Genomic DNA, 139,763 nt, shown 5'->3' with positions numbered 1-139,763 from the left:
CGACTAGTTTTTATTAGTTATTTTCTCCTATGGCATATTACTGGGCAGTGCAGCCGAAAAGAATCATTAAGCGAATAAAATAAACATCTTGACTGTTGCATGTTACTATTTTGAATCAAAAATATTAGAAATTTGAATAAACAAACCAAATTTTCTCCTAACTTAGGTATGTGTTAAAATTGATGACTGACTGTGTGACCGGAAAGAATGAGAAACAAACACACTAACGCTTGCATTATTAATTATTTTGAGTTCTGGTTGAATGTTTATCATTCGGACAATTACATCATCTAACAAATTAATTTCAACATGTTGTTGGAAAATCAGGATATCAGAAATTCGTGAGTAGTAAGAAAATTTGCTTGTGTAAAAAGATAGATATACTTTATTATAATATGATGTTGAATATGAGGTACACCATAACCATCCTAAATGGTTATGGTGTACCAACATCATTATTATTATCCGCATTTTTTGGAGGTACCCATGTCGTATCGTCCCGGAAACACCGCACAAGGAAGCTCATTCCACAGATTTGTAGTACGTGGACTAAAGTTCCTTGAAAACCGCACTGTGGAGGAACGGCACACATCCAGATGGTGGGGATGATATATTAAATTGTGCTATGTCGTGCGAAGGTGGAATTTGACGGCAGGAATCAGGTTAAACAGCTCATCAGAACACTTTCGGTGATAAATGCGATAGAAGACACACGTCTCTACGCAACGCCAAGTCAAAGAGCACTGGGTGGGTGCTAGACAATTCGCGCAGCTCTGCGTTTAACTAGCATCTGATTAAAACAACTTTACAAATAGGTTTGTCAGCAAGAACTTCAAAGATTATCCAGATTTCATGCTCAAGGGTCTTCAGGCCGAGAACTTAGATAAGCTAGAGACTATTGTTACGTGGTCAGTGCACTCAATGCAGAGCAAGCCTTATAAAGTTACTAAAGCTGTAAAGAAACTGTTACTTTGCGGGTAATTTAATTAAGTTTGGTACAGTTACAATGTGTTAAATCTAGAATCATGGACGTCCAGATATCCCCTATATGCACGCACACTAATACAAAGTGTCACACAAATCGCGAGTGTTATGCGTTGCTTGGCTCGCACACTAAAGAATTAAAGCTGGTATGTTTAAATCGGTTGTCTAACAGCATGAGACTCTATCTAGATGTATAATATATCTAAGTGTTAAATGTGTTTTTCTTCGGCACCGTTACACCCAAAAGCTGATAATGTGCTGCTCATTGTTGTTAGCTACTTGAGGCACACTAAAAGATTTACACTTCTAATCGGAACTATTTGAATTTCGAATGTTATACTTTTTGAAACGTTGCAACCTTCTTAGTAATAAAAAAACAATTGGCGGAAAATCATTGGTCACTTGTTTTTTATCATACATCAAAGTTTTACGTAAGCAACGAAATTGGAATTAAGTTGAAAAGATTTCAGAGCGATGATTTTTTTGATTGATTTTAAAATTTCTCTCTCTACACAAGACTGTGCCGCTCGTCTTCAAAATGCTTTTGGGAGAGAAGCACCTTGCTTGAGCACTATGAGGCGATGGTGAATTCGTGTTTCTTCACATGACGAATTTCGTGAAGGGCGGCCTTCAACTAGCGTCAACGAAAATAATGTGGCTACTATTAAGCGACTAATTAAAGAAAACCCGCGGATTACCTATATACCTATAATTCGAAGAATTGAAAGTTAGGAAACTTTGATGTCGTTGGATCCGTCATGAACTGACAGCGGAGCAGAAGCGGGCTCACATGGAATGTTGCTCACAGATGCTAATGAAGTACGACCACGGACATTCTAATGCTGTTTATGACATCGTCACAGGAGACGAAACGTGGATAGGGCAAGAAGACAACAAGTGGAAGGCAGAATAGGAAAAAGACAGCAAACTTGTGAATGGGTGTTTGAAAATGAGAACAGGCCAGCAAAAGTGAGGCAGGCGAGAAACGTTGGTAAAAAAATGATCGCATTTTTTTCTCAGCTACAGGTCCCAACTGCACAATTCCACTTGAAGATCAAAACAGTGGTAATTCCGAGTGGTATTCTACCATTTGTTTACCTAGGGTGTAAAAAAAAATTCACGACCACAAATCCGCGTTCTACTACATCGTGACAACGCTTCTTCACACACGGCCAATAAAACTAAGTCATATTTAGCTTCCGAAAAAGTACAACTCGTCACCCATCCTGCACATAGCCCCGACCTAGTACCATGTGATTTCTATCCCAAGATCAAAGGTTTGATGAGAGGCTTCACTTTTACCAATTCTGAAGAGGCAGAGATAGCATTCAATCAGCACGAAGAAAGCATGCCTTCAAATCTGTGGTCCTCCTATTTAAAAAATGGTTCGATCGCATGAAAAAATATTTAAAATTTAATGGAGAGTGTTTTGAAATGCTATAAACATAATATTTTGGTTATAACATGTTGGTTTTTTAAGTTACGCAAAACTTTTGGTGCCACCTACGTATTAGACGTACATGGGTGGATTTCCTTCCCTCAACATGTGCAAAGGGAAAGATTGTTGGCCCTTGCGTCAACTTATGAATGGGTGCTGCTTGTATATCATTAGTTAAGTTTATAAATCATTGTATTTGCTGGATGCAATTAGATACTAATTATGACGTAGTAATCACGAAGCATCCATACACAAACAATTCAAGCTCTAAAGGTTGATGCATGCAATGTGTTTTGAAATTATATTTACATTTATACATTTTGTTCGTTATTTCTTTTTATGATAATCATGTTTTAAACGCTTCTAACTTTGAACACGATTCATATATTGTACGTAGCATCTTATAAACTAATTTCTTTGGTTATTACAACTATTGTAAAATACTCTATTGATTGAAAAGTAGTAAGAAGTAAAAAGTAGAAATATTTAAAGTGACGATTCAAAAGTGCATAGTTTAAGCCGAATTGAATAAAGTTTATTTGACTTTGATTTAGATTTCTTCTTTAAAAATTATGATCCTTTTCAAAATAAACTTGTAAATAATGGATCTTCTATCGATTCGAGCGGAGTGGAATCTTCGGACTTTGCTCAAAAACATTCGTCAAAATAATGACAATGTTACAAGCACATACAAGAGAAACAGGTAAAAGAGATCTCTTTAAAGTTCTGTTCAGCGGTTACAAGCGTTTTTGATTAAAGTAATCTTAAATAGGACGTGGTATAATATGACGTATCACACCACGGAACAGGAAAACCTAGTGGAAGTGGCATGTGGGCGGTACCCTGTCGCCAATATTGTGTACAAATGTACCTACTCGAGGCTCAAGTGAGAACAGTCGTTTGATGTCAAGTGAAGCATAATAATTATCTTTTAAAAAATACAAATATGCCTTATTGGGCCATTGACTGTAGAAATCATAGTCGCAATAAAACACATAACATAACCCCACATAACCGGTCAGGTCGCCCTATGATTTCTATTGATCTTTGTGATACCGTGTGTGAGACCAACTTTGATTAATTGTCAATGTGTGCGTTAGTTATTTATTCAAAATAATAGAGAGCTAATTCCAAGCGTGGCTGACTGTTTACGACTTGTCAATCATAATCGGTAACAATGGCAATATATTCGCTTGTCTTTTCTAGCTTGCTGTTTCTCCATTAGAAATATTCTTCTCCGTAGCACGCTTTATCTATAGGCTAGTATATTGTAAGTCTTTTATAGAAAGCACATCCATGTCTCAACAACAAACTTAATACATTGTTGAACTTATGTACCAACGTGAGAATTAAGAAGTTATTAAAGTAATTTAAGCCTTAGATTCATCGTTTATTGTTCGCAGCGTTAAAACTTTTACAAAGTTGAACGTAGGAAACACGTTAAAGTTTTAAGTGCTTGAAAAATTGCAAGTATTCTCTGAAATGTAACTTGGTATTTTAAGTTAGGTTTTAAAGATCGCCTGTAAGCAAGCTTTGTTAAAGCTTACAACTGACGGTCAAAATGAATTTGGAGAATTTAGATTCAAGCGCATTTTATTTCCTTTTAACTACTTAGTTGGTTAAAACCTTCTTTAAATATTTAGTTGGTTAAAGCCTTCTCTTACTTATTTCTCATGCATAATAGGTAATTTTTATGTTTAATGAATATTTAAAAATGGTACGGCCAGCTTGGTGTGGTCCAAGCTTAATTGAATAGTTTTTTTCTAATATTTAAATTAGGTATGCCTGTAAGTAGGTAGGCTTCCTTGGTAGTTGATTGAGTTTCTTACACAGTTGAAAGAAAAAAAATTATCTCCCTTTTTTGTTCAATGTTCCTTAAAATCCTTGTACAAAATTGCTCAGTGATTTCTGTATACTTGGTTTATTAGCGAATTAACATGTTTTATTTGGCTGCCATCTGATGGTTGTATTTAAAATCACTATAATAACATGTGCACACGTCACACTTTATTTGACACAAGAGCATCAATCAGGTTTGTACGAAAACTCATAGATGGCTCTGTTTCGAAAATTTAAGCAAAATTAATAATTATAATAAAGCCTTATTTAAAAAAAATTATCCTAAAAAAATGTAGATTTGAAAATTATTAGTTTGGTTGTTAGTATAACTTGATTAATCTAGGTTTTAAGTACGTAGGCTTCCTTGATAGGATTGAGTTTCTTATACCGTATTTTACGGAACAGTTGAAAAAAAAAATTATTGTACTGTTTTGTTCAATGTTCTTTTAAATCCTAGTACAAAATTGATCAGTGATATCTATATAATTGGTTAATTTAATGGCGAATTATCATGTTTTATTTAGCTGCCATCTAACGGTTATATTTATAATCACACAATGACATGTGCACTACACGTCAAACTTTATTTGATACATGAGCATGAATCAGGTTTGTATAAATACTCATAGATGGCTCTGTTTCGAAAATTTAATCAAAATTAATTACAAACAATAAAAATGTTGAGGTGTACTTCTAATTCTTCTACCTGAAAAATTATTAAAGTCAGGCATACAGCTGAGCAGATATAGTTCTCGTTTATCAATTCAAAAAATATTATTATTGCTACTTACCGTAAGATGTCACTCATGGACACAATTCTTCACGTCGACCCATGACAGACTAGCGCTGTATTATGGTGCGCCTTCCAAAATCGAAGGGAACATAGGCCTGTAATATGCAATCTGTAGGTCATATTTTGACAACGTGTACTACCCGCTGGTGAGCGAGCTTCTGAGGGCGCAGGTCTGACGCTGGCCATACGGCAGTATTATCCTTATCTCTAGTCTGGTGCACACCAGGTATAACCTTTAGCAGCGTGCAGCACAAAACGGCCTGAACTTATTTATTTATTCAGATAATTACTCTATTTATACAATTATTACATAAAACAATTACACATAAAATTGAGTAATAAAAGTCCACTATAATATGAAAATGAAATATATAAAGTAGTCATATTTTACAAATTAAAATTCAAATAATATGTTTATTCAAAATAGGATTCAAAATCACTTATCGAACGTTAAAAACTACCACAGTTTATGTTTGTTCCTCGTGTTAATAATATGGATGTCACAGTTTCTAGAAAATTCCTCAATGTGCTTATGAACATACAGAACATTATCAAAAATGTATTAAGAAGCACCAGTCAAAATGTTTATTTCTATAAATTTTTCTCTTAATGATTCTTTAGGACCTAGGTTATAAATCGCGCGTATAGCCCTCTTCTGCAGCACTAAGACGGTATAATATACCATCGGACAGAATACTATGAAAATAACTAAAGTATAAATATAAAGTCGCGCCGTATCTATGTCAGTTAACCTTCTAATTTTCTTAACCGCATATGCTGCAGAACTAAGCCTATTCGCCAATCCTTCAATATGGGGGGCCCATTGCCATTTGGAATCAAGATGAATGCCAATAAATACAGCAGATTCCACTGGTTTTACCACCTCTCCGTTTAATAAAATATTCGCATCTACATTTTTGACATTTGGCGCGGTAAATTTAATATATTTGGTTTTATGACTATTTAACAATAAGTTACTGACGCTAAACCAGTACACTATGTCAGACAGAGCATTGTTTAGTTCGTCATATAAAACTTGGCTTCATTTTTTCTTTCTACACGGTTATGTAGATCATTTATATAAATTAGGAAGAGGAAGGGTCCAAGAATAGACCCTTGTGGTACCCCCATACAGAAAAGAGTTCCAGGAGATCTCCGGCCATTCACATCGACCCTCTGAATCCTATAATTTAAATATGAGATCAGAAGATCGAGCGCAGATCCTCTTATACCATAGTGACATAGCTTCCTGACCAGCGTTGAATGTTGAAAATAGGGATATAATATATAAATAAGGATACTAATACCTTATAATTTTAAAAAGAGTTATATTTCAAGAAGTTAATTTTAATAAAATATACTGTTATTGCGAAAAAATTCAAATCGGCAGTGTTGTCATTGTAACAGCTAAGTACTGTTTTAAGAGGAATTACTGTCGTGAATTCACTTTATACTGTGTCAAAGAGTATTAGTGCAAGTAACTGCGTGGACAGTTCGATTCCTTGGCCTTACGTATAGATGTCGCTTTACTTTCGCATATACAGTAAGTTTTTTAAAGTGGAAATCCGCCAACCCACCAAAACCATTCCACAAATTAATTTCCAGTTTTATATTAAACCTCAATAGTGGATGGGGTGTTAAAGGAAGCTGAAATGCAGTTTCCCTTGCATAATATAAGTAAGAAGCTGTCGGTCAAATATAACACACTTAAAAAGGAGACAGAACTCGAATAACCAGTGATATTCAGCTGCCAATAGTTAGAATTATTATGGAAAAGAGACAATAATAATAACCTTTGAGAGAGCTTAGATATATGACAACCATCCCTCGGATATAAGAAATGCCAAAACATGGACTTATTTTGAGGCGAGTCTTCAAAGGCATATGTACCTACTCAATAACATATTATGTGGGTTCTTTTATCTATTTGCTTAACATTGTATTGCATTTTATATCTATCTAATAAAATCATTGTTTGTAAGTTATTTAATCGTCACAATTTTAATTACTCATGTTAATGACAATAGGTCTTATTGATTAGATACCTATAAAGTGTATATAAACCTAAAAAACTTGATGTCCTATACTATATATCCTATACTATAGGTACTATCGATATACTAACACATCTTCTGTCCAACTGCTTAAAAGAACAGAACAGGCGCGTGTTGTCTAAACTAATAAGAATGTTAATTCAGTTTAATCCAGAGTTCACCGAAATCCCATAACGAAACAAATAATTTTAATCGCAAATGAAAACTCCCGCTAGGACTCCTTCGCTCTTGCTGACCCGATATGCGGGAGAAAAGAAGAGAAATATTATTTTCACAGGTGAAGAAATTTTCACAATCAAAGATTATTCTACGCGTAATATGACAAAGTGTACTCTGATAGCTCCAAAGAAGCTTCAAAAGTGTTCGAAAAAGTCACGGGGTTATGGTTTGGTGGGGTTGTCTTACCAAGGAGTCACGAACCTTCATTTTTGTGAAAAAAAAGAGTGAAGTTTTCAGCCCAAGTGTATGCCTTAGATCGTGGTAAGAAACCTCTTAGCAATACTTAAAAATTTACCTTGGACTTTCCAGCAAGATTATGATGCATCAAATGATAAGAACTACCCATGCTTGGCTGCTAGTCAACAGACTTTATATAAATTGAAGAACCAAACCCCTTGGACTACAAATTATGGCCAATGTTAGAACACGTGACCTGCTCTAAACAAAATATATGTATATATTTATCCATGGAAATAAGCCAATGGTAGCAATTTCGAATAGATTTTTTTATTTATTACTGACAATTCAATAATTACATATAAGAGTTTTATTTACGGCCGTTCCCAATATTCAGTCTATGTCTTACTTGAGATAATAATCGTAACTATCGTTGACTTTTCTGTCCCAATAAACTTATCGACGGTAACTCACCTTATCCGTACACGCTGTCTGTCAGTGGGACGACGTATAGCTTAGCAGGGTTAGAAATTTGTATGGAAATTGCAATTCTTGCGTCCCAATATAAGGCGATAAGAATGACTTATCGGGTATATTGGGACAGCTTCAGATTATTATATATATAGAAGAGGGCTATTCGCGCGATTTATAACCTAGGTCCTAAAGAATCATTAAGAGAACAATTTAAAGAAATAAACATTTTGACTGTTGCTTCTCAATACATTTTTGATAATGTTCTGTATATTCATAAGCACTTTGAGGAATTTTCTAGAAACTGTGTCATTCATAATGTTAACACGAGGAACAAACATAAACTTGTTATGCCTACTACTCGGTTGGGTCGAGTTAGTGAGTCTTTTGTTGGGCGATGTACATGCTTCTACAATATGATCCCAGAAAATGTACAAAACAAATGTGTTACGAAATTTAAAAGAATTGTTAAAAAACGTTTGTGTGGAAAAGGTTACTATAGCATAAACGATTATCTTAATGACAACATGGACTGGGAATAAAGCGAACACCCTCAGGCTCTTTAATTATTAATATTTATTGTACGATATCACATTGTAATCCATATTTTTATATTAAAAAAAAAGCCCGCTGAGTTTCTTGCGCCCATTTGTCTCAGGTCTGAGGCAGTCTCTTTTGAATAGGTGGTAGGTTTAGACGTTCAATAAGAGATTTTTAAACCTATTTTGAATGAAAATATTTGAATTTGAATTGACAGCTAATTACTGACAGTAGAAGGTAGGAATTTATCTGTATCTGTAGATAGTATATTGGAAGTAGCCGTTAGACTACAATACATAATAAAAAATAAATGCATCATTACTTGTAATATAAGTTATGGGTTAACTAGGTATATGCATGAAACCAAAAATAAAAGAAGCAAGGTATAATACCCATATAATATCTTTCAAAACATATGTTTCCCACTGTCTTTCGCTACAAGAAAATAGCACGGTATATAGGTAGGTGTATAGAAATAGGAATATTTTTTTTGTAGATACATTCAATCTGTAAATTCAATATGGAAAACTGTAGATAGATTCAAACCAAGATCACAACCAATATGTTAATTCTTTGACTTATTTTATTTGTCTGTTACTGGCGATATGCGCAAATGCAACTGCCTTGTTATTAACAAATTGATATATATTTTTTTGGCAAAATTTTGGTAAATCGGTTAACCGATCGACTGTTTTTTTTTGTATGGAATAGGAGGACAAACGAGCGGGTCATCTGGTGTTAAGTGATCACCGCCGCCCACAATCTCTTGCAACACCAAAAGAATCACAGGAGCGTTGCCGGCCTTTACGCGCTTTTTTTAAAGGTATCCATGTCGTATCGTCCGGGAAACACCGCACAAGAATCTCATTCCACAGCTTTGTGGTACGTGGAAGAAAGCTCCTTGAAAACCGCACTGTGGAGAACTGCCGCACATCCCGATTATGGAGATAGTATCCTAACTTGTGGCGAATTGCGCGAAGGTGATATTCGGCAGCAGGAATCAGGTTAAACAGCAATTCGGACCACTCCCCTTGATAAAGACACAGAATGAAGCGACATCTCTACGCAACGCCAAGTGATCCAGCCGTTCACAGAGCACTGAGTCCCTGACAATTCGAGCTGCTCTACGTTGCACGCGGTCAAATGGATCGAGCTGATACTGGGGTGCGCTAGACCAGAGATGACAGCAATACTCCATGTGTGGCCGGACCTGCACTTTGTAGAGCGCTAGAATGTGGGCCGGCTTGAAGTATTGCCGTGCTCTATTAATGACGCCCAGCTTCTTCGAAGCTAATTTAGCTTTGCCCTCCAGATGGCCACGGAATTGGCAATCGCTCGAGAATTCGAGACCCAGTATTCCGATACTAGGCGAGGCTTTAGGGGAAGTGTTGTCTAAGAGCACTGATATGGCAAATGGTTTTTTTTTTGTGGTAAACGCGCAAACTTGAGTCTTCTGGGAGTTAAAATGGACAAGGTTAAAATCCCCATTTCGCGACCTTCTCAAGAGAGGACTCGATAGAAGACACAAGGTTCTCCTGGCACTGGTCAACGATTTCCCGAGAGAGACCTGCATGGCCCGTGTATACGGCATCACCAGTGCTATCGTCTGCATAGCAAGGTATTTTGGAGGTGTCCAACATATCATTGATATGCAGAAGAAACAGCGTGGGAGATAGCACACAGCCTTGGGGCAATCCAGCAATCACGGGCTTCGGGTTCGAGCAATAACCGTCGACAACGACCTGTATGCTGCACCCAGTAAGGTATCTGGAGGTCCACTTCCATAAGCTCTCGAGAAGCCCAAACGATGGAAATTTTGAGAGGAGTGCCTTGTACCATACACGATCAAAGGCCTTCGCTATATCCAGGCTAACTGCCAGGCCTTCCCCCTTACTTTCAATAGCCGCCACCCATCTATGTGTTAGGTATACCAGAAGATCACCTGCCGACCGACCATGGCGAAAGCCGTACTGTCGATCGTTGATCAACTGGTGACACTCTAGGTATACCAAGAGCTGGTGGCTAATAGTTATGCTCACCATGGTTTTGAAGAGCAGGGAGGTAATAGCAATAGGCCTATAGTTTGTCGGATCCAAACTGTCTCCTTTTTTTGGATCGGATGGACAAGGGCTGACTTCCATCAGTCAGGGACTACGCCTTTGGAATAAGAGTGCCGGAATAAACGCGTTAGGACTGGCGTCAACTCAGGGGCACACGTTCTGAACACGATTGGAGAAATGCCATCCGGCCTGCCATTCTGCCACCGATCGGTACTACAGAGCTTGGTATAAAAATATCCATGCCCTGCAGTATCACATCGGCTACTGCAACGGTGCAGGCACTAGGATCATCCGATCTACTTCACGCCGGTATTCTGTGCGAGTGTGGTAATAACCCGGACGAGTCTGGCCCGATTTTGCTGACGTCATAAGACGGCAGCGTCACTCTCCCACATTTAAAAAGCCCGTAGTCGCCTCTTACGACACCCTTGGGCCTGGGACTCCAATATTCTTTTTACACCCCGGGGAAGCACAGGGCAAATTCAAATTAAATTGATCAAAGCCTTAAACTAATGGAGTACTATTACTGTTACTAAAATGTAACTTATTCAATATACATTTTTAATTATAAACAACCAGAAATTATAACCTCAAAACTTAGAAACTAGATAGACTATGACAGCTATGAAAGTGTCGAAAAAAATTGAGTATAGAGTTTACTTCTATTTTGAGCAATGCACCCACACTAACAAGTGTCATACAAATCTCGAGTGTTAAACGTAGTTGTCACGCACACTGAAGTATTAAACGTGGCCTATTTTTAAACGGTTTTCAAACACCAAGATATTCGTTAAACAGCCATTTTTAATAACCTATCTATCCTTAGTTTAACTTAGTAGAGGTAGACAAATCTATCCTTTTACGCTTACTTACAATTCATAACCTATCGACAGATAGCATTAGACTATTACTAATAATTTATTTATTTATTTATTTATTCATTTATTCATGTATAGGAAACAAACAGTATTATGATACTTAAATATTAAGAAATCTTAAAACTTACACTTTCACCAGTGAAGTTTCCAACAATTAATAAATAATATAACTATATTGGACATACTATGGATAGATAAGATTTTTTCATTAAACGGTGATAGCAATATATCCGTAACTTGAGATACGTTATTGAAAACGGCTGCTAGACCTATAAATTATTTACGCTTCGAAACATTGACGTAGGTAACGTGAACGACTACAATCTTAAACCATTGTTGAACCAGGGATCGCAAAGGCTTCACTTAAGACCATAGATAGATTGTTCTGTTTAACGCTAAAACATGTTTTTCAACCAGACCATGGCTTAATTAGTTTAGACCTGGTTTTGAATTAAGTCCGTGTTTTTTAATATGATAGAAGGAGTATAATAATTTCTGTTACTAAAATGTTACATTTTAACGTACGTTATGTTCATTTATAGCTATTAGTGTTAAGGTATTTCTTAACTATAAATCCTATAGTAATTGCATATTGAATACAATTAAAATACAATATCTTCTACAAATTGGCGAGTCCAATATTTTGCTTTATTTGAATGAATGTTCTCGTCGTCCACCATAACGACACGACGCACCGCCCCCTGGCGACGACCAATGCGCGTGCGCATAATATAATGACATGCAAAATTACCCCTCCGAGCGTACAATTTTACCTTGCACTAAGTTATATCTGTTGAACTTATGTACAGAACAAGTTGAAATAATTTATTTACGAATATAATTAATCATTTATTTTCGACAAAAACGATTGGATATATAAATTTATTGTAACTACAAATAATTTATTTTGGTTTTTGCAATAAAGAAAAACTGTCCCAAAAAATATTATATCTTTATCTCATTTCAGCTGATGGTAATTGATACGTCCTGCACATAACAATGCAGTGTCGCTCAGGATTCTTGAGAAACCCAAAAATTCTGAGCGGCACTACAATTGCGCTCGTCACCTTTGGAAATAAGATTTAGTCACATTTATCCAGTAATTTCACTAGCTTCGACGCCCTTCCAATCGAAACACAATAATGCTTACACATTACTGCTAATTTTTATGTATTAGGTCGTTAGTATGTGTGGTTCATCTTTTAAATTAATTTTACCCTTAACCAATTGTGTTGAAATACATGCAGGTTTGTTTCATCGTTATATTTTTACATTAGACGTCATTCCAATTCCAACATGGTGGGCTATTACTATTTATGCAACGCTCTTATATAAGTATCAAATGATAGGATTAATTGCTAAGATAAATAAACCCAACGTAATGAAATTCATTTAAAACAAGTCACCAGAATACTTAAATGCCAAAACAGATATTATTAAATTCATAAGCTCTTTAAAAAAGCTGCTATTGAAAAAGTTACCAAGTTACCAAAGTTGCCTTATGTGATAGTTAAGTACTTTCATGATTTACTTACAAAGTCCCACGTAACACAATTTGTCAATAAAATAATATATAAATAACTAATTAATAAGTAGATATTATTTTAATTAGGTGTTTTTATTCTAGCTAATCCTTAATCCCGAATCAATTACCCAGTCAAAACACAATATGTATTATTGACTACCTACCTAGAGTTATAACATATTTTAATTAAAAAATCAATCACAAATTTATACGTTACTCAAACTACTACGAGTTCGATCCTAGCCCGCTTCGTACCAATGTATTTTCGGTTACGCATTCATAAGAATGTTTATTGGATGATATATACCAAAATTCGGCAACGTTTTATTGATCACATACCATCAGATGATCCGACCCATGAGTAGTCCTCCTCTTCCATAAATATAATAATCAAACAAAACAATAATCGGTGACGCGAACCCGTAAGTTTTTTCCCCTACCAAAAAGTGCCCAACGCGGCTAAAGAAGTCTTCCCTTCAAAAATAAATGTTTATTTTTGTAATGAAACAATAAGAAAGTTTCCTCGATCCCTAATCGCAACGCCACCAATCGGCCCTAAATATCAATACCATTCAAGAACCTCCTCAAAAATACTCACAAAACTGCATTAAAATGGTAAAGAATTAAATTAGAATAAGAAGATAAATAAAGATGATCACGGAATACAACGATGTCAAGTCGTAGCAATAACTAGCCCAGCATCAATACGCTATGATCAGGTACCCTGGCCAGAAGCCAACGGTAAATTACCTGGTAATTTAGTCCACAAATGACATCAATCTCGCATCGGGAAAGAATGTCATTTCGTAAATTGTAGCGACTCATTACAAGCTGTGTAATTGGTTGGATCACGCAGGGGATGGAATGTCGGTAAGTTTAAACCAATAATTACGTACAATTTATTCAAATAAGTTGTACATTATTTTATATTCCATTTCGTTTACGGGTTGCTATGTATTTCCTCAGTTGTTGAAACGTTGAAAGTGTTGCAAAAATGTAAATAACTCATTTTTATACTGCGATTTGGAAGGTTGAGCAAAAATAATCAATTTTGTAGCAAAAGTGAAACCATAACTTTTGTCACAACTAAAATAAATAATATGATTCTAGATTAAAGATTACATCTATAGTACTAGAAAAATCCCCGACGATAGGCAAAAGTCAACATTCATAACCCTACCTAAAAAGAAGAATGCAAGAAAATACCAGGAGTACCGTACTATAAGTCTCATGAGCCATATGCGAAAAACTTTTTTTAAGATTATCTGATAATATTTGTTCTTGTTATTCTGTGGTAATCATTCAAATAATATATTAAGAACAAAATAATTCAAAATACATATTCCTAAATATGGGTACAACAACGGCGGCGTGTTTATTTATATATTTCTGCCGTGAAGCAGTTATGTGTAAGCATTATTGTGTTTCGGTCAAAAGAGCGCCGTAACTAGTGAAATTAGTGGGCCAATGAGACTTAACATCTTATGACTCAAGCTGACGAGCGCAATTTTTGTGCTCCTCAGAATTATTGGGTTTTTCTAGAATCCTGTGCGGCGCTGCATTGTAATAGGCAGGGCGTATCAATTACCATCTACTGAACGTCCTGCTCGTCTCATCCGTTACTGTCATAAAAAAAACAAAGGCTGACCTGAGTCGAAAAAGTTTTTGTCCCAGTTGTTAAAAAATAGTTTAGCGCCATCTTTTTCGCCTCAGAGATGGCACTCATAGATGTATAGCTTTTGGAAAAATTTACTAATAGTATCCTCTTCATTCTTAGTAGGTTTTTTTTTTGGTTGCAATTTGCCGATTATTATCCTTTAATAAATAGATTATTTAAAACTTAGCTATTTTGAAGGTAAAGTTGAGTTACTTTATGTAAACAAGCCAAAATTTAAGTATTGTGTTTAACTAAGAGAATGAAATAAGAAAGTATTGAATTTTAATAATCTCATCGACGCTTAGTACATTTCGAATCCAATACAAAATAAAACTTTTCTAAGAAGTGCCAACACACTTATGCTTTATGAACGTTGATAAATAGAACATTCTGGAATTCTCACACAAGCCATAGCACAAAGACTTTCATTAGACCATTTGAAATTTTGTTTTGATCCCAACCAAAAAATCTAACAGGTGGTAGATAACAAAACCAGTCAGGTTCGACCAAGGTTCTAAGAAAATGAAGATTTAATTTATGTCGAAACTGACACAAAACAAACTATTAGTTGGTCGGTACGTGACCTTTGTACTTTCACTAGATGATGCGCCATATCAGACAGCTTGACGCCTTTGATTGAAAGTGAAGCTGTTCTTAGAAACATTGCGTATTATCAGAGCTTTTTACGGTCAATTATCCTGCGCTATTAAGTACATAATACTAGGCCTATAAAATCTATCATGTTCATAGACCGTACAGCATAATATATCGTTTTTTATTCCGTTACAGTGCTATTGTGGCGGTTACTTTAACTTTCATTTAATTAAACTTTATTGATAAACCAGGACGCTTTGTTACTTAAGGCTTCAATTGTATTTTGTTTATATTTAGTATCAATTGATTGGTGGACATATTTTATGATTTTTTCCGAGATTGCAATGAAACAAGTTTGCGCGTTTTACCACAAAAAAAACATTTGTCGTATCACCCCTCTTTGACAACAATTCCTTAAAGCCTTGGCCAGTATGGGAGTAATGGGTCGCAGTAATCTCGAGAGATTGCGAATTCCGTGGTCATCTCGAAGACAAATACAAGCTGTACAAGTTGGGCGTCATAAATAGAGCATAGCAATACTTCAAGCCAACCCACACTCTAGCGCTCTACGCGTCTGGCGTACTCCACTATCAACCATTTGATCGCGCTCAACACAGAGCTGCTCATATTTTTGGGCATACAATGCTCTGTGAACGGCTAGATTACTTACATTTATCACGGATAGTGTTTGAAAGCTCCACAAATTACGATATTATCCCCACCATTTAAATGTGTGGCGTTCTCCCACAGTACGGTTTCCAAGGAACTTTCTTCCACCTAAAACAAAATTGTGGAATATTCTTTCTTAAGCGGAGTTTCCAGGACGATACGATATGATATTTTTCTTATTAAATAGTCACAATTACAATATAGTGCTAAACAAAATAATTAATAAATGAAAATGAGAAACTTGGACTAGTGTTAGTTCCACCGTAATGCCGCAGTTACGAAATACAATTAGTGACATAAGTTTGCTTGTGTCAATGTTTCTCTTACTTTTTTTGTGGCCGTTGTCTTTCATTTTCATCATATTACTTCATCGAAGAGTGATGCATTACAAATGATCGATTGATAAAAAGGGGTGTTCACCTACCATCGAGAGAACTCAATTGCTGATTGATATAAAATAATGTATTCATTCATTTTAATTACTATTCATTTAACTACTATTTAAAAGGATTAAAATACGTGTAATTGTAACAATTTTGTGTATAAGTTTCATTTTATTATCATTTAAGTTAACTTGACGTTTCGAGACCATCATCTATTGTTTACTACGATGGTTTTTGGAAAATCTTACTGACTGTGTCAGAATCATTTTATGTTAACAGCAAAGGCAATAATTGGCGCTAAAATTCAAAATAACGACTATGACAAATACTATCTTGACTCATTTCAACTGCAGTCCCCTTGAAAACATGATCTGGAAAGATCTTGAAACGTCGGGTAAGCTAAAATAATAATAAAAATGAAACTTACGAAACATCTAAAGTAAGAACTATTACATTTACACGCGTTGTAATCCTATAAAAAGTGTTTTATCTAAATATGTAACACTCGCGTTAATCAAACAAAATATTACTAATTATATGTTCTTAAGCAAGCTATGCGACAATGCTGAGATCATATTCATATATTATAAACTATTTAGTATTTACTCCATCAATAATTTGCAGATGTTAGACTGAGATATGTATTCCAACAAACATATAATTTGTTTAGTTTAAAACAATACATTTCCCAACACGCGATTGAACTGGTCAGAGCTGGGTCACGGTATTTAGGTCATGTTGTATTTGACTATTTATTTATCTAACTATTTAATTGGAAATTCTGTCTGATGTTTGATTTCTAGCCCCAAACATTCAAGGCAGCTCATATGGATAACACATAATTATGTCGACGTGAATGATTTTAGTTGTGTATTGAGATGATGTTAATTGTGAATTATTCTACTCGGTGGTTTAATATAATTAAATACATCGAAAACCATAACATAGAAACAGACTTCTGTAACTATAACATTATATTTTGATTCGTGACACAACAGTATTATTAATAGGTACCTAAAATGTCCAGTTCAATAAATTATAATTACTGATACGGTTTGTTAAGGTATATTCACACAATCACACCTCTGTGCATGCGTGCATTTGAACGATTTGAAATCTCGTAGGCCAAGTCATTGTGCCATTTCTTATTAAAATCCTTCACTGTATCATAGAACACTGCATCTTGCCTATGGATTGTTACCAAAGTAAGTTACGGATGTATTATGTGAAACTTTTGAACACATTAATGCTAGCACCAAGCATAAGAAACCTTTTTTTTTTAATGCTGTACATAATGACCCCTCTACGTTACAATCGAGATTGTTTCATTTCATTGTTTTCAGTATTTATATTAATAAAATATAATATTATTTTGTACAAAGAAAATTAGGAGGTTCCTTTACACATGATGCCGGCTAGATTATGGGTACGACAAGAGCGCCTATTTCCGCCGTGAAGCAGTAATGTGTAAGTATTGTTGTGTTTCGATCAGAAGGGCGCCGGCCGTAGCTAGTGTAATTACTGGGGCTCGTCTCCCGTTCTAGGGCTTTCTTCTTTCACTAGGGCTTTCTCTAGCTTCTGGGGCTTTTTAACATCTCAAGGAGACAAGCGCAATTTTAGTGCCGCTCAGAGTGGCACTGCATTGTAATGGGCAGGGCATATCAATTACCCATAAGCTGAACGTCCTGCTTGTCTCGTCTCTTATTCACATAAAAAAAAGCTTGGACAGCCTATAAGCTACAGCTGAATACTGGAACTAGATTATGATTATTTTATAGTAATAACAATAACAGTACAATGTTGTATATTTTATTAATAAGAGAATTACTTGCACCATTTCTTTCTGAAGCGGTGGTGTTTGAATTGACATCAAAAAGAACTGAATCATTTTTTATGCCTTTTAGCTTGCAAAGATCGTACGTGTGAATGGTCTCTTACAATGTATCAATTGAGCCAGGCCATTTTAAATTCCTTCTTAAACAAAAGCGTCGCCAGTTATTACTTCGCACAGGACTGTAAATTAAGTAAACATACAGCAATCTATATGAATATTGTGTATTTTAACTGTTGTACTATTCCAACCTTGCACGTAACCTTGTAAGGTATCTGCTTTATCTTTACAGCCGATAACGCGATCAGTATTCATTGATACTTTTGATATTTAATTCGTTGCAGTGATAACAAGTGGTGTGAACATAAAATACATTATTAAATATATTATTCATATTCATATATATTTATATATACACTATGAATATTTGACATAAATGCTAAATGTATAATTGTTTCAGTTTCAAAGTACTCACTTAAGTTAGATTAATCTTGTTTTCTGTAGACATGTTGTAATACATTGGTAGACTGATAAACATTGTATCAATTAAAACAACAGTGTTATAAAAGATGATTTAGCAGTTGGAACTCATAGTTGATGCTGTGGTTATTGTATACCCAAAAAAATAAAATTAATAAATAATAAAATAAATCAACTTGATAAGCTTTAATAAATGAAATAGTTAATATATGCGTTTTTGAGTAAATTATTAAATAATTCTTCCTTTTTTTTTAAATAATATTTTTTACTATATTAATAACGACATATAATTATAAGGTAAAGATCCAGAAAGAAAGATTTAAAAATTATTAGTTGTTGATTTTACAGGAGAAATAGCCTCCCACTGGTATGAGTCTACCATTACTTGTATTATACAAGTAATAGTAGACTCATACCAGTGGGAGGCTCCTTTGCACAGGATGCCGGCTAGATTATGGGTACCACAACAGCGCCTATTTCTGCCGTGAAGCAGTAATGTGTAAGCATTACTGTGTTTCGGTCTGAAGGGCGCCGTAGCTAGTGAAATTACTGGGCAAATGAGACTCTACATCTTGTCTCAGGGTGACGAAGGGCAGTTGTAGTGCCGCTCAGAATTTTTGGGGGTTTCAAGAATCCTGAGCGGCACTGCATTGTAATGGGCAGGGTGTATTTGCGGCAATTAACATCAGCTGAACGTCCTGCTCGTGTTGTCCCTTATTTACATTAAAAAAAACTCATATATAGAAACACCAATCGCTATGGATATATATATTTTTTTAATAAATGAAGGAAGCAAGAAACCAGGCTGATTCACCAAAATAAATGCTGGCCCTTGGAAACGGTAGGCGTGACTTATAAATAAATAATGTGAATCAAAGTAACTAGATTCAATTTTAGAAATAACTCAGACACAAATTCAAACACGCGCCTCTTAATTATTATGAATTATATACAGCCAATTATTGGCACTGGTTCAAATAGAGTGAACGCATGATTTTAAGACTTTGTTTTAGATTTACATTCTTTTATTTAAATTCAAAAACAGTAAGTATTTTTACTAAATTTAATTAATGTTATATGAGCGAGATTCAATGATTAAGTTTATTAGATATAGCATCAGATTATGCAAATAAACTTATGATTACTATTTTTTGATATTTGTCCTATTTCGTCGTGTACAATTTCAATTATTGAATTGATGTTGGCAATTTATCTTGTACATCATTATTTTTACGCATTATTATGGCAACAAAAAAGGCTTACATGGAATCTTAGAGTTCCTATTATATTGCAAAATAATAATGTTGTTATGATCTGTCCACTAATAAAAATTATGAGATGAGCGATATTATATTTTGTTGTAATTATGCTAATTGCTAAGTTTTCATTCATGTAATGATGCAAACGCGTATAGGCAACATTGGATGTTGCCAACTTCACTGTCGTTGAAATTAACTGATAACAGTCAAATGTGTATATTTTTCACTGTTGACGTTTCCGCTAGTCCACAAATACTGTAAATAAACATTATATACATCGAAAATTGCAATTTACTGTTTGTAATATTGTGCAATTGTTTTATTTGTAATCTATATATATAAAAATGAATTGCTGTTCGTTAGTCTCGCTAAAACTCGAGAACGGCTGGACCGATTTGACTAATTTAGGTCTTGAATTATTTGTGGAAGTTCAGAGAAGGGTTAAAAGGTAAATTAATAGAAAATGCTGCTAAATTAAATAAAAACAACAAATTTGTATTTCCTTCGATGTGTCCATACATAAATTCTATGAGAGAATTTATTGACGCACGGTTTGACAGCTCTGCTGTGAAACAATTTCATTACGACAGCAGGGTGCATATTTTACGAAGTAATTTTTGATGTTATGATATTATTGACAAATTCATATAATAACATTATTTTATTTATTATACACAGAACAACGTCTGTCGGGTCAGCTAGTATATAATAAATATAATGGATACGTTATAATTACATTACCCAATTAATATTGTAGTGAATGTTACGTCTGTCAATTGTCAGGCTCAGAATGGTTAGATATGACAGTGACAAATGACATACACATTCACGCCATATTTAAATCATTGCAAATGTTGCCTTGATTTATTTTTATATATAAAAACATGTTGTTTACAAAAACGTGTATTTTAGTGGAATTTTAGGTTATTTATATGCTATTCCATGCTGATCTTCTTAGTACCCGACGTACAAGGTCGTGGCCCAGGGTCAGTGTTCTGGAACAACTAAAAGCTTTGTCCGAATTTCCTTAATATGCATTTTAGTATTAGTTATCATGACAAGTGGTCGCCCTATTATTCAGTTCAATTCATTAAATACGTAAGATGCAACATTATAGACGCTTTTCATCAAATATTTTTAAGGTAAAATATATTTTAGATAATTTACTGGTACTTAACATCTCAGATAAGTATCATTAAATAAACTAAATATTATGAAAATATTTTTTGTAAAGCATCACGCCATAATCAACTAATCAGGCCTCAATGCTCAGTGCTTGCTTCTGTGCTCAGGGAGATTTAATGGGATTTTTTTTAAATACATATAGTTCAAAGGATTTTTCTTTCTGTCTGACCATTTTCAATATTTTTTTATTTACTTTTGTATACATCTTTTTCTTATACCATAAGATTTCGATACACTGAAGTGTATTAACAGTAATTTATTTAGAAATAATTGATTACCTTTACGTACTTTTAAACTTTTTACTTTATTGTGATGGCATACTTTTCAATCAGAGTTTCCACATTTAGGTTCACAAGCTTACAATGTATGAAATTCTGAAATCTAAATGTTAATTTAAAATAAAAGATCTTGGAAAATAATAAATACTCAAGTATCAAATTTAGCCGAGTCGCAGTACACCATGTATTAGCGCACCAGTGGCTAGCACCTATGGTTTACTACGAACAATATCGGAAGACGAAAATAAATCGACTGCCTGAATAAACAGCACAGTTTGAGCGCTAACCGGTAGAAAGTATCCACATTTCGATATTACGCAATCTGTACAAACAATTCTTCATATAAAAACCGGTTTCGGAGGCTTAATTTCGCGGTTATTGTGTTTATAATAGACGCGAGTGTGAAATTATACCGACGCGCGTGTTTAGTGTATATGCGATAACGACCGGCATATGACGTTTGCTAAGTGTTTGTGAATTTGACTTTTCTGTGAATGACAAACTGATAGTGTTGCTAGTGATAAAAAAGAAGCCTTAAAGGTACACCAATGAGTTTCTATATTTTGTGTACACTATATTTTAATAACATAGCATAATAAGATTTCCGAGTCACAATTCGTGATCAATAGTTAAATACTGATAAATTTACATAAATAAACACGGCTTTTATTAAGTTAATTAATCTTCATTATTATTCGTTTAAAATAAGTGAACAAATGAGTGTATTAAAGTACTTTTTGTAAGTATAGGACCGGTTTCGATCGATTGTTCTCTAATACTTGCTCCAACTAGTGGTCTTCTAATTTGGTTACTCGAGGCCAAGGCCGCAACAAGATGTTCAATTGTGTGTATGCAATATTGTTGCTTATTTTCTAACCAATAAGGGTCAAGGGGCAAGACTTAGACTCAGTTTAAGATATGTCCGTTTATAGAGCGGTTACTAAAAGCTGTGGGACGCGCGTACTTTTCCCGCTTTGGAAAAATACTATTAATATGCCGATGTCAATTATTATGTAATTTTATAAATGAATTCCGGTCTAAAATTTTCCATCGTTCATAATACGTTTTGCCTTCAAGTTTGCACTTACACCCAAATACTAACTGTCTGTTCATGGCTAATGATAAAAAAGATTGTCTATAACTGGCCTGTATCAAAACTGGTATTAGGCCATTAAAAGATAATTTTTCGGAAGTTAAGATTTAATAAAAAGAAGTACTTAGATTAATATTTACAGCATTTTCACTATCGAGAATAGGGATGAATAAAAAAACCTAGCTTTAAATTGAATAACAGGCTCTCAATCACAGGATCATCAAGAGAACTAGGTTCTTCATTGATCACCAGTAAAGTAGAAAAATAAGTACTTCATAATATTATTATTATTAAATAGGGGCAAGAACTCTGACGTTTTAAAATTGTTATTTAATAACCTCATTGTGATATTTGGGGTTCTCTAGCCAAGGGTAACCACGACAAATCCTATTAGATATTATTATTCTGCTGCCTTTTAAAAACTAAGATAACGTATGCCAAAATAGCCTCCAAGCGAATTATTAAAAATATGTTTTTCTTTAACGCTGAAATGGAACCGATCTGGTTTTTAAAAAGAGTGTTAAGATTAATGTTAAATTCACTTTTTTATCTGCTTATAACTACAATACCAAATAGGAATCAGACAATAACCTCGATATTCGTTCTAACACAATCAGTTACGGTATCTAATGATAACAGTATCTATACGTTGAAGTGTTCCCAGAATCTTATAAGTCGATGAGATTTTATAGTTTGAGACAGGAGAGAGATAATAAAGGAAGAGGTTTTGTAAGTACAATATCCATATTTATACCAAAATTGGGAGATTTCGTCTACTACGGAGTCGCTAGGACAACGTTCGTTTTGACGTATCCTCTATAGATCTTGGAATGCGAATGCTATAAATCTCCAGTTGTGGCTCCATCTACTTGACATTTGATAGCCTGATCAAGCACAATAATAGCATATTAGGAGACTTAAATGCATGTCAAAACAAAAAAAATCTTTATTTTAAGGGACGTCCCGAAAATTTTGTACATTTATAAATTATGGTACCTATCTGTTAATTAAACATACAAGTATACAATCCCACGTGTCCTCCAGTGAGGTAGGCAGCATACCTTCACTTGTCACAAAAGAGTGGCCGTTGAGTTTCTTGTATGTTCTTTTCGCTTGCTCAACTTTTTCCGAACATTTGGTAAATTTTGTAATTCAAAAGATATATTTATAGTGACTATTCAAAAGCGTTTAGTTCAAGCCTGATTGAATAAAGTTTATTGACTTAGACTTTGAAACTCTTTATCTGGCACAATTTAATACTTCACTGACTTAATTATGGAATTGACATACAGGTCGATATTATCCAACCTTTCCTTATACTTTTGCACAGTCAATCTATCAATCCTATGGTTATACCAAGAAAGTCAAACATGTTTTATCAATAACTGTCTCTACATCTTCTTTTACTGCACATTGTTATCCTTGGTAAGTTCTCTTATAACAGTTCTTACACGTCATACTAAAATAGTATAGCACCAGTAATGGACCTGTACCTCCCTAGTATTTCGAAAGAAATGCAGAACATGAAAATAACTGTTAAAATTCCTTACTGTTAAATGAATGAGCACTCAATTTATCGATTTATTTTATTACGGCTCGGATTAAGTAAAACTGGTTCAGCATAAAAATATAAAGCCTTCATTACAACTTTGTCAACAACATAATCAACCACAGCAGTTATTGAAAGTTGTCGCTATTTTGAATTGACAGAATTATTTTCGAATAAAATAACATTGGCTATAAAATCCTTATTATTGGCTATTTGGTCGATGATTTTATATGGCAATTAAACTGTGCGCGCTACTTCGTCAGTGTTGAATTAAGTCTTTCTCGGCATATTAATGAGATTAAAGCCAATATGTGTTTGTTTGTCGACTATTATAACAATTTAGGCCTTTGCTTTCGTGTTTGTTAATTTGACACGTTTCAGATTGGATACGATAATGACTTACTTGTATGAAACCATAACTAACACTAATAATACATATCTGTATGTCAAAATAGAAGTCTAATTTCCAATTCAAATTCAAAAATTTTTATTCAAAATAGGATGTGACATCAATTTTTGGAAGTCAAAAACTACCACCCATTCCAAAATGAATGCCTCAGACCTGAGAAGAATGCGCGCAACAAACTCAACGGGCTTTTTTTTTCATCGAATAAATATGTTTACAAAGTAATATTGTACAATTAAGCTTATTATTTAATAGCCTGAGGGCAGTCACTCCATTCCCAATCTGTGGTATCATTAAGAAAGTCATTTATGTTATAGTAACCTTTACCACACAAACGTTTTTTAACGATTCTTTTGAATAACGTTATACTTTTGTTTTGAACATTTTCTGGGATCTTGTTGTAAAAGCATATACATCGCCCCACAAAAGACTTACTAACTCGACTAAGCCGAGTAGTAGGCATCATAAGTTTATGTCTGTTCCTGGTGTTAACATTATAGTAATGACAGTTTCTGGCAAATTCACTTATGTGCCTATGAACATACATTACATTATCAAGAATATATTGAGAAGCAACAGTCAAGATGTTAATTTCTTTGAATCTTGCTCTCAATGATTCTCTAGGACCTAGGTTATAAATAGCGCCAATAGCCCTCTTCTGCAGCACAAATATTGTATTAATATCGGCAGCGTTGCCCCATAGCAATATACCATAGGACATAATACTATGGAAATAACTAAAGTATACTAGTCGCGCCGTATCTATGTCAGTTAATTGTCTAATCTTTTTAACCGCGTATGCTGCAGAACTAAGTCTGTTCGCCAATCCTTCAATATGGGGGCCCCATTGTAATTTGGAATCTAGAGTTATGCCAAGAAATATAGCAGATTCCACTGCTTATATCACTTCTCCGTTTAACAAAACATTTTCATTTACATTTTTGACATTCGGTACGGTAAATTTAATGTATTTAGTTTTCTTGCTATTTAACAATAGGTTATTAGCGCTAAACCAGTACACGATGTCAGATAAAATATCGTTCACTTCGTCATACATAGCTTGGTTTCTTTTCACTTTGAAAATCAGTGAAGTGTCGTCCGCAAACAATATTACCTTATGTTTTTTCTCTATAAGATTAGGAAGATCATTTATATAGATAAGGAAGAGGAACGGTCCAAGAATAGACCCTTGTGGTACCCCCATACTTAGAAGAGTCCCAGGAGATCTCTTGCCATTCACGTCGACCCTCTGAATTCTATTGTTTAGATATGAAGTCCGAAGATCGAGCGCAGTTCCTTTTATGCCATAGTGGTATAGCTTCCTGACCAGCGTTGAATGTTGAACACAATCAAAAGCCTTACATAAATCACAGAAGATGCCAAGTGCATTCTGCGATTCCTCCCAGGCATCAAAAATATTCTTGATTAGCTCAACACCTGCATCCGTTGTTGAACGTCCCCTAGTAAAGCCAAATTGTTTCAAATGAAGTAACTTATGAGAGTTAAAGTAAGTAAGCATTTGGCTTCAAATTATTTTTTCAAAAATTTTACTAAGAGTCGGCAAAACCGACACAGGATGATAGTTATTCGGGTTAGAAGAGCAACCCGACTTAAATATTGGTGTAATTTTACTATGTTTCAGAAGGTCAGGAAACACGCCACGATTAATACAATTATTAAAGACTTGCAAGATATGGTGCTATGACATCAATTATTGAACCTATTATTTTAACAGAAATGCCCCATATATCAGCAGTTTATTTCATGTCGAGAGACTTAAAAGTTTTAATTATTTCTCCAGGGCTAAGAAAACTAAAATTGAAAGTTTGTTGGCATACTTTAACATTTTCCAGAAGAAGTGACTCAGTAACACTGGTGGAGGAGACAAGAGTGCTTGTGATAGAAACTGGAATGTCAGAAAAAAATTTCTCAAAAGCAGAAGCAACTTCCTGCTGAGATTGAATTATAGTATTGTTTATTGATAAATTGTATTCAATATTGCGGTCTTTCACTCTTTCAGATTCCCAGTTAATCACATTCCAAGTCATCTTTATTTTATTCGGTGCATTTTTAATTATCTGTCTGATATGCACAGACTTTGCAATAGAACAAACACTTTTAAATAATTTAGAGTATTTTTTAACATACTCGAGAAAAGATGCATCATGATTATATAATGATCTCTCACTATATAGTTCATATAGCCTTTGTCTGCTCCTATGAATGCCAGCTGTTGCCACCATCATTAAATGACAAGAGACCACCTGATTTGACTGTCTTTGAAGTAAATATAGAAATAAACTCTGTTTTAATTATTTTAAATAGCATATCATACATTTCATTACAATTTATATTATATTTCAATAAATCCAAATTTGAGAGTTTAACTGACACATTACCTCTATATTTCTCCATTCGCCTATTATTCACAGGAACAAACGTAAACTTTTTAATTTTAGTACATTTATTGACCTCAATATTAAAAGAGGCTAACTGGCCAAAGTGGTCTGAACTCAATTTGTTTATTATTGCCTGAGAAATGGGTTTATAATTTGAGAATATGTTATCAATACACCTTTTGGAGGTGCCGGTTAGTGGGCTCTAAGAAAAAATTGGTTAAATCATATGATTTGAACAAAGATCTGAATCTAATACTAGTGGTGGATTTTTCTAATAAATTAATATTTAAATCACCACATATCATGATATACTTCTTCGACTTACATAATTTTAGTAAAACCTCCTCCAATACACTTTCAAATAATTCATATACTGCATCTGGGGGTCTGTATATATTGACAACAATGGCGTGATCAAGCTCTGCACAGGCTATTTCAATGGTACGTTCAACAGAGAGGCCTACAATATCTTCACGTTCTTTGAATTTAAATAATTTACTTACAAGTATAAGAGAACCGCCACGTGTAGCCTTTTCTCTGCAAAACGCACTTGCCACCTGATGACCACTGAAGTTAAAGATGAGCTCATATTTTCTGAGCCAGTGCTCTGTTAAACATAAAATATGTATATTTTTATGATCCATAAATAACTCCAGTTCAAGCTCTGTACCAAATTGCATGTTTTGGTGCATCAGGTTTGCAATTTTACAATTATTACTTATTCTAGTACATGTTAAATTACTTGTTTTACACTGCTAGAGGAATCCCCTATTGTCTTATTGTTTAATTTTTTGGAAAATATTCCAAATCTTTACTTAAATTAGTACATTGCTCAAAAGAAGCAGTGGTTATTAAATTAATACTCTGCTCAATAAAAGCAGTGGTTATTAAATTATTACTCCGCTCAATAGAAGCGGAGTCCAAAAAGTTATCACACTGCTCAATAGAAGCAGTGCTTATCAACTTACAACTAACCTGCTCAAAAGAAGCAGGAGACGCGATTGCCAAATAGTTGGCTGTGTTATAAAATAAATAATATGATAGCGATAATTGCTATCTGTCTTTTATAATAATTAGATAGGTGTAACCTATCAGATGTCAATATATTACATTTTTTATAATTAATTATATTATTTATGTCTATTATCTGTATTTTACTAGATAATTTATTATCATTGTATGTCAAATAATTAGAATGAGACAGTAGGGTTAGCATATTGTTCAAATTATATCTAATTTTGTTTTCCTGCGGCAAATCAGGCATGTATGAAAATGTGAATAATATAAGATTTTCTATTTTTAAGGTATTTAAGTCACTGTACAGTTTTTGTAATATTTTTTTATTTAATTTCTTCTTCTCCCAATCATTACAATAACAGAAGTATTAGAGCAGTGAGTGTCACTAATGATTCGTTTAATAATTTGATAATAGGTTGCCCCTGGCATGCAAATATTTGTTACTGACTGCCCGTTACTTATTTTATGAAAAATCAACCCCATATTTCTTGTGTGTGTCCAAAGAAGTTATTTGCGTAGTGTATGTGAGTACAAAATACAACTCACACACAAATCTCCACGTGTAATTGACACTATCTACGACAACCTTTGAAAATCTCTGTTCCTTTTGATTTAAAATATAATGCCCTTATATAGCTTTGGGTACTCTAAGCTGTGCTGAAAATATACTCGCTTTATACACAAGAAGCTATGAACTATTTTTCGACAAGACTACATTAAAAATTAAAAAATATTTATATTTTAAGAAATAATATAAGGGCAGTAAATTCATAAAATCCAGTTTTTAAACAAACGATATGAGATCAAAGTGAAATGAAACATGTTTTTTTGATAAAATTCATACTTAAAGGTTATGTAATTTCTTGATACAGATAAAAAATGACAGATATAATGATATTAGTCTCATAATGATGCAAACAATTATTGACAATATCATAGCAATCCTAAATAAAGGAATCAAAATCACTTGTTCTTACATAATGTAATTTTCTAATGTTCCAAGATGTTGGAATTTATTTCTTATGATTACCAGAGGTAACGCACACAGCTATCTTTTTTCTAACTCAGCCCAAATAGTTCGTTAGTTAGTTTTAGTTTTAAAGCAGAACTACAATATTTAATATTACATCATTTTCACTCACTAGCCAATGACGCGTAAGAATAAGCTAATATTCTGGTTTCTTTTTTTGTGTCCAACTCGACGCTGGATGAGATATACCGCATATTCCGCGTGCTGCTCATACCTGCCAGAGGTAAAATTCTGGCATGGCACTTTTATATCTTGTACATTCATAAATCGAGTGGGCATGATGGAATCTTTACCCTTCTTTTCGGCTCTCCTACTCATCAGGCGTAGTTCTGAAATTATGGAAGGTGGCTTTAGTGCTCCCGATCCCTAAGAAAAGTCTACTCTCGGATCCGTGCAACTACCGCTCCATTGTAATGGCAACATATTCTCTGAAGTTATTTGGTTGATTATCAACCGCCAGCTCATAAGATATCTAGAGGAGCACCAGCTGAACAAAGTCTATCAGTACGGTTTTCGTCAGGGTCGCTCAGCTGGCGATTTTCTTGCATATCACCAATAAATGGTCGCAAGCGCTTGTGGCGAAGGGACAGGCGTTGGCGGTGATTTTAGAAATATAATACGGACGAATAAACCACAAAGTTGTTATAATTTAACTGACATCCTATGTGCTTTCTGAAAGGTTGGGTAAATGGGTAACTAGTTCTTAACGGTGCACGTTCCAGCTCAAAATTGTTAAGCGGTGGTGTTCCGCAAGGCTGCGTACTATCCCTACACAGTTTTTTCACACACGACAGCACACTTCCTACACCGGCCAAACTAATGTCTGAAATCGAGCCCATGCCTTGCAAAGTCTTGGAATAGGGCCGACAACATTTAGTCCAATTCAACTCCAAGAAGACACAAGTTTGTGCGTTCACCGCTAAAAAGTCTCCCTTCGTCGCATCCCCTCGATTTGAGATCACTCATTTAAATTTATCACAATATTCATTTATATCGCGTCGTTGATCACAACTCTAAACATTGTACTTAGGTATTTCATGGATTTTGCAGAGTGTTGTTTTTTATTCTATCCACGTCTTTGACACACACATCTTATTAAATGTAAAATAATATATAAGTCAAGTTGACATCTTCTTGGAATGTGCCTTATCTTATTCACGAGAGCTAGTACATATCACTATAGCTGGATAGAGACATCGCGTTAAAATCAAGGTAGATCTACAAAACTGACCTAGCAACTTCTGAATTATGCATCTAACAGGCATATTATCATATCGCATCATTTAAGAATTTAATTCTTAAAAATTTAAGGTTGAGCTTAATAGGGACCACCCTTGTGATTTCTATGTGAACATTAGGTAAACATCTGAAAAGTGAGCGAATTTACTAAATTTAATATCTGAATAAAAAGCTACCTACTTTAGTATCAACCCTGATTCCAAAAAAGCAAAATGTTTATATTTGTTCTTGCTAAGAAACCTCACTGTGCCGTATTAGTTATTCGCTATTACTCCTTCGTTACCAAAGTTATTATATTACACAATATATTATATTAGTCATATAGAAGGGAAGACCAAGTTTGTCTTAACAACTTCATTCATATAATATGGCGGTGGGACTGCCCCACACAATTTCTCTTCCTCTTCCATATTGCGACAACAACGAAGAATGCCTCTAACCTCTTTGCATTTTGTTCCGCATTTATCGCAAGGAGCGTTCGAAGTAACTACAACGGCTTATTTCATCATTGACCATCACGTCAAATGAAAATATTTTACCAGCACCATGTTGATGTCTGGCACTCTACAAGCGAGTGAAATGCCTTGCACAATCACTTGTGGAATCTAGCGATATCACTTTGAGACCTTTGAGCTAAGAGAAAATTTAAGCGTCAATAGCCGCGTACTTTAGGGGAGGCCGTTGTCTGACGTCTTCCGGCTCATGAAGAGCCGCGCACTGACTAACCGAGCAACCGCTCGAGGCAAATCCTTGGTCGGTCGAGACGTGCCTTGTCCGAGGCAAACGCAGGCGCTGCCTCGCCGGAGCGTGCCGCAGTCCGAGCCGAACATTGTCGGTTTAAACCATGCTCAAAAGCGCCTCAGTAAGTTTCCCGCGCTCACTCAACACTGTAATGTTTTAGCTCGATTACAATGCGAAAGGCGTTGTCTACAACTATTCTTGCTCTGGGCAGCCTATAATTTGTTTTCATTTGGTTTTTTGTGCAAATTGAAGAATTAAATTCTCAAGTGAGCTGCTAGCCAGTGTGGCTCTAAATTATCTTAACTAAAACCTATTCATCTGTTCTATATAAAAACAAACCTGCAAGCTCGTTTGTCCTCCTATTATTTTAAAATACTCTACATAAATCAAACTACCGTGTAATAGGGTTGCCAATAGTTGTCTAAAATAGAATGTAGTACTCTGTTACAAGAGGGTCTTCTGTATAATTATTGACACTTATAGAGTACACTAAAATACTCTTTCTGCATAAACTGTATTTTTTGGTACCTAACCCAAAATTTATTTAGTAATTCTAGTTACTATTTACTGAACCGAATATTCTAGAGGTTTCTAAACAAAGCCACAAAACTTAGGTGTTTCTGAGCAGCCTCAACCAGTCACATCATAATAAACGCCAACATGACAAGATTTCGGAGATCGACGAAAAAGAAAGATTTTTTCCACAAACTCAAATAATACATATTAAAAATCAGAAAAAGTTGACAACCCTAGCGTATAGCAAAATATATTAACATAAAAACTCTTAAGTACATCAAGGCCGCTTATTAAGTAATAGATAAGTATTAAATCAAAATAATATAATTGCTTTAATCGTTATCAGTAATTGTTGTAATCTTAGTACATTGAGGATGGACTACGCCCAATTTTTCATAATTGGTATATATCATAGTAAATTGCTCAATATTTTTAAGAGGCTGAGACAGCGCCATATTGATTTTTGATTTCAGTAGGTTATTAAAACTTTCATTATTACAATGTAAGGTTAATGTTTTAATTTACACGTTAAATAATTTTCTCCAGCGTCATTACTTTTTAAAGTGGAAACTTCTTTAGCCGCGTAGGAAGCTTTTTGGTAGGGGAAAATCTTATGGGTTCGCGTCACCGACTAGTTAGATACTTTTCGGATGGGTCTCGTGAGTTCGCGTCACCGAAATGCTTATAGCAGTATATCTGTAGCTATACAGCTGACCTATTGTGCAACATTTGTGCTGTGTATAATAAGATATACTCAATATCACATATAACCATGTGATATTGAATGGATTTAGTGAAAAGTGCATTGTAGAATCATTGTGCTGTGCAATAAATAAAGGTACTTTAGAACTAAATAAAGGTACTTTTAGGTATTTTTAAGATGAATAAATATATAACAGAATATTATTTTAAACCCTCATATTTATTTTAGTGTTGTGAATTTTTATAAATATATTAAAATTATTATTATAGTGGATTTTGATATATATATATTTTTTATGAAATCTAATAATAATTCAATATTAATGTGTTGAATTTTAAAATATGTTTATTAATTAAAAATTATGTTTTATAAAATTATACATCTTTTAAAATAATGAAAACTGCTCCGACTTTCATTTCATTAAATATTTTATTTTATAGATGTAAACCAGATTGATGTAGATAATATTTATTTAAACATTATAAAATTTCAAATTTTAATACTAAACATGAAAGTTTTCACTTCTATCAGTAGTCTCTACAACTGTCAAGTTTTATCAACTAAATCTGTTGATATTTGGATTTTAAAACATTATCTAGTTCTTATCTGTACTCTAATATATAATATGCGAATTTAAATATGTCCGTATTTTAAAAATATATGTAAAAATAAAATCTATTTACACCAGTTGTCTTAGATCATTTATACTTCAAGATAAACTGTGAGAGCTGTGAAACCGTCGAAATAAAATTGACGTTGACTATTAACCTCTATTCTCTCCCCACAATCTCAAGCGAAAACAGTTACATAGCATCGGTAAGTGTCTAATATTTATTACATTAAAATAATCCATTGAAGTATAATATTAAATTTTCGTTTTGAATATTATTTTCTTTTATTTCGTACTATTTTGTATAAGTGTGAAGTTACTAGTTTATAAACTCAAGATTCCATAACCAAAGATAATCAATATAAGTTTGGTAAGTTGCTGAAAAGATACAGATTGGAATATTGAGTTTAAACAAATACTAAAAAAATTAAATTAATATTTATATAGACGTTATAGTTGAAGTTTAATAATTCACAACGATTTAAATTTCTCCCCATTTCCATACAATTTTCTAGTATCATTAGGCACGCACACTTAAACAAACTTACTGACGTATGGCGAGTGTAAGACGTAGCTGTCATGCACACTAAAGTAATTAATCTGGCGGATTTTTATGCGTTGTCTAACAGCAAGAGACTCTATCTAGATGTATATATTATCTAAGCCATACATGTAATTTTAAAAGGTGGTATCAGTCTAATTTTACAAAAATATATTAGAAAATCTCAATACCAGCTGAAAACTCACCAAACTATCACTAAAATAGTCCTATAGTAATGCTAACTTGTAGTCTGCTGATTGATTAAGAAGCTTCTGTAGAACCTGCAGCATCTAGTGTTCTGAATTCAAATTCATCTATTTAAATTCAAAATAGGATATAATATCACTTGCCTACTGAACTTAGACTACCACCCATTCCAAAAGGAATGCCTCTGCGCGTAAGCAACTCAGCGGGCTTCTTTTTCTTTAAAAAAATATGGTTACAATGAAAAACCTCTATTTGCGAATCTCTTAAGAAGTTAGGTGAGAATTGATCGAACTATGGATATTGAAATCATCGATTGTTATAATGACTATTGTGTCTCTTATAAGTTCCATGTCCTAAGTCATCTTTTAAAATTTGCAACATCATTCTAGGTGCTAGGTGGTAGGGATATTCATTTCTGTTGCTAAAATCTTTCCCTTGATTGTTTTCATTAAATTCAAATTCACAATGACCCTTGAATGAATGTCAAAAAAACATTTTTTTTCTTATTGAATCTACCGCTACTTCGTAATGGGTTGAGCTAATGAGAAGAAGTAGCAAGAAACTCATTGCCGCTCTTTTAAATCAAGATTTACATTTTCATTGTTTTACAAATCGTTTCAATTACAATATTTATAATATGTAAAGTGATGCAACAAACATACTCAAACGTCAAATAGTCAATGCCTTACACGAGTAAGTCAAAAAAGTAAATTTAAATTAATATAAAACAAAGGTTATTGAGTACAGAACCTGGATCATCCACACACACCGTAAATAAATAAATAAAAGTATTCTGTGAGCATTTTATGAGGGATTATATATAAAAAAATATGTATAACTATAAATGTAATAACTTTTAAGAATCTGATCATTCTGCCACCACATGCAGCGCCCGTTCACGAGCATGACGCATGAGCCAGCCATCGCCTTCCTCAACCACATTTTAGGGAAGGGGACCCGTCCCATGTCGCCGCCACAAGCAGTGACATTAAAGCGAGCATGACGAAGCTTGTTACAAGAACTCAAGCAAACATCAAAAAAAGAATCTTAATCTACATAACATGCAATACTCACCAAATACCTCCTCTACTTACAATTTTACAATTCTGCTTGAACTTGTAATTAATATTTTATATAATTTATAATTATTAATATTATATTTTTACTAACAGTCATCAAAAGCTCAATCCTTTAGGGCAATCAAATCAAAATCACTTTATTCATGCAGGTCAAGGAAATGACTTTTCTTTTCATATCCACCGCCTTTGAGAGTTGAGATTTAATAAGAAGAAGAAGAAGTGGCAAGAAACTCATTGTGGCAATCACTCACTCACAAATCATTTCAGTTACAACATATGTAAAGTGATGCAACAATAATACTCAAACTACAAATAATAAAAAAGAAAGGTACATAAATACGTAAAAACTGGAGTTATTGAGTACAGTCATGGCCGACTATTACTGTATCAACAATATTAGTAGGCCATGGTACAGTAGATGCATCAATCCACAACCACCGTAAATAAATAAAGGTATTTAGCGACCATTTTATTAGCAATTATAAAAAATATAATATTTAATTTCAAAACCATGAGAGAGTTTCCGGCTACAGGATCATCCTGCCACCACAAGTAGCACCCGTTCACGAGTTTGACGCATGGGCCAGCCATCACCTTTTCCGTGACTTGGAGGGCCAGATATTTATCTGTCAGAGAAGATTTCATTGTTTCTATAAACCTGTCTACTTTCTTAAAAGGCGTAAAAGGTATTTATTTTCTCAAACTTGAATTCCTTTAGAATTCCTTTTGATATCATTTCTAATATACTAGACGCTACTAACGCTTCGGAAACATATGCCGCTCTGAGAGAGAAGAAGCGGCGCAAGAAACTCTCCCAGCATTCTTTTTTTTTGTTAAATGCTGTCACAGTAGTCCCGGTCTATTAATCATCACACTTCAGTTTCGTATCATAAAATTAATATTTATCACTGAATGGCGGAAAATGAGGAAATACAATGATTATTAACCTAAAAATGATAGTTTCCAAATTCAAACAAATCTACTGTGGTCCAGGCTATGTATGAATCCAACGGCAATTTATGAAAAAGATGAAATCTTTTTGAGGTGCGCTGAACACTTTGAATTTAATGATACTGAGCTGTGACGCTCAGCTATGTAACGATCGATTGTGTTCAGTCAATTAAACGAGCGTGATTAGGCAGAGTAAATTTATAATAATACCTATAAGAATAATTGTGCATAAAATACACTGTATTTGTATATTATATATAATTATAAATATATTATTGACTTTGCCTTGATGCAGTTTTCACCTCTGTCGTGTGATCGTACACCGTTTTTTTTTTGTAAAAATTAGTTATAGTTATAAATGCAGTTCACATTCAAGGTAACACGATTATAATGTTCAACTTAGTTAAACACTCAATTAATTCTGGTAAAACAATACACGATCCTCTCCTTCAATTGAAATGAAATGAAATTTGTCTTTGTTGCATACCACAAAATAATTATATATAACAAAAATCGAGACTACGAAAAGCAGTATGCGGCCTTATCGCTTAAGAGCGATTTCTACCAGGCAACCTGTAATGAAGTAGTTTTAGTTGAAATGATAATAGAAGGTGGCGTTATCGATATGCATATAACTTAAACAAACACATACAGTAAGTAATTCCAAGAAAAGAACTAGTAATGTTCATATTGGTTATCAAATTATATTTAGTCTTTTATCTAGTTTCCCTTTGTAACAACTAAATCTAGAAAAAATAGGTTATAATTCGATCTGTATTCTTAGTTTATTATCCGGCTTATATAAATAAAGGAGAACAACCACTTTGTATGAAACATATATTATGTCATTACAAACCTTACTGTTTTAGTATACTCACAGTTTTAATTTGACTTACCTAGCTAGCGGGGTTCTTGAGATATCATGATTTTTATATTTCGTGAAAGCCGCTTTATTCATACTTGTAGAGCTTGTAAGTTGCTAGCAAAGAATTACAAAATAAACTGTATTTTGTAATTGATTTGATTGATTTTGTAAGATTAAGCGATGAAATCACAATATTCTTTGAATAAGCATAGTTATAAAAATATCGATTTTGGACGTATTTATTTATTTTTGTAATGACACAATCGATTAATAATTACTCGATTCTATTTATTAAGTTTAAAATAATATAATATTTTTAGACTTTCACTACTAGCTACGACTCCTCATTTTACTTGGAATATTGACTTTAAAAACGGAGAAAACGCATTATGACGTCTCAAGGCATAATATGATCTTTATATATATTTCTTCTGTGCGTGTGTTTGTCACTGAACTACTTCTAAACGGCTGGACCGAGTTTTATCAATTTTTTTGTGTGAATGTTTGAATTCGAGAATGTCTTAGATTATTAAAGATTTTTAGGTGTATGTATAAGCGATATATATATTGCAATTATGTTTCGGTATTGTAGTGAGTATTTTGCATGGTTTTCTATCAAATTTAATCACGCCTTGATTCAAACGTTCTAACCTACAAATTTATTTGTACAGCGCATTGATTTTATAACATAACTAGCTGACCCGGCAAACGTTGTTTTGCCATATAAAGTATAATTCACGCGATAGTTTTATAAGTAATAAAATATTGCCTATATATATATATATATATTGTACATCATTTTGTTCTATGGTCAATAGTTTGTGCAGCGCACGCAAAAATAGGTTTTCGATTTTACACCTTGTGTTACAAAATAGCAATTTTATTACGGATCCCTAATTTTGAAAAAAAAGGAACATAGCCTATAGCCTTCCTCGATAAATGGACTACCCAACACTGAAAGAATCATTCAAATCGGACCAGTAGTACCAGAGATTAGCGCGTTCAAACAAACAAACAAACAAACACTGCAGCTTTATAATATTAGTATAGATATGATTTTTAATTGTTTATATTTAAATACTTAATTATTTTACATTCAACTTACATCATAATATACACATACTCACATGCATTATCGATTGGTCGAATTGTACATGAGGTGTACTAATTGTACATTTAATGACATTTGATATTGTAACAAAGTTTTAATAAAAACAATTATGAAAACGGTCTAAATTGTTTAAGAGTTTAAAAATTTTCAAATTTAAGGCGTGTGTATACATATATTTATACGTATTATAATAATCTCGCCTGTACGCCAGACGGGTAGGCAGTGATAACTCACTTCTGTTTGCCACTGTCCTGACATACTCGCCAGGCCATCTTCCACTTACATCAAGCTTTTAAGCTGTGCTATTGTTCGTGCCTTGGCCTTACCCCTGTTTAATTCAACCCCAACCTGATCATGGAAATAGAAATAGAAATATATTTATTTACCATAGTGACAATAACATAACATATTGCATCAACACTTGTTAAACGTCATGAATCTACATGAGTTCGTAAAAGGACTTTGATATGGGGAGAAGAACTGATAAGAAACTCATCAAAATCATTTAAGTCGAAAAGCGACAATTTTCGGCGGCGTACGGCGTGGTGCTCAATAGTTTTGTCTTCCCAAGATTGCTTAGCGGCCGTGTACATCGTGTGTATGTGTGAGTGCGCTCTAGTATGATGTTAAAGTACTGTTCTATTATTGTATTGTGCTTAAAGTGATTTAATTGGAGACTTACACGAGCTCAATTCTTAATGATCGGCCAGTTATAACAATAAGCCCGGGTCCTCCTCAGCTCTTATGTTTGTTTTATATAAACATTATAATTGTGGACCTATTATGACCTCTGAAAGATATTGTACGGGTACCTTTACTTGTGTAATCGGCTTCGTAAGCGTCTCAATAATAGGACAAAACCAGTCGTATTATTACAGCAACACACAAGGAAAATATTTCTCACGTTGGGAAAATATGGCCAGGCCTTAAAGAGGGAATTTTATAATAAAAGTAAAGCAGCTATGTTATCATCAAATCAATAATGGGACAAGGCCGCGTTAAACATAAGTATTTTGTCTAAATACAAAAAAAATAATCGTTTATTTCGCACATTACATGCATAAAAAAACATTTTTTGACCCTCACACTGTCTAGGCGTAGCCTGTCCTGTGGTGGAAATAGTAAAATAAACGGAAAATAAAAAAAATACAAGTGGCTAGTGACAACAAGCTGATTACTAAAACTTAAATAAACAAATAAAGAAATAAACTAAAAGTAATAAAGTACACAAATATTATTTGTATTACACTAATGCGTCTTGTACCATAGGAAGATTTTCGATTAATAGTAATATAGGATAGTCGTTATATGTAGCTAAGAAACTGTTCTTAAATAAAATATACAAAATGAGAGAGCATTCCAAATATAGTACAAATATTAGTTACTAGATGGCGCAAGACTCCGAATTTCAACGATATTAAATTTATGTTAATTTTTTAAATACCAATCATAATAACCAGATAATATAATGATTTGGAATAATTTAGACATATTTTGATGTAATAATGATATTATTTAAAAAGAGATCTTTTGTACCGTTATCTACTGGACGCTAGGTGGCAGCACACTACGCTTAGAGATGATATTGTACTAGAGTACACTAGATGCCGTTAGTTAAAGTCGCAGTCACAGAAATTTTTAATTCGGTCCTTATAGTAATAATGTTATCGTAACAGAAAACATATTACTTAATATTTTGACCTCAACAGCGGAAGTATACTAAGTTCACAATCCGTGTTATGTTCTAGAATACTATATTTAAATATTAGGTTTATTAATTCAGTATTGTCATTCAGTATATTCAGTTCTCAAGTCTTTTGCAATGGGTACATTAAAATTATTTATACTGAAATTGTCATCACAGCGTCAATCTATTTTTATCTTCATGACAACAACTGTTTTGTCTACGATAAAACCAGAGTCACAGAGTTACGACTCAAGAATACTGGCAGAATTTCCACGTTGGATAGCTAAACTGGTCCGTCGGCCGAAATAGTTTCCTTTAGTTTCCAGTAGCCCTGTTGAGAACAGTAGATACCTAGTTCTTTGTATATTTACTGCGTCTCTTATTATTTATCAATTTTGTGTCTAATAAATTGTTTCACTTTTAACTTTTGCATACGTTTCTAAATGTGCTTCGAGCTCTACATATGTGTGTGTATGTGCTTGTATAGTAAACATTTATTAGGGACTCAGAATACGGATGTGTGGAGGAAATAGTGAAATCTAATGTTGTTGAAACGTCAATTAATATTTCTATATACATACACACAGACTACAGTACGAAGTATAGATATTAAGTTTTGGAATACTTGCTTTAAACTTTGCTATAGCAATAATTAATATAGTACCTAACTTATTCTTGCTATATAATTTTGGCGTTTTTAATTTTACATGTCAACCGATGAAAACAGGCCAGATTAATTACTTTAATGTGCGTGACAAGCTACGTCTTACACTCGCGATTTGTATGTCACTTTGTGCTTGTGTGCGTGCATTGCTCAAAGTAGAGGTTAACTGTTAACCTTAATTTTTTTCGACGTTTTCACAGCTGTCAAAGTCTATCAAGATGTATAAATGATCTATGGAATTTGTGTGTAACGGTTAAACTATTGTGAAAACTCAATATGGTACAAGGCTTCGTGACTTCTTGTGAGCTATAAGTGTTATCTTTATTCTTATGACGCATTTAAACCGATTTAAATATTCATCATATAGATTGTATGGAATAAAACCAATATCACAATCTAAGCGTGAAGGATTTCGCGAAATATTCTTTGAAACCCCGTTCCCGCTCAAATGGTGACGTTGCCACGATTACGAAGAACATGACGTTTATCAAGATGGCGGCGCGAGCGTCGCGCCTGCGCGGTACCGCCGCGTGACGTAGCGCTGACGTCACTAGAGCGCTCCGAGGTCACGGCTCCAAACGGAACTTATTTTGTAATCCAATTTTGTTACGACAATGATTGTTAACTTTATTGAATGAATTAACTTTGGCGAATCGCTGCTATTTTTTTTTTTGATGTAGATACTTCTTGGTCAGTTCTGTTGTTTAATTATCAATTACCGCTTTAATTATTGGGGTTATGGTTTATTATGAATATTTTGCAAATAATACAACCATTGTATGAATTTCTATTATATCTATTAAACTATTAACATTATTATTAAATTTTAACATTAAATAGGTACCCATGTTAAATAAATTCTCCTACTGATAGAAAATATTTATTTTCTATTCCTAACTTCGGTGTTCGAATAAAAGTCTTCACCAAAAAGACTTACTAATCCGAAATTTTTACATGTTTAATATGAAGGTAATCCATAGAAATCCAAAACAAAAATATAAATTAGATTAAGATATACTTAATCTAATCTCAATCAATAAAAAATTGTTATTTATCAAAGGCTTACAAAGGATTACATCTACGTCATGAATGACTTCACCAGTATCTAAACAATGACTATCATTCTACGGTTCTTAGAGTTTGGAAACTTTGTTAACTTCGTTATCTACAACAAGATCCTGTCTACCTCACGATTTTTCAATGGTGGGTTTTGCTATTACATGGAAAATTATGGTTAAAATATACCTAGGTATATTGATTAACAAATAATTATGCATTTCCATAGAAATATAAATAATGCTAGTAGAAGTTAATTCTGATCCTCACCCACCAATGTATTTTAGGTTTTCTAATTCATATGTTCGTTTATTAGACACTTTATAAGGTCGGCAACGCTCTTGTGATTCCTCTGGGGTTAAAGAGAAAGTACGGCGCGGTGATCACCTTGTAATCCTCTTCCATAAAAAAAAGTTGTATTAAATATGACATTACATAATATTCATAAGTGTCATTTTCTTAACCAATAAAATAAAGTGATTTTGATTTGATTTGATTTGTCGCCTCATTTGTGTTTTATAGACCACCAGCAGTGAGGAAATGAGTTAATATGCGTAAAATAGCCCGAGCGCGGTCCCTCCATTCCCAATCTGTGGTGTCACGAGTGTACACATATTATGTACTGCAGTTTTTCTACTTATGGAAACTTTTAGACGACCTACATTTGAAGAATTCTTAACTAGACTACCACTTTGAAATTTTTAAATTTATTTCTAGTTGTAAATCGCTAGATACATACTCATAAAAATATGGTCAATAATTATTTGGATATATGACAGGAATTACTTATGAATTTAGTTAAGAAATCACAATAAATATATCTATACGAGAAGCTTGACTCTATCGTTTCTGTTTCCCCATTTATTTTAATACATAGATTGTTCTATATGTATTGTTATAAATTATTTATTATTTAGGTTTGACTTTAACATTGGGTGGTAAGATAATATATCCTTCTATACCACAAAAAATAGCAAGCGGTACGTATAAACATCGATAGGGATGGATACTTACGTATAAGTAATAATAATAATTAATAAACTCTTTTGAAAGAAAAAAAGAAAGAAAAAATGTTTATTGACGTCATTACATACATTCTGATAATAGTTCTTAAGGTTATACTATTCTAACTCAGCATAGTTGTGGTAGAACTATAGATTTATGTTTCCGAAAAATTTGAGATTATGATGTACATCAAAAAGTTACTAAATTATTATATTATTTTGTACTACCTAATTATTAATAATAACCTAATAATGTATAGTAGTACGTAACAAATGCTTGTTATGTACCAAGTTAAAGTTCAAGAAGAAGTGACAGTTATTGAGAAAGTAATGTTCAGTTTAACATAATGTAAATAAATTTATAACAAGTGCAAACTGCACAAACTCAGAAATGAACATTGATATATATATATATATATGAACTAGCTGACCCGACAGACGTTGTTCTGTGCATAGTAAATAAAATACTGTTTTTTTTTATGAATTTGTCAGTAATATTTGACATAATGACATTCTATATTATGTATAGAACCTACAATGAAATTGTTTCACAGCAGAACTGTCAAACCGTGCGTCAATAAATTCTCTCATAGAAAATATGTCCATACAAAAGAAATATTGAAAATAAAAATAATTATGGGTCCCAAATTGAAATAAAAACTATCCTATCTCTCAAGTTGGATCAAACTGCACTCCATAAAGAAATCCCCATTAAAATCCGATCATTAGTTTAGGAGTCCATTGAGGACAAACATTGTGACACGAGATTTATATATATTAAGATATATGAGTTTACAAAGTACGATTACTGAGGTAATAGAATAACAACGGCAGTACCAAGACTAAGAAAATATGAAAAGATTTATGCAAGTGGATGTAGATAGAGAAATATAATTAGTCTGGAAGACAAGCGTGTTAAATTGGATCAGCTATAGAAGAGAATGGAATTATATTTACCTTCCATAGGGTCTGACAATAACATAACAATGATTACTACAACAAAACTTGTTAAGCATCATGAAGATGCATCAGTTAGTAAAGGGGCTTTGATTTAAAAACTGATAAGAAACTACCAGTCCATCTTTTAATGCAATGTTATGTAACGTGATCAGTTATTGGAAAATACCTGAAGTACAGTCACAGATGCAAAACATTCATCCATCATCATGATGTATGTTAGAAAACACCGTGGAATCTTTCAGATTAGGTTTTTCCGCTGACTGCATTTTCAGCTTGAAACAACTACTTCCGTAGTGGAAATTATTGATGAATATGATTCATACGTATTACAACGGAATTATTTCATGCACTTGCAGTACATTCATAATTCCTACAGTAATTTTTCCTCAACTTAATCTATTACTACAAGTGATTAAATACATTTGACCTTCATGTATGTAGTATGACGCTTCGAGGACTCAGTGATTGTTTCTGATGCTCACGACATAACTGAAAACTTAATCGAGTTAAGGTTCAGTTCGATCAGAAAATACCTGTGCAAACTTATCAGAATGTTGACTGAGTACTTTCGCCTAAATATGAGTGAGGTTCAGTGTGGTCGGAATCAAAATCGATACACTTTGCAGATTATGCCTTGAGGCCGATGAAACGCCTTTCTCTGCGATTGCGGCCCACCAAAGAATAAACGTATAAGGTGTATTTTCTACGGGTGTTGTTACCCTTTGAATATACAAGAGAGAGTAGACTAATAGTAATCGTTTCTAAATAATAATAACACCAACCATTAGACCACGAGATCGTCGTTGCCTTGCCAATAGTCTTAGTACTCGCAGATCGCAGGTTGGGTTTTCCGAGCTCGTAGTATGGCCACGCCGGATGCTTTGTATCCGTTTACTTTGACTCAGTCCGTGAGTCATTCATTCATCTCCAGACATCAATGGGCGTGAAATTCAAGTGACGCGGAACTCATTGAATTGGGTTTGACGACTTTTTCTGATCTAGTTAGTACGTGCTAGACGTGACACTTTTAAATATTCGCTTGTTGTTCTGAATCAATTTGAATTCTATTTATATTGTATCTGCCCGCGTAAATCATTTTCGTCGCAACCTGACATTTATACCAGTTCTTCCACAATTGGGAGATGCCTATTCTCTTCTTTTTGTCAGGGAGTATAAGCACGATTTGTTTTTTTTTGTATGATAATAAGGGAAGAGACGAGCAGGATGTTCAGCTGATGGTAATTGATACGCCCTGCCCAATACAATGCAGTGCCGCTCAGGATTCTCCAATAAATCAAAAATTCTGAGCGGCTCTGTTGTTTGCTGTAGCAAATTGTAGTCAATTGCGCTCGTTTGAAAACTCAAAGTTACGTATTGTAAATTGAGCTATCTGCCGCTGAAAGTCCTGTGTAAATTGGTGTGGACGTTTCGGATACTAGCCAGGATGTGATGGACTACTTATAGGAACATAATAAAAATAAGACTGATATTGATTCAATTAAAATCATTGTATTATGAAAAGGTTTATAATTAACGTACCTATTTTATATTTTTTTATAATCATCATCGGTAATAGAATTTTAATATCATTATGCTAGTTATTGCCATACCTTCGTTATTTTTTTGTGTTTTACATAAGAAAACAACAACACATTTCCAGTACCAGCAGTTTACAAAGCTGATATAAATACATACGATTGTGGCTATTATACAATTATTATAACCATGACCTCGCCCAACGTGGTCTGCTGTTATGTAAAAGGTGTGATTAATGTAATTATCCATACTTATATTATAACTTTAAAAGAAACTCTGTCTGATACCTTTACGGCTAAACCCTAACTTATTGTGATGCAATTTTGAATGGTTATTATCTAGGTACGGGGATGTACCTACAAATGAATTCATTTATTCCAATAAAACAAATCTTTTAACTATATTTACAATACTATAATTACATTAAGTTAAAACTGTCGTTACGAGGAAGTTTACCAAGAAGGCAGCGTTGCTGCGTTGGATAGCTAGGCTGATCCGTTAATCGAAATAGCTTGGGTTACTGTTGATCGAAACTCGACACCAAACGCCACAAAGATATTTGCGACGTTTGCTGTCTTCGGCAGTCGAAGCCCCCAGTACAAACTGACTAATTTGGACTGATATGAGAATTAATTAATATACCGAAACGTTATTAAATTTTTTAATATGATCGTCTAAGATCGTTGGATTTGAAACAGGAAATAATAGAACTCTAAGAAAGTGAAGTGAAATCTTATCCAAACTTTTACTATGTGGGCCAGAACATTAAATTTATTGGTTATATCAACCCGAGCTGAAATTTGGAAATTTTCGAGGGGGTATAAAATTGACTCGTTTTCTGGGTTAAGGCCAACAATTTAGTCACTAACTTTCATAGAGGTAGAGTTGTCAGTAAAGAATAGAGTAGAAAAATATGAGTGTTTTATGAAGTACTATGGTCGCATTACTTATAGCCATCAATACAAAATATCTAGAAGAAAATTGTAGATTTAGAGACTTAGATAGTTTTGATACAACTCAGGTCGTAGTTTATTGGACAGCTTATGATGCCACTTTACATCACGCCGTTATACACAAATAAAACTGATTTATTTCATTTAAGAAATGATTTAATGAAAAAAACACAAAATATTATTAATAAGTTTCAGCCTCTTGTTTTTATTGTTATGTGTGACAAATTAGAATGTGATCAGATTTATAAATAATGTTATCAATGCAATAAATAGCATGACCATGAACAATCTATGAGGAACAGTTATGACAAATACTCTCACTAGGTATGAGTAACGGTACTATAGCAACTATGTTTTATAGCAATGAGTTTTTCACTATTTTCCAAATACACGGATTACAAATCAATCAGTCATATCTTGAATGATATTGTATAGATATACAGTACTGTAAAATACAATAAATTAAACATAAAAAAATGATTTATGTGGAAAAGCGTTTGAAATATTTCACACTTTTATTACCTTGGTATATATAGATACAAGCCTGCTGTTGGCACGTTATAGTGAACAAACGTCATTATCAATATGAGTCTGTGGGAAATGTTTGAACCTGAAAAGCCTTTGATCCCGACCACCTAAAACCACAAACTCTTTTAAGGTTTTTTCATCAAGACATTTCCAACGACATGTTATGGGCGTCTGTACCTATTATTGCTGAGGAAATAATTTCAAACGCTTTATCTTATATATAAACGTTGGCTTCCTAATAAATAAATAAATAAATAAATAAATAAATATAAAATTCTCGTGTCACAATGTTCGTTCCCGTACTCCTCCGAAACGGCTTGACCGATTCTCGTGAAATTTTGTGAGCATATTGAGTAGGTCTGAGAATCGGCCAACATCTATTTTTCATACCCCTAAATGTTAAGTGTGCTCCACACGAAATTTTTTGACATTTCTTTTAAATTTGTTTGATTATGAGTCAGCATTAAAAAATACATACAACTTCAAATTTTCACCCATCTACGATCAACAGTTACTTTTGTATCGGGATTTTAATATCGGCAATACAACGTTTGCTGGGCCAGCTAGTGTATAATATATCTGTGTAATGGGGTCTAGAACCGTTTTCACTCACCCACAATTTTACTTCCGAAAATTAAAGATAAGCTCGTACTATAACGATTTACAAGGACTGAAGAGGCATTGAAGTCGTTTCAATAAATCTAACGTTATATTTAAAATTGGAAAAATGTTATAAATGGTATTTTCTTTAATTTGCGTGAGTGTTACACATTTAAATAAAACACTTTTAAAGGATTAAAGCGCGTGTAATTGTAACTTTTTTACCAACGTTTCAAGAACTTTCTAGATTTCGTTTTCAGGGGTACAGCTGATGAAATTAGTCAAAAATAGTATTTGTTATAATTGTCATTATGAAATTTAGTGCCATTTATTTCCTCGGAGGTGGTATTTGCTGTAGACAGATGGTTTTTGGCAAAATTTACTTACAGTGTCTTCTTCTTTTTTGGTATGTGTAGTTGTGGGTCTTAATTTAGAGATTATTGGATCCCAAGTGTTAGATAATTTTAGAACGTCTTCTCTATTTTTAATCCTTTAAAAGTGTTTTATTTAAAAATGTTATCAATCATTAAAATGTATATAAATTAAAAAATATCAAGCCATTACCAATGTTGTACCATTACCATGTATTTAGTATAAAGTGATTCATAAATGTTTAATGAAAGTTGCATAAAAATTGCACAAGGCGAAAGTATAAAAAATGATTGAAGTTGACATCGCCTGAGTCAGCTAAGTTCCAAGATGAGACCCTGACCGAATAAGCATTCTCACCACTTTAGTCACGACATGGAAATACCAATTTTTTTGATCTAAGCCAGTAAAGATCGCGGAATTCTTGCGAATGGCCTTTGACACATATTGTTTACTTAAACATTGGAATTTACGTTACTGTCCATCTGTGCCTATTTGCAAAAATTTACAAGTATTTGTATTTTTGTCGTTTTTGTATAATTTTAAAGTTAACAGTATATAATACAGATGCTGCTAAAAGAAACGTTTTGTTTGATGATCAAAATTAAGAAATATAATATTATTCGCGTTTTTTATTTTTCTCCAAATTAAGACTAAGAACATTTCACTCGCATTTAAAAAAAAACATTTACTTGAGCTAAATATTTCTTACGGTAGTAAACAGTAACTTGAAAACTAGTTATAAGCTAAAATCTGCGAAATGTAAAAATTTTCTGAGTGTTTTAAACAGAAAACTAATTAAGTCATGCATCCATACTTATATTTTAAAACACGATGATTCTTATTAGCACTGCATTAAAACCTTGGCTGTCTAAATATCAATTAAAAATTATCTGTTACACTTAGTATTTTCTTTGATTAACGCGAGTTACACATTTGAATAAAACACATTTTAAAGGATTACAACGAGTGTAATTGTAACTGTGTTTTTACTTTTGTTTTTGCGTAAAAGTTACATTTTAATTATTTTTTTAGCTAATCCCACGTTTCATGACCTTTCCATAGCACGTTTTCAGGAGCACTGCCAGAAATTACTGCGGACAGGGGGAAAAATAATATGAAAGTTTTCTTTTTACGCAAAAACAAATGTAAAAACACAAGTTACACGCGTTTTAATCTTTTATGTAGGGTTTAATTACAAACTATCAAAGATTGCAAAATGTTTTCAAGTATTGATGTTGCAGTACTATTATAATTTCATAACAATTGTTAATAATTAATAACGACACATCTCCCAAATTCTCGGTGAATCACAGTGAAAGTGACCTTCGAATATCTGGCGGAACGGTCAAAACAAATATTGTTATGTGTGAGTCAGTGAGATGAGATCTGCTCTTAATTTATACAGGTTTTAATAATTATGATGTAGAAATACAACTAGCCAATGTGTGAATATAAATAAAGATTACGCAATAACCAACTTAGGAAATTTGAGGTTATTAAGTCATGCGTATTTTATGAACCGATTTAGTTAATTTGTTAAATTTTTAATTAATTTATTAGGGTCAGGTTTCAGATTTTGACTATTACAAAAGCTACATCTACTTATGGAAAATTTTGGTATAATTACAAATATAGCGTTTTTATGTTTTAGCAACAAAATATTTACCATTTAGTGAAGTGGTACCTTCTGATGAAGAGAGTTATAAATGACCACTCGAATATTTTAATGAAAACTTTTTCAAAAGTGGGGAAGAGATTAGTGGTTCTAATGGAAATAGTACCAGAAAACTAATCTGGTGATAGATCACGTTTTAAAGTTGCATAAAGGCTAGAGCCTGTAGGTAGGCGTCAGAACACCTGAGCTAAAATATGGATATATTTTAGCTCAGGTATTTTACGTTAGGATTAACGTGTTTGGATTTTTTGGGAGTCTCATGACATGCACGATAATAAATTGGCACCAAGTTCAAAACATAGAATATATTTATTTTGTATTCGTATTTACCTTGCCTTAAAATCCTTTGATTTTTTTTAATTCTATGCTCCATGACAAAATGACAATAGTCTATCGATTATATTTGCATCAATTAGTTATCATTCTGAATTATTCTTTATAGTATAAAAAAGAGCAGTATTGCCAATAATGCGTGCTCGCTCACTCACATGGTGACTAATCCTTGTACTAAGTAGACACATTTGCACAATTTATTCAACCGGAGTTTTCGGCATCAGATTAGGTCAGAGTCGACTGTGGGCTACGTTCGACCTTTCATTTTAGTTAGTTAAATTTCGATCGGTATCTTTTTCACGGAACGGAACTCATTGGGATTCCTGTATCAAGGCTTATACTATAATTTTATCAACCGACACAATATTCTAGGTCATTTTTATTACGTTTCACAGTTGTACGTGACTCATAGAAAGTGCATCTGAATGCAGAGTGCAGACCTTCTTTATACTGACATTATTTGCCGCTTCAGTGTCTTCAATCAAGTTATGCACGATACAGTTACCATTGAAGATTCTCATTCATATTGATACTAGTTAATAATATAATATAATATCGACACACTTTTTACACAAATTTACTTGCTGCAAATTAGGCATATATAGCTTGTGTTATGGGTTGAAGACAACAATATATATATAAGAGGTTTCCACGTATATAGTCACTCATCACGATATCTCGAGAACCTTTCCTTGTCATTTGCCTTTGATCACAATGAGACGAAACTTTCATCACTCTTATTTAAAAAATAATTTATATATCATTTATTTAAAATAAAATCAATTAAAATTTAATTTTAAATTTCTTTATTGGTTATAAATTCTTACAAAAGCGCTTATAATTTAATTAATTTGAACTCCATAAAGGTCTAACGTATTATATTATGTATGTCCCAAGGGAGACGAGGTGTAAAAAAGACGCTTTGAAATCTTAAGAGTTAAAGAACAGATACGAACACGTGCTCTGAAAAGTTTACGAAACGTCGGGTTAAATAAAATAATACTAAAAATTTATTTTAATGTAAAAACACGGTTAAAATTATACGCGTTGAATCCTTTTTAATATACTTTTTTGTATGAGTTTGTAAGTAATACTATGGGGCAACGCTGCTGATATTAATACAATATTTGTGCTGCAGAAGAGGGCTAGAGCAAAATTCAAAGAAATTAACATCTTGACTGTTGCTTCTCAATATATTCTTGATAATGTATGTACATAGATAAGTATGTTCATAGGCACATAAGTGAATTTACCAGAAACTGTCATAACCATAATGTTAACACCAGGAACAGACATAAACTGATGATGCCTACTACTCGGCTTAGTCGAGTTAGTAAGTCTTTTGTGGGGCGATGTATATGCTTTTACAACAAGATCCCAGAAAATGTTCAAAACAATGGTGTTACGTTATTCAAAAGAATTGTTAAAAAACGTTTGTGTGGTAAAGGTTACTATAACATAAATGACTTTCTTAATGATACCACAGATTGGGAATGGAGCGACCGCCCTCAGGCTATTAAATAATAAGTTTAATTGTACAATGTTACTTTGTAAATGTTACTTTAATTGTAAAACATATTTTTGATGAAAAAAAAAGCCCGCTGAGTTTGTTGCGCCCATTCTTCTCAGGCCTGAGGCATTCACTTTGGAATGGGTGGTAGTTTTTTTTGACTTTCAATAAGTGATTTCACATCCTATTTTGAATAAAAATATTTGAATTTGAACATTTCATAACATCAATAATTATTTCGTAAAATATGCTCCCTGTTGTTATAATGAAATTGTTTCACAGCAGAACTGTCAAACAACAAATATTGGAATTAAAAATTATTATGAGCCCCAAATCAAAATCTCTCAAGTTGGACTAAACTGCACTCCATGAGGTAATCCCCATTAAAATCCGTTCGTTAGTTTAAGAGTTCACTGGGAACAAATATCAGGACACTGTATTTATATATATTAAGATTTTATTTAAATGTGAAGCACTCGCGTTTTTCAAAGAAAATACTATTTCCCATAGAGTTACATTGAATATCAGGTTTGTTCAGTAGAAAGTGCCAATAATGCAGGAGACAAGCGCGGTACGAACGTGTCATCACTAGTAAATTATTAATTAAATATTTAAATTTTTTAAATAAATTATTAATTAGCATTTTTGCCTAGATTAATTATGAGGGTACCTAACGATAAAATTGCAGAGCAGAAATACAATAAGACGGTGTGACAATAACAATACAACTTTCTATTATTCTATATTTATAAATTTATAAAATTTGTTCATATATTACTCTAGTAAAGTTTAATATAACTATTTAATTTTTAATTTTTGTGTAAATACGGATTAAGACGGGCAGGACGTTCAGCTGATAGTAATTGATAAGCCCTGCCCATTAAAAATTCTGAGCGGCACTGCAATTGCGCTCGTCACCTTGAGACGTAAGATGTTAAGTCTCATTTGCCCAGTAATTCGACGAAGTCCGACGCCCTTCAGACCGAAACACATAACTGTTTCACGGCAGAAATAGGCGCTGTTGTGGTTCCCATAATTTAGCCGGCATCCTGTGCAAAGGAGCCTTAAAATTATTCGAAACAGCGTTACATGGCCGAGCGTGACAGTTAAACCGATCAATATAGAAAAATAAATTAAAGAGTTCAGTGCACTAAAAGAGGTTTTCAGAGTATTATATAAAAATACTTATTGCCTTTTAACTACATAACATATTGTATTCAGTAATTTAAAAGAAATATTTATAGTGACGATTCAAAAGCTCTTAGTTGAAGCCTAATTGTATTAAGTTTATTTGACTTTGATTTTGACTACACAAATTGACTTCTCCGGGCCTGCAACGTGTACGGCGAACGAACTGCCGATTACCTAATACTTCGCTTGCTAAATGAGCTGCCCTTCATTGAACGCCAAAATTTAAATACTAAAAACATTAATTATAGAATAAAGGATAACCTATTACATAAATTAAAGCAGCTAAGAGAATTTGAACCTGCTAAGTCATATTTATCAGTTATATTTATTCGTTTTTAAGTCTTTGAAAATATTTTCACTGTGTTCATTTAATTTATAGCATAAGTTGTGAGTTGTGACGTTACCCTTTGTGGTTTTTTTTATGCTAATTTGACCTAGTTTTATATCGGTATATGTAATATGATAAATAAATAAAAAAAAACTACAAACGAATTAATATCTATTTCTTAAAAATTATAAATTCTAAAAAAATTATAAACGATAGGCATTCATACGAGTTAATTGCTAAGTAACGCACAATATCTAAATATAGTGTTGAGTGGGCTATTAGCTAAGTTTAAGTAAATATCGAAAGTACGCGGGCTAAACCATGCGGATTTAACACACGGAACTGCGTCGAAGCCTTGCGTCATATCCGATAGGTTGAGTACGATATTGGTTTCGCCATAATTCTAGTTGTATGTTAATTAACAGTATATCAATAAGTATCGTAAATGTGTCGGAGGTGCAAGCCTTAAGCCAGATTTTAATTTAATTATTTAATTAAAGGCACGCATTCAAAGTTAAGTTAATAAGCGTGGTTTATTCGATTGCCACCGACTTTACCCAAATGGCGTGACGGTTGATTCTCATTAAATACCCACAAAATAAAGTGCTCAGCAGACCTGTATAAGAATTCGCTTCAAAAATTCTTCACAAAGTCGTTGATTTCTTATACACAGGAAATAATGTGGCCGCCCATGTTTCTAGACCGAGGGTCAAGGAATTACAAAAATATTGCCGAAAATTAAAAACGAATTATGCTGATTTTAAAGTTACATAATTTATACATCTAGAATCTAGATAGAGCCTCTCGCTGATAGGCAACGCATGACAACAGGCCAGATTTATTACATTAGTGTGCATGACAGCTATGTCTTACACTGGCCATACGTATGCCACTGTGTTTTAGTGTGCTTGCATTGCTATAAATAGAGGTTTACAGGTTGCCGCAATTTTTTGTCGTGTTTACAGCTGTCACAGTCTATTTAGACTTTTAAAATTTCTAAGGTTCAAAGATATAATTGCTGCGTGTACAAAAAACATTCTATGTAATTCAATCAATGTCAGGAGGTCAATGTCACTCACATTAAAAGTTTCATCTCAATATTTCACGTCATCTTCGAAAAATACTTCAAATGAAGAGTCAATTTCGTGGCACAATATTTTCCTTTCACTTCAAATACAAAAACTAAACAGGTTATAGTTATTGATAATCTATAATGTTATATCAATAGAATTTCCGCCAGTATCGATTAAGCGAGCGTGCCAATATTTTCTAGGTTACTCGATGACATAAAGAGAGCACATGCCGTTATTAAAATGTAACGTATTTTAATGAGTCATAACGTCCACATTCCATTGATAGTTGAGGTGCGTTTGTCCTTGATATATCTAATTATGATTAATTAATCTACTGATCGTTTTCTTGATCAAGTTCATTGCTCTCAGTCGTCATAGAGACAACCTCACCCAAGGTCTCCGTTCATTGATGCGATGTTTCATTGATAATATTACGAGTCAGTGAATACTACTTGTGTATTTAATATATGTGTGCTATGTTTCTGTTTGCGTTATTCACATAAATGTGCGAACTAGCTGGCATTGTATTATTGTATCGAGCAATATATTATAATTTTTGGTAGTATTTTTTTTTGATTAATTTATTTTATATTTACTTTTGTTTTTTTTTTGTCAATTATTTTTAAGGCATTAAAACACTTAAATAGTAACTATACCTTTACATTTTCTTTGCAACAAATTAAATTTTTCGACATTTCATTACCAGAGGGACTGCGGTTGACGACAACAAAAATGTAACTTTTACGCAAAAACTAATGTAAAATCACAGTTACAATTATGCACGTTTTAGTCTTCTAAAAGGTGTTTTATTAAAATGTGTAATTAATTTACCACAGAGTAGTTAAATTTTGAAAAAACGCTCCAATTAAATTAATCAACAAACACGTCGAAATCGCCAATATTGGCACGCACGTTCTAGTGTACAAATTTCATTTTCAATGACACTCTATGGGAAACGTTTGAACATGAATAGCTTTTGATACCGACCACCTAGAAACACAAATTTAAAGATTTAAAGCTTTTTCTCATCAAGGCCTTTCCAACGATATATTATGGCAGTATTCAGGTGCCGGTGAGATGTTGGGTTCTTGTTTTCTCATAAAAAAGTAAACGTCACAATGAGCTACCTTTAGAAGTTTCTTTATCAGAGTATGTATGGTACCCACCAATCCCGAAAATAGTAATCCCTAAACTATACTAGTTCTTCCTCGTCTAAAAATCTGCGAGGCAGGACTAGTATAGACTACGCCAAACACTTCAGGAAGTGTACTTATTCATGTTGGCCGATATAAGAAACTAGTTTAATCTAGGCTGTACCGGTTTATCCTATCGCCTAAGGGATGAATTGATTTGGCCCAGGAAAAAGTAAGTAAGTAGTAACTAGTTTGTCCTAAAATCTGGTTGGGCCGGTAACTTTTGTAGGATTGCTACTTAATAAATTTTTCTGGTGTTATTCCCACCTTATGAGTTAATATATAATAATAGAAGTTTGTGAAGTACGCCATTTGTTTCCGAAGCGGTAGTAGTATCTAGTAGTTATTAGAAATGACATCAAAAATAATTCTAAAGGAATCAATTTTAAGAAAATAAATGCCTATTTAATGCCTTTTATGTATTATTATTATTATGGTAAAGGAGGACAAACGGGTAACCTGGTGTTAAGTGATCACCGCCGCCCACATTCTCTTGCAACACCAGAAAAATCATAGTGTACGCGCTTTTTTTGAAGGTATCCATGTTTCATCGTATGTTCAACTTTTATAATTTAAAGTCAAAATTCTTAGTTATATTATATAGTTTTATCGGTCATAAGAATAAATTGATAAATAGATTTATATTTGCGAAAGATCTATCACAATGTACGCAAGGATTGCTGTGTAAATGGTCCCACAGGTCAAATAATTATTATGCAAAAATTTCAAACGCAGAATTTTAATGATCTTTCTCCTGTGTGACGCGCAAAGCCACGGGCAAAACTTGATCATTAGTATGCGGGTATGCATATTTGTCACAGGACGCAAAACAATAGCCGGAATGGGAAGTGCGCCCAGCAAAATGGCTCCTCCTGTATAGGGCTGTCACGAAATAAAAACACTTAAAGATGTCACTAATTTCTTATTACAGCCAAAACTACAACTCAGAAGTTTCCCTTCAATTATAATTGCTACTACCTACTTACCCACGGCTTCGGGTTTTGCACACGGATTTGTTATTAATTTAAATTAGTTAATTAATTAATTAGCAACATTAAAGTAATAAGGGAACGTTGCCCTTAAAATTTAATACTATTGGGTTAATTTATTTAATTTCTTGCTCGGTTTGAAATAAACCATTAAAGAATTAATTCATCTGTGATTATAATTTATAACGTAAGTAAGATAAGGTCTAAGAATATTACAGCTTCATAGTTTATGCTCTCTGGCAACCCTAAATTTATATCTTAAAAAGTTCCTTATGTGTAGCCAGCTACACTTTTAGAGATCCGTGTCAAATACCTGCTTCTAGTTGACTTGTCATTAACCTCTGCTACATTGTTTGTTTCTTCAACCTTGTGTACGACCGTGAATTACTTACAATTTATTTCGATAGGTGGCGCTGCTTTCGAATCCTAAATTCTCGTTCTGTGTTTTAATTATCTTTATTTTTTTTTGTTCATATTTTATTTATTTTTGTGTGCATATAAATTTGGGTCCGAGAGTTGTGTTGTTGTTTATAAATTAAATAAATATTTAAATTTGGGGCGTTGGGTTTCATAATCTGAACGTACACGTGAAATCGTCAATTCACGTCCTTTAATTGTGAAAGGTTCATTGAACCGTCTGAATTTATTTTTTGAGTTACCAACCGGAAAGTGATACCTCGAGGTCAGCTGCTAAGTATCTTATATAATATATTATCTTTGGTTATTAGGTTTTTACTATAAATAGTCTTTTATACATTTCTATATCGAGTGTTATCACTACTACCACAATCTTCAAGTGCTTTTTATTATTCATCAAAATGTTTATAAGCAATGGGAGCGAATACCTACCTTATAAATCTATCCTGTAGGATTATATACGATTAAAATATGAATTAGGAAAAAATTTGCTTTTAGTCAAAAACAACTAACTAATATTAAAATACAGCAAAAATTACACGCGTTTTAACCATTTCAATTGTATTTTTTTAAGTAAATGTGTAACACTCGCGGTAATCAAAGAAAATACTAAGAGATTGTTCCTATTAAGATCCTAAGATTCCTATTAAGATAGCAACTAACTAGGTTAAGGCCGGCAACGCTCTTGTGATTCCTCTGGTGTTGCAAGAGAGTGTGGGCGGCGGTGATCACTTAACACCAGGTGACCCGTACGCTCGTTTGTTCTCCTATTCCATAAAAAAAAAAGACATACCTATGGCTCTAATTTGAAAAGACTGTAACAGAAACTTAGTGCCACAGGTTTTGCACCAAAACTTCTCCGACTTACCGCTGACGACTTACGTGACCGTCAACGGTATGTCTGGTTTGGTTTGTTTGAATCCAACCGTGTCTGGGGTAAGTCAGCGATAATTCACTGCTTTATGCTGATGACCTAAAACTCTAAAGAGATCAAATCTGATTCATGTTGCATGGCACAAAATAATGTCAACAAATCATACGGCTTTTATTTGGTGCTTTTGTGCGCAGCAAGCTAGAAAAAGCTATGTGTGTATGTAATCTTCATGAAAGTACTTCTGTACCTTCTTTCTTCTTCTAAAAAGGTACAAAAAGCTTTTCTTAGGTACAAACGTATGCATGGATACTACCCCTATATGTATCCCACGAAATTTCTTCTGGGTACATTTGGCTACCCTCGAGGTTAGTTAGTTAGGCGACAGCAGCTCACAGTTATGTGCAAAGTTCTCAGAGGTGATATAGATGCGCCGAGTTTGCATGAAGAGCTACGTAGAATCTTTGTACCGGGCAATTATTGTTCGAGGCGCAGGTATAGATTGTTCGCGAGTACACATCATACTGTGGCTCGCACCAACTCACCTATACCGCGGTCTCTCACTGCTCTCGACGCTCTTCTCGTAGCCAACTCTGCTTGTAATAATTTGCGGATAGATGGCAGACCATTTTATCAGAGTGCTTGCGTTTTTGTGAGAGGAGTATTAATTGTTAGTTATTTACAGTAAACTTTGTATTTATTAACTATTATTTCTATAATATGTTTAGTTTGTTTATTTGTAATTAATTACTCTCTTTAATATTATAATTTTTTGTTGCGAGGAATCCTATTCAAATATCATATTGTTTTCATGTTGATTTACTATAATATAATAATTTATTGTAGTATTATTATTGTGTAGGTGATTTGAACATAATTGATCATACTCTGTCTATTGAGCTGTTGTCTGTTGATTGAGCTTAAGTTTGACCATTGGAGATAAGTTATAAGCATAGTAAATAAATAACGGCAATATATTCAAAACGAGACAGAGACTGTCTTTTCCAGAGACAATATTTTTTACTGTTACTTCAGTAAATAAAACTTTTAATAACAATAAAAGTTATAGCGAATTTTTTTTAATTTCAACGAGTATTAAGAAAACCTAATAATATTTACTATGTACGAGTTTTCCATTACGACCGTGTGAAATACGGTTAGGTGATCTCTTCCTTTTGGGAATAAACTACTTTTTATACGGAACTTTTTCCGTATAAAAAGTAGTTTATTCCCATTGCCTTTCTTCACTCTATGTCTAAAACTACCTTACATTCAATTTGGTTTTACTGTTTAATTTGTTTTATGAGCAGAAGTGACATAACACTGAAGAAGTGAAATAAACATTACAATGCAAAGGTGCTCACCATTATCAAAAAACCTGGATGGAAACCTTGAGCTCGTCACTTTTAGACATAGAATTATAATGAATTAATTATAGCCGAATAATTTAAATTGCTACGGTGCCTTTCAAACCGAAACAAAAATGCTTGCACAAAACTGCTTTACGGCAGAAAAAGGCTCCGCTATGATTCCCATCACATTTCGTGCAAAGAAACCTCCCACGTATGAAGCTACGTTAAGGATAGCTTACTTATTCTATTTTATGGAACTTTCTGCCACGTACTACAAAGCTGTGTTATGAGTTGCAAGAGAATGTGAGCGGCGGTGATCACTTAACATCAGGTGATCCGCACACTCGTTTGTACTCCTCTTCCATAAAACAAAACCTATTGGTGGAATCAACTTTATGGTGGATTCAGGTTCCAGGTACCTGGTGGACTTTGACTTTCAGAATCGCATCCTGGAAATAATTACAATAAGAGGAAATCCTGGTTTACACATAATTAACTGGTTCGTCTCAGCATCAATAGTTTACATTCGTATTTTCCAATTTTTTGTTCGGGAGTAATAGACAATGTAACAATACAAGTCGTGCTGTCATATTACGTAATTGTAACATCCTGTAGGAATACACGTGGACTATGCTTTTATTAGATAAAAATTAAGTATTTTCTCTAAATTAGGAACAAGACAAGTCTAGTGGGAGACGAACTCGTTAACGAAGGAACTGGCATGGCGATCATTTCTAAATAATTGAAATAATAATTATGAAAATATCGTATCAATTATCAATCTGGGTTGTTTAATTTCTTGTTATAGTGACAGACATACGGACTGTTGTTGCAAACTGGTGGCCTGGGATTCGAATCCCGGCAGGTGCAAACATTACATCTGTACTTATATTATAAAGAGGTAAAGTTTATGAAGTTGTACCGGGTCATCTCTAGATCTACTGGGCCGATTTTGAGAATTATTTATTAATAGAAAGCTACATTATTCGTGAGTGTCATATGCTATATACTAACCTGAAAAATGAAAAGACGGTAGAACGAAAACGTTTCTTACGACGCTGCCTTAACGACGAGAGATATATGATTTTTTTTGTATATCTGTATGTGGCAACATTGAAACACCAACTGAAATGGTAAGACTGGTAAATGTGGACAAAGTCGCGGGTAACAGTGATAAATATGAATATAAGGTTTCTGGTCATGGATGCTGTTTGCTGTTTAGATCATTTTATTAAGTACGTATGTTCTATTAGATACATAATTATATCGTTAACTGGCTCGCGTGATTGAGTCTACAAATAAAGTATTAAGTTGTGTGAAAGTGAGTGAATTAATATTATAAGTTTATACCAAGAACAGTAATAAATTCAATGCGTAAATTTAACTTAAGTAATAAAATTTCGACAAATCATAAAGAGAATTTAGATTTGGGCAAATACTTACCATAAGATTGTCATATTTCTTAAAAAAATGTGATTCAAATTCAAATATTTTTATTCAAAATTAAAAAAAAAATTACTATATAGTAATAAGTTCGTAATGTACGTTAATATTTAAGTTATATTTTGTTAATGGGGTGTCAAAATAGTGTAATAAATAAATAAGATATAATATCACTTAATGAAAGTCAAAAACTACCACCCATTCTAAATCGTATGCCTGCGACCTGAGAAGACCTAATTTTTTATATAAAAATATGGTTACAATGTAAAATCGTACAATAAAATTTATTATTTAATAGCCTGTGGGCAGTCGCTCTATTCCCAAGCAGTGGTATCATTAAAAAAGTAATTTATGATATAGTATCCTTTCCCACACAAACGTTTTTTAACAATTCTTTTAAATTTCGTAATACATTTGTTTTAAAACATTTTCTGGGATCTTGTTGCAAAAGCATATACAACGCCCCACAAAAGACTTACTAACTCGACTTAGCCGAAGAATAGGCATTATAAGTTTATGTTTGTTCCTGGTGTTAACATTATGGTTACGACAGCGTTTAGCAAATTCACTTGTGCCTATACATAACATTATCAAGAATATTTTGGAAGGCAACAGTCCAGATGTTTATTTCTTTAAATATACCATAGGACATAGTACTATAAAAATAACTAAAGTAACGTAGTCGCCTCGTATCTACGTCAGTTAATTGTCTAATATTTTTAACCACGTATACTGCGAACTAAGTCTTTTATCCAATCCTTCAATATGGATGCCCCATTGTAATTTGGAGTCCAGAGTAATGCCAAGAAATATAGCAGATTCCACCGGTTTTATCATCTCTCCGTTTAAAAAAAAAACACTCGCATTTAAATTGTTGAGATTTGGTACGCAAAATTTTATATATTTCGTTTTCTTACTAACATTAGGTTATTAGCGCTAAACCAGTTCACGATGTCAGATATAGTATTATTAACTTCACCATTTAGAACCTGGTTTCATTTTAAAATATCAGTGAAGTATCATCCGCAAATAATACTACCTTATGTTTTTTTTTCTATAAGGAAGAGGAACGGTCCAAGAATACCCCCTTAGTATGTGGTACCCCCATACTAAGAGGAGTCCCAGGAGATCTTCTGCCATTCACGTAAACCCTCTGAATTATATTGTTTAAATATGAAATCAGAAGATTGAGTGCAGTTACTTTTATGCCATAGTGACGTAGGTATTAAGATCTCGTCGATAAACGCGTTTATAATATCGAACCAAACGAACTGTGACAACATCAGTTTTTTAAACAAACGAAATGGAAATCCCATTCTTTACCATCACTCCAAAATCTATTTTAGAACATAATTGGAAGAACTATTTTCGTATCTATTGTACGAGATATTGGATAACTGTAAGATGAGATAGGGGTATTGTAATTTTTGTAATTGATTGGTTTGGGTTTTGACTATAAGAAACCAATTGACAGCTTTTTACTGTAGTGTTTCGCATGGGTTGTGCCCTGTTCATTCACGTATTTAAATTAAGTCACATAAACAAAAGTTTATTTGCATTCTAAGTGGTTTTGGCAGCTCACTCATGATTTTAACCTGAAAACCCGAAACATGGAAATCTGAAGGTGCAAGTCAGACCAGGGCTACATGTCGATTGCATTAACACTTTACAGCCAAACTTTACGCTGTCTCAAGACCAAGGGTGTCATAAAAAGGCGAATAAGGGCATTTACTAGTGGGAGGCTTGATGAACATGATGTAGGTTAGATAATAGGTACCGCATAGGCGCCTTTTTCTGCCGTGAAGAAGTAATATATAAGGATAATTATTCCATTATTGTGGCAAACCTAGTTAACATCTTATATCTCAAGGTGACGAGCGCAATTGTAGTGTGGTTCCGAATTTTTGAGTTTTTCTGAGCGGAGCTGCATTGCATTGGGCATATCAATTACCAGCTGAACGTCCTGTCAGTTATTGGCAATAAAGCTCCGAATCAATGCTTCTGCTATGCGGTAAAAGCTCACAATTAACAATGTCCTTTCAATCCTACCTACTTATTAGAAATGACATTAAAAAGAACTGTAAAGGAATAAATTTTGAGAAAATAAATGCCTTTTATGCCTTTTTACCATACACACATCACGAACTTATTCGGTTATTCTTATCGTACGTGATCGAGTTTTCACCAGCAGTTATCAACCTCTTCATATGCGGTTTGGTTCCATAACGTCTCAATACAAATTAATACACGGATCATTTTTTTAAGTGAGCTGGTATCGTCCTTTTTTGCGTAATGTAATATTATTGGGTCATAGCTGTTTTGTGGTCAATTCCCAGTTCTTTAGCTATGTATTAACTACTCATATGCCGTTCTAGCAAAAAATAGCGTCATTGTTATCAGTAACAGGCCGAACGAGGTGCATCTTCTAATCAAAACTCCATGGTATAAAACGCAATAAACAGCACTGTTTTTTTCGGGTTGTCCTTTTTTTTTATGGAATAGGAGGACAAACGAGCGTACGAGGGTCACCTGGTATTAAGTGATCACCGCCGCCCACATTCTCTTGCAACACCAGAGGAATCACAAGAGCGTTGCCGGCCTTTAAGAATGTCGTATCGTCCCAGAAACACCGCACAAGGAAGCTCATTCCACAGCTTCGTAGTACGAGTATTTTTCTTAATTTTTTCATTAGATTCACTTATTGTGACGGAATAAAAATACCTGGAAACAACAATTTACTAATTTGTTTCTATATAAACTACATAAGTCTTATATTAATATCAACGCTTGCCTACTTACTATAGATAACGCTAAAACTCCTGTAGTGTATAATATCTTTATTTTCTAACAAACACTGCATATGCACTGTACGACAAATGAAATAGTATACAATTTCAAAAATTAAAGTGGAGATAAAAAATGTTTTGACAGATATTTAAATATTAAATCATTTACACTTTAGATATAACATTTTTTATATTAGATGGAGGGGGTGGGGGAAACGGGCAACAGGCTCTCTTTATCGGTCTTAAATTATTACAAGTTATATTTTTCAATATGGCGGTCTTAGCGTAACCTTCCCAATGCCTCGTCATACTTCGTCTGGGGTTATGACAGGTTATAATTTCGACACCCCAATCAATTTAAGTAACCTATAATATCAATCAACAGTACAAAGGAATTGGGGCCTTATAAGCATCGGTTTCAATATTAAGCCCGAAAGAAATTGATTACTACAGTTACTTTTGAAAAAATCTAGATCACGAATACAATTGCAATCAGCCCGAGGCTTTACCATCAAATTTAGGAGCTAAATTTAAAAAACTAATTCTATAACGAGTTTTCAAGGTAATGACAATAATTGTCTAACAAGCGCCTTAGTTTCGGCTTAAGTTAATATTCCAGACACACAATAATAACTTAATACGATATCAAATCTGAACATATATCTCATCAAGTACTGCCTCTTTACACAGCCCTTAATTTAAATCGCAAAAATAAAATTTTGTTAGAAATAAAGACAAAATTACATAGAATCATTTAATTAGGTGCATTTGATACATCATTGCAAAAAAATGCAACTCACATCTCGTTGTGTAAACGCATTCAGCTTGAGAATCAATTAAAAATACTCACGACGCATTGTGGCTTGAAGCCAGATCCTGAGAGTTGAACAAAACATACTAGATTTTATAGCGATACGTCACTTGAACGGTTAGCTCAGTTGGTTAGAGCACCCACACGGAACGCTCGCGGACGGTGGTGGGTTCGATTCCCGCATCGTTCATAAAATTTTGTTTTTCATATTTTATTTGTGTAATCATCCTAGAAGTGAAGGTTATCACTTTATAAACATAACATATTGTTTAGATTAACAACAGCGACATCTCAAGTCAATTTCCTAATATGCAAATATTGGGGTTGAGCAGGTTATCAACTGCAAAGTAGATCCTGTAGATGAAGCCACATCCTGAGAATTGAACAAAGCATACAAGATTTTATAGCGATCCGTCACTCGAACGGTTAGCTCAGTTGGTCAGAGCACCGGCACGGAACGCCGGAGATCGTGGGTTCGAATCCCGCATCGTTCATAAAATTTTGTTTTTCAAATTTTATTTGTATGATAAATGTTATGCCGCTTATGGAATAAGTATTAAAAATATTCATTGGCCCTTAGTAAACAACAGACTTTTGTATAAAAAGTTAAATTAAATTCTGGCTTGTCATAGAAACCACTTTGGTTTTGGAAAATTAATGTTTACTCAATTTTTAATGTGTAATTACATGTGTTAATTACATGCATCGCCTCAAATTTCACCCTTCTATCGCATGTCGCATTACAATCGGCCGCTCGATTGTAGTAGGGGTGAAGTTGTATCATTAATGTATAAGGCGCCAGATTTATGCTCTGGTTCCCGATAGGTAGAGTAGGTTCGACCCCACACCTGAACGAGTTTTTTTTATAGTTTTATTTTATGAACGTGGTTTGATATAACACACAATTATTACTTTTTTGTTGTATAAGTTTCATAATTCTTTTCAAAATTAATTATTGAAACACTATAATATATGGTTATGTTCAAAGATTTACAAAATACATGAAAAACTATAAACATTATAATCTGTTATACTGTGATAATTAAGTAATTTTTATAAATAATAATCGGGGTCTTAACCCATTATATACAAAAATAAATATAATACTATTTATTTAAAGAGCGATACATCAAATTTTTTACTTATATATTTTATACGTCTAGAGATCCAGATGGTGGGGATGATATCCTAACCTGTGGCGTGTCGTGCGAAGGTGGAATTCGGCACTACTTGAATACTGTTCTGGATGCTGAAAACCGTTGATTGAGCGACACTACAATCTCACAGTACGTAGTAATCAATGCAATATTCATGATATGGCGACACTCATGAAAACGCTCACGACGCGTCGTGGTTTTCACAGAAATATTACATAGTGAAATTCATTCGTGGCTGTAATTCTGTAAGACCAACAATACGTTGTGGCATAAGAGAAAAGTCATGACCCGTTCTAAGTAGTAGTTGGTGTAACCATATCACGACGGGCCCGTTGCAACTTGTCGGTTCGAGTGACTCAACATCTAAGTTAAAATGAATGTCAACCATTAAGTCAAGAAGGCTTTATAGTGTGCCTCTTCTAGATATTGTATTGATAAAATATGCAAGTGTCGTTCAAACAGTATTTAGTGCAACTCAAAATACTACTGAAAATAACTTTATTACCGTAAACCGTCACACTGAAAGAAATCAACAAATGACAATAGATGGCGCCTCCTGATGTAGTATATATGCGTAATACTTAATCAACAATACCTTCTAAAAATTACTTAATTATCACAGTATAACAGATTATAATGTTATAGTTTTTCATATCATTTGCCTGGAGTTGTTTTGTGATATATTTCAATTCGTTTCACTCTAAATATTATTAGAGGCGTTTTTCACATATTCTTAACGATATATTATATAAAACCTTTTTTGTTTCAGATTTCAATCTTGTTGCTGGATTTGAGACATTGCAAGATTATTAAACAGGTATGTTCTTAACTTAATATATTTTTTATGAAAACAAAATTTTTCCACAACATTTTGTAACATTGTTCACTTATCTTTAAAACTAGGAGCGGTATTGTCAACGTCGCATGCTACCTCGTACCTTTGATTCCTGTATATTGTATACTTTAGATTTTGTACACATCATACAAATACCGATCATAAAGTAAACGTGTAGACAGCGATATTTATTTATTGAAGTGAAACATCTAAGGAGACTTTCAACAAGATTGCGTTAAACGTTTAACGCTACCACGGAGGAGGTATGAAAGCACTTTTGCATTATTTTGCATTTTGATTTTAAGTATAATTTAAATTTGTTGAAAAATGTTTGTTTGAAATTGCTTAAACAAAAAAATATTAAATTATTTATCTTGGAAATAAATTTTTGTTGAAATAATTTTTCTTTGAAATACCTTTTTTTAATAATGGCCGGAAACTTTGAGAAAAGCCTTTTAAGCTTTGTCCGTTGAAGTTTCACTTCTTCTGTGTGTCCCAGCACACATTTCATTTTTTTATTCTCTTATATTATTGAACTCATTAACATTTAGAATAACTACTGTGAATAATTGTTGCCTTTGAAATCATCAACTATTTTTCCATCTGTTTATTGAAGTGAATATTTCTTTAGCCGCAATGGGCACTTTTTGTTAGGGATAAATATTATGGGTTCGCGTCACCGACATGCTCATTACTACGAGATAAACTAAATAATTAAAAAAATAAATATAAATATTTATAAGTAGAAACTTTTTGGATTAGTGACATGTCGTGAGTTAGCGTTAACGAAATGCTTATAGCAGTATATCTGTAGCTGTCGTATTGTGCAACATTAATGCTGGTTATATCTTATTAGTGAAACTGAATGGATTTAGTGAACATAAATATGAATACTAAAAGTTTTAAGCTTTCACTTCAATCGGCAATCTCTACAACTGCCAATTTTTTTAAATTTTTCCTATCAAATCGCGATTGTAAGACGTAGCTGTCATGCACACTAAAGTAATAAACCTGGCCTGTTGTCATGCGTTGCCTTACAGCAAGATGCTCTATCTAGACGTAGAAATTACCTAAGGAAAAAATTACAAGTATCGATAAATAAATAAATAGTATAAGATATATTTTAGTATAGCGCTAGGAAGATATTTTGTAAAAGTACGGTAGAGCTTAATTGTGTTAATTTAATAACGTCATAATAATAATACAACTAATTAATTTCACGACACAAATTTATTGTTTCCTTTGTCTCCACGCGTCATGAAATACTATATCTATATACATAAAAATGAGTTGCTCTTCGTTAGTCTCGCTAAAACTCGAGAACGGCTGGATCGATTTGGCTAAATTTGGTCTTGAATTATTTGTGGAACTCCAGAGAAGGTTTAAAAGGTGAATAAATATGAAAATAATTTTGTTTTTCGTTTGATGTGTATCCCCCCCCCCCCCCCGTCGTGAACAAACCAAATTGAAAGAATAGTTTAAAATTAATAACTAATTAGAAACTTTATATCGTGCGAACTTTCTCCGGAGGTAAACAAAAAACTTAATTTTAGCTATCTATAGTTGGTAGATTTTATGTACGACTAGCTGACCCGGCAAACGTTGTTTTGCCATATAAAGTATAATTCACGCGATAGTTTTATAAGTAATAAAATATTGCCTATATTATAGCCTGTACATCATTTTGTTCTATTGTCAATAGTTTTTGCAGCGCACGCAAAAATAGGTTTTCGATTTTACACCTTGTGTTACAAAATAGCAATTTTATTACGGATCCCTAATTTTGAAAAAGAAAGAAAAACATAGCCTATAGCCTTCCTCGATAAATGGACTACCCAACACTGAAAGAATCATTCAAATCGGACCAGTAGTACCAGAGATTAGCGCGTTCAAAGAAACAAACAAACACTGCAGCTTTATAATATTAGTATAGATTTAATATTTGGTAGATCTGAGAATCGGTCGTCATCTATTTTTTAAACCCCAAAAAAATTTTTTTTCTTATTACTTTATATGGCAATACAACGTTTGCTGGGTCAGCTAGTATTAAATAATAATTATTAAATTATTAATTAATATAATAAAGATTTACATTTTGTCACATTTCACTTCACAAAAACCACAAACACAGATGTCTTCTGTGACACAGAGCTCTGACTTTTCTGTAGACCGTACATTACAATATTTAGCGTTAATATTCAAAGCTCCTCACACAATGAATTGCATTTATGTCAAATATTTGTAAATTGGCGCTTAACCATAAGAACTTTTTGCTTTTGACAAATTTTGAAGCCGTCTAGATGACTGCATGTAGATCTGTGTCAGATAGCCTTTGACGGTTTACGTTCAGAGCGACATACTTTGTGTATGTGAAATTTCGAGATAATTTTTAGAATATTTTTCTTGGATGTTTTTGAGGAAATTGTTTATTTATGGGGCGGTGATGGTAATGTATCATGTGTTGTAAATTATTCGCGATCAAAGACACTGTTATAACTTGGAGTGTTCAGAAAGGAGCTGTTTTTGGATTGTCATCATGTTGAACGAATGGTCGCATCGGAGAAAAGAAGTAAATGTAAAGAGTTTTCAGGTAAAAATACAGTTGTATGGTTACTCTTCTTAGTCAGACTATAGTTTGTTATGACGATAAACGAATTATGTATTCCAACATTATTGAATACTAACTTCTGCATGCGACTTCTGTCAAATTCAGTATAATACACGAAAATTATCAAAAAAATATACCTATCTATTGAATCTATATGTAATATTTAATAGAGGATTTTTTCATATTAATTTTCTAAAATAAAACACATTATAATTTAATTAATATACAATTAAGCGTCATTAGGACTATATACGTGTCACAGTGATAAGATATATTTTATGTTCTACAACAACTGCATCAAACTTCAACAAATATGACTGGTAGTAACATAATAATAAATACTCTTTTGTTGATTGGGCTTCTTCTTAAGTCGTGACTGTTAAAAAGTTTATTGTTGTGTATCTATTGTTCTTATGCTATAATAAAATCCAATAAGTTAAGCTGGCTGGAAAATTTTATTTTCGGAACATCTTACAAAAAATACAACAAATTTGGGGGAGTGCTTGCAAAAGGATATCTTACCCATAAACTTAGTATACTACTAGCATAATAGACAAATACTCTCCTTTTTAAGCCAGATTAAATTTAAAATGTTCAAGTGTGCTAGTTTTACAGATGTGTTAGTGTGTTAGTGAAGTGTGCAGTATTTTGCTTGTTCAATCCCTGTGAATAAATATTGATAAACGGTGTCATATCCACGTATACAATATTTTGTTTTCTATCACATAATTATTTTCATTAATGTGATATTTAGAAAAAAGAGTGTTCACTGCATATATAAAATGTAATTTTTTGTATTTTAGTGCACATGTTCTACGCAAAATAAACGTCACGAAAGTAGTATTGAAGAATCTATATTAAAACCTGTTAAATGATTCTTTAGTTGGATTCTTGCTATATCTAGCAACTCAATCAAATACAAAACACGATACCACTATAGTTTTTAATTAATATCCGATAAAACAGAGCAATAAGAAAAATCCCTAAAATTAAAACGCGGTCCAATTTGACAGGTCTCTTTCTTACACCTAGGTTTTAAGGATAGGATATCGTCTATTACGGCAATATACTTAGTTTATAGTTTTAGCCTTATAACCAGAATTACGGGTCTTTGTCTCGGCGCGCGGAAATAATAATTTTCGCGGTATTTTCCATCAATGTCACCGATTTAGAATTCAAATAGAAATACAGTGTATCGCTGTACATTGTACATTACACGCTCGTCTTGAGGTTAATTATAATCTTTCACAGATAAATATTCACGAATTTTGACATTCAAAATAAAACTTTTTGAAATTCAAAATTATTCTCTTTAAATATTGTGTTGTCAAAATTACATTGCATGACCTAAATTGAATCGAAAAAGTATAGTTGCAACATACAGGTCATATTTCTGTGGGTAGAATTAAAGTTTTCGTCGAAAATCTTTGTTCGATTAATTTAAGAACGAAATGCATTCTTTGGCCGAATAAAGAAATGATAAATATTCACACGGCATAATTCAAGTTCAGCGAAGACTTAATTATTCTTTTAATGTCGACATAATGTTATTATGAACATTAATGTTTCAATTTTATTGTATAATTACTTTACGAAGCAATCTGACAACTGAATTGGATGTTTCTTTCAATAGTCATAGGTTATTCATGCATTTCTTTTTTCTTCAAAAGTAATCTAAGTTACTATCTATACTGCTAGTTAAAATCCTGTCTAAATCGCTTCAGTTTCTAAGGTAAAACGATCAAACAGACAAAAATGAAATGTTTGTTTCTATCGTTATCATGTAAGCGTCAGGGACGTTTTTATAAGACGGAAGAATATTAGAATTAAATAAATAAATAATAAAACTTTTATTTGGAACAATTTAACAAAGATAATACAAACAAGTAAAAACGATGATAGCTGCAAAAGTATAAACTGCAGCGCAGCTAACAACGCCCTTCTCCGAATACAATAAGGAATGATGTTCCATGCACAAAGATCTAAATAGTAAACAGAGTACGGTTATTAATAAAATACATTAAAAAATAGTACAGGACATGTGATTTGAAATATATACATCAGTATTATTATATTATGTGTTTAGTTTTGGGTGAAGTGTGTGGGTGAGTGTTAGAGATACGTATATAGTAAGTGAAGTTTGTTACATTTGTGCTGTGTGTGGTTTTCTTAGGTGTGTGAGGGAGTGATGAATATTTTACACATCCACAAGTTTCTCTGTATCTTCATAATCTAATGTTTTTAACCAGGAGTCAAGTTTCGCTTTACATTTCCTCTTGGTCAGTGGGTAGATGTTTAAGCTTTTGTTGATTTTGATAAAAATTTTAGAGCTTATGTGTTTGTAATGGCGACTTGCAGCTAATAATTATATATATTTAAAATAAAAAGTTGACAATCATAAAGATTTATAAGTTGTTTATCATTTAAAGCATAATCGTGTACAAATACTACTAGTAAGACAATGCAATAGTAAACAAAATACTTCTAGTAAGACAATATATTTGCGGCGGTAATTTTTATTATCAGAGGACTGAATTGTGATTGTAATCAATAAAATACCAGCAAATAAAAGTCTTTTTCTGCATTAAATCGCAATACATGTTTGAGTTAATTATAGTTGAGCATTTTAATCTATTTCCTGATTTTAGTGTTTCAAAAACCGATCTATGGGACATTTTGATAACACACATTGGGAATGGAGCGACCGCTCTCAGGTTAATAACTAATAAATTTTACTGTATGATATTACTTCTAAAGTTTCATGATATTTTCATAAAACTTTAGAGGCCCGCTGAATTTCTTGCGCCCGTTCTTCTCAGGTCTGGCGCATACTTTTTTGTATGGGTGGTAGTTTTTGACCTTTAATACCCATTCCATATTTAAATTTGAATGAAAATATTAATTAAATTTGAATTGTTAATATCTTTTAGTTTTTAATTTAAGTGAATTTGACAGATATGCATTTTCTACAATAATTTTATTAAGGATTTGGAAATTTGCATTGCAAATTGGAACGCAGATTCAGTATTGATAATAATCCAGATTCTTAAACCGGCCGATTGGTATTTAAAGTGATGTCAAGTGCAGTACAAGTGTACAAGTCCAACAAAATGTCAATGACATAACTGACGCTCAATTTATAATTTAAATTCGAGACAGACTAGAATACGAATCTAAAAACCGAAAAAAATAAAAAGCAGTCAACCGCGCCCACCCAGTCGGCTGGACACAGATATCGCAATGCCGTTTCCTTGCCATCGTTGGCGAATACCGCCAATTCCTTTACTAAACTGTTCCCTTCATGAAATGTCTTATTACCACAACCTAATTCAATCCAGTTTCAACTTTGATGCTTCCACTGAAAGTTACTTTTTGACTGCATTGCATGTCGTTAATTTTCCGACAGACATAATGATTAAATTGTTTCGGCATGTCAGATCAAAAGAAATTATGCTGTTATATCTTGTTTAATAGCAGCAGGTAAATGCTTTCATGTATAACTGTCAATATTGATACCCTGGGGAATGACTTATGTATACATTTCTTAAAGTGAATATTTTGTAATAAGCTTTAAAAGCCTAGGTGAAAAGAGACATTAGCATGATGAAGAACTTAAGAAAGGTGCCAAAGACATTTTTCAATGAATTTACTTAATTGAATGACATAGTCTTAAATTAACTTGAATTTAATAGTTTTTATATGAAATTCCGATGTGTTTGAGCTTGCATGTTTTCTTCCCCTATACGGCTCGTATGATTTTGCAATTTTTTGTACTTTTAAAGGTTACTTGGATGGTATTTAAACTAAAGTGGGACGGTTCATTCAGACGAGATCCATTTTTTTGGCATTTTCAATTCTTCTTCTCCTACACTGCCTTTCTTAGATACTTGTTACGATCACCTGCATGGTTTTTTGTAGTTAGCCAATTTTTTGCCTTTCATCTACTATTTTTAGTTTGACTAAAATTTTCGGTCTTCGTCACAATTAACTACAGTTATCAGTATTTTTGTAAGCAATATGTTCTAATTAATGTTCAAATTATATGTGGTTCATTTTTTATATTTTAATTTTATAGGTTTACCCATGTGTTTCTGCATTTTAATGCACTATTGAAGTGCGCGCGTAGCGTGTCTGTACATCAAATATTATAAAAAATATATAAACGTTGTGGGTACATAAGTGGAGCCAAAATACATGAATTATGGAAGGCTCTAAAAGCGGATGAAGAGGTATGGCTAGGTGAATGGTTAATGACATCTTGAGAAATGAGAAAATGCCAGATGCTCCAGGATAGGATAGCTAGCTTGTCATCTCTCAAAAACTCACATCGCATACCCTCAAAATCTGGGAAAGAGTTCGAAAACCAGTTTGGCTTCGTAGCAGGGAATGGAACTACAGATACTATCCAAGTGCATAGATCACGGAGGAAGCACAAGATAACAAACAAAATTTCAGACTACTATTGAAAGACCTAGAGAAGGCCTTAGACCGAGTACCGAGCACGATAACATAGCTGGCTCTGAGAGCACATGGAGTCCCTGAATACTATATAACGTTTATACAGGACACGTACAGCGATGTTCAGGCAAGCGTCTGAACCGCAGCTGGATCATCTTAAGGTTTTGGCATTAAAGTTGGTATTTATCAGGGGAGTGACCTAAGTCATTTTTTTAAACAATGTCATAATTAATCTCAGCAAAATTCCAACGCCCCACACCATGGAACCTCTTATATGCTGATGATGTGGTCCTTATTTCTCATAACTTTCAGGAGATCCAAGAAGACTTGGAGCAGTGGAAATTCATTAGAACTGAATGGTCTACGCATCAGCAGAACTAACACTGAATATTTTTTGCAATTTCAACCCAAATGATAGCGCTGGCACGGATATGAAGCTTGACAACACCAAGAGCAAAATACTTCAACCAGACCAACCACCAACTGAGGATCAGTGCTCTCAGATGATGGATCAATTGAAGTGGACGTAACTCATAGAAAAACGGCAGGCTAAAATTAATGGCGTACCTTGAATGGAGTCTTGTATGACACTAAAATGACAATAACAACTAAGGGCATGGATTATAAAATGGCTGTAAGATCTGCGCTACTTTATGCTAGCGAAGCCTGGGCATCAAATAAGAAGTATGAGCAAAAGCTCCACACAACAGAAATGCATACGCTACGATGGGCGGGAGGATTCACACTCAAAAACAAGGTTCGCAATCACATCAAGGGGGGCTTCAAGGTTGCAAAGATAACGGAAAAACTGATCAAGTCCAGGCTGAGATGGTACGGTACGGTCACGTAATGCGTAGAACTGAGGATCACGTCGTGAGGCACGAGCTGAGCCTTTCTATGGCTATCATAAAGAATGGAAGAGACCTCAGACCACCTGGTTGACAAATGGACAGAGGGATATGAAGGAATTGAGTCAGAGGGAAGAGGACGCACAGCAACGGACCACGTGGCGTGGCATCATTGGAAAAGCCGACTCCGTGTAGCGGGAAACGGCAAGGCCAAAGAAAGAAGACGTACGAAGTATTTCAAAAATTAAAGAAATGAGTAGTATAAGTAAATACGTATAATTACTGAATAGGATTTATCGACCATCATTCATGAGAAAAATTGAGAGACGAACAAGGCCCGATGATGAGTGATACGCCTACTACTGATATTCCTATTACTATTTCAGCAGTGCTGCTCAGGATTCTTGATTGAACTCAAAATATGAGCGACACTGCGACTGCGTTTGTCACTTTGAGACATAAACGATAGGTCTCATTGGCCCATTTATTTCACTAGCTACGGCGCCCGTCAAACCAGAACGGGAAGTGGCATCCTGTGAAATGAACCTTCCCACTTTATAAAATAATGTTTGTTGAAAATTGATATGTCATTCATGTAAACGGGACAATGTTTCGAATCATTGATGGCCGTAACATTGTGGACAAGATAATTGTTCACAAATTCCTTCACTCAAACGCGTTCGCAGCGGAAGAGGCGTATTGTTGACTCGCAATTTATCACACAAAATATCCAATGATGCCTCTATTGGCACCGTTTCGAAACGAAATTTCACGGTGTCCACTAAAAATATAATTGTTTGAATGCGATGGGCCGACGGCATGCACGACTCAATACAATACAACAGTGAAATTTAAACAGACGCACGCTAGTTTTTGCCGCATTTATAGACCTCCTTAGAGCGGGTCCAACTCACTACCGTTAAAGACGAAACAAAAGGTAAGAATAAATGCCTTGAAACGTGCTCTAGTACCGACAATGCACCAATTTATTGCGTCATATATAACGTAGTGAAAGTTAGTGTATTGTTTTAAATATTTGTTTGTTAACGGTAAACAAAACAAGAGGTGACACAAAGCTGCCGACTTACAGAAGTCGCTTATTTTACCGCCAACAATAAACCGTTTGCGAAAACTTAAATGAGACTTTCATTGTATTTTGCAAAAACTATTTTTTTGGTGTTGCTGTGACTTACGATGCGTTTAACTATACTTATTTTAACACAAGAACATGTTTGAATATGTTCTTACTGTATTTTTGGTTTCTTAAAGAAAATAATGTTATGTATATGCAACCATGCAATGTGTATAATTCAGGTATTTTATGCAATAGCTAGGTAATTTCTATACAGAATACCTGGGCCGTCCAAGCAATGTATGAACTATTATTAATTGTATGATGCATTACATATTTTACATAGGTAATGTATACAAACCCATGAGCTCCACTGGCAATGTATAAATTAAATTTATTGATACAACATTTACCCACCGTATTGTAAAATAGGTATATAACTGAAGTCGGTATTTTATTTTTGGAAATATGAAATTTGATCTGTAATTTGTAATGTGTATTTCAATTTTATACTCCATTGGTTTTTGCCATTTGAAAATAACATATAATCATATTTTTAATTACTTGTTGTTATATTATAATTGAAGTGATAGATAGCTAAAAAAGTTGAGATGGCTTCGTTGTTTTTTTTTCTATCTACCCAAAATCCTTCTACCCGACCCTCAAACAGTAGATCCAAATTGTGTAAATTTTCTATCTTACTTAAAAACATATAGAAATAAATCCAAATTTATTAAATTTTTGTTCACTGTGTGATTATTACCTAAACTTATATCAAAGATTATCTCTTCATCTGAAACGTTTTTTTCTTAGCTCCTAACAGCCTACTTGATATTTTTTTATCGCAGAGACAGAAACAATAATTGATCAAACTAACTAGTTACATTATCAGCTGCGTAGTGGTTAATGTGTAGAATACCTAGGCATTCTAAAAAATACCAGATTATACACATTGCTGGTAGCGCATACGAGCGGCCGCCCTCGTAAGCTTCGCATGTCAAGGTTGCAATTGTATTATTGAATTGGATTTCGTTCATAATTTTGTAGGTATATATCCCTGTAATTCTATTTTGTTTTCTAAACTAAAAGTAGACAAACTCTATAATATGCTATGAAATATTTGCTAAAGAGAGTTTCGGTAAAATGTGTTTACACACTTCAGCGACTAAAATTACAGATAAGGACAGATATTAACTTTGGTGTGAGTACAGCAGGTACCGTCTAGCATTAGTATTGTTTTTAGTGAAATTAATTTTAGTTTTATTTGTACAAAGATATTGGTCGTTTTTTATGTTCGTATTTGGATAATTTTAGAATTTTTTGAGCGAAGCTGAGCGCAGCTCCCACCGGGTGACTCCAATTGATTTCTGTGTTAAATTGTTATTCAGACATTTCTGGCCTGATTTTAAAAATTTTTGAACTCATAGAAAGTTTTCGACTTATTCTAGGTTAATGTGGAGACAGAATTTTGAATTTCAACTTGATTCAATTATTATAATTAAAAATGAACTTGATTTACAAATTATTTTAAATTAGCACGCGCTATTTATATTTATTTAAAAATTGAGCCGATTGATCAAATCTTGTTGTTGTTTGATTAATTTTGTTTTGTGTTTGTACACAAACTTAGTTAACCTCGCTTCGCTCAAATACACGTCGCAGCGAAGCGGTACAACGAGCGACTGAGGCATCCTTGTGTTACACATGATATTTTAACAGTTGGACAAAAGGCTTATAGCTTGCAAAAAGTGGGCACCTAAGAAGGAAAGTTTTTGTTATAAATAATTTTTTTAATACTTTTATGTAGTCTTACCACAGAATGTTGGAAAATTAATAAACAAGGAACAATTTTCGTTAATTTGATCATAACATATTTTTGATTAAATCAATGAGATATAATGTTAAACTTCAAATCGTTAATCGGTGTACAAGCTAGCTTAGTTAAAATTAAACACGTTTTTTTTTTTAATAAAGTACAATGTAAATTTAATTCTAATATGTAGTGTGACTCCATCTTGAATTATGAGCGCGACCGTTGTCTTCAATATAAATCGAATAGTCTCCTAGAATAGCGAGTGCGGACTGTACATGAGGAATTAAGGCATCCGTTATGTATCGATGTCTATTCGATGTGCCGTTTTCTATAAAGTTCAATTCCGGACGATCGAAGTAATTTACAGCCGCCTCAAACATAACGGTGTCCTCATGTGATTTCTTCAAAGCATGACTCTGAAAAGCGTTTTCCTTGTCTTGTCGATGTCGATCTTCACCTCTCAGGAATTCGCCCCACAAATGCAGCCTAGAGCAACTGTCTAAGAAAGAAGCGATTCACTCGATTGCATGAAACGTGCAGTTATTGATTAAATGACAGATGACGGCTATAATCTTGTAAAAAACGGAGATAGCCGAAATCCACTACGTTTGAAGCAACTGTTCGCTTTCAAACTTAGCCGGATTATACTTCGCCAATGGCCATTCTGTAATTACTACTATTTCAAACTCATGTCAAATGACTGCATGTTTCATACTAAACTAAATTTAAATGTTTACTTAGGCAGTCTCACCTTTTATAACGTAGTATTACATTCACTTTGCACAAATGAAGTGAAAAATTTATTTTCACTTCTCATGCTCTGAAATTGCTTATTTGTGCACGATATAGGCTGCACAAAATCGATTTTTGCACAAGTGCATTAACGTATCTACTCATAAAAATTAATATAGATAATTAAGGCATAGAAAACGAGCCATACAGCCAAACATAATAAAAATTTCAGATATAGAATTTGTTATTATATAATATTTACTTTAATTTATTTGCCTCATGTGTTTTTTAAGACATAAAAGATATTAAAATTAAAATACGGTAGGTTATTTAAGCAATTAAAAAATATATATATTACAAAATTAATTTAATAGTAGGCTGTATAGCTCTGGAGCCCAAGCCTAATATCAATGTCATAAGATTAAAAAAAAAGCGACAGGAAACAGGTCTTGTTTTTTCGTGCGTTTATTAATTTCTTCTAATTTGCTAAAATTGTTAAAAATTTCCATGTTATACTACTGTTTTATTTCCTCTCAATCGAAACATCGCAGAGTTTATATATTTATATCTCGGATAAAAATGGTTCGTTTTGTGCACTCGTTGTAAAATCTACTATTTCTTTCAAAAACAACCCCTGTTATAAATTTCAATTTAGAACTAAGTTTTCAAAACATCACGGTACTTATACAACCAGCCATTTATATTTCAAATGAATAAAAACTTTTTCGTTAATTTTAGTTTCTTGACACAGAAAAAAGTCACCTGCTTTTTTTTACAAATGGGTCTTTATACACTTTATAATTGATATTGTTAGCCATACCTGGTCGGGACTAGTTCATGAGTCAGTCACAATCAGGTAAGCTACTTGTGGTGATGTTTTAAACAATGTTAATGAGACCAGTAAGCGGATTAAACTAATGCGGAGTCGTTAGTTAAAGAGCTGTTAGTTTTACAAATGCCCAGTTCCCACGAGACATGTTGAAACTGGAAATTACCCGAAGTTTATTAAAAAAAAATTATGAGAAAGTATCGGGGCCAGAAAGACGTTCTCCTCATGATAAGTGATACGCCCTGCTGAGTACAATGCAATGAGTGCCTCAAACTCCAAAGATGAGTGGCATTGCAATTGCACTCGCCACTTTGAAACACATACTGTAAACAATGCTGAAATATGGAACTTGCCACAAATCACACCATAATAAGTTTCGACTGCTTTATCCATACATTGCCATATTTATTCCAGTTGCTTAAAATATTCTTAGTCAATAAGCAGCAATGTAAAACATTTATTCAGCAAGTTACGTATGTTTAATTTAGAACCCGATTCGGACACTGACATTTGACACAAAGAAAAAAGTGTGCTTACATTGTCTTTAATCACACTTTTGCCGTTACGCCATCAGACTACGAATGATATGTCCATACACGTTCCGAGAACGTCATTGGTGCTGGCACATGATTGCTTGCCGGCAGAAAATGGCGGAGGTTTGTCGCCATTCAGCCCAATATTTTGCCTGCATCCTGCGCAAATTTTTTTTTTGCTAAAAAATACGACACCATATAAATTTGTAGATTCAGTCTGTGTGTCCTTTTATAACTGCTGGCTGTTTGACCAATCTTAATACAAATTGGTTTATAGCAAGTATGATATGTGACTTCGCAAATCATAGGCTGTAAATTATGGATATTATGTTTTAATAGAGGATAAGCTACCTTTTTGATGACATTGTTTTTTGATGACATCAAAAGGAATTCTAAAGGAATCAATTTTGAGAAAATAAATGCCTCTTATTGCTAAGCCTAGTCTGGTACAAACGATATCGGTTGAAATAATAACTTTTAATATTTAAACCCAATGATTACATATAAATTTGTATGTAATTTTGTTTGTTTCGCTTTTCAACCAAACAACCGCTTAAGAAATCTCACATAGATTATCAGAGGTACGGCAAAATACATGGTACAATGTATTACCGAAAGTTTTAAGAGTTCATAAACAGATCCCTAAAGTATATAACATTAATTTTTTTAAATGATCTTAATTTTACATTAAATAGGTAATTAATTAAATTTTTTAATAATTTAAAAATAGAATATTTTAAATAGAGTAGGTACTTATATGTAAAGATGTATTATATGGGTGGCTGACCTGCAATAAAATGATTTTACTAATTATTGTTTTTATTTATAGATTCTAGTTAGCTGGTCAGGTGATACTTGATATCCTTAGATAATTTATAAGTCTAGATAGAGTATGTTGCTATTAGTAGACCGATAAGAGTAGGCCAGGTTTATTACTTTAGTGTCCGTGACAAGCTTCGTCTTACACTCGCGATTTGTATACACTTTGCATTGCTCAAAATAGAGGTTAACTTCAAACTCAAAGTTTTAACAGCTGTTTAGAAGCTGTGCTGTAAGTTTTAAACAATAAATATTCTAGTTTGAGTGATTGTAAGCCGTGATACTTGATATTATTGAGAACTGTGTGTTACGTGTTCATACAAATGAATAATATAGTCTGGATGACTGAGCGTCGTGTCAAATTTTTGTGACCTTTTTACGAAGTATAATTTGAATAGAAGATGAGTTCGTAGATGACTCGTGGCTGACTTCTTCATTGTTTCTCAGTATTAAATTGTTGTGATAACCCTAACATTGTATTTTATGACACCCTTGGAGCTACATATGTGTGATTCAACTGTGATGTAATGCTTGCACAGTCAAATTGCGCTTTTGTGATATAGTCGAATATTACGACGACACACACACACACAGACTAGTCGACTTGGTATTATGAATAGAACATTGGGTTTTTTATTTACAAATTTTTAATCATAGACAAAGAATATAGTAGCGTATAGACCTGACTACCTGATAATGCGTGAACAACTCTGATTGGTAATGTGTGTGTTAGGTAGTGGTCTCTCTCGCACGCTTTATTTGTCTATACGTTAGTATATATATACTAACGAGAGCTTGCCATTACAGTTTCTGTAGACGCTTACATATATATATATATATATATATATATATATCTTAATATATATAAATCTCGTGTCACAATGTTTGTCCTCAATGGACTCCTAAACTAATGAACGGATTTTAATGGGGATTACTTCATCGAGTGCAGTTTAGTTACTTGAGAGATTGGATAGTTTTTATTTCGATTTGAGACCCATAATTATTTTTAATTCCAATATTTGTTTTGTATGGACATATTTTCTGTGAGAGAATTTATTTACGCACGGTTTGACAGTTCTGCTGTGAAACAATTTCATTATAGTTAGCAACAGGGAGCAATGATGTTTTATACATAATATAGAACGTCATTGACAGGAAGCATATTTTACAAAATAATTCGTGGTGTTATGAAATATTATTGACAAATACATTTTTAATAAATAAATACATAAACAGTATTTTTTTATTATGCACCGAACAACGTCTGTCGGGTCAGCTAGTATATATATATATTGATGCAAATATGTGATATATGTTTTTAAACTTTTATCATCGCGGAACTTTAGCATTGTAATTATTATGACGGGTGCTAACGATATAGATATATTTAATTGATTTGACGTCGATATTTCGATCCAATTGCATGAATCGTGGTCACGGCGAAACTGCGGAGGCGGCGAGAGGTTTTTTTAAATCTCTTTTAAAAATTTCTTTTTTTAGAATAATTGAACCAATTTTCACGTGGTTAGCGGAAAAACGCACATTCGCCGTTTTTCAGGCCCATATAGAATCTTTGAGTTTCAATTGATCGTACTCGGAATTTTCAAGTAATTCTGAAAAAACACTTTTTTTGGTTTTCTTTCGTCTACCATAATTCACAAGCGTATAAACCGACTTTGACCGGCTTGGTGGCTATCGACGTGATTTTTTTGATGTTAAGAGCTGATTAGTTATTGGAATCGATCAGTTAATCAGTTTAAAAGTAAATGCAAAAAAACACATATGAAAAAAATTCGTAGTTTTTTTGAGATTTCTTAAAATGTACCGGTTCGAAGCAGTTCGAATTGTATTCTAATAAAATTAAGTTTAATAAATCTAATTAGTGTGGTCAAGCCCTTTCGAATGGCGCCAACCGCGATGAAATCGGTTGAGCAGTTCAAAAGTTATAAGAGGTTTACATACATCCATACATACACACATATATACAGACGTACGCACACCATCGCGGGAATAGTCAGGGAAGCTTCCTAGGACCTTAAAACGTCGAGATCTGATAAAAACTCGATTTTCGAAAAACGCGGTTTTATACGAATAACATTTCCGAATTTTTGTTTTTTTTTCTAATTTTCTTAGCGGGAAGTTAAAAAAAATCTCGCGTGAAAAACAATTCCCTTTGAGCAGCGTCTTACGTCACGATAACTAGCTACGTGTGTATTTTAACGTGGAAATAGATCGGTTTTCTCGCGATCCAAGTTAAAAATAACACCTATGTGCTTAGAGATATATACGTCGGAATAACCGTTTAGGTAACGCAAATATTATACCAATGGACATTGTGTTACAAGTAGGAAATACAGTGACGTGGTAAATGACGAATCTTTACCAGGTTTTTTGCATTTGCTTTACTGATAAACCGCTACACATGCAATAGTCTCAGATGTCTCGTCCCCGTGAACCAATATTTATTTAAAGCGTTAGGTCTTTTTTAGTTTGTTATATAATAAGAAATATGAAATATATTTAAAAAATAAACTTTTACTTATCCACCAAATATTTTCGTCTATCTATCGCATAGAATATATTAAAGTCGCACTTAGTAAATTAAATTGCTTACCTACTGAAAAAATAGTCACTAGTATCGTGGTTTCATAAAACCACTTAATTTATTTTTATTTTTATCATTTTCTTTTTTCTTAAATCCTTATTGTGCTTTACTTATTGCTGAAGTAAAGCCCTCACTAAAGAAACACCAACAAAATATTTTCCATCTAGTAATTCGGTATAGAAATAGGTGTAAAAAATTTAAGTTTCTTTGTCCTAAATAACAGTTTCTTTTACAAGATGAATATGAATATATTCATGATACATTCGCCACAAAACGACTTATTTTTTTATCCCAACAGTCTCGCTAATTTTGGCTAAACTTTCATTGGCCGCATGTTACAACTTACATAGAATAATATAATAAAAGACACATGAACAAAGTGGCTTCCCCTTCATAGAGACATTAGTAAAAGTTTCATTGGATACATTCTTAGCTTCGACTACCTAGCTTAGTTACAGTAGAAAAGTTACAGCTAGATTGTAATGGAAGTGGGGCAACATTATAATAATCATATAGTAATGCTTCCTAAAGGAAAAATATGTTACATTGCATAATAAAGGCTACTTTAAAACCAACTGAATTGCCACCTTACTACGTACCTACTTACTTAACAAAAGCAACGCGAGATAAGTTGCCAAAAAGCCCTTGTTGTTAATATAATAATCTCAAAATAATAGTGTCAACAATATTTAATGTTGAGTTTCAATTTATTAATTTATTGTATAAATAACTTTTACCGGCCTCATCCGCGTTAAATGCACAGCACGCTCGTCCGGAAACTCATAAAGAAAAAATCTAAATGTTTCGCCTCTATACGGGGCGTCGTCAGGAAATGTTGACTCCTCAAACGAGAGTCTCTCATGTCAAAGTGGTTGAAGGTTAAACTAGTGTTAGTTTACGACAACTCATAACATATGGATAAAATTAAAGAGTATTTATGAAAAAAAAATACAATATGAACTAAAATATATAAAATCAATACTGAATACAACACAGCAAAAACTACAATTTGTTTTTATTTTCATAATTAAAATGAAGATCTAACTTATATAGATAGATATCAATGTATTTTAAACTAATTCTTTTTCAGTTTTAATTAAGTATTTTAACATGTCTTTTTCTATTGTTAAAATTATGTGTGGCGTTATATTATATTGCTAATAAAGTTAAAAAATTATCTATGCTTATGTATTAATGTTTTGGATAGTCTAAATCACGCCACCGGAAACCAATGCCTGATGTGGATGCAGGTGGTAATGTCGTAGTGCAGGTTCATAGAAAAATGACGTAACATCCGGGACTCTCGTTCGTTCATAGCTACTCGATAAAATGCCTGGTTGCCTAGGTTTGCTGTTCATGAAATACTACATTGACTTTATGTATTTTAAAGTCAATGAATTTATAATAGTAAGCTTTTTTGTTGTATTTAAATTAACAGTATCTTAAGACACTGATCTTGATATATGTATTATAATATGGTTGCAGAGAACTGCAACTGTAAAGTTAATACAATAATGCTTCCAGCTCTTTTATGGAATAAAAATGACAAGTGAAATTCGTTTACTTGTCACTTCTATCTAATATATAAAATTCTCGTGTCATGGTGTTAAACTTTGAACTCCTCCGAAACGGCATGACCGATTCTCATGAAATTTTGAGTGCATATTGGGTAGGTCTGACAATCGGACAACATCTATTTTTCATCCCCCTAAATGTTAAGGGTGGTCCACACGAAACTTTTTTTAAATTGTTTTGACATTTTTTGAGTCAGCATTAAAAATACATACAACTTCAAATTTTCACCCATCTACGATCAACAGTTACTTTTGTATCGCGATTTTAATATGGGCTATACAACGTTTGCTGGGTCAGCTAGTAATATATATGATTCAACCAAATTACTTATCACAGTTATGTATGTTCAATTGTCTATTTGCTCAAGACATTCTCTTGGTATAAATTTGATCGCAACTAGAGTCAACATTAAGTAAAGTTTGAATCGTTTCTACGTGCGTTCGCTCCACGTATTATTTATATTGTATAGGTATGTACACATTTGTTGAGATTGTGTTAATTTTATTGTTGTCATTAATTTTGTGTGTTTATATTCTGATTTATTTATCTACAATAATAAGTATTGAAGTATATTATGAGAAACAATACAATATGTTAATTTATTCATTCGTAAAGACGCAAACTCATTTTCATATTGATACAAGATAGTATAAATTATGGTATAATTGTTTATGCTTCCTATATCCGATTATATTAAGTATATCTATTCAATTACGTATGTGTTAGTGGAAATCTCATTTGGATGGGAACTTTTTATTACACATTGTAGGGGAATTTGTTATGGAGTAAACTGGTAAAGTTATATATGGTGAATCATTGTAAGGGATTATGTAAATCGAAAATGTTTAAGTTGTGTAACTTTTAAGTAAAGTATATCATAAACACTATGAATTGTCATTCAATTTAGCTTTTTATTTGGTTATTTTCTAATTTCCCGATGTTTCGTTGAATTAACAGTCAGTATAAGAACATGTAGGCTGGCTGCTTACTGAAATAACTCGAGAAAGTGTCTGTCAAAGTTTTTAAAGTTTTAGTTACTGTCTCAGATAACTTAGTTAAATTGCTACTGAAACAATTTGAAAAAATTCATTCCCTCTTGGGGAGTCACACTATGCTATATTATATTATTTTGTTTTCAAAAGGAATAGGGATCCTTACTAAAACACCAATAATGTAACCCAACGTGTAAAAAAATTACCTGAAGTATTCTTTACATCACGCGCACTGCGAAAATTATTGATGATAGAATAGAATAATGTACTACGACTTTGTAGAACACATTATTCGAACGACAGCGTAGGTATAAGTGTTTTTTTTTTATTTTAAAAACTTATTTGAAATGTCGCTATTACCTGCTCAGTCCTGTGTGTATCAAATCAAATCAAAATCAGTTTATTCAAGTAGGTCACGAAAATGACACTTATGAATGTCAAAAGAAATAAAATATTTTTCTTATTTTAATCTACCGCTACTTCGTAAAAGGTTGAGCTAATGAGAAGAAGTAGCAAGAAACTCATTGCCACTCTTTTATATCAAGATTTCCAGATCATTTCAATTACAATATAATATGTAAAATGTAAAATGATGCAACAAATACACTCAAACGTCAATTAGTCAATGTCTTACACGAGTAAGTCAAAAAAAAAAAATGTTAAATTAATACAAAAGTTATTGAGTACAGTTGCTGCATCATCCACATACACCATAAATCAATAAAGGTATTCTGTGAGCATTTTATAAGCGATTATAAATAAATAAACATGTATATATCCATACATATATATGTATACACAATAACCTTAAAGAATCTGAAACCGAGTCCCCGGCAACAGGATCATCCCGCCACCACAAGCAGCGCCCGTTCACGAGCATGACGCATGAGACAGCCATCGCCTCCCTCAACCATATTTTAGGGAAGGGGACGACCCGTCCCATGCCACCGCCACAAGCAGTGACATTTAAGCGAGCATGATGAAACCTGTACGCGGTCGAAGTCGCGGAGTATGAACTATATATAAATAAATAGGTAAGGTGGGCATTGGAAAGTGAACTGAGTTGAAGATTTCAGTGACTAATTGAGAAATAATAAACTGTTGACTCAAGCTGAAATTGAATATCCGGCTTGGGTGAGCGTCGAGAGATAACGAAAAAAAAAATTTTTTTTCTTCATCAGTTTTGTAGTAGGTATTTATATATTTTGGAATTCACGATTAACATATTATGCAGGTTGAAGTGTAAGAATATTGAAATAATATTTATTTTTAAGTTGATTTAAATTAGTCATTGGAAAATCTTGTTTGAAAAACACTTTACATACATGTAGGTAAGCCATATTATTTTGAAATTAATTAATTTACTTACTTATATGACAGCTAATTAAAGCAATGGTCAGGGTTAAATTAAGGGTATGATTCACGTAACCTTGATCTTATTTAAACTTTCCAATTTCGCACACTAGCCCGCGTGATTCATATAAGCGCGGGTCAAAAGTTTCCGCGCCGTGAAAATCCCCAAGCCCGTAGCTAGACGGGAGCCTGCGCCCCTGCGAGTGCAGCTCCGGGCCACGTGCGAGTGTTCGGGGAGGGGTCGCGGTGGGCCTGTCCCCGACGCCGCCCATCATTGGTCGCTGCGCCGGAACCCCAAACGCCATTCGTCGCCGCGAGCCCCCACTGCTGTAACCACGTGTAACTTGTAACCTGGCCTTTATCTTACGCTCCGTCACACCGGTCCACTTAGTCGCTCACCTAACTCGACGCGCGCGACACCCCATCGGGATGTCTGATATGGAGTCCTCTCACATTCCGTACTTCGCGACGTACCGGCAGTCCGGCACTGTGATACTTAGATTAAAGATGGACGAGTCCGACACCTGCTGCGGGTGGACCAAGTGTCCCGTCTCCCGCCCGGGGACCGGGAGCAGACGATCAGAGTGTGAACAATGCCTTAGGACCAGGTCTTACTCCAAATATAGTGACTGTGATAGTGAAAAAGTGGACAGATGTAAGCCTTACCGATCAAGAACACCCAGAAGCAGTAAGTTAACATTACCTGAATCAAATAGAAATAAACTTTTATTTTTATGTTGAGATAAAAAAAAATGCCCATATTATAAATAACATCAAACTAACGTCAGATATCTATAATATTTAATCGTAATCTTTATTATCTTATAACTAACAATTAATAACTAAAAGTAATTAAGTAACAAGTAAAGCTAAAAAAATACTATCTAGAAGTTAATAACCAGGAATACCTATGATGTTTATTTTTAATAATACTACTATATGTTATATTAAGTCTTAAGTAATTTAAACAATTATTGTAATGCGAACTTACCGCTCGCACTTAAACCTTAGAGGTTTTTCGAGTATGTCTTTATTATTATATATATTAAGATAATTTTGTTCATTGAATAAATAAATAAATAAATTAAACACAAGCCTTATAATCATAACTTAACACTAAATTATTTTTCATCAATTATCTAAAATTTAAGCTTATTTAAGGCTTCCGAATAAAATTAAACCTCTATGCTATATGTAATAATATCCTATAGGTACCTGATCTATATAATAATTATACTATAAACTATAATATTGATGTCAATAAGTATGTACTTTTACTATAATTAATTGCCAAAGATTATATGTATATATTTACTAAACAATAAAGCTTTAATATAAATAACTTTACTCAAGATGTAGTGACAAGCTTAAATTCAACGATAAGTATAAACATAACGATCTGAAGCAGTGGAAATATTTCTTATCTCAGCAATAATAGAATAAGTGACTTAGTTAGTCCGCGTTATTTATAAAACAAATATCCGCTTGGAGTGTGTTAGGAACCGTTTAAAGTACCTTGCACACATCACGTTTACAATACGAGCAATTATTGAAAAATAATTTGTTAAATAAAATTTCACGCAAACTGTAGGACCAACGAGGAAATTACGAAAGATCGAAGCGTGGTTTCCATCCAAAGAAAATTGTTTTAATATGTGCTAATGTTTATATACTATTAGGAGATCACGAGACTAATTAATATATCTCTTGCTAGTATTAACTGGCAATTAACTTTCTGTTAGGTTGACATGTCTCGATAATTGTTTCCATCCTTTCAACCGTGGTACAGTTACTAGAAGGGATGTTTCGTAATTAGTAAACACTGCAGCACGCTAAGACGATATAGAGCCTTCAAATGATTTAACTATCGTGGTCCGTGGTTATTTATAAACTCGGTTACGACTTCCCTTAAATTATTGACTAAAGATTTTATTGTAGTGCTTAAATTGATATATTATTTCTTTGGTGAATGTTCTTATTTTATTAAGTTTATAAGTTATAGGTAATCAAGAACCACGAATATTGAACTATTTTATAAAAAATATTAAGAAAATTGAATAGATTTTTATTTTTAAGAAAATCTTTTCAATTTATATAAAAACCTAAGGCTTGCTTATTGTTTTATAAAGCTAGAAATAACCAGCTTCGCTAAGCACAAATACAAAGCCTTGTTATTACTTGTTTCTTAAAACAAAGTAAAATTACACAATTAATTTAAACAATTGAAATGTAATTTCTGTAATTTTAATGTTCCTTTATGTGTTTATATTTGGAGTAATTATGTAATTACTGGTTAGTGGTGCGTATTACTATTAGGCATCAAGATAACGATTTTTAATAACTTGTACAATGATATCGAGGAAAATGTTGATGGTGATGATCAACTACTAATTACTAGATATATTAAACAAAAATAAAGTTGGTAAAAGCAACAGATAATATATACAATGGTACAAGTGGCGGTATTAAGCCAAATTTTGTTCTTCTATAAATACTATTGCCAATGCAGGCTGCAATCTACAAGAATATTAAGTATTGTTGCATAATATATTAATTAATGTCAGATGAAAATGGTTAATGCCGTTTGAAAATGATTTTTGTTCCGGAATTAAAACAGATGCATTTTGTGTTCGCAGTTCGCTGGTCAAACAAATTGTCGTGACTAGCTGCGAAAAACCCAATTTACATCCGTTATTGAGAAAAAATGGAAGTTAACCGCACATAAGGCTCTGTCGCGTTCTATGGAATGTTAGCAGCTTAACTCGTTAAGTGAATACTTTAATATTTGTATAATGCCATAGTTACAGTTTTAACATATAAATCGCTATGTGTATGTTCCCTATGAAACCAAAAAGGCTGGACCAATTTTGATGAAAATTTCTGGCATTGGTCAGATTGGCCTACCGGAAGTGAAGTGGGTACAGATCGTTTCAACAGAATTTTCTTTATTTTTTCTCTTTTTGCGAATTGTATATTTTTTATTAGTCAGCGGCAATAGTAATGCACACTCTGTCTTTATTTCAACTGTCTTCGTTTTGTTGTTTATGAGATACAGAGCCCTGACAGACAGACGGACGGACATAGGTGTCACAGTACGAGGATTCCTGCTGTCGTAATATTTAAGTATGGAACCTTTTACCTTTATGAGAACAAAGACAGAACTTATCACTTACGCTCGTTTGTCCTCTACTTCCAATAAAAAGTGATCACTTACAATAGTGACCTGAATACTTGTTTGACTTCTATAGGATATACAAAATATTATCTTAAAAGGAATAAGGAAATAATGTAAATCATTCAGGTCAACTTAGCCTCTACAAATTCTTAGCAAATGAGGCTTGAAAAAGTTTTAACAAAAACATCAAAGCGACGAGACCCTATTTCATGTCATAGAGGGCTTTAAACTTTTCTATGTGTAATGTCTTTAAATAAGTGTAAGTATGTATGTAATCGTGTGCAATACGGAGTCAAGATATCCGCGCGGCGATTGAGAGCATTCCAAACATTAATAATTTACCAAGGCGACAATAAAAAGCGCGGAATCCCTGTGAACACGGGAAAAAGTCCACGTTGATAGTTTAATAGCCGCGCCCGACCTCCGCTCAATTTCACAAACTATTCCACCGCGGCGCAGTCATTAGACGCGCGAGCCTTTACTTCATTAGCGACGTTTTCAGATAAACCGCTCTTTCTTTGCCCGCCACGATAATTAGTAACAGTTACATCACAGAGAGGGGTGGTAACAACTACATACGTATTACAGAGTACATGTCTGTAATACATAGATACAAGATTTGTGATATGTTTACAAGGTGTAATTTTTAAATGTATATAATATATGCATCACGATTTTTAAAAAGTTATTGATGAAATTTAACTAACTGGTATCAACTTAATGTTTTTTGATATCTGTAATAGTTACGGGATAGTTGGCTGGTCATACTTAACGTACGTTACTTTTTACGTTATTTTCTACAATATGGTAGCAACAGCTTTGAAACACGAGTGTGACCCTAAACTCTACATCAATGACGACGTTTTTGAGTAATATTTAATGATGTTTGCTTCCATCAAGTGAGTCCAACCTTGTGGAGTTGTGGCATTCAAAAATTCAAATGCGGAAGTCCGTTTTCGAAAAAAGAATGTTGTTAAATCAAATTTATTTGTAATATTTCGCCTAATGTTTTTTATTGATATTTAATATGCTTCAGTTGCATGCCAAAACGTAGATTTAAATAACATGTTTGCGCAATTTGCATCGAGTGTTACCAAAACCGATAATGCCATTTAGAGTGATTTTCAGTTAATAATGAATTTCACCGGTCCACGCGCGTCTCTCATAATAATTGCTCTTATTATGCGCAGTCAAATTTTACGAGCACTTCGGTTGTTAACCGTTCTGAATAAAATGACGTACGACCGATCTCGATTTTGAACCCTAATTTAAGGTTAATTTTATGCATTTTCTTTGTCTCGTAAAATTATGTTCATGTAACGTTACATTCATAAGACGGCCGCGATCATTCCTGTGATAATGTTACGTTAAATGACTTACATTTATATCTGCTTTTAATTAGTTTTAATTAGCTATCTTCATTATTAGCGTTGTGTTGTGTCATAATTATGCGCAGGCGCCGTCCTGGTAGCGAAAAGGCGCGAAGTTGCTTGGTTTTGGAGGCAAAATTCTAGTTAACAGACGCGCGATTTCTTTTTAAAAAGGTTAACGAGGTGGGTCGTATTTCGTGCCGCGAGCCTCCTTTTGTACGAGCGAGCTGTTAAAAAATAAACGAATTCTTTGTTTCTCGGGTAGTCGGTCGACCTCCGACGCGGTCTCTCAGTTTTTATGCCCCCTTATAACCTGTGTATTACCAACGTGTAGGTATCTACGGCTCTTATGGTCGGCCAGATCCTCAATGGGCTAAGGAATTCGATCGAGTCTCCTCATTGTCCATTTATATGTTTTTAACATAGTAATTATTGATGCTTTAAACGAGATACAGTCGGTATCTGATAATACCTTTAGACGACTCGAGATTTTCTTTTGATTTTTGCGACAATTATTATCGCTATCTTTTGTGCATGTGCAATTTAAGAAATGTAATACCGTATCAATTACAAAAATTAATTTATATAACTGAGAGCTAATGTGGAGTTTAAACAATATTAAGATTGAAGTGTCTCTATGCCTTTTTTTCCGTGATGACCCGTTGTTTTTTTTCGTTGTACTTTTTTAGTGGCGGCCTGCGGTTGCTTGCTTTTGACCGGCGCACTAATAAAATGTTATGATCGTATGTTTAACGCGTGTTGTGAGTCGGGCCTTCCCTTTGACTCGAGCCTTATTGCCCGGCCCCGCCCTTGCGGTCGCCCTTTGTGTTCCAACTGTAACAGCCTTGTTATTGTATCAATTATCGAGCGACGATACGGCGTCTATAACTAAATCACGCCTGATTATCCCTTGTAAAGGATTGTGATATTCACACGTCTCTGAAGCGAGACGGGTGATATTGCATCGGCTCTGGATCGGGGGGCGTTGGTTCGTTTCTCTCTGAGTTTAGTTTAAATAATAAGCTGCGGTGCGCCCTGTAACTATAGTTTTGTTTTATTTGCCGATAGCGCCGCGAGCTAATGACGAAATCGACGCGAAACTCGATAACGAGACGTGTACCTCGAACTAAAACACGCAGACAACTTAGCGGTCTATGGCTTGCTATGATTGTCGGTCGATCTTAACTTGTGAAACATTGTAGATATCCTTAATACACATTGTAGATATCTAATAAATGATATATAAGTTTTTTTTCAAATTTAATTAATGATTTTATATCTGAATTGCGTCTTCTTTCTTTTATATAATATTAACGTTATTTAAAGCAGTTACTTTTAAGAACTTACGATACGATCACGATCTCATCATAATGCGCCCGTCTCTTTGAGACTTATTACTGTTGTTACACAGGAAATTATATTATAATAATTCAGCCTTAATTTATACCCCTAGATAGACTGTGACAGCTGTGAATACATCGAAATAAATAGCGGCGTACTGTTAGCTTCTATTTCAGCAACGCACGCACACTAAACCAAAGTCACGTACAGTTATACGTCGTAGGACGTCTAAATTATCTACGAATTTAGCACATTATTATTGACATTTGAAGATGGCGATTTATATCAATTGCACGTGAAATTCTAACGCAAAAACATATCACTGTTATGTGTGAACGTTGTAACTGGTATTCACGATATTTTATGAAATAGTGTAAAGTGTTGCAACGTTACTCATAGTGTCAGACATAACACGCGTGATTCACACACATTGAGTCAAAACAGCGAGAGTTAATAATAAGGGGCCATCATTGAGTGAGTAACACGCTTATTGTATGAAAACTCTTGATTATTATCAAATTGTTTTTCGCGATACATTATCCTCGAGGGGGTCGTTCAACTCTTAAGTTGTCGTTTTCTCTGGACTACGGTCTCTGTTATTATATTTTGTATACAATAGTATCCGTTTGTTCAGAAGGTTTGTATAAATATTAATCGTTTATTTAGATAGTCCTTTAAACTCTAGTGTTCGAATCGAAAATAAATTCGATCTAAAAGGGGCTAAAAAGTGCGCCATGGGATTCAATTGTCGGTCTTGATTTAAAAATAAATAAGTAAGTAATTAAGACTTCAATGAATTAATTAAGATAAAAAATATCTTAAAAATATTCTGTAATAAAAGTTGTCAGTTCCTACTATACTATATTAAGAGTTATGGTATCGGATAACTTTAGCTAAAAATTTGTAAGAAGCAAATAGAATCTTGTCAGAAGTGAGGATTTCTTACTCTTAGAATTCGCTTAAAAATAACAAACTGTTTGTTCTGTTTGTGTCAAAAATTGTATCTGTCAATTAGTGAGTACTGTTAGGCGCATTAGTGATTCACACAGATTGGCCGGTCGACGTCAATTAGTAAAGGCTGTCCACCTCACCGCTGCAGCACCTATTTATTCATCGGATGTACAATGATTAGCATAATCATAACGCGTGCGTGCCCCGTATGAAGCAGGCTTTAGTCTCCATTGACTGGAGGTGCTGATGTTTCATTAACGATTCGTCCTTCATTGACGATTCCTATTCGTCCAGCAGGAATCGGACGAGTACCTGCTGGAAACTATTGCGCCTTAATTTTTTAATGCGATCATGGAGCAACCCCGTGCCATATTGTTTAAAACGAAATTGTTTAAACAATTGCAATGAATTGTTAATTTTCAACCGGACATTTTTTTATATTATTTATTAAAATACAAATAAAATGACTATGACTTTTCACGATAAAGTTAATATTTTTAGAGATATTATGATTTTATTTAAAGGTTCGAAAAATCTAAAATTTGCGTTCTTTTGACCCACAAAAAATCTATTAAAAAAAATAATACAGTATTTTTTAATTCCTTAAACAATAGTTAAATATATTTATATAGAGATTTAAAAAAAAATTGTCACGTACAGTAAAGTAATAAACCTGGCCTATTTTCATCGGTTGTCTAGCAAGAGACTCTATCTAGACATATAAATTTTTGTTGCATTAGCGTTCTTAATTTATCATCAGAGCTTCCAGACGTAAAAATATATAAACATCTATCTATGTATATAAAAATGAATTGCTGTTCGTTTGTCTCGCTAAAACTCGAGAACGGCTGAACCGATTTGGCTAATTTCGGTCTTGAATTATTTGTGAAAGTCCAGAGAAGGTTTCACTATCTAGCTACGCCGTTGTGGTACCCATAATCTAGCCGGCATCCTAAGCTGCCCACTGGTTAATGCCCCTAGTCGCCTCTTACCACACCCATGGAACCCCTGCGACTTTTTATGCCCCGGGGAAGCACGGAGCACAACGTCAACAAAGTGTATCATTTGTTTTCCAAAATGATTAACTGGTGGTTTCCTTTCAGGATACGTCAACGTCTGCGCGGCAGTTTGCCTTGTACTCCTGGTGGGTGGACTATCACCTCAGTCATCGGCAGCACCTCATAAACGAACCATGGACAGACAACGTAGATCGCCCTCGCAAGAGAACAGTCTTTGGGGAAATCCTTGCGACTATGATTCAAATGTAAGTATTTGTTTCAGATAACCTTAATATTTTAATTTATTAAATGTTATATAAGATCCGTCGAGTGACCGAACTGACTGATTTGATGATGATCTGTTGTCACCGTTGTGAGTCTCGAACTACATTTGGTTAAATTATTTTTATTAGATTTACTTTTACTTTTTTAATGTCAACTTATTATATTCTTTGAGAGAAATAGTATTCCGCATCTATAAATAAAAACAGTTGACTTTCCTTTTTTTTTGAGAATCAGTCAGTTAAAAAAATCTTTAATCAATTAATAAAATGTGTTTTTACAGTCAAAATCAGCGTTAAAATACACGTCGAAACTGGCCAAAGATGTCGCGTCGCAAGCGAGGAACGCTCTAGAGTCAACAGCGAAATACAAAGACAAATTCGTAAGTATTATTTCACTTGTATCACCATTCAGATCACCATCACCATCACCGTTCACGGACAAGTAGTATTCGCGAATCGGTATGCCCGACGCGTAGCAGCAATGAACGGACGCGGGCAGCGGCCGATATCAATAATGCTTTAAACTTTTGTGAAGCCATCGCGATACGATGCATGTGCAATTGTGCAGCCCTATAGAACATTCAACGAAAATTGTTATAAAATTTAAAACTTAAAACTACATAATAAAAATTGTTTTCAACATTACATAGGTTTTTTTTAAGCTGGATAATATGAACTGAATACTGAAGCAGGTTTTTTTAAATTTACAATTTTTTTCGTGGTGAAAAATTCTAAAATGTATTTATTCGAGCTAGCTCTGTACTGGATAATTAAATTGGAATAAAATGTACGCTATTAGAATTTAATTATCTATACACTAAAGCAACATCATTTTGAAGTAATAATTTTTTTAAATATAGATAAAACACTACAAAATTCAATGTGCTCGGTGCCGCGTGCCGATCTATCTGAAACACCAGTTAACAAACTCTTCATCATAAAATGCTGCTATTATTATCTCTGTTACTCATTATGTTGTTTTGTGCACATGTCGTCTCAATCTATTTTTAAAGCATTTCGCTTATCACTGAGGTATTTTTAAAAAGAAAAATACTTGAGCAATTAAATTAGCAGTTCAGGAAACTTTATGTTACACGGACTTTCTGCATCACTATTCTATTGAAGACTTAAAGTCAAAGTCAAATAAACTTATTCAATTAGGCTTAAAATAAGTCTCTACTTTTGAATCGTCACTCTAAGTATTACTTTATTTTCTACTACTACTATATTTTCGAACAAAGTACAGCTCGTGAGAAGAACATACAAGAAACCCAACGGCCACTCTCTCCAATTAAATTTAAACCGCATCTAGGTGTTTGTATTTAAACTGTTTCCATTGTTAGGATATTCTAATTTCAAAAGAATTGTTGAAAACGTTTATGTGGTGAAGGTTACTATGGTATTAGCGGCTTTCTTAATGATATCACATCTTGAGAAAGCAGCGAGCGCCCTCTATGTGTTAAAAAAATAGAAGCCCTCTGAGTTTCTTCTCTTGTCTAACGCATATATTTTCAAAAACTTGACATTCTTCATTAAATGATTTAAAATCCAAGAATGTATATTTTAATATATGAATTTGAATTCCCAAAAAATATCGTCCATTACGGATTGCGTGCTTGATTTTGGCGCTATTTTCTCAGCGCGATGATGGCGTGGCTGAGATTGCATCGGGCGCCGTCTCTTCGGTCAGCTCTGTACGACCGTTGCCGCTTCCTCCCTTTTAATTATATTTTACACTATATTTATTTGTCCGTACACCGACAACACTACAATTTTCGAACTCCTCGAACCATCAATTACGTGCACACCCAAATTTTTATTCGTACCTACACGAAGCTAAGTGAATGCGAAAAGAAATGAGCGATAAAATTTACATTAAGTATTTTTAACGAGCGAACATCAAACACTTGAGAATTTTCAATGGAGACTTAAATCATTCTAATCCCGAGAATATAATATTTCCGAATCGGAAGTAAGGCAGCCCGGTCGGCCGGCAATAATACGATGTCGCCGTCGCGCCTCGAATCATTTATGGATGACCTTCTACTAATACCATTATTTATGATGTCCGATCGTACGGGGGCGCATACATTTCGATAACAATTGTTATTAACAGCGGATGATTGAGTGTCAGACAGTCAATGGAAGACGAACAATGAATGGGTATCGATCGGAGATCTCCAGCTGTGGTTAGTGACGTACGAGTGTGAGGTATGGAATGGGTCGGCGGTCGTAACGACGGCGACGTCCTGTCCGCTCGGAGCTGAGCGATGCTCCCTGTCGTAAAATGACAATATCGAGGCACAGTAGCCGGAACAAAGTACAGGACGATGTGTATACGTATCGAATACTGATTGAACATTAGTATTGCACGACACACCTGCTCAACGATTTTTTTCTGTCTCTCCCCTTAATGTCGGTCATTCGTTGCTAATGTATAATATTTATTGCGATTTGAACAGAGCTCGCTGACGATGAGACCGCCATTGTGATTGATACAAGGACGTTCGTTTGCTCTTTGTTTCAATACCAGATTAGCATTCTGTCCAGATTAATGTAACCGTAAAATTGATTCCGAACGTAAGTAGGTTTGTGAACAACGTGTCACACGACGTAATACCCAAACGACTCGGGCTATCATGTCTGTCGTCAGCCCATTCCTTATAAATAACCGGCCGCTCTGTACCGAGAACGCAATAACAAATTCAACGAACTCTACCGGTACTGTGTGACTCCGCACCGGCCACCGTCGACCGTGTGAATATGCTTAAACACTCATATTTTAGACAACGCCCGCGCCGGTGTCAAATTAACGCATCATATTTTGACGCTCGAATTGCTCTGATATTAATCAAGAAGTGAGCACATTCTCGACGTTTAAATATGCAATACGAAACGCGATAGGTGGCTTGCCGTCGCGACGAGTCGTGTTCATCTGCAGCTTACTTACGGCTCGATACATAAACATTGAATTATACACGACATTATATACGATATTATATGTAGGTATAGCGCTGTTCACACGGGCGACAGGCAGTCTGCCACGTTGCACAAGTGTGTGTTTCATTTAAATACACAGCCGCGTGTGTGTGGGTACGTGTTTGCTTGATAAGCTTCCGACGTTCCTACTAGGTATCCGGATGCTATGTCGTCGAATTTCTTAGATGACGCCCACCCACGGAACCTGCGAATGCAAACGTTGATGTATCGCAGGTGCTGTAACGATGAATGGATAAACAACGCTACCGGGTACATGTTACATTTGGTGCGAGTTATCCGAACTGACCTTAACTAATCTGCAGTTTGTTATTGTTATGTGCATTCTTTGCAATGTGAATAATTAATATAGTAGTTGTTAGATACGTTGACAATTAATTTATTGTATATTAATGAGCATTGCACTGCTCAGGAGTAATACAAATAACATGAATTTTGCCTTGAATTATGGTAGTATTCTCATATGAACTACATGTCTCATTCTATTTTTAACTATTGCATTAGATAAGGTTTCGGATTTGATGACGTCACACCGCCATAAGTACCGGACGAACACCTGCCGAGTTACCACAGTGTTTATAATTGTCAACATAGCACATTCCACTTGAGACCGTCTCAAATATTATATTATTTCCCACCAGGTACCATTTGGAATTAGTTTTGGGAGGACATTGTTTTTTATTGATTATATAATAAAATGAAGAATATAATAATTGAAACCAATATTTCTGCTTAGTTTCCTGTCCATTTGTATTCCACTCTTTTGAACTTGAATTTTTTTTTATTTTCGCGCTAGAACTTTCGAGATTCTCATATTTCTTAACTTTAAAACATTAAGAAATCGTATTTGATTACATACATTGTATTAAATATGCTTTACACTGTTGCGTCAGTAAATTTCTTTTGTATGAATATTTGGGAAATTGTTGATCAATTTCAAATTACACCAATCACAGATAAAATCTTACACAATAAAGTAAATTTTTGGGATTTTAACACGCCTTGTATTCGTTTAATCAGCGTCATTGTTATGCAACAATATTTTACAATAATTGCCGATTATTGCTGGGGATCTTATTAAACCATGCATCTGCTTTTGCTTTCGTTGGATTTTAGATTCTATTCAGTTGGAATACAGTCCAAGATAGACAGATTGTCTGCGGTCACGTATGTTAGGATCGTAGTGTCAAATTTTAATGTTGAAACGGTTTTGTTACGTGACATGTCGGCGGTAGCAATGGTCAGACTTCTTGTTTCGATCTCATCTTTCACACGACCTTGGCTGACCCACAATTTAACTAATCAAATTTGAACATAAACGAAAAAAATGGGTCCAGTTTTGATAAAATGTCTCAAGAGAGATAACAAGATGTAACTCCGTGCATTTTGTTGACTTCTAAAATTATATATATCCTAAATGATGTGGTTTTAATGTACCAACATTTAAAATAAGGTCGTTGGTGTTTTCAAACAACGATGCTTTGCATTATTAACTTAAATGTCCCTTGAAATATGAATGCTGTGACAAATTTTTGTTCAATCTGATTTTAAAGACAGTTCACTTGTCTAAAGGCAGTTACTTCAAATCATTATTATTATAAAATCCATTCATCTTACCCTAATGCTCAATGGACATCTTGATTTAGATAAATTATTCTGAAAATCTTTTAATCCACTACGAGATATTGAACTAGACTAGTGACTAGTATTTATGTGTTCAGATAAAGGAAGCTGACACAACCTTATCATACGTTGAATCTTCCATTCCATGGAAGTCAATCAAGACATAGTACTACTAACGATTGCTAGGATTTCTATTTTTATCATTCGAAGAACAACGGGACTATGACAGGACAGCTCTGATTCACAGCCATATGGGTCCATGCTTTCAAACACACACAGGCTTTACCCAAAATTTAAAAAACAAAATGGACCACTTCAAACAAGCTTCAAAACTACTTTTAAATTTAACAATATTTCATTGCAAAACTGAGCTAGTTTTCTCGCTGAGTTTGTAGTTTAAAGTAGTGATGACTTTTTCCGTGATTATTAAAAATAATAATGGTCACTTATCTAATATTTATTTATTATTCCACGTATTGTGATATTTGTCTTTGTCCTTTACTATGCGTGTTGGAGGTGCTAAAGGAATATTCTTAGCAATAAACCTTAATAAATACTAATTTCTTTAATTTCATTGTTTTTTATCTAAATCTATATAGGTAGCAATTTTTTATTAAAATAATTTTATTTGCATTAAATAAATTATATTCAGCAGTCTTGTAATCAAAAGAAATAATCTGTGTCATATTTTTTAATTGTGTAAAATCAAAATAAAATAAAAGAAGTAATCATTTTCACTCTGTTCCAGCCGTAACTTCAACTACCACTACTTAATGTTCAAAAATTTTGTGCTCCTTCAAGTTTTTATTGTATTGATTTCAATAATAATATCGGAAATGGTATTTGATGATAATAACATTATATTACTACCAGAACTCGAGTTATTTTTGGTAGTACTATCCTGTGAAGACTTTATTAATCGCAATTAATTTCACAAAAGCATTCACTTTGTAAAATACTCTACTAAACCTTGTTTTTGATCTGATTAACTAAACCCATATTAACTATAACTAACACAATATTATTTTGTCACGCAGGCATCAAAACTTCACAGCTTCCCATCATTCGAGCAGTTACTACCGGTGTGGAGCTCATTTGACTGGCTCAGAAATTTCACGTGGTTTCCTGAAGAGGGCTTGCCTAAAGAAAAGCTACTTTTCCAGCCAATCTCTCAAGAATATATGGATAGTTTAATGGTGAGTTGATGTTGTTTATGAAATAACGGATAGATTTGTGTTACTACGCGGATGAAATCGCGCGCTCGTTATAAATATTTAATTCAAATATGGAACACTAACTGAATCAACATCATTGATATCAAAATCTTGATAAACTAATGTATGTAGCTAGGCACACAGATGAATTTGATAGAAACTGTCATAACACCAGGAACAGACATATACTTATAATGCCTACTACTCGGCTAAGTCGAGTTAGTCTTATGTGGGGCGTTGTATATCAATAAGTGATAACATATTCTGTTTTGAACAAAAATATTTGAATTTGAATTCGAGTCAAATATTATGGTAAAAAATTCCATACACAAAAACTATTAAATTCAAATTTGGTACAGTAACCGCTGTCAACAGTGCCATTGAGATAATTTCGGCGACTTAACGAAACGCGATTTGATTGTCTTATAATCGAAGGGCGGCGAATTCGCTGACGCCAAAAACGTGCATCCGTGTGTGTTTTTCAATCGATTTCAAAGAATCGACATCGTCGGTGGCTCTCATTGTTATACGCCGCCCGCGACTGTCGTTTACGTGAGAACACAGCGGTTTCGCAACTCGGATGGCGCGCACAATCGTAAATCATAATCGGTGTCTTAATATTTGGTTCATTTGGTACCGATGAATGATCAACTTATTAGTTACTAGCTGCGGACAAAAAAAATTAAAATAATATAACATAGGCAGTCTGTAATTTCTTCGCAAATATTCATTTAAATCACATGCCATATTGATCTATCATTAGGTACTTAATTGTTTAAGAAATAATGCTGTGTTGCTTAAAATCACTTTGTAAATAAGCGATTATTTCTCTAAATTGGTAATGGATAAGAAATGGTTATTGTGGGTTGTCCCTAAGAGATAGGTAAATAAACCATCGCGAACTTTTTCGTAGACCTTAGGGTGTACAATACTATGTTATTTTGATCCAACCGTGACCGCAATACGTCATTCACTTTGGAACAAATATAGGGGAAGAGCGCTCGGACGGAACTCGAAAGGTGACGGGTTCGAGTCCTGCATCGTTCATAAATTTTGGTTGCAAATTTAATTTAATTATTCGCAGAAGTGAGGGATATCACTTTAAAGATAAGAAATTGGTAATGAGATTACGTTATAAGCTCAGTTGGAAAGAGCAATTGGTCGGACGGAACCTAAAAGCATCGTCCTAGAATTTTGATACAAACTAAATTTATATATTTAATCCCAGAAGTAAAGGATTTAATAAGGGATTAAACTGATTAAAAAAGAAATTTAATAACTAATTTGTTGTATATTTTGTTCACAGAATAAGATTGACGAGGTATTACCGTCAATGTACAAGGGATTGAAGATGGTGGTCGCCGGCTTGTACTCCATCAGCAAGGAGGGACTCAACGACGACATCCTGGCTGACGCCAGCCTCAAGCACAACATCACGCAGTCCATGCACAATGTACGAGCCGTGCTGTGTTTGTTCGATGTAAGTAGATGACATCAAAAACATAACATGTAAAAAAAGTCTCGCAACTCAGATATTCTACCGTACGAAGTTGGGAGATGCATGTAATACCGAAACTATCCGAACTTATGGATCTTTCTGTAATAAGTCACTACATTATTAGCTAACCTCATAACATCTTATAGTTACCATATCAATATTGAAAATATTTTATATTTATTAATTTACTTGGCCATCGCATGAAAAACACAGTGTATCTTTTTATTTAAAGCACGATGTATCTCACAAGTAATACATTTTATATTAGATTGTTGAGTGCGATGGCCAAGTCAATCTATTTATTTAAAACATATAATATTTTTAAATTTACTGATGAATCCTCTTATTGGTTGTTTTGTGGAATTCAAAATCAACCTGTAAACGAAAGCCAGCGACTGAGATTTCGTACTTGAAAGTAGAAATTAATTTAAAATCAAACACTTTGGAAATTGCAATTTTTTTCATAGACCGTTGACGAAGAAAAGAGCTGGAGCTTAAAATATTGTTTGTTTTTTGTGTCGGTCCTAAATGTAGACAATTTTCAGTCCCAAATTGTGATTTTATTTAGATAATTTATACGTGTAGATAGAGCTTCTTGCTGCTAGACAACCGATGAAAACAGGCCAGGTTTACTTTAGTGTGCGTGACAAGCGACGTCTTACACTCGCGATTTGTATGTCACTTTGTGTTAGTGTGCGTGCATTCCACAAAATAGAAAATAACCGTCAACCTTATTTTTTTAGATTTTTTCACAGATCTCACAGTTGTTCTAAACGTATATAAATGATCTAAGGAATTTAAAATATGATCTTTAGATCAAAAGTTACTATTGTGTACAAAATCATGATGTAACAGATATGTAATACTAAATATCGTCATTATTTGTTACAGGAGCTCATGCGATCGCGCAAATTACAAATCATGACACTCCCGGACTCAGAGCTGCCTAAGATGGACGAGGTCGACAAGATGGCGTACGCATTACTCGTATACAGAGACACCCTTAACTACTTGGAGTACATTGCCCAGGTCTTCCAAACTATGTACGAAATGGACTCGAAGAAGGAATAACTCCTGTCAATCGGGTATCTAGTTAATTGAACCGTAGCTGGCTTGCGGTCGGCCACTCCGTCGGTCAGGCTTGGCTACTATTTCGTTGGTGCTTTTGTAAACAAATGTTAATGCTTACTCACGCTAAGAGTATATTTGATTAGCAAATAATTGATGCCAAATGCATTATCCCATTAAATCATTAGAAGATTTGCTATCTACGAGATGCATTGTATTTTAACTGTAATATAATAATAATTTTAAAATACACGATAGAGTTACAAGTATATCAGCGTCTGGGAACTTTTAACCGGAATTAATTGCAATATTAATTATTTGCTACTCAATTGAATGTAGTAGGGTGAGCGTAAGCTAATGACGCGACATTTTACAGTATTCGACTTCGGCCTAAGGGATCTCTACGTTGAAATTGCACCACGGATTGATGAAATACGTATATGCCATTACATTGCCATTTCAGTCTAGAGCGAATCAGTTCCTTTACTTGTTGTAAATAGTTACGAATTGTAATATTTATTGATGAAAGTGCAGCTTAATTCTAAATTTCCCCGATATCCTAGTCAAGGTTACTTATTTATTTCTCGCGTAAACTTCAATTTAGTGTTTGTTTTAAATCTCTAGTATTAGTCTTCATTCCAATAGTTTGAATGACAATGTTAGGATATAAATCAGTTGAGTGTCTGATACTTATATATGATTTAATAGGATATTTATATTATTATTGTTCTTGATGAATGCTTGAGGAACGGTCGAGGCTGCGACTTACAGGGCGTTGAATAAAATGAGAATCGCTGCCAATAGAGTATTACGTATAAATCTGTATTTATTGACCATTACAGAGATTCTTATTTTGTTCACTGCTGCTGTCTTGTATATTTATAATTGCTAGTTTCATTTTAGTATTACTTGGATTCTTTGTTAACTATTTATATCGCTGTTACAGAAATATGACTAGCTTTAAAAGAGCTGTTAATTATATTATTGTAAAAACAGAGCCAGTGTATTTATGACTTAATCATTATTTGTATAGTTCAAATAGTATTTATAACTGCGCAAACATAAAGGCTATGTTTGTGATATTAAATTATTATTACATTTATGTGTTTGTTTTCTTGTATCAACAAAATGTTATCTGTACACAATTATATCGGGATTAACATGTAGGGAATACTAGACGAAAACTGAATCCCCCTTCTTCCAACTCTAACCTCATTCATTCCTAGAGATTCTTTACAGAGAATTTTAAATAGTGTCTTTTGAGATTAAATCATTAAATATTTAAAATTTGACAAAGTTAAGGCACGTCTCTTGTTTTAATGAGTTATTTGTGAGAAGAAGTAAAATATCCAGTTCTACTAGAAATGTCTATGACTATTATAATTTTTTTTAAAGGAGTCCTGTCTGTTTGTTATTGTTCTCTTACTGCAGTGGTTCCTCGCCCGCTGCGTTCCAATATAGCACAAATAAAATAATCTATATAATAATTTAAAAAGAAACGTAAGATAATAACAACATAATTAAAAGACAAAATATAATTATATTATAATATTACATTATCTTCTTCTCGGTCGATACCACACATAATCTAAACTAAAGTTCGATACGCTGTTGACAGAGCGGACGTGACTGTCAAGAAGTTCCAATATCCATATGTAATGTGCCCCACAATTTCTCACAATCTCTCTCTGTTAGACATCAATCATGCCCGGGGCCACCCACAGCAGACATGATCTGATCGGTCCATCACATAGGTGACCTTTCACGCGGTCTAATGCCTTTTACTTTACCCTGGACAAGACGTTCTATGGACTGGCTGCTTCATCTCGATACGTGTCCAAAGAAGGCAAGTATACGGGATAACACTATGGAAGATAAACGCTGTTTAATTTTTAATTCCTACAGATTATTAACCATATATCATTCGAATGGTTGGCTCAGTAGAATAGCGCTTGCACGGAACGCTCTCGCGGGTTTGAGTCCTGCATCGTTCATAAAATTTGGTTTTAAATTTAATTTGGGTTATAATTAACGCCAGAAGTGTGAGTTGTCACTTTAAAAGAAATAATAAATTGTTTATATTTTGATAATCGACATCTCAAGTCAATTTCATAATATGCAAATATTGGGATTGAGCAGGTTATCAACTGTAAAGTAGATGAAGCCACAGCCTGAGAGTTGAACAAGATATAACTAGTTTTATGAACGATACGTCACTCAAACGATTTGCTCAGTGGAAGAGCGCTTGCACGGAATGAGAGAGGTCGCGGGGTCGAGTCCCACATCGTTCATAAATTTTGTTAACAAATTTAATTTGTATAGTTACTTGTGTACTAGCATATTTTTATCATGAGATATAATGGAGAGTTGATCAAATGGGCAATAGCCCTATTCTCGTAATAAAACAAGGATAGGATCAAAGCGAACGTATTTCACAAATTCACGATTCCCACTGATAACAAACATAATACTTAACTGCATCAAAATAGTGGTAATTATTTAGTAATGACGATTCAAATTCAAATATTTTTATAATATTTTATAAGAAATAATTTAAAATCTGAATGTACAAATCTACCACCCATTTGAAAAAGTATGCCTCAGACCTGAAAAGAACGGGCGCCAGAGACACCGTGGTCTTCTAATTGTTTTCATAAAATATCGTTACAATGAAATATTGTACAATAAAATATATTATTTTACAGCCTAAGGTGGTTGCTCCATTCCCAATCATTAGAAAGCAATTTATTGTATATGTACCAGTATAATATATGACACCAGCAAACGAAAATTAAAAACAAATTTTCTTAACATTAACTATATATTACTATTTATTATATTGCATTATTTACACTGTCAAAAGAAAGCGTATATTTATTACAAGAGACATGAACTTGCAGATAAACTTTCCCAACAGTTTTGCGGGCTTATATGAAATTGCCGTTTTATCGTAATAGGTACTTCGAATTAACTTAGAACCTTCATGGTTTGAGATTTTTGCGTGAAACTTTTTTCACATGGTGCCTATGTAGTTCTTTTAAAAAATGTGCAACATTCGATTATAGACTCTCAGTTTTTTTTTATTCAGCTAAGACAAGAAGGATGGGTACTTCGCAAAATTCGAGTGTTTTTTGAATTCAAGTTCCGACGCGGAACTAACGCGGCAGAAACAGCTCGCAATATCAATGTTACGTTTGGAGTGGGGAATAGATATGGAAATAAATTTTGGTTAAAACGCTGTCATGATGGAAACTTTGATTTTAAGGATGAACCACGTAGAAAACCGCTTACACAGGTGAATAACAATGAATTGAAAGAGATGGTGGTGGCGATCCGAGCCTAACTAACCAGGAATTAACTAAATATTGACTCATTTGCGTCAAATCAATGAAATGAAAAAAAATGAAAACTGTGTGCCTCATGATTTGACCGATTTGCAGACAAAAACGCGTGTTGTAACTTGTGTTGTCTTGTTGAATCGACACAGAAATGAAGGAATATTGGATCAACTTGTAACATGCGATGAAAAGTGGATTGTTAACGATAACCGTAAGTAAAAAATACAATGGTACTGACAATGAACGGTTATAATATTTATTTCTTTAAATTTTTCTTTGAGAGACTATCTATAACCGCTGATATATAGCACGAACAGCTCTCTTTTGCAGTGCAAACACTATATCAATGATAGCAGCATGACCCCATAGTTTTTACTATATACGGTATTTTTACCGTACGTCATGATGCTGTGAAAATAACTGAAGTACACTAATCTAGCGGTCACAACATTCGTGTACTCTCTAATCTTTCTAACAGCATATGCCGCAGAACTGAGTCTATCTGCTAGTTGGGCAATATGTGGACCTCACTGAAGCTTTTTATCTAACGTGATACCCAAAAAGACCGTTGTGTCCATAAGTTCCAATTGCTGGTCATTTATAAGTACGTTGGTTTGTACCTCCACTGTGTTTGGTGTAATGAACCGTAAACACTTGGTTTTTTTACTGTTTAAGTTTAAGTGCAGATTATTCGTCTCAAACCAATGCACTATTTTTGAGAGTGCATTGTTTACCTCGTCATCAATATCTGCACTTCATTTCACTTAAAAAATCAGTGAAGTATCATGAGCAAACAATACAATCTAAGGCTATCATCTACCACAAACGGTAGATCGTTAATACATATAAGAATCAAGAAAGGACCGAGAATAGAACCCTGCGGAACACCTATTTCCACAGGTTTACCGGAAGACCGTTTGCCATTTACATCGACTATCTGAACTTTTTCGCTTAAGTTGGATTTTAACAGATTAAGGGCTCTATTTTTTACTCCATAATGCTTTACTTTTAGGAGTAAAGGTTAATGGTGGACGAAGTCAAATGCTTTGGACAAATCACAAAAAATGCCCAATGCATCCTGTGACTCTTCCCAGGCGTCAAAGATGTGCTCAATGAGTCTAGTACCCGCATTAATTGTTGATAAGCCCCTAGTGAAACCAAATTGATTTTTGTTCAATAATTTACAAAAATGCATTTGTAGCTGCTGAAGTAAAAGTTTTTCAAAATTTTTACTTAAAACAGGCAGCACTGAAATAGGCCTGAAATTAGCAGGGTCAAAAGAACGGCCCGATTTAAACAAAGGTATAATTTTTCTGTATTTCATGAGGTCAGGGAACACACCCTCATCTATGCATTCGTTAAATATTATTGCTAATTCAGTTGCTATAATGTCAAGTATGTACTTTACAATATAAGTCGAATGGCCCCATAGGTGTTTTGTATTGTTTAGGTTAATTAATTTGAAGATTATAATTATATCGCTACCTAACATACTTAAATTTCAAATCAGTGGAAGATACTGGTACGTGTAATTTAAGCATATCATGTGCTGCTTTTGTTGAAGTGTTAAGGTCTTTGAAGGTCGTGATAATCGGGATTTCGAAGAAGTATTTATCAAATTCATTTGAAAATTCTATTTCAGAATTTATAACGCGATTATTAATATTTAAACAGATAGTGCTACGGCCATTCGATCTACCAGGTTCATTGTTAATTGCACTCCAAGTCGCTTTCACTTTATTATAACTGTTTTTAATTTTATCTGCAATAAAACGTAATTTCGCCTCATAACAAACTAGTTTAAAGAGCTTGGCGATTTTTTTTACATAGATTTGAAATTCTTCACTATTCTTCTTCACTAATAATGGTAAATGACTTACCTGAGATTCTACGCGGATGACCTAAAATTGTATGCAAGCATCTAAAATGAGGCACAATTTGAGGTTATTTTTTTTTTATGGAATAGGAGGACAAACGAGCGTACGGGTCACCACCGCCCACATTCTCTTGCAACACCAGAGGAATCACACGAGCGTTGCCGGCCTTTAAGGAAGGTGTACGCGCTTTTTTTGAAGGTACCCATGTCGTAACGTTCCGGAAACACCGCACAAGGAAGCTCGTTCCTCAGCTTTGTAGTACGTGGAAGAAAGCTCCTTGAAAACCGCACTGTGGAGGACCGCCACACATCCAGATGGTGGAGATGATATCTTAATTTGTGGCGTGTCGCGCGAAGGTGGAATTCGGCGGCAGGAATCAGGTTGAACAGCACTTCGGAACACTCCCCGCGATAAATGCGGTAGAAGACACACAATGAAGCGACGTCTATACGCAACGCCAAGTTATCCAGCCGTTCACAGAGCACTGGATCCCCGACAATTCGAGCTGCTCTGCGTTGCACGCGGTCAAATGGATCGCGCTGATACTGGGGTGCGCCAGACCAGAGATGACAGCAATACTCCATGTGTGGCCGGACATGCGCTTTGTAGAGCGCTAGAATATGGGCTGACTTGAAGTATTGCCGTGCTCTATTGATGACGCCCAGCTTCTGTGAAGCCAATTTGGCTTTGCCCTCCAGATGGCCACGGAATTGGCAATCGCTCGAGATTTCGAGACCCAGTATTCCGATACTAGGCAAGGCTTTAAGGGAAGTGTTATCGAAGAGCCGTGATACGACAAATGGGGTTTTTTTAGTGGTAAACGCGCAAACTTGAGTCTTCTGGGGGTTAAATTGGACAAGGTTCAATTTACCCCATTCCGCGACCTTCTCGAGAGAGGACTCAATAGAAGACACAAGTTTCTCCCGGCACTGGTCGACGTTTTCCCGAGAGAGACCTGCATGGCCCGTGTATACGGCATCACCAATGCTGTCGTCTGCATAGCAATGTTTGTTGGAGGTGTCAACATATCATTGATATGCAGAAGAAACAGTGTAGGAGATAGCACACAGCCTTGGGGCACTCCAGCTTTCACGGGCTTGGGATTCGAGCAAAAACCGTCGACAACGACTTGTATGCTGCGCCCAGTGAGGAAGCTGGAGGTCCACTTGCATAAGTTCTCGGGAAGCCCAAATGATGGAAGCTTTGAGAGGAGAGCCTTGTACCATATACGATCAAAGGCCTTCGCAATATCCAGGCTAACTGCCAGGCCTTCCCCCTTGCTTTCAATAGCCGCCGCCCATCTATGTGTTAGGTATACCAGAAGATCACCTGCCGACCGACCATGTCGAAAGCCGTATTGTCGGTCGTGGATCAATTGGTGACCAAAAGTTGGCGGCTAATTATGCTCTCTATGATTTTGGAGAGCACGGAGGTTATAGCAATAGGCCTGTAGTTTGCCGGATTCGAACTGTCTCCTTTTTTTGGATCGGATGGACAAGGGCTTACTTCCATGAGTCGGGGACTACGCCTTTGGAATAAGAGTGCCGGAATAAACTCAGGGGCACACGTTCTAAGCACGATTGGAGAAATGCCATCCGGCCCGCTCGACTTCCTGACGTCCAACGAAAACAGAGCTCGCCTAACAGTTTTCTGTCTGAACTGTACTTCAGGCATAGAGCTCTGACACCGTGGGATGGTCCGCGGTGTTTTTCCGTTGTCGTCAAGAGTCGAGTTGGAGGCGAAAAACAGCGCACAGGAGATCGGCTTTCTCTTTTGGCGTATGGTATGTCATTCATCATGTGCAACGGCGGCATGGACGGCTGATTGAAGTTACCGAGAGCAGCTTTCGACAACGACCAGAACTTGCATGTTCCGGTCGGGTAACTAGAAAGATGCTCGCCGATTTTGTCGACGTGCTTTGACTTCGGACGGGCGATTTGCCGCTTAAAAAATCTGGAGGCACGGTTATATTTCCTCTTAAGAACTTTGCAGTTCGGATCCTTTGTGCCCAGTGCCGCAACCCAAGTTCGATACGCCTGTTTTTTGCAGTCAGATGCTGCATTAACTGACGCATCGAACCAGGGCTGTGATCTGCCACCGATCGGTACTACAGAGCTTGGTATTAAAATATCCATGCCCTGCAGCATCACATCGGCTACTGCAACGGCGCAGGCACTAGGATCATCTGAAGGGAAACAAACCTTGCCTCAAGGGTAGGATGCAAAAAAGGAACGCAACCTATCCCAATCTGCTGACTTGTAGTGCCAAACGCGGCGGGTCACTGGTGGTCTGCGACGTTGGCGTCGGATGGGCACTACACTCCTGACCAGGCAATGGTCGGACGTTCCGAGAGGGGCGTCGACAAAGACCTGGTAACCATCGGGATGTGTAGTCAGCAGAAGATCTAATAAGGACGGCATGTGGCTATCCATGTCCGGGAGCCGCGTTAGCGACTCAACCAATTGGGACAGACCATACGTCAATGCAAAATTGTGCACAGATCGCCCTGCTTAGTGTGTGGTACGTGATCCAAGCCATTCGGCACTGTGCCCGTTGAAATCACCCAAGACTACGATTTCTGCGGAGGGGATCTGTCCAAGCACGTCGTCAATTGCCGTTTAAACGCAGCCCATGAGGTGATCGGTTTCTGCGTTGCCACTATGGGACCTGTAGTTGCACGCATAGATGCGGACGCGGTCCACTAAATCTACGCGGAGCCAGAGAGTAGACAGGTCCCTACTCTCAAAATTGCCGAGACGACGACAGCAGATATCCTCCCTAACGTACACACATACCCCGGCATGAGGCATAAAATTGTGCTCAATTTTGTACCCGGGGTAAGATAAATATGACGTATCGCTAGGTCGAGATATCTGCGGCTCCGTAAGGAAACACAAGGCCGGCTGCGCCGTCTCAAGGTGGTGGTGGACGTCGTTTAAGTTGGAGTGAATTCCCCTGATGTTACAAAAGTCCACATTAAGCGTGGAGCGGGGTTCCGTGGTGTTACTGCCTCGTTTGTCCTTGGTCATGCGCGGTACTGTGCCCTCCCCAGAATACGAGGGGCGGAGGGAGATATTCAGGCTGACATGGGTGCTGTTTATCAATGGGGTGTGCATAATAAAATTGAATTTAATCTCAGTAAATGCTATATTGTCACTTTTTGTCAAATGCGACAACCAATCACTTTTCAGTACCGCATTTATGGTAAGCGAAGGCGTATCTCATCGATTGCCTCGGATACAACACTCTCGAAACCAGACGGGCTCTCGACCAAGCAACTACCTTACTTAAAGTAAGCCGGGGCTTAATAGATGCCCCTAATATTGATAATGAGCTGATTCGACTGTATACAATCAAAGTCGTAGCAGAAATCTTCTGGCGGTACCCTCGTGTCGCACGGAAGCACGTACGGCGGCGCCCGTGTCGCGAGTCTTGAAATTGTTTAATCGCCTCGTAGAAGCCCGCCCTGATTATGATTTATTTACTAACAGACTTGAGGTGTTGGTGCAATTGCTGCTACAACTTTGTGAGTCCTTGCATAATAGTAGCTAGCAATAGCAATGTACTTCATTAATGTAAATGGTATTGTAAACATGGTAGATAATCATGGTTATTATTTTGATAAAAAAACGAATTTAAATTTTTCAGTAGGTCCAAATTATTATAAATAAAATAATATTAAATATAATAATAGTAAATATATAAAAAAATCTGTGAGGTGGGTCGTCATCAAAGTAAATAAAAAGGACCACATATACACTCATATAAAAAATAACAATGGGAAATAGAGTCCAGAAAGCAGTTCCCATGGACAAGACTGGAAACAATTTCATATCTTTACACAAGGCATTCACACAGCGACGAATATTTGCGTTGGTGACGGCTCTCGAATTAGAACGAACACGGCGAACATAAAATAAAAAAAGGCCTGGGGAAAATGTCGTTCATTCATAATTATCAACACTTAAGACATCTCCATAAGGTCGACAACCGATTTCTTCGTGATCAAAAGCTCGACCGCTTATTTATTTAATAACTTAGTGGTAGCAGGTTGTCGCGACTGCCTACGGTGTTAAGTTTGGTCTGTAAATTAGTTGGATAAAATATATATTGTGTCTGACCTCCTACCTTGTCAGTATTCCAGTACAGTTACATTTGAAAATCATTTGCAAAGTGAATCCAAATGCTCAAGCATAAATATGCATATACCATATATATATTTATCTAATCATGAGAACTTATTTTATTTATTTTGTTGTTATTTGACTGATACATAGGTTATTGACAACCTCTTAGAAAGTACTGAGATGGTTTCATCGGTAAAAGGAGGTTTTTCATGGAATGATTACATAATTACATACTTCTTAAGTCTATCAACATAAGCTTTACAAGCAGCCCCTCAACTTAAATATTTCCACACTTGTTTAACGATCTGTCGGCGAGTCTCAATGGCGTTTAGGGCTAACCAGCGAACATGATCCCTTTATCTCACTCACGCTGCCTCGTTTTATTTATTAGAGACATTTATTATTTACCGCGAGGCACACACACGGTGTCACGAATCTGTGACGAAAAAATCGAGGCTATGTTAATGTTCGCACGTGACACAGGTTTTATAATAAGTGAGTATATCCTGCTTCATAAGTTATCAATCATTTACATTTGGACTTAGAGTTTTGTATTTTAATTGATTGATGAATCATATCGTTCATTAGCAAACTATTTCACTTGTAATATCTATGTTTGCTTGGTACTAGATATGTTATCAAAACATCGTATCAAAAGTATTCCTTTGTTGTGAATATTTGACGTTGAGTATTTTTGTTGCATCCTTTTACATAATATATTGTAATTGAAATGATTTGTTAAACGATGAAGGTGTAAATGATTAATTAAAGGAATGACAATGAGCTACTAGCCACTTCTTCTCGTTAAAGCTCAACCTCTTACGAAGTGGTGGTAAAAAAATATAAACTTTTGTCATTCATAAGTGTCATTTCCGTTTGCTACATGATTTTGATTTATTTAAAGGTATAAAAGGCATTTATTTTCTCAAAATTGATTTCTTTAGAATTCTTTTTGATGTCATTTCTAATATGCTAGATACTACTAGTACTATTTTGTGTTGATTGTGTAACTAATTTATAAAATTAAAGGATAATTGGATGAATAAATATTGATCCTTATCTCTGGTTTTTTTTATATTTTTTTCCAGAGACAAAGTCCTCATATAGGTATACAACTCAATGTATCTTTCAAAATACTATTTATTTGTAAATGAAATATGTGGTAAATGTTTGACTTTATACATATAGAAAAAAAATCAGTTCTAATACATTTTTCCTAATGGGGTACCCATAGACACAGTAGACATATCTACTGTGCCATAGATTTCACACCATAATTTCCACTGTTATCACAAACGTTCCCAATTTCTCCCAGTAATAGCAATCCATTATTTTTTTTGTCCAGACAAATGCTATTTTTCAGAATAAACTCAAACTTATCGTGAAAGTTTGCCTTTTGGCCAACACTGGATGTTAAAATTGAAAATGTATGAATTCGCTGTAGCATATTGCACAAAAATTTATATTATGACCATACAATTTTAATAATATCTTTAATAATTCCATATATGTCGTACACCTTATTGAATATATCAATATTGCGAATATAATTCGCCACTTTATATTAAAATAAAATTTAATTCTATCCCTTTATATACGAGTAATTGCGTGAAGTTCTCATTGCGCTTATATATAATTTTAAAAGTATAAACAATGTGATTAATATATGTATTACTTGACCTATGAAGCCACAAGTCTGCCCTGACCGAGACAAACAAACATACAAAAGAACACAGCGATGGTCAACAGTCCTTGTTTGACATTATCTGTGTGCTTTGCGAGCCCTTACGATAAATATTGCTGTCATAACCACATAACCTGAATGTTACTGTTTTTAGTAAGTATTAATATAAAACTTATGTACGCATGCAAGAAGTATTTTCTTTTTTGAGTAATAAAACAAAAATCCTTAATATTAATCCTCGTTCTATTTTACGTTTGTAAAAAAAACAATATCGTAATAAGGAAGATATTAAATACAACTAATGAAAATATTATTATACCACATAATTTAGTTAAATAACGTGTAATTATTTCCAAATTATTTTTATACAATTGTCTAATTAGACAGAAAGTATTTTTTTTAATTTAAAACTTGTATATATATTAAAATTTATTTCATTCTCGTCCATTGGTTGTGGTTCAGTAGACATACGAGATACAAACGTCAGGGTGTCGAATTTGCGTGATGGTGTGAGCACGCGTCTTTCTGATATTTTTCCGCAACGCGCCAAGAGAAGCATAAGTTCAATTTATTATTTCTAAATTGTAATATTTTTTCATTGCAACCATTACAATATTAAAATAGGAATGTGGCTATTACGTTAAAAAATATACAGCTACTAATATATCACGATATAAAATATACTGTGAAGATATTTTCAACTACTTCCGTTTTCCGAAGTGAAAATTTAGAAATGTGGTCATCAAGTGACTCCAACTATTTCAATGTCGCCTTTCTGTCAATATTAATTAAATTAACATTCATCCTAACATATTCCTAGAATATTTTACTGTACGGAACTTTTCGTGTACAAATCCAACTCGCACACGACCTCTTTTATGTTTCACCTCATTTTCTCTTAGTGTAAAAATATCGTTTTAAAAAATTATTTATTGCGTATCTAAAGTATGTACCAACCCGTAGAGATCGCGGTACTTCAAGCATAGTTAGAGTCACGTTGCAGTGTCTCGCTCATCGAGAGCCTTATAACCTGGGGACGGATTTTAAATATTGGACGGATTGCGTAGTAGCTATTAAATAAATTATCATTGTTTATAAATCAATCAGTAAATTTTGCTCTGAATAATTGCGACCTGATAGAGCGTTATACGGCCAAGTGACAAAGGTCAATTTCAATCAATACCCACAACAAAATATTCAGCGCGTAAAGAAGTTTTCAATTCAATAATTCTAAACTTCCCTAGCAACAGGATATCCAATAAAATACAGCTACACGTCTGAACTGACAGAGGAACTATCAAGCACAAAAAGGGTTCTACAAACATTGTAAGCATCACGTTGACGGGCCGCCCTAATGACAACTATTACACGCATTTATCTTATAATTACTTAGTCTCACTTAATTTTATATTACTTCAAGTTACGTGTAGGTTTGGTTTTTACTTGGAGTAATTAAATCATGCCGGAAGGTTCAGTAGCATCTTGCTTGAGTGACATTTACAGATGTTACAACGATTAGACATCATGTTTGATTTTAGTTATACTAATTACAATTAATATTTTTATATCTCCCTAGTTTGCTGCTGGAAAAATCAAAAGTTTGTCACAAGGAAATTCTTTTGCTATGTCTGGCAGTTCTACTTGGTACTATGCTCTTTCTTGTATTGAGCTGGGTCAGACGTCCTTAAGAATCTCATTATAATTATGATGTATGGAATGCTTAATTTTATATAATAACATTAGCTCACCCCGTAAACGTTTAATTGCCATATAAATTAAAATATTTTTTTTTTTGGGGCCTAAAAAATAAAATCCGTTTAAGGAGAGTATGGCAACAAACATTATGCATGAGAATTAAATGTATATAGATATAATTAAGTTATACATTTTTTTTATGGAAAAGGAGGACAAACGAACCTACGGGTCACCTGGTGTTAAGTGATCACCGCCGACCACATGCCCTTGCAACAAACACCAGAGGAATAACGGGAGCGTTGCTTGCCCTTATGGAAAGTGTACGCACTTTTTTTAAGGTACCCATGTCGTATCCCGGAAACAATGTACAAGGAAGCTCATTCCATATCTTTGTAGTACATGGAAGAAAGCTCCTTGAAAACCGCCACACACCTATCCCCCAACAACGATCCCTAGATCGTGGGGATGATATTCTAATTTGTGGCGTATAGTGCGAAGGTGAAATTCGGCGGCAGGAATAAGGTGAAACCACTTTTCGGAACACTCCCCATGATAAATGCGGTAGAAGACACACAATGAAGCGATGTGACACACTTCATTGTGTGGTTGAGCACTGGGTCTTCGACAAAACAAGCTGCTCTATGTTGAACGCGGTCAAATGGATCAAACTGATACTGAGATGATCCAGAGATGACAGCAATACTCCATGCGTGGCCCGACCTGCGCTTTGTAGGCCGCTAGAATGTGGGCCGGCTTGAAGTATTGCCGTGCTCTATATATGACGCCCAGTTTCTTTGAAGTCAATTTGGCTTTGCCCTCCAGTTGACCGTGGAATCGCTCGAGATTACTCGAAACCCAGTATTCCGATACTAGGCGAGGCTTTAAGGGAAGTGTTGTCGAAGAGCAAAAAATACGCCAAATGGGGTCTTTTTAGTGGTAAACGCGCAAGCTTGAGTCTTCTGGGGGTTAAATTGTACAAGGTTCTATTTATCCCAATCCGCAACCTTTTCAAGAGAGGACTCGATAAAAGACACAAGTTTCTTTCGGCACATTCCCGAGAGGGACATGCAGGGCTCGTGCATACGGCATCACTAGTGTTATCGTTTGTTTTTTTTATAATGCTTGAATTTACCCTTAAAGCTATTATGTATCTTTTGAAGCCTTCTAGAATTAGGTACAAACAATTCCTTATTTTCAGTGTTATTAAAATGAAAATCACTATTTAAAGCAAAAAGGTGACGATTTATGGGAACTATATTTATTTATTATTATTATTTATGATTTATATTAAATTTTCATAAATGTAGGCCCTGACAGTGAACAAGTGACTGTCTATAACCAAGCTGATATATAACACGTACAGCTCTCTTTTGCAGAGCAAACAATATATGACCCCACGGTAAAATACCGTACGTCATGATGCATGAAAATAACTGAAGGACACTGTTTTGTTTTTAACTGTTTAAGAGCAGATTATTCGTCTAAACCAACGCACTATCCTTGAGAGTGCATTGTGTACCTCGTCATCTATATCCGCTCGTCACTTCACTTTAAAAATAACTTCACTTATTTATTATCATCAGCAAACATTATAATCTCAAGGTTATCTACCTAATATATACAAGAAACAAGGAAGGACCGAGAATAGAACCCTGCGGAACACCTATTCCGGTTTACCCGGAGACCGTTTGCCGTTTACGTCGACTGTCCTGTGACTCTTCCCAGGCGCCAAATATGTGTTCAATGAGTCTTATACCCTCATTAATTGTTGATAAGCCCCTATTGAAACCAAATTGATTATTGTTCAATATATTATAATAATACATTTGTAGCTGCTGAAACAAAAGTTTTTTAAAAATTTTACTAAAAACAGAAAACATATTAGGCCTATTCCAGGCCTAAAATTTGCAGGATCAAAAGAACTATCCAATTTAAACATAGGTGGAATTTTGCTGTATTTCATGAGCGTATCAGCCGCCGCTCATCTATATGTTAGAGTAAACGCTTTATATGCATTCACTGATAGGGATACCAGGAGATCGCCTTGTGACCGACAATTTGTCCCCAAAGTCTGTATATTAATTTATTTATTTATGATATATCTAACAAAAAGATTACAAAGTTAAAAAATAACATTAAAATACTTGAATCATTATGAAATAATAATGCTTAATGTAAAAAATATTTGAAAGATTAATTGGAATATTTATAGCACGAAAACTCTCTGTATTGACTGAAATTCTCCCCGTACGTATGCCTTTAACCGGACACATCTTATCTATCAAATTACCGAGATGGCCGATATCATACTATTTTCTGCTGAAGAACACGGTATATTCAGGATGAGGTTTAATATAATGTCCTATTTTATACTATGTGTCATCATGAAAATTCCTATATTATTTTATAATACTGTTATTGAGCACTTTACAATTGATTTAGGTACAAAGTTGTTCATCCGGTAAAGATACAGCGGATGAATTGGTAAGGCGGTCCTCAGTGATTCTGGGTACACACCTAGTGGTGTGCAAGAAACTTTTTACAGGCGGCGTACTTATCAGAATCAATGAACTATTTATGAAGTCTCACCACGACATATCATCATATCTAAGTCTACAAATTAATGCATAGTCAGCCACATACACACAGCCAGCCACAAATAGACAGCCACAGTCATTCATCCTCTACATTACAACGACTGCATTCACTACATGTCATGCAAGCAAATTTTTGCACATTAATTTTGCGTCGTATGTGTTGGGACCATTAAAATAATGCGAAACAAAGATTCAATTATAAAATAAGCGAACAGTACAGTTACATTTAGTAAGCGACGACGCAATGCGAGCTAAGAATATGAAACAGGATGTTATAATATATTATGACTATAATTGTTTTTTCATAGACTACAAAAAGAGATCTTTTTTCCAAAGCCCGCATAATTTGATCATACTAACTGACGTAATATCTGACATACTGGGTGATTGTTCAAATCGTAATTATCTTTGCTACTCCTAAGGTCACTGTAAGAGGTAAGTCCTTGTCTGTTGTTGTAAACAAAAGGGCATAAGTTTCGCAAATGCGGTATTGACATAAGCTCTTTCGACATGTGAAACATGGGCAATGCTCTCAAAACTATGACAGGAAGTGCGGCGCGTGCCAATGTTCAGGGGTGTTGAGTATCGGTCGTTTGTATAGTTATACATATTCACACAGAAATATTTATTTATATATGAGAGTAATTGAGTTATATATAATACAAACTTTATTATTATTGTTTCTGCTTAAAAACATTATGTGCTGTTGAATTTTTGTTGAAAAAGAATTTGGAATGGTCAACTTTTATTGTGAGAAGAAGTAGGTATTTCTAGTGAGCATGCTTATTTTTTTATAAAGTTGAGTTCCCGTGGCTCCAGCCTTCGTCATTCTTGCCTAAATGGCATTCCTGGGGTCGGCGTCGCGTATCGGGTCGCTTACTTCCCTACGATATGTACGAGCTAATCTATGGCTAGTCATTCCAGTAATTGACAACTTTTTTTAATATAAAGCTTAAAAATGATATATGATATGCCTTCAAAATATGCCCTTCATATGCTTTTAAATTATATTAAAAATTACATAGTTTTTTAACTAACCTTCTCATCTTTTTTGTTTTTTTTTTAATTTAGATTCACCAGTGGTAATTACAATAATACATTTATAATTATTATTATTATGCTAATTTACAAGGGTCTTATTACTAAATGCATTACCTTTTAAGGTGAATACCGCATGCTGAATTATATTGTGTGAAATAGTTACATAAAATAAATATAAGTTATAAAACAACCATTCTATAATGTAATGAAATTAAGAAATTAACAAAATCTACTAAATAAGTCAAGATAAACGTATTAAACAAATCAAGAATACTTATAAATTATTTATTTACAATACATTTTTTTACATTTTTGCGAAACCTTGGCAATGAATCACTGAATGGGTCCAGGCATTTATAATCGTTTATAATTTTGCATAATCGCGACACAGGTGAATTGATCCCCAAAATAGTTCTGCGAGATGGTTTTTCAAATAAGTTCACAGGTTTACGTGGGCATCTAGGCACTCTAAAATTAAACATAGACACCAGAAAGGAGTTGTCATAAATATTGTTAATACTTTTGTATAAGAAAAGTAAATCCAATATGTCCCTACGTTGTTTCAGAGTTAGTATATTAAAATATGTAAATCTTTCAGAGTATGTTGCGAGTGATCTAGATTTCCCAATTGAGAAAGCCAAGTGATAAAGAAAACGCTTCTGAATTCTTTCGATTCTGAGACAATGGCAAGCGTAGTGTGGTCTCCAGACGGTACTACCGTATTCCAAAATACTCACAACGAGACTTTTATATAGGATCATCTTCGTGCGCCAGTTCCTAAAAACTTTGCCATTGCGAATTACAAATCCCAGCATTTTAGAGGCTCTGCTTACAATAGAGTCTATGTGCGGTATAAACGTAAGTTTGCTATCAAATATAACACCCAAATCCTTAATAGTATCTACTGTACTGAGAGGCATATTATCTAAATAGTATTTAGTTGTAATATTATTTTTGCATTTTGTAAACGTTATATGAAAGCATTTATTTTTATTCAGTATCATACCATTAAGCTCGGACCATCTAAATAAACTATTTAGGTCTGACTGCAATGCGCTAACGTCATCGGGACCATTGATTATCCTAAGAATTTTTAGGTCATCAGCAAACATAAATGGTGTGCAGTGTTTAAAGCAGTTTGGAAGGTCGTTGATAAATATGTTAAATAGGAGAGGACCTAAATGCGACCCTTGTGGTACTCCTGATGTTATTTCGTATTTTACAGATTCAAATCCATTAGCCACTACGTAAAAACATCTGTCAGTAAGGTATGAATTTAACAAATTTAAAATTGATCCAGCAATGCCATATACAGATAACTTCAAGAGTAAGATGGAAATTGGCACTAGATCGAATGCTTTACTTAGATCAGTGTAGATAACATCTACTCTTTTCCTCTTGATAAGAGGAAAAGAGTAGATGTTATCCGCGTCTATTAATAATTCTGAAAAATTTACCAAGTTTGTGCAAGTCGACCTTCCATTTATAAAGCCATGCTGGTAAACACTAAACGTATTTTTCAAGTAGCCATAAAGTCGTAAATAAATTAAGGCCTCAAATACCTTACCAAGCAAAGAAAGTATGGAAATTGGTCTGTAATTCGTAACACTTTTTTTATCGCCACTTTTGTATACTGGTACCAGCTTGGCAATTTTCCACTTTTAAGGAAATACTCCCGTTTTTAATGAATTATTAAATAATACTTGTAGTGGTAGAGCAAGTGTCTCAGCACAGTTGATTAGGTACACAGGTGATATTTGATCAGGTCCAGCACCCTTATTACGATCGAGATGTTTAAGTTTCTGAATTATCTCATCTCGATCAAACTGTATAGACGATAGACACTGACAATTGAATTTAATATTGTTTAGGTTATTTAGAATTTCATTTTTTTCATATGGATGTAATTCCGCTGAACGTATATGGATGAAAAGTGTGATGCAAATAGATTACAAATACCTTGACCATCAAATACACAAGTATTATCTTTTGTCATTTCAGCAGGATATGAATTAGAAGCATTTTGTTTTTTACGTTTTGTGAAGGTCCAAAAAAATTTTGAGTTAGAAGCGATTGCTTCTTCAGTAAATTCAATATAAGCGTTATAGCATTGTGTTGATAGTCTTTCACATCTTTTCTCCAATACTCATAATATTATCGCGTCCATCGGATTTTTGTACTTTTTATACCTTTTTCTTACTATTTCTTTTTCTTTTACTCTTTTGATTAAAGTTTTGTTGAACCACGGAGGAAATTTTTTACTATTATGAATTGTGATCTTAGGTATGTAAAGATCCATTGATGTTAGGATGTGGTCATATAAGACATCTACCATCTCATCAGTGCTGTCACAAGCTGAAAGCTTACCGTTCCAATTTAAATTACTAAGGTATTCGTTGATTGCCTTGAAATTAGCTCTTGCATAATTATATTTAACCATAGATTTATTCGTGCCTAACTTTTTTTCTACTTGTTTAGTATAGCTAACGTTTATAAGCAGAGGTGGATGAAGTGGATCAATTTTGCTTAGTTCTGTAATTGCACTATCCACTGAAATTTTCGGTGTCTCACTGTTAAACAAAACAAGATCTAATATTTTATTTTGACTATTTTTGATTCGATTATATTGGTGAAAATTGTTGACATGACAAAATTCTATTAAGGTTTTAGATATACCAGATGTGTGATATTGAGTAGAAACGTCGTCAGCCAAGTCCCAATCTACACAGCTTAAATTAAAGTCTCCTACAATAAGAGAACAAACCGTATTACTTTCGGAGAGATGATTATAATTATCTAGGAAATTGTCTAGAACTATTTTACTTACTGGTGGAGGAATATAAGCAGCACAAATAGCTATTTTTTCACTTTTGTTTAATTCTAATATAACCCACAAGTCTTCACACCTACTTTCCCAGTTTTTCATTCGCTTAGAATTTAATTTCTTGGAAACGGCAACTATTACTCCCCCACCTCCTTTTTTTATTGAATTAAACTGATCCCTGTCTCTCCTATAAACATTATAATTATTATTAAATATTTCTGAATTATAAATCTTGGAAATAAGGTTTGAGTATTTCAGCTACTTGACTTACATTTTAATTAAAACTACTTTTGTAAAATCCTTTGTTTGCCTGGACGTTATTTTTGTTTTGGGCCTCACAAAATCATCATCAAAACATACTCTGTGTAGCTATTGTATGTTACGAGATGCAACCGGCTTATAGAGAGACAGACAAAAGATGGAAACCAATGAAGATCTAATGTTAATGTATAAACAAGTACTATGACACAATAAATTTATAGAACAGTTTTAGTTTATTTAATTTCATACTAGAGCGCCCGAATCGATGCACATGTTTGCAGATTATACACTCGATTTACTCGGCCGCTAAGCAATCTTGGGAAGACAAAACTATTGACTGCCACGCCGTGCACCACCAAGCAAAAGTCGTTGTCCGAGTTAAATTAGCTGCTGACGCTGTCCGCGTCGTCAATATTTTTGTATGTACCAACCCTAGCGCTCTGCCCAGACTTAGATATAATTTACGAGGAGACCGCTGAGTTACGATACTGTTCCATTACTTGAATTGTACCTCTGATCCCCGCGCATTATAACAGCAAAGCAAATTATCAACAAAAACGGAATAGCAAGGATGCACAAAGATCGAAAGTAGTAACAATGAACAATATACCAACTCTTTTTATCAATACAATAATGTGGCAGGAGACTACGAAGAATACTACAGCTAGTCCATCCATGCATAAGAAAAATCCTGTTCCACACAAACCCTTTCGGTATGGACTCTTAAAAGTGGTTTCACTAACGTATATAATTACTGATAGAAAAAAAATGTCCCTAAAATATGGTAGAGAGCGCCATACTCGAGAACTCGTGCTCATGCTAAAATCTATGATATCATAATAAATTTATACCTTTATTTATCCACAGTGTATGTGAATTAATGTATCTTCTGTACACAATAACTGATGTGGTTTTAACATTTGATTATTTTTTTTACATTACATCACTTTTACATTATTTTTGTTACATCACTTTAGGTAGAAGAGTGGTAATGAGTTCAATACCACTTCTTCTCATTCAAGCTCAACCTTTTTCCATGTGGTGGTTTTAACTTTAATTGATATTTTGTTTTGACCAACTTTTGACATTCATGTCATTTCTTTGACGTAATTGTTAATTTTAAAATTAATTTGATTTGAAAATAAATTTATTAAGGGCACAAAAAATGTTATCAACCACTGATTTGCGATGCGTAATAACAAGTAGTCATTGAACAAGTAAACCCTTTCTCTGTATGCCTTGTTTAATAAAAGTTTAGTTCTTCATCTGGCTAACACAGCTAATAAACTTATTTAATAGTCCAAATATTTCGTTATCTTGAGTGTAAATTAATCCGCTAATATTTGTCGTTATTTTATGATAGTAAGGGATGAGACGAGCAGGACGTTCAGCTGGTGGTAATTGATACGCCCTGCCTATTATAGTGCAGTGCCGCTCAGATTTATTGAAAAACCCAAAAAGTCATCTTGAGACATAAAATGTCAAGGCTCATTTACAAAATTTATATTAAGTCTTTAATCAATTCGACGTATATTTCGCCTTTAAACGTGGCATCCTCAGGATATGTTGATTAGAAAAATTCTGGCACGAGAGTCAAAGCGACAGTGAAATAGTAAGAACTCACAAAATTTTGATAATTATGAATTTCCGCAAGTGACGCCTAATTCAATAAATTTTGTTATTTACCAGCACTTGCTTGAAGACATAGATCTGTTTTATTTAATTTGAGAAATAAATATCTCGTATAAGGATTCTGGAGCTTGTGATACGTAAGCTGTCACTACACAGTCTTCTGAAGCTAAGGCGAGGTCCCTTTTTCCAGCGCGGCGCACCGGTACTTCTCACATGACGCGGGTCAGGGGTCAGTAATTAGATTTTAAGGCGGCACTAAATGCCAGCGACCTTGAGCGATATGAGTTCACGGCTGCCGGCCCGCCATCTATGTATCAAAGCCAATATTTTCAAAATTATTGCGTGGAAAACAGTTTATATGCTTACAATCCTCACTATTCACTACTAATCTAAATAAATTAACCTACACAAAAAAGTACAAGCTATAAGAATAACATTTCTGAGAGAAGTACCAAAAAAATACGTCACGCCATGCCAAAAAACTTGTTTAACTTCAAAGAAAAGTAATTGAAATGATTTGTAAAAAATGATGCTCTACATGTTGATTTAAAAGAGTGGCAATGAGTTTCTTGCCACTTCTTCTCATTAAAGCTCAAACCTTTCCGAAGTGGCGGTAAATATAAAAAGAAATCAAAACTTTTGATATTCATAAGTGTCATTTCCTTGACCTACATGAATAAAGTGATTTTGATTTGGTCGAGGTTCGAGGCCCGTAGAAGATGTTCCTTTGTGATACGCTTTTAACATGCTTGGGGGTTCATCCACGCCATCTCTTTTAGAGCCAATTCAGATTAAAAAGGGTTCTTGAAAAACCCAAAATTATGAATGGCAATGGAATCACTTATCATCTTGAAAATCTACGATTTAGTAATTCAGGAATCAGTCAGTCAGTCAGTATCACTACTGAATAAGGTAAGGAATGTTGCATGTAAATCGATAGCTATATTGTAAACATGAATATAATTATATCATAACTGTAAGTCTTTCGGCTAAGCCACTGATTTCGATGGACCAAAGGAATGATTTAAGTGTACTAGGACAGGCTTCATTTTACTCCAAAAAAATGAATAATCCTAGGTGATATAAACAAATTCCAAACAAACGAAGTCAAAATATATAAGTAGGTATGCAGTGATCATAAGAAAACCTATAAAACATTTTTCGACGCCAGTTGACTCATAGAGAATAATGCGAAACAGATTAAAGGGATACTTATATTCATTAGGAGTATACATTACTCCCTTTTTTACCCCGAGCGAAGTGAATCATAGGGCATTACATGTCGTTTAGTGTCGTGAGAATGTTAGGTTTTATCTCCGTCAAGAAAATGCGTAAAGTATAAGAGTGACCTAAAAACTTGTACATAATTACTCAACTTGAATGTGGGATTGGCACGGAAGTCTGTTTAATATCTATATTAAAAATACTTTGTTGGAACCAGTATCGTGAAATGTTAATGGTCATGGATTAGAGTGGTTACAGACACCGTTACTGAAAGGTTCATCCAAGGAAACCATGGTTGGTCTCCTATAGGTTTTGTTAAAAACTGTTTATATAGATATCATCATCATCAACTTGTTGTACGAACTTTTCTGATTCCTCTTCCATAATATTTTGTTATTATTTTTAATTATTATTTTTAATTTTTAAATTATTGGGCCTTTTTATGTAAGAGGAGCTAAAACGAGCGTACGGGTCGCGCCCGTGTGTGGAAACTTTTTTAGTTTATTTGGGTCTCGGGGCGATCAGTAGTCAGCTAGAGAAGGTCTGCCACTATTTGTGAGATTATGTGGTAGTGACCGATCGTGGCCATAATACGGTGGGACCCCCACTTCAACAATTTTTATCACTAAAGTTTTGGAAGAAGATGGTGTGGAGATGGATGTCCCATCTTATATTATTATACTAAATATATATTTATAGTGCAGTTATGTTTTGATTATTTTTTGTGTTATAATTCGTGTGTATTTAAGGTTATTTTAATTTAGATATATATATATATATATATATATACCTTATAGCATGATATAAAATAAAAATACTATTTCTTGACTTTCTTCCCAAAATAGGCATTCAAACGAATCAGATTTTATTGATAATTCCAAATTGTATTTTATGAAGTGGACATATGCAACTACATATACTATTTGATACATCAATGTAGACTGTCTGTTGTTTCAATTTCTATTTCTTACTCTATTATTTATTTCTTATTCTTTTATTTCTTTATTCTAACGAAGGAAGCAATACGCTTCTACGGAGAGTCAATAATGTGCTTTACTATATCGTATTTTCTTTTACTGTTTTTTTTTAAAACTACCGAATAAATTATCATCATATAATCATCATCATATAAGTATTCGATATTTCGCACAATTACATTAAATACTCTTTGCAAAAAACAGCACAAACTACTATTAATTAAATCAATTAAAAATTCTATAAAAAAGTAACCGAAGATGGTGCTTCCAGAGCAATCTATATTTTAAATGAACTAACAAACGAACTTATTATTCCACAGACGTTTTCGTTCTTAATTATCGCTAATGAAACGGGATAAACAAAGTAATCGGCGGGGATAATTGTCACTTAAGTATAAAAAACTTGTAGTATACCGCGATCTCTCACGTCACCGAGTGATTTGTGAACCCCGGCACGTCATCAGCATTCGTCTCGTAATCATGGGTCCAATACTCGTACCAACTCGTTGAGGAAATTAATTTAATAGAATTAATATCTAATTAATACTTTTTGGACTTTTTTACATAAGCGATTGCATTAATTAACCTGAAGATGGATACATTATATTTCATTGTAAAAATCTATGTGTGTAAAAGTTGTTAATTTGACATTACAATGAGATATTTCAATGTTATATACAAAATCTTCAATCATTCAATCGTTCATGTAAAGATATCTACATAATATATCCAAGTAAGCTTCGTTAAGTTCATTTGAATAGTCTTCAATTTACATAATCTACCACATGATCGAAGAACGTAGGGCCCGAGAGAAGAACACTTCTTTGGTTCATCATCTTGTGTCCTAGATTAAAGACCAAATCTTCTCCATACTTTAGACATTTATCATAATTTCTGCAAAATTTGTCAGAATAAAAAAAAATCCATATTTATAATTCGAATCAAAAGCAGTTTAATATACGAAAAAAACCTTAACACCTATTTCAAATTGTGTTAAAATATTTTTACACAACAAAATGTAGAATTTTAGAATTTCTATTTATCTAAGTACTTAAATAAGATAAAAGCTACGTGGAAATTAAAAAATAATGAACCTTGAAAAGCTATTCTTAAAAAACCTAAATATAAGATTTTTTTTCCTTTCAAGTAGGGAACATAATAATATAGTTATTATAATGTTGCCCCACTTGCATTACAATCTAGCCTTAACTTAGACTAATAAGTAATTCTACTTTAACTTAAACTGTTACATAGATTAAACTAAGAATGTGTCCATTAACACATTTCTTAATGTCTCTATTAAGGGGAAGTCACCTTGTTCATGTGCCTTTTATAATATCACTATTTTTATATTGTATTACACTAATTCACTAGCACTATACTAAAAGGTTTTGTTCGTTTTAGTCTTCTTACTATAACAGTGTTGTCAAAGAGCTGGATTGCCTCGACGTTCACGTAATGGTGAAGTCTATGTTGATGAGCTTCAGCATATTTTTGGATAACTTTGTCAACAAACTCAATGTTAAAGTCCCGATGGAGTTCGCTGTTTCGAATGTACCAAGGTGCGTTCACAATTTCCCTCAATACTTTATTCTGGAAGCGTTGCATGATATAATTTTTTTTTGTTTGGTGCAGCCCCACAGCTTGATTCCATAAGTGCATAAGGATTTGCTTGTACAATAAAACTTTAATTTATACTGACATCTTAAAGTATCATTCTAGAAGCCAGTACATATTTTTAAAACGAAGTTCTTATTGTTCTCTTTTTTTCTTGACATGAGCCTTCCAGCGGAGTTTTGCATCAAGAGTTATGCCCAGATATTTAGCTGTATTATCGAATGGTACTATTTTCTTATTAATGTAAACTGGCTCGTAATCTGGTTCGGAAAGTTTACATGAACAGATTTACTTTCATTAAGTTTAATTCTCCATTTTTTGTCTACTTAACTACTGTGTTTACCGTTATTTGAACTTTCTCTGCTGCCTCTTTATGGTTACAACCCACACCCATTAGACCATTATCATAAGCAAAGATCGCGACAGCGCCATTTTCTATTTCAGGAATGACATCTGTGTATAGTAGGTACAGGACCGGACTTAATACACTTCCCTGAGGCACTCCAGCTTTTATTTCCTTAATTTCTGAACAGACATCCTCTTGTCAAATCCTAAAATAACTGTTATTATAAGATTCAAGAATATCTGCAAATGATTTTGGTAAAGCCATTCTTAGCTTGTAAATAAGGCCTACATGCCAAACTTTATCGAAAGCCTGCGCCACATCCATTGTGGAGCAGACTTCTTTGTTTTCTAAGGCTTTTTCTATAATATTTGTAATTCTATGCACTTGATCTATGGTTGAGATTTTTTTGCGGAAACCAAACTGGTGCTCTGAAATTAGATTCTTATTCTCTATTATAGGCTTTAGCCGTTTAAGAAGCGACTACTCAAAAAGCTTGGACATTACAGGAAACAGGGAAATTGGCCTGTATGATGCTGTTTGGTTCGGTGGTTTTCCTGGTTTTGCAATCATAATGACTTCAGCAACTTTCCACAGATCTGGTACATGTTCTAATCTAATTGCACAATTAATAAGGGTCGTTAATTTAACGAGACCTTTTTTTGGGAGTTGATGAAGAATTTCTATTAAAATATTTATTTTTTCTCAAAACTTCCTCAGGTGAACAGAGCTTAATATCCTCCTGTCCTGTTTGGAGATTAAAATAATCTATATTATCTGGTGTAAACGTCTCGTTAGGATCACACTCATTTGGGCGAAAAATCTGTTCAAGGTGATTGGCAAATAATTGAGCTTTTTGCTCATTGTTCACGGCCCATTTCCCATTTGCGTTTTTTACAGGAGGTAATTGGGTAGTGGGGCGTTTAAGTCTTTTAATAATCTTCCATAGAGAGTAGTCTGTTGAACGGTCGCCTGTTAACTTTTGGAGATATTTGTTGGTGAAAACAACATTGAATATTTGGATTTTGCGTATCACTTTCTTTAGGACATCGGGACTGGTGCCAAATATTTGTTTGCCTTCTTTTCCCTGCAATGAGTTCTCTAATCTCTATAGGATAAGAATTGGTTTTTGTTTTATTATTTAAATTAGGAGTATTGTCCCAAGCGGTGTGTTGAATCAGTTTCACAAACTTTTCAACTTCTTCATTTAGCTGTTCAGGTGTCTTGAGTGGAATATTTATATTATTATCTAAATCTATTGTAAAACTATCCCAGTTTGCATATTTATTTACAAGGGCTAAATTATTTTCTTTGAACAAGATACTGTCACTTATTTCTATGTATATAGGAGAGTGATCTGAACTCATATCATTATTTTGGTACGTTCTTATGTAGCTAGATGCTACATTCTTTATAATAAAAAAAAATAATCAGGTCTGGTACTTTGTTCGGATCTGTTGGCCAATATGTCGGCCGTCCGGTAGATGCTGCCTCACATTTCATCTCTCTTATTGCACTTAATAATTCTTTGCCTTTTGTTGTCGTCAACCTGGAGCCCCAATATGTATTTTTGGCATTAAAGTCACCTCCTAATATAAATCGATTACCAAGGCATTTTAGGAAGTTAGTATATTGGTATTTTATATCGCATACCTAGGTGGACTGTAGATTGCAGATATTCTTAGAGGATATGTCTTTGTTTTCAAACTAATTGATAGAGATTGAATTTCTTTTTCTTCATGTATGGTTTCCTGGTAATGGGAAGTATAAGATGAATATAAATTTTAAAGTAGCTTCCTCATATAATGAAGGTTTTTATCAATTATTGAAGAATTGCTGCTGTTTTACTTTTAGAAAAAATAGTACGATTTGTACTTACAAAAGATCGCTCTACAACCAAGGGATAAATAAACTCAAGATGAAATTGGTTAGATTTTTTTACGACCTAACAAGTTCATTTGATTATTTAAAATTTCGGTCCAAAATCTAAATCAATTTCAAAAGTGCGGCCATATTGAAACCATAGCATTGAACCGTTGAAATCATACTCTGAAAGGAAAATTGAAAAGTAAATAATGGAAATAATATATCAGGTAAATATATATATATATCAGGTATATATCCCATTCCATAAAAAAATCAATAAATACGGACATATTTTCGCTCATATTTTAACATTAAAACAATAGATTATTGACGCGATAATCATATATTAAACTATAATATAATTTTTTAGTACTTTAACACGTGTCAACCTTGAATATAAGCGAAAATTAACATTGTTTGTTTGTTTGTTTCAATCTCAAATTACGTGTGCTTATACTATTTAAAATTATTTGCTGTTGTAATATTAGTTGCAATTAAGATAAGCTAATACCTCAATTCAGCTTATTTTTCGCCTCTCTCGGAAAATTTGGCGTTTTTTATGTTTTTTAATAATAATTTTCATTTTCACACAAATTATCTAACTAACCACAAACTAATACTATACATGCCAGATTGCCAGATAAGAATATATTTAACCTGCTATATTTACGCTCGTTTGTCGTACTCTTCCATAAAAAAACACAGTATTCGTATAGGTACATATATATCATAATATGTTTATTGTGGATCAAAAAATGTTATAATTATATATACAATACTATAAATACATTAAATTAAAACTATCGTTACGGGGGAGTGTTCCAAGAATACCAACTGGCAAAATTTTCTGGCTGATCCGTTTACTGAAACAGCTGTCAATGCTGGGGGTTCCAGTGGCTCTATTGAGGCGCGTAGATAGTACCTTCTAAGATCCTATAAGAGTTCTTTTTTTTCTATTTAAGATACCGAAGCCTCTAAGTATAAATCATGCAAATATTCGTATTATCGGGAATTCAGACCGCGACCCATTAGCAGTTATAATATCGATAAAAATATAAATAAAACACTTTTTTAAGGATCAAAACGCGTGTAATTGTAACTGTGTTGTTACATTAGTTTTGCTTAAAAGTTAAATTTTTATTATAATTTTAATAAGCCCGACTTTTCGTGACCTTTCCAGGATCACGTTTCCAGGACTTGATGGGGGACTGTGTAAATGTAACTTTTACGCAAAACGAATGTAAAAATACAGTGAAAATTACACGCGTTTTAATCATTTAAAAATTGTTTTATTTAAATGTGTAATACTCGCGTTAATCACAGAAAATATCATTAAAAAATTTCTTAAAGGCAAGGGTTTTCCATATAATTTAAAAATAATAACGTAATGACTTAATATAAAACTCATCTGTATTGTATCAATCATAAAAGAGTCATAGTCATCGGAGTACCGCATCAGCGAATGACTCACACATTCACCTGTTTACATATTACGTACTCATTACACAATCAGCATCATGCTTTTGAACAAATATTACGAAAAATTTCACTACTAAAATTGACAATTTGACATAATTTACTTATACATGATTCACTAATCAAATATGAATATTTAACTTTTTTAAGTAATAAAAGTGATTTGAAAAATAATGATTGCGAATCTGAAGTGGCAGTTGGCAGGGCATACAGCTCGATGGACAGATGGCCGTTGGGGCTGTAAAGTCCTAGAAGGGCGACCACGTACCGTAAGACTCAGTGTTGGTAGTCCCCTACTAGATGGTCCGATCTGGTCAGGATCGCCGGAACACGTTGGATGAGGGCAGCGCAGGACCGATCGTCCTGGAGATCTTTGGGGGAGGCCTTTGTCCGGCAAAGGACGTCTTCCGGCTGATGATGCTAAAAAGTGATTTGCTAGATAGTAAAAATTAAGTTTTATTTTGTAATAAGCGAAGGTGGCAAGGACATATGAATTGCTGTTCGTTAGTCTCGCTAAAACTCGAGAACGGCTGGACCGATTTGGCTAATTTTTATATTAATTAATTTAATTATTGATTTTTTCTTATTACTATATAATATGGCAATACAACGTTTGTTGGGTCAGCTAGTCATCAATATTAATGTTACGTCTTCTCTCCATACAGTTCCTTAATTATTTGTATGTAAGTTTAGCGAATAAAATGTAGTCATAATTATATTTCTTAGTCTTATATAATAATTCCTTAAAACCAATACAATTAACCATTTATTCTTAAGCATTTTTGATTTTTGCTCTTGTTAATATTTTTATGTATTTTTCTCTGATATTTACGTTGTGAAAATTGTTGAGAAATGTGTTAGATACCTGTTAGTATTTTTTTATATTTACTACAATATATTTTGTCTGTATCGTAATATATAATGGATCAATGTAAACAAATGTTGGTTTTTCTATATTAATAAATATTTGTTAAATTTAAACTCACTTTTACACTTATTGTCTAGCTCCAAATAAGGCATCGCCTGTATAATGGGCGCCAGATAAAGATATTTTCAAAAAGGTATAAGCACATACTTTAACTTACATAAATACCTACATATAAACAACTATGACTTGAAAACAAACATCAGCATCTATCAATATATAAATGTTAGCACCTATGGGGTTCGAACCCGGAATCTTTAGCTTAAGAGGCAGGGTCACTTTCCACTGGGCTAAATGTGTCAACTTTAGATTTTTTATACATATATTTATACACTAGCTGACCCGGCAAACGTTGTTTTGCCATATAAAGTATAATTTACGCGATAGTTTTATAAATAATAGCCTATGTGTTATTCTGGTGTGTAAGCTATATTATTGTAAAGTTGCATCAAAATCCATTCAGTAGTTTTTGCGTTAAAGAAGTTCAAACATACATCCAGACATACAAACTTTCACATTTATAATATTAATAGGATAGGTAATTTTTTTGCTAATAGACAACCGATGATAACAGGCCAGGCTTATTACTTTAGTGTGCGTGACAAACTATAACTTTTACTCGCGATTTGTATCTTACTTTGTGTTAGTGTTTGCATTGCTCAAAACAGAGTGTTACTATCAAACTTAATTTCTCGACGTTCACAGCTGCGCTACTGTTTATGTAAACGTATAAATGATCTAAGTATTTATAGATCAAACAAGCATACACATACAAGTCACCTGAAGGTATCTCATACATTCTTCTAACACCAGAATCATTAAAGCGTTGTCGATCTTATAAAGCGTCAAGTAAACGTACAATAAATTAATTTGAAATCCGAAGACACATTAATGTGTCGCGGCGGACTGAAGGACCTGGAGAGAGTGAATTATATAATAAACTTAGCCGTTGGATTACCTGCGTGATATGCATTGAGTTAAATGATTCACTTGGATTTAGTTGATAATAAGAATCCAAATGTTTGCAGATACAGACTTAGGCTGAGATCTAAGAGCGTACTTAGACTTTTGCGCAGACTTTACTTACGTTCAACTTAGCTGAGTATAAGTTTAGCTTAATATATTGTTTTCGTTTTTATGGACAGCTGACTTTTATTGACACTTGACAGCTGACATTATGCTGGGCTCAATCTAAGACAGCTCAACGCAGAAGTCAAGCTCGCTCTTTATCACACTCATCAAAGTTCATCGTGAGTAAAGTCTTAGCAAAGTCAAAGTACGCTCTATAGATGTCAGCCTAATAGTTTCAATACAAAGTATTACAAATATCGTAGCATTCGAAGTAACATGTCCCCAATATTATAACCGCTACTTAATCACTTTACATAATTATAATGTTATTGAAATGATTTGTAAAGCGAAGAAGAAGTAGAGTGGCAACGAGTTTCTAGCCACTTCTTTTCATTAAAGCTCAACTTTTTCCGAAGTTGTGATATTCCCCACCTACATTTGTAAAAAGAAAAAAACTTACATTTATAAATATCATTTCCATGAGCTACGGAAATAAAGTGATTTTAAATTGATTTGATATGACTGCAGTTATTTACAAATTAATTGCAATTAAACACTTATAAAATACAACTCGAACAATTTCATTTCAAATGTCTATAAACTGTACAACACGAAAAATAAATAAAAGTAATTAGTTTCTCGGCTGTTGCGTTATCTACTAAACCTTAATCACCTGTTACAAGATAAAGAAAGGTACATTTTTTACAATACAGAAGTCAAAATAAGCCGTAAAGACAGCTTAACTCAAGTATTGGTGTCTGTGTCTAAATAAACATATTGTTGCAAAAAGCTTCTAAAGAAATTATTAATCTGTGTCTTTGGTTTTACCTGATACCTCACACTGATAAGAATTACATTCAATTGTTACTTAACTCAAGTGGAGGTCTCGTGTCAGATGATTTGGGATTCTGTAGATCAACTATGAATTACTATTGGTGTACAACTTGCGTAAATTCAACGTTTTCGATTTTAATAAATGATGTTTTTAATAAACCAACACGTTGGAACTTTTTAGTCTGTGTCAGCCAAAGTAGGTTTGTAACTATATACATAGTTATAGGTGAGGTGTGCTTGTGATTTTCATTATTATAACACTAGAAATAAGGGATTGCTTGTAACTAATTCTAGTAGGCTTCATAAGATACATAATAGCTTTAAGGGTAAATTTATACACTTTTATAATAAAGTCCCAGCCACTGTTTAGGCATTATCTATAAATAAATTTAAATGTTTTATAAAAAATGGCTCTGTCGTAAATCCTATTACTCCACTGCTGAATTTCTAAATGATCGGACATCCTGGGACTAGATTGTGATTATTTTATAGCGATAGAAATAACTATACAATTTTGTATATTGTTATTGAAAACAGCGCAAAAAAGAATGCTGGGAGAGTTTCTTGCGCCGCTTCTTCTCTCTCAGAGCGCCATTTGTTTCCGAAGCGGTAGTAGTATCTAGTAGTTTTTAGAAATGACATCAAAAAGAATTCTAAAGGAATCAATTTTGAGAAAATAAATGCCTTTTATGCCTTTATGTGTCGCACGCGCAACGTGACAAGGCGAGAGGCGAGAGCGGGTCGCGGCACAAGGACACCGAATCCAAAAATGACAACAATATTTGTAACTAGAATAAGATTAATTAATTAGATTGTATAAACTGTTTTTATTTTTTATTGCATGTTATATTATCTATTCTTTTGGAATAGTTTTTTTTTATATCGGTTGTTTTTTTGTAAAAATTTCTAAACATTTGTATTTAACATGTGAAATAATTTAATCATTTCAATGTGTTGATACCGCTCAACAGTTTAACGGTACAATTGTTTGTTAAATTAGCTTAAGAAACCCGCGATATAGTTTTACCTAGTCAATAAAAAATGTTTTTGTAAATAAATATTTTTGAATTTGTATTTTGTTATATGACAGAAGTTTCCTAGTTGTTAAATTGATAATTGAACATTCCGTGTGATCGTGTGAATATTTGACATAATATTTAGTTGTCTCTTGTATTTATTTATTCATAGTGTGTAGTGTTGGTTGTATGTTGTGTTAGGCTGCCGTGTGCTATTTCGTCCTTTCGTCCCTATTGTTTGCGACCATTTCACACGTTTCACGCGGTGGTCCAATTATCATCATTTTTTCACAGCTAGCCCTATGTTTGTTTTACATATCACCTAAGAACTCATTAATAAAAATTATACTTCCGTACAACAATTATTGTTATTATGGCGAATTATGTTAAATTTATAAAATATTCTTCAGTTCTGTTATGACTTTGTCATTTCTTTCTGGTATCTCTTTTGTGGTACTTGCATATGACAATGGATATGCATGGCTTATAAAATAATTTATAAGTTTTATTACTAAATAGTTTTATCAAATCAATGCAATGACGTTCTATACACATATTAGGAAACATCATTTGCAGTCTGATAGCGGAATTGTAAAAGTGTTAAAAGCTTAAAGACAATGTAAGCATACCTTTCTCCTTAGTCGTTACTGTACAAATCGGATTCTAAATTCAACATACGTAAACTGAACTGAATAAATTCTATACATTGCTGCTTATTCACCAATAATATTTTAATCAACTAGAGTAAATGCAGCAATGTATGTATATGGCATACAAAGATTATTATGGAGTAATTTGTGACATGTTCCATATTTTGGCTATATATACGTATAAAACGTCATGGAATCAAAATCATAATATAACAATGACACTAATGAATCTTAAAATTAAATATTTTACAGTTTATAAACACCTCGGAATAGTTGATCTTTGATAAGAAGAAGAATAAATAATTATTAAATAGAAATGCAATGCAATAAATACCATGCACCTAGATATATTTTAAGAGTTGTATATTTCAAACAATACATACATAATCACACTCTCGATTCTCTTATCTACAATTTCTTAACCCTCTATTCATAATGTTATATTTAATATTCATATGGAATTATGTGAAGACACTGGCCTAATATTGTCAGTATGTAAGCTAAATTCTCTATTTCGTTTATTCCAATCTAATCCAACCTTTTATATTTATATTTCACACGATGTACTCGTTGGTATATAGGTATTTAAATTTTAAAATAATCCACATTATAAGATGTAATGGTTATCAACTTTTATATTAAGCAATTTTGAAAATCGAATAACTTTATTTTGTTAGATCTAAGACAAGTATAAGCACTACGTCTTAATATTGTAATATTTTTAAAATTACTTATAAATCTTATGGAATACAAGCGGGGTCACTTGATGGTAAATTATCAATCATCAGTGTGTAGGAGAGAGGAAATACGATCAAATGCACACCAGAGTTTTATTTTGCAAATAAAATAACAGTAATAAAAAACTTCTAATAATAGTTTCTTTTACCCAATTACATTTTACACTTCATTTATCACATTCAAACATTTAGGTAACTTGATATAGCCGCATAGATCATTAAACTGTCGGTGTTTATCTAAAATAACAATGAGTAGAACTTATTAAGATATCAATTTACTTTCCGGCTTTCATAGACCCACACGATTACAAATTTTTTTGCACTTTAGTACAAAAGTAGGTTGATACGTAATGGATTATTTATTTTTTTTAATGGAAGAAGAGGACAAGCGAGCGTACGGGTCACCTGATGTTAAGTGATCACTGCCGCCCACATTCTCTTGCAACACCAGAGGAATCCAAGGAGCATTGCCGGCCATTATGGAATCCATATCATATTGACCCAGACACACAGCACAAGGAAGCTCATTCCACAATTCGTTTGTAGTTCGTGGAAAGAAGTTCTTTGAAAACCGCACTGTGCAGGAACGCCACACATCCAGATGGTGGGGATGATAATCCTAATTTGTAGTGTGTCGGGCGAAGGTGGAATTCGGCGGCAGGCATCAGGTGAAACTGCTCTTCGGAATACTCCCCGTGATAAATATAGCAGACACACAATGAAGCGATGACTCCAAGTGATCTAGCCGTTCACAGAGCTCTGGATCCCCGACAAATGTACACTGTTTGTACATTTTACCAAAATTAATTTCTTACTTTTATTGATTAATTGAAGGAAATCACGTAACGTTTATATAATATATGTAATAAATATAAACTATCGCTGTCTCTACATCTAGTTCCTAAAAATGTGTAAGGGTTGTTACTAGAACTTGCATATAGCAAGTGTGATAAGCTATTACACTTCACATTATTGTATACATATTTTGTTAGTAGTTTTCTTCCTTAGTTAATTAATTATATTTATGTTAAGGTCAACTTGTTTATTATTACATCATATTATTATGTTTTTGCTATAGAAGAGCGGGGCCTCCTACTACAGGCAACTCTTTGCTTAAAAGGCGACCCCAACAATATTGTATATTTTGTATCTTGTTGTAATAAATAAATATTTGTATTTATTTATTTGTTTGTATAAAAATATATATTAAAACATGTAAAATAAGTAAATAAATAAAGTTTTTTAAAGTTTACAATACAGTATTGTACGTGTATACTTACCCGTAATTAAACCGTTTCAATAACATTATTTTTCTCAAAGTTCATTCTAAATTTAACAATGAACGGAATTTATTGAGAAGTACGAATGAATGAAAATACTTTATCGCACTCAAAATACATAAAGTTATAATTTCTATATAAAAGTTATGGGAGTAGATTGTAGAGGAAGTAATTCTTTAATTAAGTTTAACAGCTTAAAAGTACGTGAAGGGTTCCATGCAATCATAATATTACAACTATAAAACGCTATATACAACTTATTATACACTTTTAAAAGGTCTTTTATTTGATTTAATTATTTGTTTTTATTGCAGTTACAGTTATATAACACTCTGTCAAAAAATAAATTGTCAAATTATTTTGGTTGTCAGAATACAGACGGAAGGACGGACAGAATAGTCTTATTATAGAGTTCCCTTTGTGTAACCATCGGGAATGGGTACGGTATAAAGTGACCACTATTTTTGTGTCTTTGTAGAACTTCTTAGAAAAAATTAGTATGTATAAGTATACAAAAACATTTAAATTAGTAATTGCTGATAATACGGTTACACTCAATCTCACATAACAACAAAGTTTACATTTTAAATTATACATTATTAATTAGATTGATTGATCATCAAAAAAACTTAACTGCGATAGTGAATAAAGGATATATTTTCATAAGCAAAGCTTCACAAAGTTTATCTTAAATCTAAAACATAAAATTGGTCAAAGCTCTCATAATCTCGTCTCTACATCTATAACACACAAATAAACGTGTTCACATTGATGGTCTCACACCGCAAAACACGAAATTCTTCACCATATCGTGTAGGTCAAATAAAAGAATTCGGTCCTTTAACAATAACATAGTCGGATGTGCCGGCGCCGAGCTGCCGACCGCTCAACGTATCATAACAAATATTATATGATCTCGGCCAAGAGTGTGTAGTCATTTGTTTGTTAAAGTTCTCTATCGTAATTTTTTAACCAACTTCAAAAAGGAGGAGGTTTTCAAATAAGAATCACTTCATTCATGTAGGTCACGGAAATGACACTTATGAATGTAATTTTTTTTTTTTATTGAATCTACCGCTACTTCGTAAGGGGTTGAACTAATTTGAAGAAGTAGCAAGCAACTCATTGCCACTTTTAAATCAAGATTTATATTTTCATCGTTTTACAAATCATTTCAATTACAATATAATATGTAAAGTGATGCAACAAACACACTCAAACGTCAAATAGTCATTGCCTTACACGAATAAGTCAAAAAAGTAAAAGTAAATTAATACATAACAAAAGTTATTGAGTAGCTACAGTAGCTGCATCATCCACACACAACGTAAATAAATAAAGGGATTCTGCGAGCATTTTGTAAGGGATTATATATATATAATAACTTTTAAGAATCTGAAGCTGAGTCTCCGGCAACAGGATCATCCTGCCATCACAATTAGCGCCTGTTCACGATCATGACGCATGAGGCAGCCATCGCCTCCCTCAACCATATTTTAGGGAAGGGGACGACCCGTCCCATGTCGCCGCCACAAGCAGTGACATTTAAGCGAGCAAGAAAACTACATAACATGCAATACTCACCAAATACGTCTAGTTACAATTTGACAATTCTGCTTAAACTTGTAATTAATATTTTATATAATTAATATATATTAATATTATTTTTTTACTAACAGTCATCAAAAGCTCAATCCTTTAGGGTAATCAAATAAAAATCACTTTATTCAACTGGTATATTTTAGTTAGACTTATCCCCATAAAAATTTAATATAGTTTTGCCCAGTAGTTTTCATTTTATGAACATTATTGTTTACGTGCAAGATGTAATTCTAGATTTCGTACGGCTTTGTAAGCAGTTTTCATTTATTTACATTTTTGAAGAAAAAAACTATCGGTGCAGTTTGGCAGTAAAATTCTAAAAAATCTTCTGATTAGGATATCTATATATTCTGATATTTAAAGTCGTGTAAGTGTAAAATAGGAAAACATGGGAATTTATTTATACTTGTGCCATTAACAAAACTAAATTTTTTTGTTACATTTCTCCAAACGTTAATTGTTTTGTTGCTTTTAATTCTTAAAAAAAATAATATCAACTAAGATTTTTTATATCTTCCGGGCGTTCTGTGACGGCATAAATTTTATGATAATAATTGAGGAGACGAGCAAGTATGTTCATTTGATGTGACGAGTGATACGCCCTACCCGGTGCAATACTTTCTGGTCTTGATTCTTGAAAACCTAAAACTTAAAAGATGACATTAAATACCGTTTAAAATAATTTTTAACGACTTCAAAAAAAGGAGGAGGTTCTCAATTCGTCGTATAATTCTTTTTTTATGAATTTGACTTGGTTCTAATTACGGAATTCATGACGAAGTAACGGAACTCTTCAATTCTTAAAAGCAAATTAATGATACTCTGCCGAATCTTTTGTATGCTATTAGGATATTGAAGTTATCTACCAGAACGTAGTTATGGTCAATTAATTGTCGTAGTCGAATATGATGATCAATGGAACTCCTTGACGACTTACAGTAAGAGCATCTGTGGCAGAATTTCATTTTTTTTTTTAGTTTTTCTTCTTTTTATCTTGTCTCACGAGCGCAATGACAGCACCTCAAACCTAAATGTTAATTAGTCGTTAAGGGCTTATAAAATAAATAAGGTATTTTACAACATGATATATTTGTTTTAATTTATTGAATCTATTACTACGTACCGGAAGACGTAGGTTGGACCCTCACAAGATGGGCCAACGATCTGTTCAACATGGCTGGAATAGGTTGGATGAGGGCAGCACAGGACCGAGCGTCACGGCGATCTTTGGGGGAGGCCTTTGTGCAGCAGTGGACGACAACCGGCTGAAATAATAATGATGATTAAGAGGCAATGTTAGCTGAGGCTTTCGCAGATATAAGAAATCCCAATGAATATTTCCGTTGCGATGACGCAGGTGAAACAGAAGCTGGTTTAATAAGGACAACTGCATCTCCAACTGAAAGTCCTGGACAAAAAACTAAAAAATTCAGGTTTTTTGACCATTTCCTCGTCCAAATTACAGAATGCTAATATTAACTGATAACATGTATTAATTTTTCTAATAATTTATTGCCGGATATTTTTTATTTATTTATAAAACATACAAAGTTAAGGCTAAACATATTGTATTCGCCAAACTTTAACTTTAGACTGCGAAATAACGCTCTTTAAAAAA

The 139,763-nt window shown here is 33.9% G+C and overlaps 1 protein-coding gene across 3 annotated transcripts; it reads left to right on the top strand.

The window, feature by feature from the left end:
* The first annotated feature begins 21,559 nt into the window (after positions 1-21,559).
* On the top strand, positions 21,560-102,553 carry LOC126975222 (uncharacterized). Of its 3 annotated transcripts, XM_050823015.1 has the most exons (7): positions 21,560-21,854; positions 64,630-64,677; positions 92,873-93,033; positions 93,333-93,431; positions 98,709-98,867; positions 100,192-100,365; positions 101,275-102,553. In XM_050823015.1, the coding sequence occupies exons 3-7, from the start codon at positions 92,962-92,964 to the stop codon at positions 101,452-101,454; spliced, it is 684 nt and encodes a 227-aa protein (XP_050678972.1). In that variant the 5' UTR covers positions 21,560-21,854; positions 64,630-64,677; positions 92,873-92,961; the 3' UTR covers positions 101,455-102,553. The 3 variants fall into 3 exon arrangements, with proteins under 3 accessions (XP_050678972.1, XP_050678971.1, XP_050678970.1); XM_050823014.1 differs by lacking the exons at positions 21,560-21,854; positions 64,630-64,677 and adding an exon at positions 67,050-67,285; XM_050823013.1 differs by lacking the exons at positions 21,560-21,854; positions 64,630-64,677 and adding an exon at positions 85,328-85,620.
* Positions 102,554-139,763: the final 37,210 nt, after the last annotated feature.

This window comes from Leptidea sinapis, chromosome 35, assembly GCF_905404315.1.
Source record: "Leptidea sinapis chromosome 35, ilLepSina1.1, whole genome shotgun sequence".
Classification (NCBI taxonomy): domain Eukaryota; kingdom Metazoa; phylum Arthropoda; class Insecta; order Lepidoptera; family Pieridae; genus Leptidea; species Leptidea sinapis.
The sequence above is the reverse complement of the archived record's forward strand: the minus strand, read 5'-3'. Positions and strand labels throughout refer to the sequence as shown.

Excerpts from the sequence above, each read along its gene's own strand:
- LOC126975222 (XM_050823013.1), top strand. The coding sequence starts at position 85,362 with ATGTCTGATATGGAGTCCTCTCACATTCCGTACTTCGCGACGTACCGG. Across the intron at positions 93,432-98,708 it reads CGAAATACAAAGACAAATTC|GCATCAAAACTTCACAGCTT; the intron begins GTAAGTATTATT and ends TTTGTCACGCAG. Across the intron at positions 100,366-101,274 it reads CCGTGCTGTGTTTGTTCGAT|GAGCTCATGCGATCGCGCAA; the intron begins GTAAGTAGATGA and ends TATTTGTTACAG.